The 137,478-nt window shown below is 45.1% G+C and overlaps 1 protein-coding gene across 2 annotated transcripts; it reads right to left on the reverse strand.

Annotated features, from left to right (window-relative positions):
* Positions 1-33,861: 33,861 nt before the first annotated feature.
* On the reverse strand, positions 33,862-94,175 carry LOC147659497 (PAX3- and PAX7-binding protein 1-like). Of its 2 annotated transcripts, none has more exons than XM_086951698.1 (8): positions 93,747-94,175; positions 76,829-76,930; positions 71,236-71,412; positions 53,551-53,772; positions 52,768-52,871; positions 46,223-46,440; positions 44,742-44,931; positions 33,862-35,403 (listed from the first exon to the last, which is right to left on the reverse strand). In XM_086951698.1, exons 1-8 carry the CDS (start codon positions 94,075-94,077, stop codon positions 35,245-35,247), a joined length of 1,503 nt encoding a protein of 500 aa, XP_086807824.1. In that variant the 5' UTR covers positions 94,078-94,175; the 3' UTR covers positions 33,862-35,244. The 2 variants fall into 2 exon arrangements, with proteins under 2 accessions (XP_086807824.1, XP_086807825.1); XM_086951699.1 differs by having other exon boundaries at positions 34,688-35,403; positions 76,829-76,927.
* Between the last annotated feature and the right edge of the window lie 43,303 nt (positions 94,176-137,478).

A 137,478-nucleotide genomic window follows, 5' to 3' on the forward strand; every position in this document is an offset into this window, starting at 1 on the left:
CCTCCCATGGTTCATTTTGTGGCTCAGGATCCTGTGGATAATCATAATCAGGCTGAGGATCCTCCCCTGTGTTCCCCTCGTTGTCCCCATAGTGAGAAGGAGAGTAAGGAGGACATTTTGCTGTTCTTTATCCAGTGAGGTCATCCGTCACTCAAAACAACAAATACACGCCCCCGAATCCGAACATTTTCAGAGTTGCCGGCCGCCATTTTGCTGCTCGAGCAGCGTCTACCGAGGACAATGAGGTAAGCCTCTGCCCCCCTGTTTGTGCCATTCTTAGTGCCCCTGCTCCCCTGTTTGTGCAGTTTTTCCTGCCCCCCTGTTTGTGCCGTTGTTTCTTGTTATCCTTAGTTGACAAGCACCGAGTCCGCGCGCCTCCCCGCAGCACTCCTGCTGGATGTTAAGGCCCCGGGGCAGTTTTGCATTATTGAGGAATGCATGCAAGCGTCTTCGGGGACCCTCGCTGTCTGAAGCCTGAACGAGTCCGGCACACCGCAGACGGGAGAGGTTTCACCTCCGAGGGGCAGCTTCAAAGGGCTTCAGCGCCCCCCGGATAATCAATGCCAGGTGCAAGAAGGGTCAAAGTTCACGTCTGGAGCAGGGAGGGGGGATTATGATGGCTCTGTTTGGAGATTCGCAGCGCCGTGAGATCGACTGTTCTAATCTGCCTCCTCGCATGTTTTACTGAAACAGTCTGATCTCTTTTACACGGCAGACCATAAATTATGCAAAACACGTGTTGCATACTGTAGCATGCATCATTACGAGGGTTGTTCATCTTTGATGGGGCTGCTCTTGGTCGAGGTCTGTGTGTTATTAAAACTTTCAGCAGGTGAGCGCCTCCAGTAGAACAGGACTGCGCCAGATGCGCCCTGGGACTGCTAAGTACCAACACAGTCTAAAATTAGTATCTTCGGTTCACGCCGTAAAGAGCAAAAAGTTGATCTTCTCCGCCCTCTAGCGGCTGCGGTAGATATTCCACCCACTCTGCACCTCAAGCACCAAGCGGCAGGGATGGGAGAAGGGAGGAGACTTCGGGCGCGAGGGGGTTTGGAGTTGAGGGGACAGCTTCCTTTCTGTGTTTATGGACCATCCTTTGCCTGCAGGCACCGGGGAGAAGGAATCAAGGCGGGAGGAGCAGAGGGCACAGCGCGATGAAGAGCCGCTGCTGTGAGGTGCACTTGAAGCCATGTGCTGGCTCGGGGATGGAGGGGCTGGCGCAGCTGGTGTTGGGTTGTTCGCGCTTCCAGTGATGCTCACACACAGACAGGGATTCTCCTCAGCCGGGCGATGCCACCAGTTGAAAGCAGGTAATCCCGAAGTCCCAGGAGGGCATGGCTCGCCACCCAGGGTAGCGGCGCAGTTCCTCCACTAGCCGGCCGAGTACCAGCTCCGTGATGGATGCGCAATGAAGCAGTCTTCTGTGAGCACTTTTGCGTCTCCAGACCTTCGGACCTCGGTACCCAACTTCTGCTAGCGGGGAGAGGGCAGGGCAGCGAGGATGCCTGCCGTCCACCCGAACATTCGTTTGGAACCGACTTTCTCCTGACCATATTAAAATGACTTTTGCCGATTTTGGGAATGCCAGCGTGAATGCGAGCCGTCCGGAGCCCGACCCATCCTCCCTGGCCGGGACTGCCTCGGAGAACAACGGCACCCTCAGGGCCCTGCTGCCCCTGGACCCACAGGCCATCGGGGTGGGCGTCTTTTGACCATCGAAATCAGACATGGCGCTGCTACTGCGTCTTTAATTACCATCCTCGCGTGCCTTTCCTCACTCATCCAAGTCCCAGCCAAGCATCCCTGCAGCAGGCTGGACCAGGCAGCGAGGCTCCAGGCATGCAGTCAAGGTGGGAGGGACCATAGAAGCAAGCAAGGCTTCTGGAGACCAGTGGCGCTCGATTTAAACCTTTATTTGCACATTTAGTTTATAAAACGCGGATCTGTTCCCAACTCACCGTCCCCTGGCTGAATTTATATGTTCATAGACACATCCAATCCTCATTACATTGGCATTTGCATAGCGCTTACTGCCCCTGGTGAGGCGCTATCGTGTATTTCACGCAGCGCAGCTCCAACAGGAATTTACAGAGGACTTTGGGCCATATGTACGAACACATTTTCCCATAGGCACAGCATGGGTTAAAACCTTTGATACATCCAGCCCTTTATATATTGTTGGAGAATCATGTAAGAAACAAGCGCTATCAAAAGAACAACGTGGCGCCTTGAGGCCAGATTACAGACGAGGAGATGTGGGTGAATGAAGAAAGTGTCAATATGACGGCGCACTGCATTGAATAGACAGAAACACAGGGGGACCACTGGCTCCATCACACGACCTGTCGGCCTGGGAAACTTCTGGGCGCTGAGCCACCCTGTCCTCTGGGGGGGGGGGGGGGGGGGGGGGGGGGGGGGTTGGGAGGAAGAGTGTAGCTTGGCTCTTGTGGTGTAGGAATCCCGCACCACGCGAAAAGCACACAGAGCGGAAAAAACATCACTCCAAGGGAATTAGCACCGGTGTCCTTCCCACACTTGAGCAAGAACGGGGGTGCCCGGGGGTGTGGCCGATAAACTCCTGCTCCCGCTTGGGGGGGGACTCGAGACCACCGTCTGAGCAGAGCAACTTGATGTACGCCCGTAATATTTGTAGCGAGATGTAACGATGGGCTCGCATACTACCAGCGAAACACATTGTTTTTGATTAAACATTGTGCTGAAAAAACAGCTTATGTAAACAAGTGTTCACACATCCTGCAGACGATGCAGAGTCATGCACTGGTTTTGAAATTGTGCTTTCAGATATGGAAAGCTGTTTTATAAGCTTGGCAGTGCGATGCAAATACGGCATTACAGGGCCAAACGGGTTTGTGATTGTTGAATAACTTTAGGAGACGCCGGCCTTTGGTTGACAACGAACATCTCTTTTCAACTGACACTGTTGACAAAACGTGACACCAGGGCCTTTTTGTATCAGTGCCACATACAACTCGTGTTTCCTTGTGGAAGTGTGCACAACACAGCTGCTGCCGCAGGTTTCTTTGTCCCGGGGTGTCAAAGGGGAATCCCCCCGCTAGGGCAGCTGTGTGTGGCGTGTGTAATGCCAGCAGGGAGAGATGGACTTTGCCTGTCTCCCAGCACCAAGCCTGATACCAGACAGAATAACAAGTTGACAATTAATGGGTACAGTTGTTTATTTTTGTCCACACTTAGCAGGCCGAGGAGCTCTCTGTGCGCAACCTTACATCCCCCCCTCCACTCCACACAGGAGCAGCCCCCGTCGCCTTCTAGGGCCTGAGTAATGCGACACTGCCCATTAACACCTTTTCTCCACTCTGGCTGCAGAAAAATATTTGCTCAAGCAGCCCTGATTGCGCTCTGCGCGAACAGAGTCCAGAGGATGGATGGGCCGGGCCGTGGCCTGGGAGGACCAGCTCTAGCCACAGAGAGGACAGGGCTTTAGAGAGGGGAGTAGTGCACGCTGACTCTTATAGAGAGTACCAGGAAAAAGAAAAAGCAGGCGTTGGCAGTGCCAGTAGGACTGGTGAAGTCTGTCACACTTTTGGCATTGTCAGTGCTTGTTTTGCTTTGTCTTGGTTCTAGAAATAAACATTGTCGGGAAGCTGCTAGGTCACCCAAGCACACATTTACCAGGAGGGAAGAGGGAAAAATTCAGCCAGATCTCGTCCTCGGCAACTAAATGTCAAACTGTGAGAAAGGTTATGATTCCATCTATGACACATTCGTCTATGTGTTGCCGTTAGGTCCCGTGTATGGATAGCGTCTGGAGTGAGTAATTACTCCTGACATCACCAATCTGGTGAGTAGTGATGATCAGACGCCATCCAGGATAGATTCATAGATACCCGTTTATTCTCCAAGTATTTTCAGACAGATGATGTGGTGCACGGTGTAGGCAGATAAGGTCAATTTTCTTGTTTTCATTTAAGGACAGTAGAGTTAGTATTGCACATTGGTCAGGATAGTTTTTAATATGCAGGATGTTATTGAGTTCTCAGAGGTGGATTGTGGCTCTTTCTTAATGCATTTATCACTTAAAGGCAGAGTTTGATTCATTGGTTAGAAGTTGAAAAGCTGTGAAAGGCTTGAATAGGAGATTGGACAGTGGGAGTGATATAGATAATGACAGCTCACCTATGTGTCTCCTAGGATGTCATGGTTGGTCAGTTTCAGTCAGATAACGAAGTTAGCCCTTGATTACACATTCAACAGCTTTAACATTGTTCTTTCGCTGTCACTTATGTCGACGTTTGTATTCTTTTGTTACTGATGGGCGCCATTGGTGCTCAATATGGTTTTACTTAAGCCAGCTGTTGAGTATCGTTTGTTTGCAATTTATTTAACGATTACGCTATTGGCAATTTAAATGACAATGCCAGGTATTTATGATATACAAAAAATCACCCAAAAAAATGTCATGAGCAATGCCAATAGCTCTACCTTTAATAATGCCGAGACCATTGCATTGTAAATGTTTGTTTGGTTGACTGTCCTTTCCCGAGTCGATGGTCTTTTTAGGATCGACTGGTGTGTTTGGAGCACTGGTCTTCGGGTCGATAGCCTTCTCCGGCCGGATTATAGGCTTCGATGCGGCACACTTCCCGTCGGCGACCTTTGGTTCAGCGACTTTTGGCACAGCCGGCTTTTTCGGGCCGACGTCCTTTTTTGTGTCGGCGCCCTTCGGCTTGGCGTATTTTTTGGGCTCGACTGCCTTTTTCGGGTCGACTCCTTTAGGCTCGACGGTGTTCTTTGGATCGACGCATTTAGGGTGTACGTTTTTCTTGGGGTCGACGGCCTTCGGGTCGACGACCTTGTTAGGCTCTGGAACCTTCTTTGGGATTGCAGTACTTGGCCCTGGGGTCTCTGATGGTTTCGGAGCCGGGCCGGATGGCGGGGCTGGCGAATGTTTCTTTGGATCTTGGCTAAGGCCTTTTGGCGATGCCTCTACCGGAGCCTTTGGTAACGGGGTAATCTGTGTCGGGGGCACTGTACTCCCGATTTGCCCCAGTGGGATCTCGTCATCGGAGTACGAGTAGTCCTCGACGGTGACCATCTCTAGGGCCGAATCTGGAGCTTCTTGAAGTTCTTGGTCATCATCGAAGATGTTGTCCGGTTCCGTTGCCTGTCGCTGCATCTCTTGCCTAGCGGCCTGTCGATTCCTATGGTATTCTTCGACCGAAACTGGGCGCAGGCTGGGCAGGTTTCTTCCTTATGGTCTGGAGAAAGGCCCTTGTTGCATACTTGATGCTTGTCAGTATTCGGGAACTTTGGAGTGGCATTGTGGGCATCTTTTTAACGGGCTCCTTTCCATCGACAGCAGGCCCATGTGGCGTCGAAAAGGCCCAACGGCCCGCGTCGACAACCGATTCGAGATGGAAAGCTTTATCGAGTCAAGAGGTCCCGAGCGAGAACAATACCGTCGAATTCGAAGGCCTTTTGGCCTTTATAAAAGCTTTGTTCGATTCCGAAGTTGGAGTTTAGGAATAACATCTGATCCCAATGGCGGAAAAAAACAATCTGAGGATGGAGAGGATGCCCATGCGCACTGTAGTCCAGGGGAGGAGTCACCTATCTCGTGATACTTCGAAGACTCTTCCAGGATAACAAAGTGCAATCATCCGGACCCAACACTAGGCGGCGATCTATGCACAGATATGAACTCAGCAGCCCACATGCCTCGAACATACTAGATTAAGGGGGGTTACAGGAAGGTAAAAGGTTGGGACCGATGGGTCACTTCCAGTGGGAGGGGGGCATACGCCTTTCCCTGGTTGGTTGAGTCCTCACATCTGCAATATGGCGGGACTGAGGTGCTTCACCTAGTTTCCCTCACCTGAGGGTTGGAGTTGGCAGAGGTGGGCACACCTCTCTTCCTCACCTTCCCGCCGCCCAAAGTGGGGGTCAGAATCAGCGGGAACTGAAAGCAGCAAGTTGCCTGGGAAGCTCACAAAGGCGGCAAGCCTTTGAAGCTTCCCCTTCGTAGACCCTGCCCATCCTGGGGGAGGAGGCTTGACACCTGTTCCTAGGATGTGCATCGTTTCAGGCCCCAGAGAGCAGCAGGCTCTCGACCCAAGGGTCCAGAAACATGTCTGGTGGTGGCAGCTGAAGGCAGCCACTCAGCCTGGACACTAGTGGTAGGTTAGTTTTCAAGGGGCATCTCTAAGATGCACTGTGCGTGCCTTTTTCATTAAAATCCCACACTGACATCAGTGTGGGTTTAATGTGCTGTATCAAACTTCTCAGTTTTCAGTGAAGCCATTATGGTGCTGTGGAGTTCGTAATGACAAACTCCCAGCACCATATACTCCTAATGACAGCAAAGCACTTACAATGTCTCAGAATGGACTTAGACACTGTAGCAGTACAGGGCTTATGCATATGTACTCTCACCATTGGTTTAGTGCACCCAGCTAGAGGGGTGACTGATCTATGCCAGGGCAGTGGTGTGTAGGCATGGCACACAGGGATGTGTACCATGTAGACTATTCACTTTGTTCTACACCAAAACACGCAGCTTGCAAAGGCAGTGTGTGAGTGTGAAGGTTGGCACAATAAGTGCTGCGGCCCTTAGAGGCCTTCTCTGGTCACAGTGCCCTGGATACCTGTGGTACCATTTACCAGGGCCTGACCTTTGGCCAGAGATGCCAATTGGGTTTAGGCTTCAATGCAGTTTTAGGGAAATAACATAGGCCCTGGGTACCTGGTTAGCAGGAGGCCAGGGCGCTCTCAGTCAAAGCACATCAGCAATTCAGGTAAAAGTGGGGGCAACCATGCAGAAAGATAGCACTTCACACAATTGTTTCTTGCATGAGTGTGTACAATAAATGCTTAACACTACCAACTGATAAAGCCTTACTGCTCACCCACGCTACCACAAATAGTGTGTAAGGTATTATCTACTTTTACCTCCGCCTACCTTTAGGGTTCCACTGGACTGTGCACACTATACCTTACTTTGGTATAGTATATACAGAGCCAGCTTCCTACACTGAGTGCAATAGATCACTTGTAATATGAAGACAATGTGGTGTTTATAACTATAATCTATTCTTCTGGATACAGGAAATGGAATTTACGAACTGTTCTGTACCCAGTTATGTTACTAATAAACAGACAAAAAAAAAGACAGGAATCTGAGCTCCCTTCTGAAGTACCAGAATTATATGGCAAATGACTTGGATTGCTTGAAGGCTGAATGACTGCTTGAAACTATTTCATGTCCAGTACGGCCCCTATTGAAAGGAGTTATTAGAAAGCTTTAGGTGAGACTTGGGTACACAGATGAAAAATCTCATGGTTGAACACCAGCGATGCGGTTGCCAGTTAGTGCTGTGCACCAACAGCAGTGAGTTGTCTTTAAAAGCCAGTCGTCCAGGTATAAAGAGATGTCTACCCTTCTGAGATGGGCCGCTACCACCTCCATCTCCTTTATGAAGACTGGATGCCTTGTCAGTCCAAATACAAGGACCACAAACTGGTTATGAGTTGACCATAAGACGACAGACCGTCACCTCTTAAATATACACATCCAACAGACTGAGTAACACCGGTCAGTCTTCTGCCTTCAGCGCAAAAAAAAAGCCAGACACAAGGACCGCATCGTAAAAACTTCCTTCAGAGAAAAGGTTCAAGACCTTTTGAAGTCTAGGATCGAATGAAGACTACCGTCCTTCTTGGGAATTAGGAAGGGCTGAGACTAGTACCTTTGGCTCATGTCCTGCTCTGGAACCAAACCCACTGCTCATTCTGCAGCAGGGATGACACCGCTTAGTGCAGTATCCTGAGATGGTCTTCTGACTGAAGAACTAAAGGAGATGGGTAGGAGAAGAGTAATGCTGGAAGGGTAGGGCATTTTCCCTTTATACAATCGGAAGGACCCATTGGTTCAATGTTAGAGAGGTGGTTACAAAAACTCCCATGGGTTGCGCATGCTCTTGCAAGGGTAAGTGTAGGAAGCTGGCTCTGTAAATATCATATTATCAAGCTGGCTCTGTATAGGATATCATCACTAGGGAATAATACCGTGCACAGAGTCCAAGGGTTTCCCAAAAGCGTACAGGCTCAATGTAAAACACAAAGTGCTCTATTAGTGGTAGTGTGGGCGAGCAGCCTTAAGCCTAAAACAGAGGTGTAAGACATTGATTGCACACACAAGATCAATAACAGAAACAAGACTCAAGCAGGAGATCCAGACCGATTTTATTAAATGACACTTTGTTTGCACTTCATCTTTAGAACCAGATCTTCGTAATAAGGTAAGTACGTTTTTAATTCTAAATACTTTTCACTTTCAAAAATCAACACTTAAAAACTTGTTCACACTGTTAAATGTTAATCTATGGGGAAAACAATAGTGCAGTTAAAAAGGTATGTAAAAAACGTACAATTGCAGTCTTTGGAGCCAAAAGTCAGCAAGGGTCAGGTAGATACCAAAACTGCACAAGCAGCTGCACAGGGGGGGCCATGTGTAGAGGTCAAAATAGGAGTTCGACCCAATGCTTTCCAATGGAGACAGGGAGTTAATTCAGGATTGGGTGGATAAGAATAATGTATTACCTTTTGAGCAGACGGGTTTTCGCAAAGGGCATGGCACGATGGACAACTTAATGGCCCTACAAGTAATATCTGACAAATATATCAAGGTCCAAGGTGGGAGAGTTTATGCAGCCTTTATAGATTTCTCCACAGCTTTTGACAAAGTCGATCGTCTTTTGCTGTGGAGGAAGCTATCGGACCTTGGCATGCCATCTTTGCTACTGGATTTAGTCCAGGATCTCCACTCTGATACCTGGTGTAGAGTTCTTCAGGGAGAGGAAAGAGGCCTATCTCAAGTCATTCCCTCTGCTAACGGACTAAAACAGGCCGTCTATTGGCTCCATTACTATTTGCCCTATATATATCTGACCTTCCCCAGTCCCTACTTTTAAGTGAAGGTATTGCTCCTGCCCAGGGGGTAAACCAATTATATGTTTGTTGTATGCAGACGACATATTAATATTGGACCTAACTCCAAAAGGTCTAAATAGCCATCTGCAGGCACTCCATACATATGCAGAGACTCACTATTTGAAGATAAATATTTCAAAGAGTAAAGTCATGTGTATGACAGGAAAGAAAAAACAGATACATGGGAATTTTAAGTGGTCGGTAGGTGGACATAAGTTAGAAGTTGTAAAATCATATGTCTTTCTAGGGAAAATAGTATCTGCCAATTTGAGTGATAAAGCCCATATAGATTACAACATTCGGAAGTCAATGGCACAAGGCAAGGGTTTAAGTGCGCTTTACAAATCTACAGGCAAAAGACATTTTGCTTACCTGTTAGAGGCCTTCCGCGCTAAAATCCCAGCCTTCTTACTTTATGGTATCGAACTACTTGAATTGGGGCAATGGGGTTTCTTACACACTACCGAGGGCAGACTCTTACGGAACTTAACTTCGGTTAACAATGGCAGCACTGTGGCTACCCTTAGGTTAGAATTTGGTATGCGTAGCAACTGGGTTCAGGGCCTTGCTGGGATAGTACGATGGGTTTCATATCTGGCAAAGGGAAAACCAGATACTCTAAGATATCTTATAGAAAAAGAATTATTGGGACCCCTGAAAGAGTATTCTCTAATTGTAAAAAACTTAAGAAGGGCGGTTGCTCTATTACAATTGGATGAATCTACTCTGTTTACACTATCTACACACCAGTTGAAGTCCACCCTAAGACTAGCTACATGGAATCTAAGCTTTGGGATGGATAGGGAAACACGTATCCTAAAGAAAGGTGTCTCTGCGGTTACTGGATCCTACCTATTTAGAAACATGCAACTGTATGCCTCTTGGAACCTTCGTCATGGTATACGGCGTTTTTGGTTCCTCTTGAGGCAGGACCTTCTCCCTTTGAACAATTTATTATCCAGATGGTATGGTTCCTCAGCAACGTGCAACCGGTGTAATAACTCAATCCAGGACATCGTTCATGTTCTTTTTGTACGCCCGGCTCTATTGTTGTATCGACGAAAGTGGTTGAGACCAATTTGTTTACAATTAAGTATTTCGACTGCCAGTTCTTTAATGGATGCCATTTATAACCCCCCCCACCCCCAATGAAATGTTTTGCTATAGAATTTTTAACTTTTTTAAATGCTTTTTAGACTTATATTAGTGGATATGTAATTGCTTTCTCTTTGTTTTTCTACCATATTTGAATGTATTTGTAATTATCTTTTATGTTGCTCTTTTATGTGGATCTCTTGTGAGTTCCAAAATCATAAATAAAAATAAATTGATTGAAACAGGGAGTGCCTGGAGCCCCACTGCTTGCAGGTAAGTAAATCAGTTGCAGGTGCCAAGCTTTGAGGCTTTGGTTAAGCACAGTGGGGCCACAAAGCAGCACCAAACACACACCCAGCGGCACAGGGCGGCTGGGATCAGGGTGCAAGTTAGACATTCGTTCGTCCAATGCTTTTCAATAAGGATCTGCTTGACGGTAAAGAGGCTGCAGGCGTGGCACCGGAGGTGGAAGGAGGAAGACCAGCGACAGCAGAGGTAAGTTGGGATGTAGGGGGTCGCTGGGGCACCGTGGGTTCAGCTCACCAAGGCCCAGGGGCTTCTGGTGCAGGGGTGCCTTTGGACATTGGAGTCTTCTTACTAGGGAGACTTCAATGCACAAGTGAGCCACTCAAACTCTGGCCATGGGTGTCTGGTGCCAAGTGGGTTGGGCTCACGGATCCGCCCGATCCTGAGTCTTTGGAGTAGGTTTCTTACAGACAGGTCCGCTATCCTCGGGAGATGAGAGTCTTTATTGAAGGCAAAAGTCCTCCCAGAGGTTTTGGTGGTTGTTGCAAGGCAGGACGCAGGGTTGCCGAAGCTGGAGACATGCCAGCAGGGCTGGGGTCAAGGCAGTTATCTTCTGGTTTCTGTTGCAGGGTGTCTTCTCTCCTCTTAGGTTGTCAAAGATCTGAGGTTCAGGTCTGGGGGAGCCACCTAAATACCAATTTTAAAAGGCATTTTAGGGGAATAGCAGGTAGGGTCTATGGGCACCTTACCTGGGGTGGCTACACCCTCCATTATGTCACCCTCCTTGTGAGGGGGGGCAAAGACCTGGCCCTGCTTGGAGGCCCCCCCCCCCCCCCCCCTAAGATGGCTGGGACTGAAAGGTGTGCTTCACCTTGCTTCCCCTCACCAAAGGGGTGGAGTTGGCAGAGGTGGGCACACCTATCTTTTCGAATTTTCCCAATGGTTTTCCCACCCAAAGTGGGGTGTGTAAACCAGGGGCTGCTATTTGCTGCTAGCAGCAGAGGCTAGGGGTCGCGTTACAAAGGCGACAGGCCTTTGAAACTTCCCTATTTGAGCACTGGCCCATCCTGGGGGAGAAGGCATGACACCTCTGAGGAATATTCATGAGTTCTGTTTGAAGCACGAGGAAGCATACACCACTAAACTCTCCTGGGAAGTATCGCTGGACAAGGCTGCTGGATCTAAAAAAAAAATCAGGCTGTCTCCTTTGGCACGTGATCAGCTCACTGATGGGACAGAGCAGACTTCTGCTTCTCCAATGCAGACTTCACTTGCTAGAGTAGAGTAGCACTGCTATAAAATCTAGAAACAGGTTCAACTTTGGTGAGGGCTGAGGGTGAGATTTGACTTTGCTTCCACAGATTATTAAGGAGGTTTGAGGACCACACACAGTCTTTTCAGGATGGCATGAAAGAAAAGGACTTGCATTACGGGAGGCACTGAAGTGGTAGCCCATATCCACCTCTGGTGAAGTGTCCTGCTCCTTACCTTGTGGAAAGGCAAGGTAGTGTGCACCATCTGATCATGGAGGTGGTGGCAGAAGGTTGGCTCCTTCACTACTGCGTCTGTGTGATGGAGAGTATTTGGCATTTGAATATGATTAGTGTCTGATTCACAAATCTTGAGCAGTTTGCCAGCACAGGGTGCAGAAAGTCTCCTATTGTTGCTTTCCAATAGCTTTCTCCAGCATAAGTATTTTTGCCTCTCTCCTTGATCTTTGCAGGAAAACCTCAGATTCGGACTCCAGTTCACTAGAGGGTCGAAGAGGATCTGCCGCTAGGGGCACTCAAGTTGCAATAATAACAACTGTTACCTGTGGCAGTGCAGAGAGATATCAACTGATAAAGATCTCTGAGACTGAAGGGTCGGCATGGTAGACAGAGGGCACAGGTGGGAAACCTACCAGCAGGGACCCAATCGGAACCCAAAACAGTCACATGGGCCTGTAGGCATTCCATAGGGTGCCGAAGCACACCTGAATATTCCCAGTATGGTGTGCATGAATAGTAGACTCGTCAAATAAGGATAGAAGTGAGGCTGCACCCATGGTGTCTGAGATTGAGGTGCCGAAACAGTCACAGAGGCTGGCAGCGCTGCCGCTAGCACGGGGTCCCCAGTTGGAGGTATCTACACTAACACTACATTAAAAATATACACAAGGAGCACTTGGGAGATCACCTCTGGAGCATCTCGTGGAAGAGCCTCCATGCTTCTTCCTCTTCTTGTGACACTGCATTTTTCCATGAAGGACATCGAAGAAGGCATCATAGTCAAGTAAAACCAGGATGTGGATCATAAAAGGTGTCAAAACGGATGTAAGAAAGTGGCTCTGTATATACTGGACCAAAGTAATACATTTAAAAAAAAAATCCAGTATTTGTAAATTGCACAGCTACCCGGACGCATCCCGGCGCTGGGGGCCGTTGGGAAGATTAAGCGAGCTATTGCCCTGAGTCACATAGTGTTGGGCTGACCCCTGCCGCCGGAGCAGAGGATCGAACCATGATCCCCAGCGTCCGGTGTCAGTCGCCCTGGCCGCGGCGCCACACCTCTTCAAAGTAAGGTACAGTGTGCACTGAGTCCACGGTCCCCAGAGGTTTGTCAGAGGCTAAAGTTAGATATAACCTTACTCTCTAAAGTGGTAGCTTGGTCGAGCAGTAAGGACAGTGTAAAGCAATTGTTGTACACAGTCAGCAAATGGTCTCACACACTCAAGAACTGAACTCTAGGCCAATTGTTTTGTATCAAAAGATATAGTTTTATTTTAGAACCAACAAGGTATCAACATATACTTTCTCAGAATGAGTTACTTAAGTTAAATACTTTTCAAATAGGCAATAGACTTTAAGTACAGTAGTTACAGTGGTTGCAATGGGCAACACAATTTCAAACACAATGCAACATTGAGCTCAATGGGAATTTCTAGTTAAATGCAATTAGTTACTTTATGGATTACTTTTCTAACCACAGAAGTGGATCTTAGATTCAGTCCTGAGACATTTCCTGTAAATAGTTGAGTAAAAGCATTGTGGTTACAGTAGTCCTTTTTAAGGAATATTATTGTATTTTAAAAGTTGACACTTCGAAACTTTTTCATATAGAATCACCAATGTCATCCTATGGGAGGAAATTCACTTAGCAGGTAAGTAGTGTTATCGTTACTTTTTCTTACTCCGTGTTGGATCCTGGATCCAGCACTGGTGCATCTCCTGTAAACAGTTGAAAGAATGCGTTGAAGTCATACAGGCGATTTTTAAGGAATATTTGTAGTTTGTGAAAATCGACACTTAGAAACTTTTATGGTGAAAACCAGACAATGGGTTCCTATGGAAGGAAATTCAAGTTACTGTTAAATACGGTTAAAATTACTTTTCAGGTTCAGTGCTGGGCTAAAAGATAAAGCACTGGGTTCTCTCCTGATAACAGGTGAGTAATTCGGAGTTCGTTGTTCAGCTGATTTTTAGATGAACATTTTAAAGTTCCAAAACTCCACACTTTGAAGAATTTTCAAGTGAAACCAGTCAATGTTACTCTATGGAAGAAAAGTGAGTTATCTGCTTTTGGGTAAGTACTCGACTGGCAGAGTTAAGGTTCTGGGCATAGACTTGGGGTCTCCCAGGGTCAGGTAGGTACAGTTGATACACCCTCAGCGGCACAAGGGCAGCCGGGTGCAGAGGTAGTTAGGCCCAATGTTATCCAATGAGAGGCAGGGGGCCTCTGGTTGGTGGCTGCTGGCAAGCAGGCCACGCAGCTGTGGGAGCTGGGCTCCCGGTCACTTTCTCAGGGCAAATAGGGAAGTAGGTTAGGACCAAGGTTGCACTGCCAGGGGCACTCGGGCGGCTAGGTGCAGGGTGCTTTTGAGCCGTCGGGTGCTCAATGTTAGTCAATGGAGATCTTGGAAGTTGAACAAAGGCTGCAGGCTCGGGGACAGAGACTCTTCAGGAGCGACAAATACTTCCAATTAAAAGGCATAAGATCTTGAAGGATAGGTAGAGACCCAGGAGGTGGGCACAGGGGGCCGGGTGCAGGGGTGTCTTTTGACGTCTGGAAATCTTACCCTCTGCTGGTCGCGGTTGGAGGGGTCTCTTGTTGTGAGACTGCAGGCGCCGTCTAGGAGGGTCCTTGGGCACTGGATTTCAGGTCACAGTCGCTGGGGGGGGGGGGGGGGGGGGGGAGTCCTCGGGGTCTTTGTCCACTCAGGCACAGGACGCGCTCGGCAGGTGCAGAGTGGGCTGGATTCGCGATTCCCGGCTGGCACCAGGGGTATTGCTCTTCTTGATCTTTCTTGTTTTCGAATCGGGATCTGAGGAAGGAAGGCTGAGGGTGCCCCTAAATACAAAATTTAGGGGTGTTACAGGTAGGGCAAGGGCAGGGACCAATGGGTCCCTGTCCTGGGGTGAATACACCCCCTATCCTGCTCCTCTCCTGTGGGAGAGAAGCAGGAGCCTATCTCCGATTGGGCAGGGTTCCCCATCCTCAAGATGGCGAGAGCCCAAAGACGTGCCTCACTTCGCCTCCCCCACCTGAGGGTTGGGGTTGGCAGAGGCTGGCACACCCCCTTTCCTTCCTTTGGGTTTCCCGCCAGTCTTCCCACCTGAGTGGGGGTCAGAACTGGTGAGGGCCAGTTGCCGAGTACAGCAAGTGGCCTGGAGAAGCTCACAAAAGGTGAGGCCTTTGAAGCTTCCCCTGCCCATCCTGGGGGAGGAGACCTAGCACCTCGCCCAGGACATGCATTGTTCAGACCCCCCAGGATATTGCGGCATAGATTTGCAAATTTAGCGGCACAAAAATGGTAATTTAGCGGGACAAAAATGAAAATTTTGCGCCATTATTGTGGCACTCTATTTTACGCATAATCATTTATTTTCAGCCCTAAATCAATGGAACCTGTTTTAGCAGAGTATTCCACTTTGAAATGGGCATGTTTAAAGTTTCTGCAGCTCTACCGAAGCACAACTCCAATCTACTAACCTCGTGGTAGAGGGCCATATTTCTCCCTGGGATGTTCTAGCGCCCATGTATGCACCCCTGCCGGGGCACCACTTTCACTACTCCCTGGTTTCAGTCGGGCAGCTCCCTTCACTCTGTGGTTTAAGTCACGCAGCCCCTTCCTCTCTCTGGTTTCAGTCAGGCAGCTCCCTTCACTTCCTGGTTTAAGACACACAGCCCCTTTCTCTCTCTGGTTTCAGTCACTCAGCCCCCTTCGCTCCCTAGGTGCAGAGATACAGCCTGCGTGAAGTAGTGTGGCTCACTGGTTAGAGGCGGCAGACCCGAGAGCAGAGGACGGCCCGGGACCAGGGTTCGATTCCCGGCGCGGCAGGTTTCTGGACCAGGGTCAGCGGACTCGATAATTCTCTCGCCTCGGTGCCCACTCTGATCAGCGATCACACTCGGCAACTCTGGGCATTAGCTTGCCTCATCTTCACTAACGGCCCCACCAGACCGCCGGGGATGCCTGGTCTCACCCTGGAGATACCCAATAAGGGACCATCTCTCAGGGAAGCCAGGAAGGGTTTCGCAGCGGTCGAAGCGCCTTGGGACCCTACGGGTAAGTAGTGCGCTATATAAATGCCAATACATTTACATTTACATTTACAGCCTCATCTTGTGTCGCATGAACTGACTCCCTTTGATAAAAAGGAATGGCTTGCTAACTCACAATATGTTATGGTTGTTCTTGTTTGGCGCCGCCTCCTTTAGGATTTAAAATGCTCAATGGCGCTGATGGCGCAAATCAAGTTAGCTACTAATGCCCCTTCTTTGTAATTCATATACTGGCGCTCTCCTGTTTCCAGCTATTAAGGCTGTACAGCACAGTTCACATCATGACGTATGCGCGTACAGCCAATTAAAAGGCATAATTTTTTTATGCCTGCCGGGAGACCTGTTTTTTGCGGCCGAAATAGTAAATATCGCGGCTATCTCGTTTCGTGAATCGCAAAATGCTTGAGGATCTGATTGTTGCAGGCCCAGGAGAGCGGATGTCTCTCTACCCAGGGGTCCAGCAACATGTCTGCTTTGTGGCAGCCTAGGCAGCCTCTCCGACAAGACGTGGATGGTAGGTTAGGTTCGGGGGGACTCTAAGTTGCCCCCTGTAGTGCATTTGGCATTCAATCCCACACTGGCATCAGTGTGGGTTTAATGTGCTGAGAAGTTTGATATCAAACTTCTCAGTCTTTAGTGTAGCCATCAGGGTGCTGTGGAGTTCTTAATGACAAACTCCCAGCACCATATACTCTTTATTGCATCACTGCACTAACAGTGCCCATGAATGGGCCTGGGTACTGGTAAGGCACAGGGCTCATGCACTTGTGCCCACACCACTGGCGTAGTGCACCCAGCTAGAGGGGAGACTGATTTATGCCAGGGCAGTGTGTTTGTGGGCATGGCACACAGGGATGTGTGCCATGTCGACTCTTTGTTTAGTTCTGCACCAGGACATTCAGCCTGCAAAGGCAGTGTGTGGGTGTCAGGGTACAGGGACCCTAAGGATGGCACAATAAGTGCTGCAGCCCTTAGGGGTCTTCTCTGGTCACAATGCCCTGGGTACCTTGGGTACCATTTACCAGGGGCTGACATGTGGCCAGATATGCCAATTGGGTTTAGGCTTTAGTACAGTTTTTAGGGAAGGAACACAGGCCCTGGGTACCTGATTGGCAGGGACCCAGGGCACAACAAGGAAAAGTGCATCAGTTATCAGGCAGAAAGTGGGGGGGTTACCCACTTATCAGAGGCCTTAAACAAATTCGATTCATGCTCTTTGACGGCTTTGTGGTTTACACTGACAGCTCACATGACCAGTCATCAAGCTTGGACCCCAGGTGCCAAAGACAAATCTCCAGATGGCTGGTAATAAGCATCTACCCATCGCAATCACTGCAAGGCACAAAACCAGACTTCCTTAGAGAAGACTTTTTCCCAAGTAGTGCATTTGGACGAAATTTGGAAAAACTTTTAGAGAAACACTGACTGAATGCCACATAACGACTTCCAGATCCACACTGCAAGGGAGTGGAAAAATAATTGACATTGACACACAGGAGCAGTTTCTATATGACTCTAGTGACAGGACGGCATAGTTTCCAGTGCCTAGATGGAACCAGTGCCCCTACTAGTGTGTAAGAGTGATGAAAGTTTGCACATGTGGTCTGGCATATGGTGATATTTAACAGGCGCCAAATCTGCAGGAAGAAGTATCCATCAGACATCAAGTCTTTAGGAATTGTCTGGAGATGCAGTACTGACCTTGTCAGTGCAAAATTCAGTAATGGCAGAGGCAGTGGCTTCAAAAGAGCTGGAGGTCGTCAGTAATGAACAAGTTACTTACCTTCAGTAACGCTTTTTCTGGTGGATACAGTATCTGCCTGTGGATTCCTCACCTTGTGAATATGCCCCTGCGTCAGCAACATTCGGAAATTCATTTGTAGCTCTTCACGCCGACTAAGTCACAGAAGCACGGCATCGTGCGCGGCTCCACTGACTCCATAATAGGACTCCGTTGGTGTGATGACATCAGTTCCGCCCTTTTTTCCGTGCCCTTGAGGCACACGGACGGACCGACAACAGTAGACATATACACAATGTACACAGTACAAAATAACCAAGGTAATACACACAGTGTGCAAACAATGCTGGAAAGCAATTAAAGTAATACACCTCTTTTGACAGTAAAATATATACATCGAAAGATTATCACTATACAGGTATACAAGGGTGGACAATGGGGAGGCGGGTGGGTCAGTGAGGAATCCACAGGCAGATACTGAATCCACCAGAAAAAGCGTTATCGAAGGTAAGTAACTTGTTCTTCTGATGGATACATCTGCCAGTGGATTCCTCACCTTGTGAATAGGTTCCCACTCCTGGAGGAGGGTGTCCACCCTTCTATACCAAGAAATCCTGAAGGACGGAACGAGCAAAGTGTCCGTCCCTCCTCACCTCAGCATCTAAACAATAATGCTTTGCGAAAGTCTGGAGGGAGGCCCAAGTTGCCGCCCTGCAAATGTCCTCCACAAGAACACCCTTAGACAAAGCAGATGTAGATGAATTTGCTCTAGTACAATGAGCTCTCAAACCTTCTGGAGGTTCCTTACCGGCCAGAGAGTAGCATATCTTGATACACAAGACAATCCATCTTGACAGCGTGCGCCTGTGCACCGCTTTGCCGCTTCTGGCTCTAACAAAACCCACGAAGAGTTGGTCATCAATTCTGAACTCTCTGGTTCTGTCCAGGTAGAAGCTCACCGCCCTCTTAGGGTCGAAACGGTGAAGTCTCTCCCCCTCCTTGGAAGGGTGAGGGGGAGGATAGAAGGTAGGGAGGGTAATGGACTGCCCTAGATGGAAGGGAGTAACCACCTTAGTCAGAAAAGCAGCCCTGGTCCCGAGTACCATTCTTTCAGCATGAATGATCAAGAATGGGGGTTTTGAGCTTAGAGCTTGAAGCTCACTTACCTTCCTTGCCGAGGTAATCGCAATCAGAAAGACCGTTTTAAAAGATAACAACCTCAAGGGACACTTGTGCAAGGGCTCGAAAGGAGAACTCACTAAGAAAGTATGGACAAAATTCAAGTCCCATTGAGGCACAATAAAAGGGGTAGGAGGAAATTTATTTGTAAGGCCCTTTAACCCCTTCCATGCTGGTGACGAACCCCAGCAGTCATGCACTACGGTGCTCGTGTGCTGATGACGGCTGGGGTTCGTCATGGCCCGCCCGTGTTCGGCTGGCGGCCGCACACGGGGAAAATCGCGGCCGCACGGAAGGGGTTAAAAACCTCAAAACAATAGGAGACTTAAATAAAGAAGGCTGGTCCGCAGACAAAGGAATGCCGACCAGGCCGAAAGATAACCTTTCACAGTCGCCACAGCAAATCTTTGCTGAGCCAAAGAGAGTGCAAACTGCAAAATGTCGGACAAGCGAGCCTTTAAAGGGTCAATGGATTTCTCTCCACACCATGAGTCAAACTTGGACCACCTATAAGAATAGATAGATTTGGTGGAATGACGCCTGGCTAATAAAATTACATCCACCACGTCATGTTGGAGAGAAAAAGAATTCAGGTTGCCCCGTTCAATCTCCAGGCATGAAGGTGGGGGTGCAGAACCTGCCCCTGCGGCTGCGAGAGGAGGTCTGCCCTGAGAGGGAGACGGAGCGGAGGGCACAAGGAGAGGTGGAGAAGATCTGTGTACCACACCCTTGTTGGCCAATCCGGTGCGATCAATATGACTTGGGCCTGGTCTTGGCGAATCTTCCTCAGAACCAGAGGAATCGAGGGTATAGGAGGAAACGCGTAAAGGAGTTGTGCGCTCCAACTCAACTGAAACGTGTCCCCCAAAGCTCCCTGCATCGGATACTGGAGACTGCAGAATGACGGGCAGTGAGCGTTCTCGTGAGTGGCAAACAGGTCCACCTGAGGAGTCCCCCATGCCCGAAAGACGGGACGAACTACTTCTGGATGAAGCCTTCACTCGTGGTCGGCTGAGAACTGCCGACTGAGACGGTCTGCATGTACGTTCAGAACCCCAGCCAGGTGATTTGCCATCAGAAAAATCTGATGGTCTTGAACCCAGGACCAGAGACACAGAGCCTCTCTGCAAAGGCAATGCGATCAGTCTCCTCCCTGCTTGTTGACATACCACATCGCGGTAGTGTTGCCCGTTAGGACTTTAACCGACTGACCGCGAAGGGAGGAAGGTCTTGAGCGCCAAACGTATCGCTCGCAACTCTAGAAGGTTGATGTGAAGCAACCTTTCTTCTGGAGACCAAAGACCCTTGATCTCCAGATCACCCAGATGAGCACCCCACCCTAGGGTGGATGCATCCGTTATTACCGTGGCCACTGATGGAGGCAGATGGAAGGGCTTTCCTTGAGACAGATTGCCTTCCACGCTCCACCAAGTCAGATCAGCCGCAGCTTTTCTGGAGATCCTGACTGACTCCCTGAGATCTCCGTTGCGTTGATACCACTGCCTAATACCCTTCGTTGAGAGCAGTAGTGATCAGTGATTGCGACAGTGAATTAGTGCGGTGAAACTGTTTAAAAGTCTCTTATTCCCAGATGTTTATTTTTAATGGTTCTGGGTTTGGAGGCAATAAAATCAAGTTAGGTGAAGGAGAGTGATTATGACTCTCTCACACAATAGGGTGTGATTTAGGTCGACATGTTTCAGCCCCTGGTTGCCGCTAGGTCAATCGGGCTTTCTTTGGGACCTGGGTGCAGGATGTGTAGAGACCACTGGCTTCTCTACGAAGGGTATTACCTCCGGGTGGAGGTTGCATAAACAACTAAACCCAATGATTATGCACACACTTGTGAGGGTTAGCGGAGAACCAAGATATACCGCTTGAGTTACCATCGACAAACACGTGCATGAGGGTTTTTTATTGGGACTAGTAAGAACAGACCCTGTATACCCTAGTTATGCAGGACAAGTGATCCTTCTCTTTTGATTATATGATATATGACCCAAGGAAACTGAATGGATCACGTATTCCTTCTCCCCCCACCTTGATCTCGGATGTTAATCTTTTTACAGCATGGACACCCTTGGACGTCATGGTCAGAAGACAGACACCATACAGTCTTCGTGCGGATCCGTTATGGACATCATCTTCCCACACTCTCCACAGGGCTTGAACCCGGTTGTCTTCGAAGACATCTCAACGGGAAACAAGAAAACACTGGAAACAACCAACAGTAACAGAGTATCAAACGAGATACTGAGGATCCCTAAAAAATAAATCAGTCAGTGATGTCAGCGGAGCCGCGCGTGATGCAGTGCTTCTGTGACGTCGTCCTCGTAGGTGTGAAGAGCTACAAAAGACTTTTCGAATGTTACTGACGCAGGGGGATATTCACAAGGTGAGGAATCCACTGGCAGATGTATCCATCAGAAAGGGCCTTCCTGCACAATGCATATGATTTCAGAGTTGTGAGAAAGTGACTATATATACTGGACCAGAATAAGGTACAGTGTGTATAGAGTCCACAAACCCCAGAGGTATAACAGAGGTTAAAGTCAGGACTGACCTTACTATCAAAAGTGGTAGCTTGGTCGAGCAGTAAGGCAGTACCAAAGGACAGTGTAAAGTATTTGTTGTACACACTCAGTCAGCAAAAGGTTTCACACACTCAAGGACTGAACTCCAGGCCAATTGTTTTTATATCAACAGATATAGTTGTTTTATTTTTAGAACCAACAGGTATAAAAATATACTTTTCTCGATAGGAGTACTCTCATGTAATTACTTTGCAAAGAGGCAATAAAATTTGTGAACACAATAGATACAGGGGTTGAAGTAGGTAGCACAATTTTAAACACACTATAGCATTGAGCTCAATGGGTTTTCATCATATATGTACAGTTGATTACTTTGTAGATTACTTTTGTAGTTCCAGGACTGGATCCTAGGTTCAGTCCTGGGGTCTAAGCTGAAACCAATTTAGTGAAATCGTTTTAGTTATGGTAGTGATTTTTCAGGAATATAAAGCGGTTTTAAAAGTTCACACTTAAAAACTTCAATAAAAAACTGGCCATGTTATCCAATGGGAGAAAGTTCCAGTTGCAGGTAAAGTATGATCTAGTTACTTTTGTAATCCAGTACTGGGCTCCTGGGTCCAGCACTGGGGTCTCAACTTAAAACAGGTGAGTAATTGAGTTTCAGTATTTCGTATGATTTTTACAGAATATTTCAAATTTTCAAAAGTAGACAGAAGAAATTTCATAGAAAAGCAGACAATGGATTCCTATTGAGAAAATACAGATTACTAGTAATCCCGGTAAGGATTACTTTTGCGGTTCAGTACTGGGCTACAAGGTACAGTACTGGCTTCTCCCCTGATCACAGGTGAGTACTTCGGAATTCGGGTGATTTAATATGAATATTTTTAGTTTCCAAAACTTCACACAGACGATTTTTCGAGTCAAACCAGTCAATGTTATCCAACGGCAGGTAAGTGAGTTATCGGTTTCCAGGTGAGTACTTGGCTGGTGAAGTTAGGGTTCTGGGTATAGACTCAGGGGTCCCCCAGGGTCCGGTAAGTACAGTTGGTTCACCCCCAGCGGCACAGGGGCGGCCTGGTGCAGAGGTAGTTAGGCCCAATGTTATCCAATGAGGGAAAGGGCGCCTCCGGTTGGTGGCTGCTGGCTAGCAGGCCATGCGCCTGTGGGAGCTGGGCTCCTGGTCACTTGCCCAGGGCAATTGGGGAAGTAGGATAGGGTACAGGTTGCACTGCCAGGGGCACTTGGGCGGCTGGGTGCAGGGTGCTTTTGAGCCGTCGGGCGCTCAATGTTATTCAATGAGGAACTTGAAAAGGGAACAACTCTTTGTTTGGTTCTGTTCTGTACTTAGACACCCAGCCTGCAATAAGTGCTGCAGCCCTCAGGGTTCTTCTCGGGTGACCATGCCCTGGGTACCTAGGGTACCATTTACTAGGGGCTGACAGGTGGCCAGAGATATCAATTGGGTTTTAGTTGTAACAGTTTTAGGGAAGGAACACAGGCCCTGGGTACCTGGTAGGCAGAAGCCAAGGGCACACTCAGTTAAAGTACATCAGCAGTCAGACAAAAGTGGGGCATACCAATGCAAGAAAGATGGCACTTTGTCACAAGTGTGCATGGCTAAAGGTTGACTACAGCAGTGTCCTTCACTTTAGAAAACATTTAGCTCCAACACTGAATTCAGGCCCCATGGACACGTCGGGTGTGCCTTGGATTAAAGTCCAAAGACTCTCAGCATTAGACTTGGAGGGCGTTTCTAGCACACTGAAAAACTGCTACTGTGGTCAATGGGACAAAGTTTAGAAAGGCTCCCATAGGGGCTAGATAAAGATTTAATCATCTTTGTGTTTCCTCTACTGGTTTCCACTTGTCCTAAAATCTTGGTGGCTTTCCTCAACAGATTTCAATAATATAGATGATGTAGTAAAGACCTCAAACAGAAGGCAAAGCTTTCAGATCACAAATATTTGCTGTGAAAATTAGACCCATCATCACAGAATATCGGTTCCTTTTCTTGATAAATATGGAAATGATGAAATGGTAGGCAGGTCATATAAAGGAAGGCTAGAATGGAATAAGTACTTGTTACTTCAACAAGTAACTCGTTCGTACACACTATCCCTACATCTGGGGAAATGTGAAGGATGGTAGTAATCATCAGATTGGAGGGGAGAAACTTCTCTTCAAGAGTCCACCGTCATTGTCTTAGCCTTAACTGCAAAATCATGAAAACATTTAGGTGACCAATGCTTGAAGACAGAGATGCAGCCCAGTGCACAAGATACCACCCAGCAAGTCACGGATAGCCTATATGCCTTCCTCTCAAAATTGAGCGTTCACAGGTATCGACTATACGAGTAAATTGACTTGGGAAGCTTCTGACAAAACAGTGCCATTCAGATTATGAAAGATTCTTCTTGACAGGTTAGAAAAAACAGTAAAAAAATATACTTCCTAGCTCATATGAAATCTGATAAAACTGGGTTGAAAGGAAGGCTGGATTACGATAACCACCACATCCTTGTAAAACAACACACATATATATAGAGTTGTCATCAGTGATGCCATCAGTGATGTCACTGACCATGTCATGAATGATGTAATATGTGACATCATCAGCAGTGGATTGCGGGTGCACGATATATAGTTAGTGCATCTAACTATATATGCGAATTTCAATGGTTTTGTGCGAGTAAAATAATGTTTTGAAAATGCTAATCCCCAACTATATATGTCTATAACCTATGGTTTTTTCAGTGAATTTTCAAGGTTTTGTAAATGCTAATTCCTAACTATATATGGTCTATAACCTACGTTTTTTTCAGTGAATTTCAATGGTTTTTTAATAGCAAATATCAAAAGCTGTAAAATGTATTCTTTTTTTTTCTTCTCCAAAGTACGCTCCCCAGTTCGCTTACTGGTGCGCGTACCGGGCGCTCCCCCGCGAAATGTAAAACATTTTTTTTCTTTAATTTTGCATGTATCAGCATCCTAATCCCCCCTCCGAAAACCTAGAGGGTCACAAAGTGTCTACCGTGCCCCCTTCTACCCATTCCGAACATTGTTTGTCCTCCATTTTGTGTCTCAATTCTACCAATACTCAAAATGGAGGACTCCCGTTTCGCTGCCGGTTCGTGTACCGGGGAGCGCACCGGTAAGCGCTCGATAAAAAAAGGTGGGAAAGTAATTTACAGAAAAACCACTACAGACACTTTCATCAAATATAGAATAGCCCCTACTACATAGCAGTCCCTACCATTTCCCCAAATTTGATGGAATTTCATTGTGAAAATTATGCTGTAAGCCTGATTAAATATCCTGAGGTAAATTACCTAACCAAAACACTTATGAAGTGTTAGAATTGACAACCAATCAAAATGCTTCTTTCAATATCTTCTATTATTTCATGACATTTGATTGGTTATGTACCTGAATATATATAAAGAAAGAGAGAGAAACACAGCCATTTTGACTACTACTTCTTGAAGTACATATCAAGTACATTTCAACTGATAACTTAAACTTCTATTTGAAAGGTAAGATGTTATTTTAAAAACTGAAGTATGTTCTGTACTGTAAGTTAATTAGGAAAACATTTTCTGATAGTTATATACTATCCCTCTGTAATACTTATAGAATAAAATAGACTTCTCTGTTTTAGTTATGGATGGAGTTAGACTGGTCTTGTATAATTAAGAATTGACTTAGACTTTATCACATACATTTTTTGATATTTCTACTTCCAGTTTGATACCATACACTGCCCAACGAAAAAATCACTGTTTAAAAAACCAAACTACCTGTCTGTACTTAAACCCAACAGTGCCCTATCTGTACTGATATATTTTTTAAAAATTTATTTTACAGCATAGAAATGGAAGGAGAGCAGAAAAATAACGTGGACATTGTTACAGAATTCAACCAAGGCACAGAAAATGATTCAGAATTCTTTGATGAATCAATGGACATAGAACTTCTGCAATGTCTTGAAGCTGTGGATTTCTCAATTGAAAATGAGACAAAATCTGACCAAGAATTATTAGAAGTTCTTTTTAATTTTGAAAATAAATCAGAAAAATAAATTTATATATAATAATTCAAAAATTGTTTGAGACAATATTCATTTTTATATGTATTTTTTAAACTAGTAGCAAATTGATTTTAATGTAAAATCAGACTTTAAATATACTGTGCAACTTTAAGTTTGCTCATAGTTACTTCCTTTCTTCCACTATATCATCTCCAATGTGTATTTAACATCTCTTTATCATGTCCTGCCTCCATTGTGTTTCTGCTTTCCCGACAGACTACGCTATGAATTCCATATACCTCAATAACTTCTGAAACAACCTGCAAGATATCTACAAAGGAAACAATGTATTTTTATTTTTAGACTCTGCATTGGTACCTACATGTTGGTACGTAAATAAAATAAATTAAAAAAAAACAAAAATAACAATCAATAAACATACAATATTTGAACATTCTTTCATCCTATTTTCCCAATATTACGCTTCCCGGACCGCTTCCCGGTGCGCGTACCGAGCGCTCCCCCCGCAAAAAAAACGATATAAAAATTATTATTTTTTAACCCCGAGAGGCCCTTTTAAAGCCCCCTCATCAAACCTAGGTGGTCAGGGAGGATGTACTCTGCCCCCTTATGCTCATTTCCCCCTTTGTTTTTGCCACCTCTTGTGTCTCGATCCTACCGAGACACAAGATGGCGGCCGCTCCGGACTGTTTAGAATGTTTACAGACACCGGAGAGCCAATCAGCTTCGCTTCGCGAAGATCCATTACGCGTCAGGTATGCGAACCGGAGCGCTGTCACAGATATATCTGTTTTTTAAAACGTTAATTTCTCAAAATCCACTGGAGCACATATATTGAGACATAGCAAAGGCACGTCAGGCAAACCATATCTACAATTTTGCCAAGTTTCGTGTAAATCCATTCAGCCGTTCGAGCTAAAAGTGAGTCCAACCGCCCTATGGAACACTCAATGTTAAAAACGCGTTTTGGGACCCCCCTTTTTTCTCGGCCCCCCCTTGACGAAACCCCCCCAAATTTTCAAGGGCTGCTCAGAAACAAAATGTGCCATTTTCCTGAAAACTTCAGCCAATTCCGTCTACAAACGCCAAAGTTATTCGACATAGAATTTTCAAAAATCCCATAGGAAAAAAATCCTAACTATATATACCTACTGGCGACCGCCAGTAGGTAATTTATATATATAGAACCTGATGCACCGATGTGTAGAGCTGAAGCACTAGCAACCAAAACTGTGGATTTTTATTTCAGTAGTTTAACAATGCTTTAAATGAGTTTAAAAGACTTTGGAGATAAAACAGATAAAATATTCCAGGCGTGGCCAAGATGGCGGAGTAGAAGGACGCGGCCTCGGCGAGCTCCTCCGGCCCAGGCCCCTGAACACCTTATTCACTGCTGATCTCCCCCCATCGTCGCTAGCCGGCGACGGCGGGTGCAGTGGTGAACTAGCGGACCTTGCTGGGAAGAAAATCTGCGCGCTAGAAGGCACGGTTAGCGGACTGTGGAAGCGGAGCCGCGACCCTCGAAAGCTGCGGCCCGACAGGAAGTCCTGTTGGGTCCGCCCTGTGAGCAAACTCGAGCCTGAGGCGCTGTGCGGAGGCCGCCGGCGCGGCCTAGAGGGGAGAGGGGACCAGCTCGGGTCCGCCCCCATCTGCAGTGCGGAGCCGCTGATTGTGGCGCTGAGCGAACGCGACGGCGGCGACGAGAAGTTGGTGCCCCGCCAAGAAGAACGGCCGATTTACAGCCGTGGGTGGGACCGGAGCGGTGCCGAGGATTTCGGAGGCCCTGCCTGGCCTGGCTCGGGGCACGAGACCGTCCCACCCGCTGAAGCTAAACAGGAGGTGGTGGGGGCCTGGCGGTGCACTCGGGCCCAGTGGGGTCTCAGCAGCCTTTGAAACGGCTGGCCGCGGGGACTTGTCGGCTCCCTTATTGTGAACGGATTGGGGTCCGCTCGGGAGCTACTTGCAAGGCAGCGTGCTACGGAGCGTGGACGCCATTTTGGACTGGAAGCTAAGTCCCACCAGCCTAGTACTGAGGTGGAGTGGGCAGGAGTTGCCGCCCGAAGAGCACGAGGAGGTGGAGAACAGGTGTTGGACTGCACCACAGGAGCGACGTACGACCTATCCGGTCAGGGCGGTCACCCAGCGGGTAGCTAGGCGGTGTAGTGAACGCCGCTGGTGAGGATTGAACACTTTTATTTGGGGCCCAAGATGGCCGGCAACAGGGGGAACAGGAAGGGTGACCGCACCCTACCGGAGATGCTGAACAGGAGCAATGCTCGGCAAGACCGCAGACAGCCCTCCCCAAGTCAGTCTAGCAGTTCACAGGGGGCGAGTGGAGGGGAGCCACCAGTTACCAGGTCATTCCTTGAGTCGCTTTTTAGCTCCCTACGAGAGGACTTCCAGACTCTTAAGCAGGAAGTGGCGGGGGAGGTGCGAGAGGTCCGGAGAGAGGTTGATGGCCTGGGAGAAAGGGTCTCATCCGTGGAAGAAGCGGGACATGCCCGGGACGAGGAACTCACACAGCTTCAGCAGGAAGTGATCAGGCTCCGGGACCAGCAGATTGATCTACAATCCCATGTGGAGGACCTTGAGAACCGTTCCCGGAGGAACAACATCAGGGTCCGGGGCGTTCCGCTAGTAGAAGAGGGGGAAGATGCGGCCGCCTACCTGCGGGATCTGTTCCGGGAAGTCCTGGGTGAGCCGGCAAACTTTAATCTCAGGATTGATAGGGCACATAGAGTGGGCCCACGACGCCTCCCCCCGATCTTCTGGCCTTCCTGCCGGACTATCCCCTGAAGGAAAGGATTCTAAGGGTAGCTCGCACTAAGCCCTCCTAGGAGTTCAGAGGCCATAGGGTGGCCCTCTTTCAAGATCTCTCAGTGGTCACCCTACAGAAACGCAAGTCTTTTAAAATTGTGACTGACTTCTTGCGGGAGCATGACACTCAATATTCTTGGGGCCACCCTTTTCGTATTATCTTCCGCTGGAACGGAATATTGCATCAGCTGCGCTCCCTTCAGGACACCTGTACTGTATTGGGCATCACGGCGACCGACGAAGATGCTCCCACTCCACGTCGTCGACGGATCACTAGAGATGGCTGGCAATCAGTCCCTGGCCGCAGGTCTTTGACTTCTTCGGTGAGACCGGACTCGCCTACTATCCGGGCTGAGATGGATAATGCTGTGCGAGAGGTCGCTAGAGAAACGGCGACAGAAAAGGTTGCTTTGACAGCCTAGGAATTCTCCGGGGGGAGATCGACATCGCTTCTTCCTTTTTTGAGCTGCAGGTTTGGGGGCCTGGGGGGTTGGGGGGGGGGGGGGGGGGGGAGAGCGGGGGTGGTGTTGTGGCTGGACGTCCACTTTTGAGACTTTCCCATAGACTTGCCTTTTTGGGCCGGCCTTGGACAATGGTTTCCTTGACTCCTTTCTTGGGGGGACAGGACAGTGTTTTGGGTTTGGAAGGGGTTGTTTTGGGGTGTTGGGGTACCGGGAGGGGTCGTGGGAGTTGGGTGTGGGGGAAGAAGTTGTCCAGTGCGCTGTGCTAAGGATTGTTGCTTTGCCTGAGTTTCTCCACCTTGTTTTGATTTGTGACGATGGGGAGGAGCATGGGGAGGTGGTTTGTGGGGTTGGCGCGTGTGTGGTGGGCGAACTGGTCACATTGGGGCTGGTGGTTGGTACTAGGCCGCGCTGCGCAGGGGGGAGAGGCGTTACATACTGTTGGTGGGAGACTGAATTGCTGTATCAGTTGGGGGGAGTAGGCTCACCCACTGTGTTCATCACGCAGGACACTTGCGCCTTTACATACATTTCCTCCTATGCCTTCTCATACCTTTAAAATTGTGACCTTCAATGTCAGGGGTCTGAACAATCCCGTTAAGCGGCGAGCGGTGCTTTCCCTGTTAGAAAACACCCAAGCGGACATTTGCCTTCTTCAGGAAACCCACCTGTTACCACAAGACACACATAGGCTACGCTCTTGTAAATTTCCGACGCAGTTCTTTTCTTCCAGTACTACCAAGACAGCTGGGGTAGCGATTCTAGTGGCTCGACACTTCAGGGGGGAGCACACCCATAAATTCGCAGAAATTAAAGGGAGGATGTTGGCACATAGGTTTCGGGTTGGGGGCATTACATTCACGATAGGCTCCCTTTATAGTCCCAATGACAAACAGGAGCGGTTCTTGCAGTCTGCGGTGGAAGAGATTTCAGCCTCGCCGGATAGGCAGGTTATCCTCGGAGGCGACCTTAATATGGTCTTTGATTCGGTAGTCGACAGATCAGCGCAGCGCTCACCGCAAGTCGGGGAATTCTCAGCTGGTTGCAAGGCGAGACTTGCGGAAGTGGACCCCCAGGACCTCTGGCGTCATAAGCACCCCGTGGACAGGGATTACTCGTACTACTCCCACGCGCACAAGACCTACGCGAGGCTTGATCACCTCCTGGTCACCTCACCGGTGCAGGCCCTAGCGTCTGCCGTAGACATGGGGGTTATTTCCTTGTCGGATCATGCCCCTGTTGAGGCATCCTTCTGCTTGCCACCGTCTGCTGCCCCGGCGCCTCCGGGATACTCTGCTCCACAGGAAAACGGTAACGGACCGCATTGAGCAGGTACTTCGTGAATATTTAGCGCACAATGACAACACAGATACCACCAGAGCCACCCAGTGGGCAGCTTTGAAGGCGGTCCTCCGGGGAGAATTCTTGTCAATCTCCGCGGCCGAAAACAGGGAGCGCAGGATAAAGAGGGATGAGCTTACTGATAGGGTCCGTGAACTGGAGTTGATCCACCGCAGAACTGGGGCTCCGAGGATTTGGCGGCAGCTTAAAGAAGCAAGGAAACGTCTTGCCGCCTTAGATGTGGATCGAGCGGAATATGCGGCCCTTCGACTACGCCATGCTTTTTATACTGGGGGGATCGCTGTGGCAAACTTTTGGCCAATAGACTCCGGGCCACTAGGCAGAGCCAGTTGGTGAAAGAACTCACTGATCCCATGGGCGGTGCAGTGACAGACGATGCCTGCATCTCGGCCGCGTTCCGAGGGTTCTATGGAAGCCTCTACGCGGGTGACCCGCCGGATGTGACGGCTATGACCTCCTACCTGGACTCGGTCACTCTGCCCTCCTTGGACCCACTACAGGCAGACCACCTAAACAGGGACATTAGCATAGAGGAAGTAGTGACAGCCATTGCCAGACTCAAGCACGGCAAAGCACCAGGCCCAGATGGCTACTCGGCCCTCTTCTATAAGACGTTCTGCGGGTCGTTAGCCCCAATCCTCGCCCGCCTTTTCAACTCCTGAGGGCTTCCGTTACGGTCATCCCCAAACCGGGGAAAGATCCTAAATACTGTGGATCTTATAGGCCGATATCTCTCCTGAATGTCGACCTGAAACTCTATACTGGGATTTTGGCAAGCCGCCTGGCGCTCCATCTACCCGGCCTTGTCGACCCGGATCAGGCCGGTTTTGTTCCGGGACGGCAGACGGTGGATAATACAAAACGGGTGGTCCACCTGCTGGAAAAGGCGTCCCGGATTCCGGGTGAGAGAATGATGCTCGCGGTTGAAGCAGAAAAGGCGTTTGATCGCGTGCATTGGCCCTTCTTGGAACAAGTGCTGGTGAAGGCGGGTATCAGAGAACGGTTTCGCACTATGATCCTCAACTGCTATAAGGAGCCCTCAGCAGTGGTCCGGGTTAACGGCCACACCTCCGCAGCCTTCCCCATCGAGAGAGGCACCAGGCAGGGCTGTCCACTCTCACCCTTGCTCTTCGCTCTCTACATGGAGCCGCTCACTCAAAGGGTGCGGACGCGACCGGCGGTGGAGGGTATACGGATGGGTGGATTTACCCATGCGGTTAGTCTCTACGCTGATGATGTCATCTTCACATTGGCTACACCCCGGACATCACTTCCGGCCTGTATGGAAGAACTGGCGGCGTTCGGCACAGTCTCGGGCTTTAAAGTAAATATGGGGAAGTCGGTGGCTTTGGATATTTCCCTGGCGCCTGATACCAAGGCATATTTGCAGAACAGGTTCCCGTTACTTTGGTCCTCAGAGGCGATACCATATCTAGGGATTCAGATTGCCCCTAAGTTGCCAGCCATGGTCTCAGCCAACTACTTGGCCTTGGGTGCCAAGATCAAGACCGAGCTAGGCCGCTGGAATCGCGGCATCCTCTCCTGGTTGGGTAGGATTGCTGCCGTCAAGATGACGATTTTGCCACAAGTGCTCTACTTATTCAGGGCCCTGCCGCTGCTGCCGCCGAAGGGGTGGATACAGCAATTGCAGTCGGATGTAGCCCGTTTCATTTGGCAGGGGAAAAAGCCTAGGTTACGCAGGACCCTTTCCCTTTTGTCTCCTGACGCTGGAGGCCTAGGCATTCCCGACTTCCGTAAATACTTTCAGGCAATGCAATTGAGGTACTTGGTCGAATGGTGCAGGTGGGAGTCGGATAAGCATTGGCTTTTCCAGGACCAAGCGGTGGCGGGGCGGCCTCTGCAGGAGATACCGTTCCTACACCGGACTCATCGGCCTAAGAATCTCTACGCCTCCTTCATTACTAGGGTACCTTTGCGGGTCTGGGATGCGACCTACCTTAGGTATGACCTCACCACATTTCCTTCGCCGCTAGTGGATTTTCCTGCCCCTGGGATGGAGAAAGGAGCTTTCACACATTGGCGGCAGGCAGGATGCAGAGCATTATGTCACCTGTATGGCCCCGAGGGTGTCATCCCGTTCACACAATTTCAGCTGGAATTCTCACTCCCTGAAACGGAGAGACACCGTTATATGCAGGTTCGGCATTGGGCCCTTCAGCCACAGGTGCGGGAGGTGGCGGATAGGATGCTCTCACCGTGTGAGAGATGGCTGTTGTCCCGTACATCGGACTCGAAACTAATCTCGGACCTGTATAAGTTTTTGCAACTACCCTCAACACACTTCCACAATCCAGGGAGGGTTAGATGGGAACGGGAGCTTGGGAGGACACTGAGCCCCAAGGAATGGGACCACATATCTTATAGGGCGCGCCACTCAGCCTATCATATGGGCCTCACAGACACTTTTACTAAAGTATCCACTTACTGGTATTATACGCCTGAGCGGATCCATGAGTTTGACCATAGTAAGACAGACACATGCTGGCGGGGGTGCGGACACCGGGGTACGCTCACGCACATTCTCTGGGACTATCCTCTCTTAACTGACTACTGGAAGGAAGTGCTGGATGAAATTGATTCTCATTTCGGCATAGAGCTACCGCGCTTCCCGGCATATACCCTGCTAGGACTCCCAAATGATCTAATGTATCCCCTCAAGTCCAGAAGAGGCAGGCAGATCGCCATTGCACTCGGCTCTGCAGTTCAGAATATCTTGATACACTGGCGTACAGACACAGTACCCACGATAACGGGCTGGCTCCACAGACTTTGGCACGTGCTGGGTATGGAGAAATTGTCTTTGGTGGTGGCTGGGGATGTAACGCAATTTAATGAACTGTGGCAACCATTCCACTCTTTGCTGCTCACAGAGTGAGGGAGCTCACCTGTCCGAGGTACCTCCGCCTCCTACGGCTTACGAGCCCGCCAGCGCCAGATCAGTGAGAGGGATGAGACCCTCCTCCCCAATTACCTATTGCCTTGGGAGATAGGCTGCATGTCAGTAGCGCACTGGACAGTGGGGGCTGTTGGGTGGGGCATTGGGACGTTGGGGTGGTGGGAGATGTTTGTACTAAAATGTTGTGACATGCCGGACTTTTGCTCCTTTTCATTTGCTGATCTTATACTGATGTACATAAGTTTGGATGTGTCACACTGAATGAATAAAATACTTTAAACATAAAATATTCCAAACTTAAATGGGAACGAGTTAGGGCATCTATGGGGTACACACAAAGTACCATCTGAAACTTCCATCTGTTCTGTATTATAGGGAGAAACATCTCCATTATAATCTGTATGTGCACTATTTTTTGTGAAGTACAATTTGCACGGCAAACAAAAGAACCGTAGAACATCTACTTGTAAAGCACGCATTCACCCCAAAAGGCACCTCAACACTGAAATAAAGGATGTATATGGTTACCAAACTAAATGGCACTCATTTTATGACCTCTGATGGATGAAAGGCTCAGGGTACCAGCCTGGATTCAACATGTGAGTATGAGAAAACATTTTATTGCTGTGGATACTTTAGTCCACGAGTCACCAAACCTAGCGACTTATCTACTGAGCAAGACTAAATTGGAAAGATTTTTAAAAAGCAGAGTAGAAATCAGGGAAGTACACAATACAGTGCTTATCCTGTTTAACACTTTATAAAAGGCAACAGCAACACTCGTTTTGTTAGCTATTAGAAATAACTAATTTCAATGTGTAAAGGGGAATTCCTAGACTTAAGTAACTTATGGCTGAAATAGCATATGATAAATAGTTTTAGTAATTGATTAAAACAGGCAAATATACAAGCTGAATTTTGAAAGCATTCGGTGAGAAACCGTATTAGATGCCAAATTTTAATGCTACGACAAAACCAACCATCTGTTCCTCTTAATTTCTAAAACACTTTAGAAATATATCTGACAGACAACAGCAGGACTGCCAATTATTTTTTGGAAGGCCTAGTTTATAAAAGACCCACTAGACCACAAAACGTTTATGCATTGACCAAATGAAAATACAAAAGCCTCGTCACTTCTAGTAAAGAGAATCAGTTAAAAAAAAAAATAACAATTAAGAAATTTGTGAACCATAATTTCGGACACCAGGTGCCCACCAGCAAAATACAATATGGCAAAGTGTGACAAAGTTTGTTGATCAATTTTAGAACAAGAGGAATGTGCAGAAAGTCTACAGCACATTCCAACAAGTAAAAGCATCCTTGAGCAATGCTGGATTTGCCAATTCAGAACGCATTTTAGCACACTCCTGATGTCGCTCAAAAGGTTTAAACTTTCGGTTGTCTTGGAGGTGTTCAGTTTTCTACTCCCCAGTAAAATGCCTATTCATTGGGAGGCACTAATTAAGATGATAACACAACGACCTGACAGGAAGAGAATACAAAGGCAGGCGGAGAAGGGTTCTGAGAGGAGCAGCAGGGTCAAATTTCTTGTAAAAACAGGGACTACAAAATAGTTTCAAGGACCAAACCGTTCCGGCAATATGAAGTAACAGCATTGTTTAAAGCACAAATAAATACATTGTTTTATAGCAAAGCAATCCAGTTTCCAAGCTATTGAAACAAGCAGCAGTCCTCTCCTTTGGAAGCAGTCAGGCAAGGAAGAATCTGCTCCAAAGAATAGCAACAAATAATCTATCAGCAAAAGTAGATGGAAAGTTTTACTATAACTGAACAGCAGTTGAAGGATATGTCAGTGCTATGCATTTACCAGATGGCATACAATAATGTAAATCAAGGTATGTGATCACTGAAAAATGGAAGTTGTTGGGTGTGCAAGTATATGGTACAAACACATTGAGTGATACTAAAAGAACATGATGACCTAACTGTGAGCAACAGAAGCGCAATGCGCCCTGGTCTTTGTATATTGGAATAAAATGCAATTCCAGACTAGTCGAGTAGTACTGTAAAACCCTATGATCAACTATTTGCAATGAAACTTGTGATGTGTGCATTTTACACTGTACGTTCTATTACAACAGTTGGATGATGCTTGAACCAATGTGGCTGGTAAACCCTTCACATCAACAGCAATACTGTGTTGAAGTGGGGTAAAAATATTTTTAACAAATCTTTCTTACGTCGTTATATGTTTGTTGATGTAAAAACTTAAATTAAAAAGAAAACTGTGAGCAACAGAGAGCAAGTTATCAATGTTATTTAACATGCACTGTTTTCATTTAACATCACTAATTAAACAAGGGTGTTTAATGAATAATAAAAACCTTCAAGATGGACTGACTTGAATGGCTTGAAAACTCCGCAGATTCATCTTTAATATCATCTTGTCGTCTTTGGACAAGGCGGGAAGCTCGCTGTTTGTACAGCTGGTGCATTGCCGATTCAAGTTCATTTATCAGAGGAACCTGCAAAAATATAACAAACTACGTAACATCGAGTCCTTTACGTAAATGACTGTTTGGGGTCCATGCTAAGCCAAGATAAACTGAACATGCTTCCTAGCAGGAGCTAAACAAAATTATAACTAACAGCAAAATAATACAGTATCAAGATTGATTGCATTAGACTTCTGATGTACATAGTGAATGCTTTGTAAGAGCCACAAATATTATACAGGTAATTCCTCTAATCTGCGTATGCAACCCCTCTATAGGCTTCCAACTTCCAGAGAACAAACATAACCAGAAGACAACGGAACAGGTTTTTTTTCGTTGTCAATCAAAAATGGCGCCTCCCGTGTGTAACGTTATTTTGTTTTCTCAAATCACTATTCTGACGGTGCCACAGAAAGGAGGAGAACCCATAACCTCCAATTAGGACAAAGATCCATACACAATTGATACAACAGGGATTTGTGCACACGTCAACTTAGTGCAGTGTAAATACTGTAGGTAGTATTACAACAAAAGAAAAAAACACAATAAATGCAGAGGAAGTCTTGATGTATTCATTCAATTCAGATTTTATTCACAACGCCCAGCCAACACGTGTTTCGTCAGGGCACTTTGCCCACGACTTCATCAGGGCTCTACAAAATGTACAATGGTTGCATGTTACATACGTGTAATTGCACCACATGCATCACTACTTTTCATATCCAAACGAAGGCGTTAAAGTGACTACAAGTGCGAGCACATACACCAAACCGAAAAGAGAGATTCCCAAAACGTACGCACATTCAGTGAAAGTGATTTGTGATGTGTATATAAAAAAAGGCAACATAATTTATTCCAACTGCTCCACGTAAAAGAGAAATAGCACACATTATAAACGTAGCACACATGTAGCCCAATGTGGCCACTACTTGGTCACCTGTAATGCATATAGAATGATTTAAGAGACAATATGGAACACAGTAGGCACAGAGCGGCATTCATTGGACTCTATGCATGACTAAAACTCATGAACATCGTGAATCATCGTGGTGTGATGGGGTCAGAAACAGGGTCACCATGCTAATCAGTGACCCACTCTATACACGTAAGTGAAGGGAGACCAGAAGAGACAGCAGATAAGAAAAGCAACACCCTAAGGGCCAACACAAATGCATGCTTACCGACATACGAACTGCTGAGACGATTCAGCAAGATCCCCCACATCACCCGGCAGCCAGGACAGAAGTATAACCGGCTGAAAGGTGAGACTCTAGTTTCTTTTGGTTGGTGAAACTGGCGTTACAATGTAGGTGCGACTTAAGAGTAGGAGCATTGTAGATTGACAATCCTATGTGCTATTAACGTCTTCACAGCATATAGCCATTGTGGCAAAAGTTTTGGAACCACTGCCCATTGGGTAAGGTGCACGCATTTGTGTTGGCCCTTAGGGTGTTGCTTTTCTTGAGTTTATGTTTAGAGTCATGCATAGAGTCCAAGGAATGCCGCTCTGTGCCTACTGTGTTACATATGGTCTCTTAAATCATTCTATATGCATTACAGGTGACCAAGTAGTGGCAACATGTGTCCTACGTTTATAATGGGTGCTATTTCTCTTTTACGTTGAGCAGTTGGAATAAATTACGTTGCCTTTTTTATATACACATCACAAATCACTTTCACTGAATGTGCGTACGTTTTGGGAATCTCTCTTTTCGGTTTGGTGTATGTGCTCGCACTTGTAGTCACTTTAACGCCTTCGTTTGGATATGAAAAGTAGTGATGTATGTGGTGCAATTACATGTATGTAACATGCAACCATTGTACATTTTGTAGAGCCCTGATGAAGTCGTGGGCAAAGTGCCCTGACGAAACACGTGTTGGCTGGGCGTTGTGAATAAAATCTGAATTGAAGAATCTGAATTGAAGGAATACATCTATCAAGACTTCCTCTGCATTTATTGTGTTTTTTTCTTTTGTTGTAATACTACCTACAGTATTTACACTGCAATAAGTGGACGTGTGCACAGATCCCTGTTGTAACAAACATAACCAGCTCAGCTTGAATAGCGATATTCTTAAGTTTAACTCAGAATGGCAAATATTTTTATCAACTCAACATGCATTTACAAAAATGACAAATCCTATGACGAAAGGATGAGCAATCAAAGTCACTGCAATAAAGTAATGGGTGCCTGCAAAAGATAGACAATATATGTATGCAAAAAAAAATACCTATTGTGAAAAAAGATACAAAATACACAACTGCTCTACACAGGGTGTACAAACCCTATAGGAATATCTGATTTTTGTGTTGCAGAAGAGCATTTTGCCTTTCATTGCTTTGTGCACAAGCAGATGTTTTGATGTGGCCACTACAATAAGATTATTACAGAGTTTTTTCTTTTTTCAACACCAACCCCTAATGCTGCCAGAACAAAAATATTACCTCCGTTTAGCCAGGTAAATGGCAATGCCCATCTCTGCAGTGATCTGTCCAGGCCACATTTGGTGTAGATGCATGCAGTGGTTTCTCATCTTTTCTATGCGATAGATTTGAACTGGAACGAATGGATGAGGAATGGAGTATTCAGTTATTCCATGCCTTTTCAGATGGTAATGGGTGGCTTATTTCTGTGGACTAGTATGCTACTGGGGAAGGCGATAACACTTAGCAGTTTTGTTTTATGCGAGTGTGTCAAGCAGTAAAGGGAAATATTAGGCAGCCCATATGAACGACAATCGACTGAGTGCTATTATATTCGTTTTAGCATGGGTTAGATCTTGTACTGGGATTGCATTATAAAGCACTTAATAACCCTGACAAGGCATTGATGTGCTTTGAAGCTGGGTAGCACGCAGTTCCAGGTCCCAGGTTTAGTGTTTTTGTAGTTATTGTCAGTTATTGGGATTAGTGTTGGCCTCTACCAGAGACAGCACATACCTTAACTCTAGGTTCAATGAGGTAAATGACATCAGTAGGAAATTAGATGAGATATAGGGAGGGGGGTGGGTGGGGTGAGGCGAGATTTTTTTAATTGGTTGGCGGAGTTAGTAGCCTAGCTACGTGAGATTAGGTATTGTTAGGGTGCAGGGGTAGAACTTTTATAGGAGCAGTTGTGTGATATTTGAAACAAGTTGTGGGCAATTTGAAGAGGGACAATAATAGGGATTAGGGCAACCATGCATGTGACGCAAGAGTGGGCTGTGCTCAGAGAAGAAGCATGCAGAGGATGCAAAGGAAGGAGGACCGTTTGAAGCAAAAAAGAGAATTGACAAATTGAAGTTTTAAGTCAAGGTTGGTTTATCTTGCAGGATTTTAATAATTGTGGAGACTTTGAGATAGCATGGCACAACACACCCTTGTGGTCAGAATACGTGCCTCACATCGGATTTTCATACAATCTAGAAGATGATATAAGTAAGCTTACATTAAAATATAAAATCCCAGATTGCTAGGTTACTTTTCTTGATGTTTGGAAGCCTGAGCTGACCCTTAAGGCAAATTCAGAAGGTATGGTTCGATGGGTACCTTTTGGTGGAGATGGACAGATCTTTCTAGAAGCATTGAATACTATGGCGATCTTGCCCAAGTTGGAGCTATGAGGGTCATGGAAGTCTGACATATTTCCTCACTACTTATGGAATCTGAGGAAGTGTAGGAAGTGGACAGTTCTTTCAAAGTGTACTGTGGTAACTTGGAGGCGAAGCATGGGAATTTTGGTGTTTCTGGTTTATATATGTATACATACACAGTGAATGTGTATGCATACACATATACATATGTGCTATCAGTGCAGTGCTTAGGAAGATAGAAAAAATGCACCTACATTGTTATTACTTTTGATGTAGTGACATCACTGATGTAGCAGGTCTTAATGCACTTATAATTCTTGCATGGAGACATCAAGCCTGTAAACAAAACGTTCTACAACTATAAGACTAGGAACGATATTCACCCTATATTTTTGTAATCTTTTTTTCAAGTACAGGGGACTAGGTCTCCTGAGTGCTAAAATGGCTGCTGCAACATCGTACTTGATGTTGTGGCAATCAGATCTTGAGATATGTCGGGTCCGTCTCATATTAGTACCATGTCCTTTTCATATCTGTATGTCATGGTTTATAATTTAGTGAAGAACTGCTGAGCTCATGAAAAGACTGTATAAAACGTTGGATATCAGAACAAGCGAATGCCCTATTTATTCACGGATAAGCAATTATGGCTTAATCCACTGATTTATGATTTCAGTATATGGGTCCAACCATCCCAGTCCAAAGGACTGTTTCCCCTTATAATGTTTCAATATCACTTTAAACTAAGGCACAAGTTTTTAGTGTTGTATATTGAAGTATGTCCTTTGTTTGTGCGAGGGTGCCCATTCTTAGGTCAAACAGAGCCAGAAGCCAGATTTAAAGCCAAGGTCAAAAAAAGAGGATTTAGCTACTGTTTGATCTTCTCTGAAGTTGGGCCTATAAAATGATGGCTGTCAAGAATTATATTTCCTGCACAGGAGATTACTCTAAAGTGGCACATATTTTTAACAAAACTAAATGGACTCATTAAGAGTTTAAGAACCTATCTAATTACAAGAGGTGTTATTCTGGTTATATGGTTGATTAAGTTAATCTTACCCTCATTTTAGGGATAGTGCTTCTGTATGAGGCGTTCAATGTAAATGATAGACCAGTCATGTCAATCTACTTTACGGATAGTAGACAATTAGGGACACATGAAATATAAAAATAACATTCAGAGTAAAGCAGTGTTGCCATTGTTGACTTTGAAGGGTGTTACTGTAGAGAACACCTAAAACAAATCCTACAGGCTAATCTGGCACACTAATACTGCAACCAGTGCCTCTGGTGTTTCGCTCAATCTTGTTCTTAAGGGAACATATCAACTTGACATGGATTGGGAAACCTTGTAAGTTGAAGAGCTAGCTGCATTAACTTGCAGTTTTGCCCAAAAACGCTGCACAAATTATAGTATTCACCCTAAAGTCAGATGTTGTCAATGTGGCCACAATATTTAAGCAAGCCATACCAGGTCCACAATTCAATCGGAAATATTGAATAATTAAAGCAACAGAGCAAGGTCTGTTCCACATGGATAGAGATGCTTGTAATGACGATTAAAGATTCTTACAATGGTTGGGATGACTGTCACTGTAAGAAAGGTTATGCAGTGTCAATTAACAGTGGAACTACACATACATGGTTTTAAAGTTTAAGTGACACTGTCTTCCTCTAATAGAATGCCACATGAATATGCTTTGAGAAACTCCTGGTAGTGGAGAGATGCAAATGGCCAATTTAGTATTCTATTACCTACTTTTATTCTAGGGAGGAACAGGTCTTAATGAATGTTAATGCACGGCTGGAAGTGCCAACCTGCACGGAGATGTAGCTTGTCATGTTACGCCACTCAAAGCAAATGGTGCTGCAAATATTGCAGTCTTAACAAGAACAGTCTTACTATATATTTGCATGTCTCATTAAATTTTAGCGTTGCTTATTTATTAAGAGGCTTGTCGTCATAGCCTTTTTGGGGATGTCTCTTTAAGGCTCTGGTTAATGCTTTCATTTTGAGTTCTTGGTCTAACAAAACCTTGCAGGTTCTTGGAAAAACGATAAAAGAGCATAGTGGTAATCCAACATCTTGGCCTCTTGTCCACAATGCTGTGTGACATCAGGCATCTCGGTCTTTTAAAGGAGTTGTCCTCTGACAGTTTCGCATTAAGTCGATGCAGTGTTCTGGAAGCTGCCTGGAGGAAGAACCTTCTGGTGATAGCTTACCTTCCGGATCGTGTTCAAATAGCAAAGCCACATGGAGGTGGTATGCTCAAGTGCCCTAGCCACACGGCATCATAAACATCACAGCTTGAAATACTACAGCTCTGGAGGGTCATGATTGTGTTTCATTGCCTTTTCGGATATGGCACTTTAGGCAACTGCCTCTTTTGGCTAGCTTGGACTGCCAAAGTATCTTCTTTTATCATAGACTGCTGGGGCAGATATGGGCAGCAATGCTGCACTATAGCCTTGCTATGCTTTTACAGGTTTACCTTTTTACCAAAAGGGAATGAAAATGTTTCCATATGCATAGGACTTGCCCGATCCTCCCCATATCAGTGTTCAGGGGGAAGGGAATGGTGGAGTGGGCAGACTGTGTAGACCAGGGTTGTATTCAGTCAGGGTTGCAGTAGAGGGAATGCATTAGTAGGAGTGTTATCCCTGGTGAGACCGGAATCATTACAAAAAATGGAAACAAGTTTTGACGTTCAATAAAAAAAAAACACTTATTTTTTCTTAATGTTTATCCACTTGAACCTTTGAAAAAACTAACAGGAAAAATGGAGAATAGTCATGAAAATTATTTAGGCATATATGGGTCACAGATAAAAAGGGTGAGTTGGGAAGGAGTAGAAAAGGGAAGAGTAATAGGGAAGCACTTTCCAGTCTTTGCACACCATTAACTTATGTTAAATATCCAACTGGAGAACTTGTATTTCTGAGGGTTCTCGATGTAATAACTAAACTGCTGGCATTAGGCGCTTCTGAATGGAACTTGACTTTGAAACAGACATCTCTACTTACTCGTATTCCATCTCACACTAATTGTGTCCTTTGAAAACAAAGGTTAAAAGTGGTATGATGCATGGTGAGAAAACAAGAGAAGGGATAGATTGTAGATGTCTAGCTTATATTGGAAATGACTGACTGTAGAAAAAATGTATTCGAACAAATGATGACCATGTAGTAAGTTTCCAAAGGGCATGTGCATTTACTGAAGGTATAGTGTCATTGGTAGTGGTGATGGTGAAATCTAAAGGGGGGGGGGGTGGAAGCTGTTAAGACAGCTGTGTAAAACAGTTCAGCTCGGGACAACTTGGAGTCTGACATTTTCCTGGGGATTCCTCAAAAGGAAGTTGCTCAGAATCACAATAACAAAAACCATTATGTCAGTCTTAAAGAGTTATAGCTCCTCATTGCTGGTTTTCAATTCGGGGAAAGGGAGATCATCCCAAAGTTCTACTAGTACTGGCTCTGCCAGACACAAAAACAAGCATTTGCAATGCAATAGGTCTCGCATTTATGAGAGTTTGCGCTATTGGCATTGTAAATGACAATGGCGTTTATAAATAAAAGGCATCGTCATTTACAATGCCAATAACTTAACTTGCGTAAATGCGAGACCTATTGCATTGCAAATGCATGTTTAAGTTTAAAAATGAAAGCTGCTCCGCTTCAAGGACACAGTGCTCAGTTGTTTCTTCTTTTTTTTTTTTAAACTTCAACACTGAGCACCCTGTCCTTGAAGCGGGCACTGCGCTCAGTTTTATCTGTGATTACCCCATACCCCTTGCTTTGTGTCTATTGCTATTTGTCAAAGGTATACTGATATACCTAGGCTATGTGGGTCTGCCGAAAATACTTTGTGTAGTTCACGTCTTGCAGGCCCAACATGGATGCAATGGCTTTTATAGGGAATTGTTCATAAAGCAGTTAAAGTATATCTAAGGAAGTGAGAATCCAAGTTAGTAATGGTCTATCAAAACAGCCTGAGAAAGACTACAAAGGCTGCAAGAGAAGTGAACCAGGAAGAAGGAAACCCTTTGCTAAAATCTCAAATGCACAGCTTAAGTGGAGGACTCTTTAAAACTAAATCTTAGCTACACAAGATTGCCTTTTTTGAGGTGGAAGATGTCAGGCCTTTTTGCGTCAATGGCTGTCTTGTGGACCACATAACAAGCTGAAGGACACAAACTAAAGAAGTAAATCGAAGTCTTTAATACTGCTAGGCATCAATGTACAAAGGATTCACAGATAACTGATTGGAAAAAAATCAAAGCATGAAAATGCCTGAAAGATGTAATGTTCTCATCGGGTGGGAGTTCAATAGAGACAGAATTAACATTAGATTTTAAACATTAAGAATAATCTGAAAACTTTCTGGTGATTGTAAAACAAAAACAAATCATGCTGAAAAATGCATGCACATATCTCAGCTTCTAAGCATCAAGTATTTTTTTTAATTTTTAAATAAGACTAAACCATCCTTTGGCAAGGAATGTGCATTTTGTAGCTGTACTTCCTTGCCATTCTTTTCTACCTGTAAATCCCTTGTAATCCTGTGTGGCTAAAGTCTTAAAAATCGCCTGAATTTAGTATTGGGAAGGGGCACATTGTTGGAGAGAACTAGAGCACTGACATGAAATACTTAACATTGACCTAGTTAGCAGTGCATAGCCTGCGAAATGGTCTAGGTCTTTTCTTCAGAATAAATACTCCTCACCTACTGCCAAAGCTCTTTCCAGAATTCTTTTGGGGGAAAAGTAGATCCCACTCCATCTAACCAGTAGCAATGTTTCACATCTCTCCCTCACATTCAAACATTCCTACATGGCAGATCTTAGGTCAATGCATATTAATCTTTATGACCCCAAGACTCAGAGTGTTGCACTATCACCTCATTCAAATTAAATTCAAAGTCCTATTTATAAAATAACAGGTTCTAAACTTCAACAAGCTGAAATAAAAAGCCTACAAGCTGTCCTTCAACAAACTTTCCCACACCACACATTGGCTTATTTGCCCTTGCTCCAACCTGTGGAATGCTCTCTCGTTGTCAACGAAAGCACAACTACGCATTTTTTAATCTCGATCCACTGAGGATTGCTTTGTATGCGGACATAGGTAATGTGGAATGTTTAATTTGCCTGGTTTTGTTAACTGTTTTGCAGGTCAACTGCAAAATCCTCACAATTTAGGCAAGGGCAAATTATAAAATCAAAATCTGCTCGCCCTGTTAGTGGAGAGACTGCGGATAACTTATTCAGTCAGTCTTTCAATATTTGATTGGCACACAAACTACTAGCGCACTTCCTCTATGGCAAGAGAAGAAAGGTGAAACATGCAATATTGCAGGCTCTAGAAAAATTATAACACCAGCAATGTTTACTATGACAGTGAGGAAAACATCCAATTATTCCTCACTCCATTGTCACCAAATATAGATCTTGTTACACAGAGCTTATTTTTGAAGTGGTGGGGAAACCCAGTGCAGTTTTATTGAGTGTCGGTATCTTGAAACTGCAGACAAAGAATCGAGACAGTCACTTGATCTTGGTACAGGGTTGCCACTGCCTAAAGAAGAGACTACAAAAACACGTGCAACAAAGCTGGAGAGGGGGAAGAGATGCATTTTAGACCTCTTCTCAAGAAAAAGGGCTGCTCCACTACTTTTAACTATTATGACTAAGACAAAATGCACAAATTATTCCTAAGCCCAAATTGTCATCAAATTTACATATCACAAAGCTAGTTTTTATGATGGAATGCAAAAGATTTATTTACAGCATTCTTACCTTTTCATTGAAACACTCAAGCAAGTCTTGGACATACCCTCGCATTTCTTGCAAAAATTTATACCGCTCTGCAATACCCCCTGAAGAACCATCCAATTTCTCAATGGCTTTGGTAGAGTTCTCTCGGCTCTGAATGTGTTTCTCATGCTGCTCCAGATTTGTTTTATGAATGCCTTCCATTAAATTTAACCTGGAGGGCAAAAGAAAAAAAGATCAAATGAAACTTAATTTAAAATAAAATTATGAATATATTCCTTAGGGTTCTGCTTTATAACACATAGATCATTTACTTCTCCATCGCTTTGTTGAATTTGCATAAACAGCAAGAGATGATGAATGCAAAACTCTGTCACCTTTTACAATGACAATCACATACCCAATGAAGACTAAGGTGGGTGCACCAAAATATGGGACTTGTGGTATGATACATGTGTTTCTCAGCTGGTAAGTTTGTAGCCAGATGGAAAATGTCATGTCCTGCAACTTTCATTACTTTGAGTTGGTTAAGATACTGCATTTGTAGGAGCCCTTCAAAAATACAGAGGAAATACTCTCGCAACGCGTTTGTTCCACTCCCCAAGATAAAATCGCCCATCACAACTGAATTTAGAAGAGAAAAGGGAGATTTGCAAAATAGCAAAGCAAACTCTTTTTCAATAGAAACACTACTGGTAGTGAGTGGAGTGCTGGAATAATGTAAAAAGAAAAGTACAGAACTATTAATTAATGCTTAAATTACCAGAGCCACCTTGATTAGGGAGCAACAGTTCCATTGAACAAGCTATCATGTACTGAATTGGAGAAAAATAACAATGTGATGTCAACAATCCAACTAATTTGGACAATAGTACTAAGAAATACCCTACATAACTGCAACCCCAATAGCATAGGTGTTCAGGAACCAAACAATACATACTTTGTGGACTACTAAATATTTTTTTAAATATAGCTTAACTATTTTCAAACAGGGATGTCTAGGAGTACTGGCTGCTATAAAAATGCCCCAAAATAAACAAATTGAAAATCACTAGGAAAAAAGAAAGATTGCAAACTGCCTCATGGAAGATCGGGGCACCCCGTTATTAAATGTGTTTTCATGTAACCAAAATCCCCGTTTAAATTTTAGACTGAAGAATCACTTGAAAAATACACTGAAGGCTAGCCAATCATATCAATGTCCTCTCAATTCCTGAGACTAAATTTGTTGACAATCCAAAAGGTTCTCTAACCATCCTTGAAGAACAAGATGACATGTCCAAAGCTTGGACATTTCAAGTAGTTTCCAAAGCAATCCACGAATTGACTTCAACACTGTCTTGATGGCGCCATGTTCTTCCCATTCTCCCAAAAGCAGCAGGTCAACAGTTTTCCACAGGTGCAATTCTGTTTTCGTACATCCCCCCAGACTAAATGAAGCCTGAGGGAACAGAAAGCTAGAGGACAGGTGTTGTAAGCCGAAGTAAACAGAGGGTCTGCCCTACCTGTCTTTCAGTTGTTTCTTTACCAAATCAATAGAAACAGGAGTCATCTCATTACTGGGAGTTTTGAAAGGGGCAGGTTTATCTGTTTGAATTTTCATCTCAGAAGATCCATATGTAGCGTAAGCATATGGCATGTCGTACGTAGAACCGTAAGGCATAGCCTGGTAAGCATTCTGGTAATACAAATTGTTGACATCGAGAGGGTTACTTGGCTGAACCTGGAAATACAGAAAAGCATATTACAAACGGTGCCAAATTACAGAACACTTGAATTTTATGCAAATTGAAAGTATCATTTACAAACATACAAATTTCCACAATAGGGAAAACACAACAACCATTAAGTTAAATCATCTTCCAACTGCACGACTCACGATTATCTAGTACAGCTGCATAAGAAAAATCATTCACTACTTTATACTAAAAGAAATGGTTTCATTTTTTTCACGCTGTACTTGATCCAGCTCCAAAACCAAAATGGTCCTACTACTACCCTCTCCATTTTAATTAATTTAAAGACATTTGAAATTATTTTCCTGTTCTTTTGCTGTGCTTACGCGATTTACTTTACCTTCATGACAGTCTATTTAAACTGAACTGCCCAAGACAGAAAAGGTAAATTCAAGTAAAGTAAAAATAAACAAATTTTAATTGCACCAGTGGACTTGGCTAAATTAACTTTTATACTGCAGATTTTTTTTGCCATCACAATAAGCGGAACATGCAGTAAGGCATTTTTTAGTAACTCAATTTAGTTGAAAAATACTTTAAGAATAATATAAACCAGTGCACGTTTTTCTTTTTCTTTTTTTTTTTTTTAACGGCCCAGCAAACCTTATTGAACATTTTATGATTAAAAATCATAGTTAATTGCCAGTACAGTAGGTGGAACTCTCTGGATAACTATAATAATTTTACTCTTGTAGTTCTTGAAGCGGGTGATCCCTGAACAAATAGACACATTTAACAATACACACATTGGGATACTGGTGTCATATAATGAGACATGTGATGCAAATATTTTAGCATGCCAGTTGTAGTGTGTTTGTTTAGCAATAGTAAGAGTCCCTACGAATGTGGAAAATTCTATCTATTTTTAAAAACAGGTCTGTGGCTGTGCAACACATTTTTAAGATTTGAAAAGCCTGAAGGAAATCTTTTCTAACTAGGTCATGTGTTCAAATGTCCCCAAACCCTAAGGGACTGCTGCTCTTTGAATACCAGACTGCAGGTGGAAGTGGGAAGCTACCCCAAGTAAATTTTAAAGTGGATCTGCCAATTTTCTCCAGGGCCTTCTGTAGTTTTTCTTCTTTTCTCAGCTTTTGGAAAGGTTGCCTTACAGGAGGTAGCACTATTGAGTAAGTTTCAAATGCCTTTTCAATTTGTGAAAATTAACAAGAAACTAGCTTCGAGAGTCTTCCGAATAGCCTTGGAAATCCGAGAAAAAGTAGGTTCAGGCTGTTCTCCTCTCTCATGCAGACAGGAGTTTAACAAATTCTTGGTCTTTGTAGATTTGAAGTCTTGCCATAAAATCACTAGTAACTGATGAGGAGCCCAAAAGTGACAGCCTTCATGGTAATTTCCCAAGCAATCCCTACATATGTACTTGCATCACATTGTGGTTAAACCCACCTCACTCCGTCCCACCACTATACAAAGAATTTGGAGATGCTTAACCAAGCTCTTTTCTCCGACAGTTTTGTACGCATTTACAGTGAATGTACAAAAATACAATAAGACAATTCATGTTTTCAAAGCTTACCATGTCTATGCGCAAAAGGTCTAAAATACGAGCAAACTACATCCCCAAAAAAGTATTTTAAAAAACCCACAAAATCAAAAAGCCAGGGGAAAAAGATATATAAATGGTTGGTGTTCTCTACAATTGCTATGCAAACCTTGATCCACTTCCTACTGCCCTCCTTGTAAAGCACCAAGTCTATGAATCTCATACCTTTAACTGTGTTCCCAACACCATGACAGAGAATCCCTGCAAGCAGCTATTCTAGAACTGGTTCTTTCATGAACTTACATTTAGAACTCTATATCCACTTTCCCCATCTGGAAGCCTCCTGATTCCTTATTTGAGTGAATTAAGCACAGTAAAAAAATACCATGCTCAATCATTATTAGTAAGCCACTTCTCTACTGGAGACAACCGTAATTGTTTTTTTCTGTTTCATACATACATATTGCTGCAAAGTCATCCTGTGCCCTGGGCACCCCCCAACTTTTTGCTGACTGGAACTGGTGGTAACTGACTCTGACTGACCCTGGGCTCTGTTTAACCAGGCCCAGGGCCAGTGCCAAGCTAAAAGGAACACACTAGAACATTAAGACACCCAACATACACTAGGGTACACTTTCGTATGGTGGGGTACCCCTGTAGTTGGCATGCCCTACCACCTATGCCCCTAGTATGCAATAAGGCAGGGGATTGAAACTACCTAGAAGTCTCAAGTATCCTGGAGCATGGCAGTTTAGAGACCAGCAGATTCTCTGCACCAGCATGTGTGCAGTGCTGAAGCCTGAGGTCAGTTTCAAAGCTTCACTGGTGGCGAGGACAGCCTATAAACATTAAATTGTGCCCAAACTCGACTTTGTGGGTGGGGGCCCTTAAAAATTAAAAACCTACCATGTTATTGCATATTAGGGACCCCCAGGGTCACCCCTAGGTATCCATGGGGTGGGGGGTCAGTTATCTATAAGGAGCACCCTTATAAAATGAGTTTTTAGAGGCCCGGGTAAAGTGAAATTTTACATTTCACTCCCCACATTGTATTAAAGAGGTGCTCAAATTCGACTTTGATGCTAGAAGAATTGGGTAAGGATGATCTGCAATATTTCTGCATATTCAGAACCCTTGAAGTCTCCCCTAGTTGCACAGGGGGTGGGGGTCCGGTAGAAATTACGGAAATACTTATAAAATATGGTTTTATACGCCCTGGTGCTACAAAAGTGGTGCAATTCATTTTCCCCATTGCAAACTCCATGGCCCATAGGTTAACATGGTAGGAAGTGATTGATTAATAAATATTGATAGGAGAGGACTAGCCGGACCATTCAAAGACTTCCCAGAATGGTTGTAGTAAATCCAACAATATTATATTGTTGAATTTCTCCTAAAGTGTACATACAATAAGTTATGAGACTTTCTTGTTTTTAAGTCCAAATTCAGCCTTTCAGTGGCCTGCCCTGATTGGTCAGAGTTAAGTGGATTAGCCAGGCTGCTGGGAGGGCAGTGATCTGTTCTATAGGAATGCCAGGCCAGGAGGTGGCATCGTAAACTACGTTCTTCAAAGGCCTAAGGGAGGCCTGGGTTTCAGTCCACTAAGACAGTCGTGACCCAGAGTCAGGGCTAGGCTTAAGAAAGGTACGTGCAGATGTTAGGGGGTGTGCTTAGCCAGCTCTTACCTCCTTGCTGGAAAATCAGCCATTATGGATTTGGAAGAATGATGCACTCTGGGACAAACTAATGCCACACTCCACAGGATGTGGTCATAACCATGAGGAGTTGTCCTGCTCTCATTGGTCAGCAGTGACCTGGTGCTTGACCCAGAGAATTTTGAATAAGTATCTGAGAGGGGCAGAGCCCTCCAGATCTGCTGCTTGAAACTGAATGAAGCAAGAAGTGCCCTGCTGGAAAGTTTTTTTTGCTGTGCAAGGAACTCTAAGGCCTGACCTATGAAGACTGCACCATCTGAAACTACAACCCTGTGGATTACCTTGCTGCCAAAGGACTCCAGAGTGGAAACTCCCTGCAAGCTACAGGTTAACAGAGCTCAGCTGGACAGCCCCACAAAGAATTCAAAGCCTGGAGTACCAGTGGATTTGTAAGGGGTTTGTTCAAGTGGATTGCGGAATTGAAGTTTCACACTTTCAAGGACCCTCTTGGAGATTCCAGAACCTTGGATTGCGTGTTGGATACTTTGGGACTTGCAAGCAGAACGCCATGAAGGTGTTCTAACTGGACCCCGCTTGCTGAAGGCGGCGGCCCACTACAGTGGTGAGAATTCTTCAGAACAATTTATAAAGGTGTGTCCCTGACAGAGAAAACAAAAAGACTTAAAGGGGTGCTGTTGGTTTCTAAGCACTAGAAAGTGACTAATCTTTAAAAATTCATATATCAGTTTCCCTACAGTGGATTATTTTCGTTTTGGTGTCATTTAAAAGATAAACATATTACCTATTTTTATAATTGGTGTTGGATTTTTATTTTGTGTTGTGTCTTAATTTACTGAAATGGTGTTTTTGAATGCTTTACATACCTGTCTTTGAAGTTAAGCCTGTCTGCTCGCAGCCACGTTACCAAGGGTTGAGCAAAGGAATAATTTTCTAAGACCTATGCTGAGTCCTATCATGTGTTAGTGGCCTTATTGCCAGTGGCAGACCTACATTTCCCCCTACCAATAACCCATTTTCCAAACCATCACTTCTCATAACAACCTACTTTTGGCAATTTTCGCTTTGAGAAATTTGAATTCCACAACTTTCTTAAACCCCACCACCACGTGGCATGGTGATATTTATACAAATAAGTCGTTTAAAATAATTTACATTTTTTACTAAACAGACATGATTTTAAGTTGTCTTGACTTTGATACACTTGGTTTAAATGGATAGGAAGGGCATAATCCTATCCATTTGCTAGGTTTATGAAAAAGGTTCGTATAATCCAATGTGTTTCCCCTTATGTTGGGGGATAATTTTGTATGCAAGGTCTTCTTCAAGAACAGCGATCCTTTGCTTTATTTTACTTTTTCTGAATCTTAATATTGTTCACAGGAGAAAAGTTCCAGGATTCCTTGAAATTATTAACTGACACCCAAATATTGAGAAGCTTGGTCAGAAACTCTCGTCACAGCACTGTATCGCCCCAGAGTCTAAAGTGATGGCAGACAAATTAGACAAGCCACATATTTACAAGTCCTGAAAACCTGTGAATTAAATTAAACTAACTCTTCCCCCGTGCAGCACACTCAACATGAAGTGCAGAAACTACAGTCAAAGAAAAGGAGCAGTGCAGGAGCAAATGAAAATATTGACCTTGCTCCTCCCACTAATGCCACTGGTTCTGCAAGGAGCACTCCATTAGTGGTGATTTGCTTGTTTAAAAGTCAGTCCGTCCGGGTGATTACTGACTGTGGTTATTTGAATGAAATCTCTCATTTTGAAAACCTCCATCTGTTTACATTGCCAGTGCATTCCTGACGATGTGATCGTTTAAAAATGAGTCTGACTTTAGAATAGTCAGCAGAGTTAAATAAAGTAGAATCACTTTTGCAGATCATCTATTGCTGCGAAACCACATAAATAACACAGCTAGAAAAACACACAGACAATGCTCAAGTCTCCACATGGTGGATTTTCTATCAGTTGAACGAAACAACACAGCATTATTTTAGGCACTAATTTATCTAGATTATGGAATCTTTATTTTCAGATGAATCCCAAAGCCAGGACGACTCCACTGCCAGCATTCCTAAAAACTGCAGTATATTTGTTTTCAGAAGCCACTGAAATCAGCACACATCAAACAGTCCTATTATCTTAAACTTGGAATCTGCTAGAACCTGGGTGCCTACTAAGAACAGCGTGTACCACATTACCCTCTCCATCACAATATGCACGTTCATCTCGCAACAGATAGGAAACTTTACAAATGAAATCCATTTATAAAGTACACAATTAAATTATTAGGTGCAGCACTTATGATTTGGAATGACACTCCGTCAGAGCTCGGTAACAACAGTACTAGGACACAGTGGCAACCTAATTTAAGGAATTATTGATAAGTCACAACAACAATAGTTGATCTAGTTGTTAGAAGTAACTGAACAACAACATTTTTTAATATGTATAAGAAAACTTGGTCACACTACAGAATAAACAATAGTGGTAGCTAGTCCCCTATAAATGATGCCTTGAAACTATATGTCTAACACTGCTATACTGTTGCAGAAATTTACAGTGAGCAAGCTACAGTAAGAAAGAACTCAACTGCTGCAGTCTGTCTATTTAAATAAACCCAAAGCCCAAATTTTACAGACTGAGCCAAACAAAAAATTCCCAAATTTTGTTGGTACACTGCACACAATTTTGTTTTCTACTAAGAGGGGGCACAGAAGAGTCAGGTGCTTAAATAGCTTTGGCAAACAAAATTTGTAGCAGAGGTATAGCAGACTATGGCTAAAAGTGCCCTGCGAGTTAGCACGCCTGCCACAAATTTATATGCAAAATGCAAACTTTCAGTTCTCGCAGGCCAAATCAGCATTTAATACTTGAGAAAGCTGCCAATACTGACCTGTGGAATAGCACAAAATAATACTGGTGGTAAGGAGCAATGTTCACACACGAAACAGTATTAAAAAAAATAGAATACATATTATGAGAATTATTTTCTGACTGACCAACTGGTCTTTCGTGGAACTTGAAGAACCACTAATTCAACTAAGTTGTTGATTAGTTTTGTCCTGGAACAATAACACATGCTGCAGCAATACACTGGATATATTAAACTTCAATATAAAAAGGTTGTTACATGCCTGAGGGATGCTGATTCCTTTTCTGATCTGTTCTTGCTCCCACCGGCTGAGTTCTTCGTCAGGTTCCCCTGAAGCCAAAGCTTCATCATCACTCCCCTCTATACCTGTGCAACGCGTATATATAAAAACAAAAAAAATCATTCGAAAAAGTGGATGATATTTAATTGTATACAGTTCCAATAAAACCACATCAATGCAAGATTAACTTGCCCCCTGGATGCAATGTAAATAAGTATGGAAACTAACCTAGATGAAAAGAAAAGCAGTATACTATTCAAGCAACGTGCAGTTAGCAGAATATAAACAGCTATCATTATTTACTGATTTATTATAAGAGGCATTAACAGCAACACTAAAATTAGGTTTTATGACAGCAATGCCACAACTCATCATCTGATAAATGGTCTTTTCAGCTGAAAGAACAGAAAGCTAATGCAAGAGTGGTGGAGTAGCATGCACAATTGAAAACATCATGAGGTAGTGGTATCTCAGGTCCATAGAGCATCCTGGAAAGAGAAAAAGTTAAGAGTTTGGAAAAAGCCCTGGGATTAAGGGGAGGCTGGGTTTGCACAATAATAGCTTCCCTTATTTCTCATCTGTAGTTCTTCAGGCAGGGGTGGTGCTGAGCATCTCAGTGGATGAGTGCTTCAACGACTATACCCCCCCCCTCCCCCCCCCCCCCCCAGACACAAAAGCAAGGAACAAGTTGCATCAGACATCTTTTGTAGGAATGTAGTGTACAATTAAACAATACTGCCAGAAAAGGTGAAAAAGAAAGCAGACCTATCTCTTCTGCTATTTTCTGTCTCTGCGATTTTTCTTTGACGGAAAACACTATTCTTCTCTTCTCGTCGTCATCTTCATCATCGCTAGCATCATTTTCATCTTCACGAATAAGGCGATTTTTACCAGTGTCATTCTCAAGAGCTGGAAAATCACCAAGTTCACGGGCTAGTTGTCTTTTTTTCCTGGCAGCATGTATAAACGCTGCATCTGGAATTTCTCCTAATAAAGCAAACATAAACAAACATTACACATCATTTCCATACAGCGTGTCTTCTGAATCATGTTTTCAGTCTTTCTGGTAGAAATAGGGCATTTTACAACCTTTAAAAAACTCACCAATCAGTCTTGTACATCATTTAGTGTTCTGTATCTATGTGGGAACTTTTGCGGGACTGACAAGATACCAGCCTCAGTAGAGCAGGAAAAATACATATAGAGCAATTCAAATAAGCTGTGAATATTTGCAATTGTAACTTTTCTACCTTATACAAGTAGCGATACTACTTCTTCACCAATGTGGACACCCAACAATGCATGTACCAGCACAAAGATGCTTCATTGCATACAGATAATTTAAAGAGGATCAAGTTGAAATTGGTCTTCTTACCACTCTTCAGCTCCTAAAAAGATTGAACCCATTAAATTGAATCAGTATCGATGTTCTGAGACCTGCATTTGAAAATTAAAGTACAAGTTACTAACCTCCACATGTCCATTTATTAAGGTAAGTTCTGCCCACTATGAAGCGAAGGAATTGCTTGCAGAAATGCAGGAAAGGCAAGCGAAAATATGCACCCTGTCCAAGGTCATTATCCAATCCCCAGGGTATAAAGCAAAGAGGACTTGGAACTCGTGCATAGCCTGCCATTTGTTTTCAGCACCAAGTACCACCGGGAGTAGTTCCTTGTGCCCTTCTCCACCTCTGCGGGATCTTTCTATTGCCTCCTTGGCAGGCAATGCCTTTTCTTTCTTGGCAAGGACAGCATCATGATCTGCCAGCATACCCATACAGAACATAGGTTATCAAAAGATCAGTCTAAAGTAACTCCATGGCAGTCAGGGGGACAAAAATGAATTCTGCCCCCTACCAGTCACAGATGACCAATGCAGTGGGAATTAGAAGGGCTTGGTGACAGTCACAGCAGTAGATGAAAAGGAGGACTGCTACTCTCGCTGATGCTCGTAGCCTCAGCCACAACCTTGTCACCAAGAGCCACAAAATGTCTGCTGGCTATTGTAATAGTTGGGATGCTACCTCTGGTGACAGGCAAGAACCCAGGAGTAGCTTCAGAATTTCCAAGACTGCCGGTGAAAATGGAAGGCAATTGACAAGTTGTCTAGGAGGGAGCAACAGTCCAGGTATCTTCTGCTCCAAGGTGAAGTAGTTCTTTTTCTCCAAAAGAGCCTGGAGCCATCAAAGAGCATATACATCAAGGACACTTGCACTTCAGGAGAAACATGTGCTGCGCATCAAGGCCGTGAACAATGTCAATGAACAAAACACAAACAGTCCGTTGTCCAGAGCAGGCTGCAAAAACTACTTGGTCGCTTCCTGTCCACCATGAATAATCAGACTGAAAAGATCTCACTTGCCACATCCCAGAGTTTGTGAGTGTGCTGCCCCAGAAGGCAAAAGAAATGGAGGGTCCGCAAGCCAAAAGGGCAGAAGAGAAGTTTTGTTTTCCCAACGCATCAATACATTTCAATTCCATGCCACTGGAGTTAGGATTTGCAACACTTTACTCGCAGAGTCCTAACCAACTAGGCGTTCCTGCACTGGGAGCTGAATTAGAAAGGCCAGGTTCCCCTGTGCATGTCTATGGCACCTGGCAATAAGGTTGCTTACTGGCGGCGCCGAGAAAGGCTTCGACCATGCCGCCATCAAAGTTTTTATGAGAGCTGCATTGAAGGAGAACAATGATTCGAATGGTGAAGAGCCTAGCTTCAAACTCTATGTGAGCAAATTTGCCTTGGTCTACACTGCAGCCAATTGCAATTCTTGTGCTTCCACGAACCCCCGCCGTGAAGGAAGCACTATCCTCGGAAGGGAGGACCAACAGAGAAGCCAATTCAGTCTCAAGAGAAGTGTCAAATGCACTAGCATTTTGATTATCTAAATACACACCAGCTTAACTTAATGCAATCACATGATAAAAATCTGTGTGACACCCAACTGAAGTTTAGTAATTACAAAAATTCTTCATAGGTGGCTTTGATCCCCACAGAGATTGGAAGTAGCAGGCCTTTCAAATAATATGAAATGTTAGATAAGACGATCGTCCCAAACTTCTTCTTTAACCACGGCTAGACCTTTTGTTCTGAAGAAATATTATGAAATAAAGAAGAAGTTTGGGAAGATAGTCTTGTCTTTAAGGACTCTTTACTAGGAATTTGAGCTCAGGGTATATTCTGTGTTTGATTTAATAGTATGGTTCTCCACGCCATTTGGTGGATGGCCGTCACCTTATCCTTTGAGCTATAATCAAGTGGATTCAACTAACTGTTTCACAACTGTGCGCAATTGCTACCCAGCCATTCTGTTCTTTGTACTATATTATGAAATGTTAGATGCCCTTTGCCATGATTGTTATATAATGTACATATTGTGGGAATGGTTGGTGCCTCAGTGATACTGGCAGGAAGTATGGCACAATTACAGTATCTTAAGTGATAGCCAATGGGCTACATATTAGGGAAGCATTCTGAAATGATGCTGCAGACTACCCCAAAACCATGCCTCGAAGACATAGATGGTTCGTGACGGCTCTTGCAACAACCAAAATCTGTACTTTATGCTGTGAGAGTCAGACAAATGCCTGTTGACCAACACCTGGTTACCCAATGTACTGTTTGGCATCGTAAAGCAGATTATCTACTGGCTGGTTTGGGGAGGTTTAGGGAGATTTTTTCACTAATTGAGATACTAGGCGACACGCTTTAGTGGGGTCTGCATAAGCCACATATTAACGGGAAGCAGGGGTGAGAGCACTCTGGTGTCCTGATCAAGAGTTGCCTGCATTTTCTTTAATTTTTTTTTCAGAGTTTTATATAGCGCGAACAAGATCTTCGCAGATATCAGAGCGCTTTACATAGACGGGTACATGAGGGAACAAAGTCAAATAGGTAAATCAATAGTTCACACAGTACAGAAGGGTACATGAGGGAACAAAGTCAAATAAGTAAATCAGTAGATCATACAGTACAAATAATACAAATGGGTGACTGCAAAGCCAATCAAGTGGGTGAGAAGACAACTCGTACAAATAAGTAAAGGGGTCAAACAAGTAATACAGATCATTGCAGGGTGTTAATAGGGTTCGAGATAGTAGTTCAAGTGTATTTAGCCATGAGGATAGCTTTTACTTCTTTTTTGAAGAGTGTAGTGGAGGAGATAAGCCTGGTTTCGGGAGGGAGTGAGTTCCAAATCCTAGGCGCCATTCCTGAGAAAGAGCGCTTGTATGTTTTTTCCTTCCGGAATCTTCGAGGTTTCAGCAGAAGATTGTTTGCGCCTCTCGTGTTTCTGATTCCCCCAGAGATTGTCAATTTCTGAGCAAGGTAGCCGGGTGAGTTTAGGTGTACCGCCTTGTGTGTCATGCAGGCGATTTTCAGATGTATTCTGGCTTCAAACGGCAACCAATTCAGGGATTTCAAGTCAGGGGTAAGGTGGGAGTGCTTTTTTGACCCAGTGATGAGTCTCGCTGCAGCATTTAGAGACGCTTTTAGTGGTGCGGTTGTAGTTAGTGGGAGTCCAGCAGTTTGGCGAGAGTGGGGATATTGGTAATGGGACGGTAGTTGTTGAGATCAGAGGGGTCGGCTGTTGGTTTCTTTAGTAGAGGTGTGACCTGACCAACTTTGAGGGAGTCAGGTATGCTTTTCTTGTTGGAGAGAGCTGTTGATGATTTTAGTCCAGAGAGGGAGAAGCAAAGGGGTAAAGTCTTTTACTGCGAAGGCAGGGAGGGGGTCCGTGAGGTGATTGGATGGTTTCAGGGTGCTGAGTAATTTGCCAATTTCTTCTTCCGAATATGTGTCAAAGGTTGACCATGTAGCATTGTTTTTTGGTTCAGCGGGTGCTGGGCATTTGGGTTTGGAGTAGAGGCTTGCGTCAATGAGGAGATCGCTTTTTATTTTGTCAGTTTTTTGGATAAAGAAAGCAGCAAAGTCTTCACATGAGGGTGCCTCACGCCCAGTGTTGAGTGGTTGTGGTTGCTCCTTGGATTGCGATTTGATTAGCTCAAACAGTTTTCTCGGGCGGTTCTTTGCTTGGTTAAGTTGGAGGCGGAAGAAGTCCGATTTTGAGCGTTTTATTTTCCTGAAGTAGGCGTTTCTCTTCTTCTTCAAATCTTTTAGGTGCATTGCGGAGGGGGCTGATCTCCAGGTCCGTTCTGCCATTCGCATGTCTCTTCTATCTTCGTTGAGACTCCCGTCGTACCATGGTTTGGAGATTTTAGTAGAGACTCTTTTTAGTTGCATAGGTGCAGCCTCATTAATTATAGGAGGTCATAGTGTTGAGATAGTGTTCAGTCAGAGTTTGAACGTCCGAGGCGCCTGCAGGAGGGAGTAGGAGATTGCAGCTGTTAGGGGGCAGAGAGCCAGGGTTGAGCTTTTTCGAGTCTCTTTTCCAGACTTTGGGCTTGGAGAGTTGCACCGGGTTGACTTTGACTTTTTCGTTGATAAAGAATGTGATAATATGATGATCTGACCAGTCACAGGGTTGGATGGATTCGAGTTGGATAGAGTGCTCTTTGGAGATGATCAGGTCGATGGTAGAGCCTTTCTCGTGGGTCGGGCTGTTGCATATTTGGGTGAGGTTCAGGGCATCGAGGAAATTTTTAAGACTATTTACCACCGCGTCGTTGCGGTCATTCCAGTGGAGGTTGAAGTCACCAAGGTATATTTGGGTGAGCTGGCGTCCGGAATTGGTTGATATCATATCCATGATTTGTTGGGAGAAGGTGAGGTTGTCCCTGGGTGGGTGGTAAATGCTGTGCAGAGAGCATATCGGTTTACCCTCACTAATAATGTCGAGGCAGATGTATTCCCAGGATGTTGGGGATGGTAGGGATGTGGAATTGACTTTCTGAACAGAGAGGTTGTTCTTGTATATGCATGCGATTCCGCCACCTATTTGGCCTGTTCTGTCGAGCCTGATAATGTGGTAGTTGGGAGGAACCAGAATGTCCATTATGGGTGTCGAGGATTCAGTTAGCCACGTTTCAGTCAGGATGATTAGGTCAAGGTCCTGCGATAAGAGGAGTTCAGCAATGGCTGCTGAGTGTTTCGTGGCCGATCTGCAGTTGAGAAGAGCGCATTTGAGACGGGGTGTGTAGAGGGTGTTAGATTGTTCTAGCGAGAGAGGGACTTTTCTAAGGTTATTGGGGATGGAGGATCTGCTGTTTAGTGTGGGTGGTCTAAGGGGATTTGGGTGTATCGTGGGAATGTTGCGGTGTGGGGTGCTTGTGTGAGTTTGGGGGGCTGGGTCATAGGAGCGGAGAAGGGTGAGTGTGTCGAGGTCAGAAGAAGAGTTGTGGGTGCGGCGAGGGCGGTTGTTGCGATTAAGAGCTGGGATTGAAGTCAGATTGGGGGATAGCTGAGTGCGAGAGTTAGTCTGAGGGGTGGGGGACAAGTTTGGCGGGGAGGTGTGGATGTGTGAGGCGTTGCAGGGGCGATGCTGGGGACGAGGGCAGTTGCTGCGCCTATGAGCAGGGATTGACGCCTGGTGTGGGGCGTGATGAGGGTGGGGGTCCGCCGGCGGAGTAGGAGACATGTTGGGAGGGGGGGGTGGAGGTGGGTGGGCGGTGTATGGGGCGTGTGGAGAGTAGTTCTTTGATGACGTGAAAGTCTTCTTTGATCTGAGTGAGGGTGGCCGTGATGTATTCCATCGTAGGGTAGGTGGTGGGAGTGGCAGTCAGGGGCGAGTGGCTGGCCAGGGAATTCGTGTGCAGGTGGGAGGGAGGGCTGGTGTTCGGGCAGGTCTGTGTTGTGTTGGTGCGCGGGATGGGGTTAGGGAGGCGAGAGGTTCTGGACGGGAGGGGAGTGGATGAGGTAGGGAGGAAGTTGGTGTTATGGGTGGGGGCATTGGCGGTAGGCGGGGGGGACAAGGTGTAGGCTGGGAGACTGGTAGCCGTGGTGGGGGTGTAAGGAGGATAGTAGGGGCTGAGAGTAGGAGGGGAAGTGCGATTGGAGATGGTCCTGTTGAGGGGAGGGGCGTTAAATTAGGAGAGGGAGTACGTTCTGCGAAGTTGATTAGAGGGTAATGAGGACTGAGAATGGGGGGGATAAAGGGGGGGAATTGTCGGAATGCGTGTTATTCTGGTGCTGGACTAAGTTGGGAGTGTTATGGGTGGGGACTGTGCTGTCAGCGACGAGCGGGGTGTTAATGCCCGCTGTAGGTGTGATAGGCGTGTTGAGGGTATGTGTGGAGGTCCGCAAGTTGGTAGAGGGGGCGGGGGAAAGAGCGGTGTATGAGGGGGAGCGATCTATGTCTGTGATGGGGTGCTGAGTTGGGATAGTGGGGTTGTGGGTAGGGGATGGGAGGTCAGGGGTGGTAGGTGTGTCCCTGATTGAAAAGTATGTAGCTGAGAGGTCATGGTTGGTGGGATTGGGGGAGATATGCGTGTTTGTCCGTGAATTGGAGAGGTGTTCTTTGAAGGTGGGGAACATGTTGTCTAGCAGTTCCAGGTTCCTGTCTGTGGATTGTGATAGGACAATCCCGTTATTGTAAATAGTGATGGTGGCTCTGCCTGGAAAGACCTGAGATGGGGAGATGGAGAGAGTTTGGCTGTGTGCGGATTTTCTAGTGGAGGAGACGGTGAGTAGGGTGAAGAACGCTTTTCTCCATTGAGCTCTGCGTGTGGTGTGGAAGATGATATCGGTGTTCAGGGATCCATTAACCGGTGAGAAGTAGGTGTCAGCAAAGGGCGTTTCCGAGTGTGACCTAAGGAAGTTGTGTTTAAAGCGTTTGGCGGCTTTTTTGGTGAGTGATGGTGGGTAGATGATTTTGTATGTGTGTTTGCCGATGGGGTCCATGTTGCGTTGCAGGATTAGGTGGGTATGGGAGGATGCAGTAGTGGACTATAGTGGTACCAATGTGCAGAAAGACATGTGTGCAGAAAAACAGGTGCATACAGTAGGATACACAGTAATAAGTTATAAATTACAAAGTGACACTAGTAATCAACCAGCCTATCCAGGATATGAGAGTGAGCAGTAGGGCAAATACATACGGTAAATTGTGAGGTACAAGGTGTAAGAATAGGCATATTACTGATAATATATAAGGGTAGGGTACAATGGGAGAGTGCACTAATGCACTATAGTTGATAATATTGATAGAATATAGAGGAAGGATCCAGATACACAATTTACATGAGTCAAAATTCAAAAATCGAGGGTGACACTGGTTGTCAACCCAAATAGTGTGAGGTAGCAATCTGTGCATTTACAAATGTTCAAAATACAAGTAAAAGTGGCACTAGTGAGGACTCCTAATATACGAGGTAATAATCTGTGCATACAGGTGTTCAAAATACCGATATAGGTATAGTACTACAATGGTATGTAAACACTCTGTCATATTTAAGGTAGTAATCTGAGCAATACAAATGTTTAGGGTAAAGCTAGAGTGTACTAATGCAGTGATGGCAAACACTCTCTCCTATATGAGGTAGCAGTCTGTGTGGTACAAAAATTCAGAAAAGGCTAGGAGAGCAATATTGCAAAAATACAGTAATAGGTAGGCATTCTTTCATATATGAGGTAGTAATCTGACCTAAACAAATGATAAAACTATAAGAAAGAGTATAATAATACAGGCATAGGCCGGCATTCTGTTCTACTAGTCTAAAATACTATAATCCAATAAAAACTAGAGACTAGACTAAAATGGCCGCCAAATAGTTCAGATCAGGCTAGTAGTCCTTTGTTTGTTGCTAAGCAGGCTGGGAGAAAGCGAGAATAGTCCTCTGTTTGCTGCTATTGCTCTGAGCACAGGGGAAGAGATTCCACTTTCTGTTTAAGCAAACAGAGCTCAAGTCTAGCTGGGAGGAATCTTATCTCTATGTGGGGGAGTTGAGCTGAAGGGCCACGTGGACGACAGAGGTATGGGGGGATTTATTGTTACAGTTTTATGGCCCCAGCCATTTTGTACAAAGGAGTAGAATTTTTTTCAAAAGAGTTAGGTTTTTCAAAAAGAGAGCCGGCGGGTGGGAGAAGTAAATACCTGAGTTTTTGTGATTCAGTCAATATTGCCAGCAGAGTTGTACAGAAGCATTACATAAATCCATGATTGGCTTCCTTCCTCTTCGTAGATGTATGTGTCTGATTATAAAAAGGCATCCCAGCAATATACCGATGTCAATGGGGGCAGTCTTCGGTGTTCCGCCGCCCCTACAGTTCCTCGCTCGCTCTTTTTGACTTTGAGCTGTGTTTAGCTCTCCCGGCTCCGCTTCGAGATCTTGTGACCCCCGCCGTGTGAGCCAGCAACCTGCGACCAGCGTCCCTCCCGGCTCTCCAGACCGCTCGTGTTCCTCTGCTGCGGTGTGCGGGGGAGGGGGGGTGCGTCGTCGTGACCCGGTGCTGCCTTTGCTGCCGTCGGGACCAAAGGGTCCGGTGCTTCTCCCGCTTTTGTCCTGGTGCCCGCTGCCCCGCTCTCATTCCTCTGCTGCAGCTGTAGGTGCAGAGGGGTCCGGTGCTCCTCCCGCTTTGGTCCTGGTGCCCTCTGCCCCGCTCTGATTCCTCTGCTGCGGCGGTGGTGCAAAGGGGGTGGGGGGCGGGCTCCGTTGTCGTCTTGCTCCCGCTGGTCTCGCTGCTCTCGGTGATCCTCCTGCTGATGCCGGTGCTGCGAACAGCGTCCTCAGCTGCAGACGGGCGGGTGTTCCCTTGTTGTTGCCTCAGCCCCCTTCGGTCCCGGGGTGTCCGCTGAGATGTGACTCCCTGGTTCCCGATCTCCGTGTCTGCCTTCTGTTCGGAGGTGGGAGGGGACAGTCCGGTGTGCGTTCTGTTTTGTCTCCGGTGCTGGCTGTGGAGGATATCGGGTGTCTATTACCGCCGACCCGAGCCTCACTCCGCCTAACGCTGTCCCTTGGATTCCTTTGCTGTTGTTGTTCCGCTATCACAACACTCCGTTCCTTCACGGACTTCTCCGTTGTGATGCTGGCGGGTCACGGCGGTGTCCTAAACAATACTCCTGTTCCTGGAGAGGTCGATAGCTGCTGCTAACAGGGATATACCCGGTTAAGGGATCCCAAGCACGCGGAGCTCCTTCGGGGAGCTCCTACCAGGCGGCCATCTTGGAAATTAGATATTGATTTATTCTCTTGCGGTTCTTTATGCTCACCCTCCCATTGTGTATTTTCTTCTCCTTTTCGTATTGTTCTGACATTCGCTGTAAAAGGTTACTTGCTTGTATTCCATGGTTGTGAAACGCTTCTATTTCAGGCATTTGTAGCAACTTGAAAATCAGTTTATACCCCACTAGACATTATTGCCATGATATACATACTCAATCAAAAGATGAGCAATCAAAAGGTGAGGACTCTTGAATTATCCTTCATAAATAGGCGGTATTATCATCCCAGAACTACCTTAGTCCGTCTGTGTCACAAATGTCAGTTCCATTAGGACAACCATGATAACTAGCATCGGCAAGAACCAGTGAGGCAAATGCAAATGTCACCTCACCTTTTAACCTACACCAATATTAATCTACAGTTCTTTGCTTCCACACAAATACATATCCATTCCCATGTTACTTACTGGTAATGCTTTACCTTGCCAAACAACATAGTTTTAAAGCTAAACCTACTGGCATTGCCTACGCTTGTTTAAAAAACAAAATGAAACAGATAGGCACTGTAACTTGATTAAGTGGTGTCTGAGTAAAACAGGGAGAGGTACCCCTTGAGTCAGCCAAGGGAATTGGGGTTATTAAACCAAGGAAAGAAGAGGATTCCCTTGAGACAAAGCTAAGTGGAGGTTTAGAATACTAAACCTTACAGTGTAAAAGGTATATACAACAGAAACATATGAAAGTTAAAAATTCTTTTATTTGAATAAATTAAAACCCACAATAGGGCAAACTAATCTAAATCCCTAAGAATAAAACACAATAAAACAATTCACTCAACAATGACCCGCACTATCGAGAACAGACAAAGATGGGTACAACATAAAAATTGTTGGTTACAGCGTGTACATTCCTGCTCCGTGGTTGAACAACCAGTGTTGTACTGCTACGACATCGGCATATCAAATCTGGTTATGGAGACTTGAATTGTACGGTAAGTAGCGTCGACGCGTTTCGGTGGGTTCTCTTATTAGTTACCACCTTTATCAAGACAAGATTTATTCTGTCCTCACCAGGGAATGTTTACAATCGCCCTGAAATAGATATCGTACAAATAATATACGTCAGACTAATGCAGTAAACATTTTGTATAATGGCTGAATTGTACAATTCCACACCAATCAATCAATCAATCAATCAATCAGTGACACTTATAAAGCGCGCTACATACCCGTAGGGTCTCAAGGCGCTTGGGGGGGGTGCCGCTACTGCTCGAACAGCCAGGTCTTCAGCTTCTTCCTGAAGGAGAGGTGGTCTTGGGTCAGGCGCAGGTCGGTCGGGAGGGAGTTCCAGGTCTTGGCGGCCAGGTAGGAGAAGGACCTTCCTCCTGTAGTCGCTCTTCGGATGCGGAGGACGGCGGCGAGGGCGTCGTTGGCTGATCGGAGGTGGCGTTTGGGAGCGTAGAAGTTGACTCGGCTGTTGAGGTAGCTCGGGCCTTGGTCGTGTAGGGCTTTGTGTGCGTGGGTGAGGAGGCGGAAGGTGTTTCTTTTGTTGACGGGGAGCCAGTGAAGGTCTCTCAGATGTCCGGAGATGTGGCTGGTTCGTGGGATGTCGAGGATGAGTCTGGCTGAGGCGTTCTGGATCCGCTGGAGTCTCTTCTGGAGCTTGGCGGTGGTACCGGCGTAGAGGGCGTTGCCGTAGTCCAGTCGGCTGGTGACGAGGGCCTGGGTGACGGTCTTCCTGGTCTCGGTGGGGATCCACCAGAAGATCTTCCGTAGCATGCGTAGGATGTTGAAGCACGCCGAGGAGACGTTGTTGACTTGCCTGGTCATGGAGAGGGAGGAGTCCAGGATGAAGCCCAGGTTGCGTGCATGGTCCGTCGGTTTGGGTGCGGTGCCCAGGGCGGGAGGCCACCAGGAGTCGTCCCAGGCGGAGGGTGAGGAGCCCAGGATGAGGACCTCCGTCTTGTCCGAGTTCAGTTTCAGGCGGCTGGTCGTCATCCACTCGGCTACCTCTTTCATCCCTTCGTGCAGGTTGGCTCTGGCGGCGGCGGGGTCGTTGGTCAGGGAGAGGATCAGTTGGGTGTCGTCGGCGTAGGAGATTATGCTGAGGTTGTGTTTGCGTACGATGGCCGCGAGGGGGCTCATGTAGACGTTGAAGAGGGTGGGGCTCAGAGATGATCCTTGGGGGACGCCGCAGATGACTTCGGAGGCCTCTGACTTGTACGGTGGTAGGCGGACTCTCTGTGTTCTTCCGTCGAGGAAGGAGATGATCCATTCCAGCGCCTTGTCCTGGATTCCGATGTTGCTGAGGCGCCGTACTAGGGTGCGGTGGCAGACCGTGTCGAATGCCGCAGAGAGGTCTAGGAGGATGAGGGCCGCTGTTTCTCCATTGTCCATCAGGGCTCGGATGTCATGGGTGGCGGCGATGAGGGCGGTCTCGGTGCTGTGATTGGCTCGGAAGCCGGACTGTGAGGGGTCGAGGGATCCGTTCGTCTCGAGGAAGGCGGCCATCTGCTTGTTGACGGTCTTCTCGATGACTTTGGCTGGAAACGGGAGGAGCGAGATGGGGCGGTAATTCTTGAGGTCGGTGGGGTCCGCTGTTGGTTTCTTGAGTAGAGCGCTGAGTTCGGCGTGTTTCCAGCTCTCAGGGAAGATGGTGGTGTCGAAGGATGTGTTGATGATGTCTCGCAGGTGGGGTGCGATGACAGCGTCGGCCTTGTTGAAGACGTGGTGAGGGCAGGGGTCGGTCGGTGATCCGGAGTGGATGGAGTTCATCGTGCGGATGGTGTCTTCGGTGCTGATCGGGGTCCAGGCGTGGAGGGTGGTGGTGGGGGGTGGTTGTTCGGTCATGGTGTGCGTTGGTTGGTTGTTGAAGCTGTTGTGTATGTCCGCGATCTTGTTGTGGAAGTATGAAGCGAGGGAGTTGCAGAGGTCTTGCGATGGGGTGATGTCGTTGTTTCCTGCGCTGGGGTTGGAAAGCTCTTTCACGATGTTGAAGAGTTCCTTGCAGTTGTGTGCGTTGTTGTCCAACCGGTCCTTGAATGCTGTTTTCTTGGCGGCGCGGATCAGCTGGTGGTGTTTCCGGGTGGCAAGTTTGAAGGAGGTCCTGTTGTCCGGTGTCGGTTCCCTTCTCCAGACTTTCTCGAGGGCTCGGCAGTTCTTCTTGGAGCTCTTGAGTTCGTCGGTGAACCATGGGGCCTTCTTGCTGCCGGGTCTGCTAGGCGGGGTCCTCTGTGGGGCGAGTTCGTCCGCGCAGTTGCTGATCCACTTCGTGAGGTTGTCGGCGGCCTGGCTGGGGTTCGTTGAGCTGGCAGGAGGGTGCTGGCTCAGGGAGGTGGCGAGCTGGTCTGCTGTGATCTTGTTCCAGCTTCTGCGGGCGGCCTGTTGCTGGTGTTGGTGGGTCGTCGTTCTCTTGAAGGTGAAGTGGACGCAGCTGTGGTCCGTCCATTGAAGCTCTGTGGCGTGGCTGAAGTCGATGTCTGTGCTGGAAGAGAAGACTGCGTCGAGTGTGTGTCCGGCGAGGTGGGTGGGGGTGGACACCAGTTGCTTGAGTCCCAGGTTGGCGAGGTTGTCGAGCAGGGTGCTGGTGTTGCGGTTGTTGTTGTTCTCCAGATGGAAGTTGAGGTCTCCCAGGAGGATGTAGTCGGCGGAGGAGAGGGCATGCGGGCTGACTAAGTCGGCGATGTCCTCGCTGAATTGTGTGCGTGGTCCAGGGGGTCGGTAGATCAGGGTGCCTCTGAGGGTGGTGTTCAGGTTGGTGTGGATCTGGAAATGCAGGTGTTCGGCGCTGGTCAGGGTGTTGTCGGTGCTGGTCGTGAGACGGATGGTGTTCCTGTGGATGATGGCGATGCCTCCTCCCATCTGGTTGGCGTTTCGGTCCCTCCGGACGATCTTGTAGCCCTCTGGGATAGCAATGTCGGGAGCTGAAGAGGCGTTCATCCAGGTCTCCGTGAGGAAGGCAACGTCAGGGGCTGTGGCGTCTAGAAGGTTCCAGAGTTCGATGGCGTGTCTGTGGACGGAGCGGGTGTTGAGCAGGATGCACTTGAGGTGGGTGCTGCTGGTGTTCGACTTGGCGGGTGCTGGTGCGAGGCTGGTCCGGATGCAGGTGAACTTGCAGGCGTGGCAGCTGAAAGGTCCGTGGGTACTTTGATGGCATTCTGGGAGTCGGCCGGTGTTGAGAGCGGTGAGGGTGGCGGCGGAGTACGTCAGGCGGGTCGGTTGGGGTCTTCGGGGGCCAGGGGTCCTGGCGCTGGGCGCGATCCGATTAGTATCATTCTCAGTTACCTGTTGTCTCTATTTAAGTTCGAATAAGTTCCCCTTGAAGATAGGTTTTTGTTCAAAAACCTATCCTTCTCATTTCGCCCAAAAAAACTTGGAACGGCGAATCAAGGGGAACTTATTCGAACTTAAATAGAGACAACAGGTAGGCATCTATCCTTTGTATAATAGAATAAGACAACCACTCTTAACTGAGAATGATACTAATCTAGCAATCCAGGTCCAACAGGACAACCTACTAGTAGCAGATATTTTAGAAGGCTCAAGTGATACTGCTTTCTGGTTTCAAGAAGTTAACTCAGAAGACTTATACAAGTCCGTCTTTCAACACAGGGTAACGTGACTTCCTTTAATCGTCTAAACTTTCTCCCCGTAAATTCTGGGTGCTCCACCAAATAGATAGTATAAAGACTGCTCCCAGTCTCCCCCTTTTCATTTTTGTCTTTAACGGTCCATGAATAAACTTGCGCCTATAGATCAAAGCGACAATTGTTAGAATCCCAGATCAAAGGGATATTTTTCTATATGTTAACAATGTTATTCGTGCCCCTCTTTACGCCCTTAATTAATAAGCAGACTTTGTGCAACTAGGATGATGTCAACCCTATTAAGAAACTGTATTCTGTATACTACTGTAATGGCTACATCTCAATTCCAAATGTAATGTAACAAGAATTTACAGTTAAGTACGAGTCATAAGGAACAGTAGTAAGATCATATGTAAGAAAGGGACCATAGATAACTATAGGAATCCTATTGCCTCATTCGGAGGGATATATGGAGACAAAAAATTGTATAACTGTTTACTTAACTTTCAAAATCATATGATCTATGTATTTTGATCCAGCCAATGTGCATGTTTTTTTGGTGTGAAATAGTACAATTCAGTCATTATACAAAATGTTTACTGCATTAGCCTGACGTATATTATTTGTACGATATCTATTTCAGGGCGATTGTAAACATTCCCTGGTGAGGACAGAATAAATCTTGTCTTGATAAAGGTGGTAACTAATAAGAGAACCCACCGAAACGCGTCGGCGCTACTTACCGTACAATTCAAGTCTCCATAACCAGATTTGATATGCCGATGTCGTAGCAGTACAACACTGGTTGTTCAACCACGGAGCAGGAATGTACACGCTGTAACCAACAATTTTTATGTTGTACCCATCTTTGTCTGTTCGATAGTGCGGGTCATTATTGAGTGAATTGTTTTATTGTGTTTTATTCTTAAGTGGTGTCTGCCAAAATCCTTGATGGGGAGGGGAACCTATAGCTTCTCCACTGCACTGACTCCGCTAGTTGAAATAAGGAGGTGGACAGGGTGTTTATGACTGGGAGTAATACTTGGAGAGGTTAGAGTTCGGCTGGTATGTTTACCCACAAAAACAGCTAATCTCTAAACCATAAGGAGGCAGACAAGGTACTTAGCCCACGACAAAGTATGAAATTACCTTTCTTGTGACTTGATTACTATTACTTAATAGGCGTGTTTCTCAACAACTTAAGGGCATCTAAACAGTAACAGAGGGAAACTTTTCCTACAGCTAATTTACCAGAACTTACATAGAAGTAAGAGATTTATAAGTGTTAGTTTGCAGTACATCTGTACAAGACAAATGTATCCTGGGGAACACAGATGTGGGACAAGTCGTGGTGGTTACTTGCTTGTGTAAGCCCAGACCACCCCTCCTCCCCCGCAAGGATATTGCGGTATGGATAAAGACATTTTGAAGCACAGAAAAAATAAGTTTTCCAGAACACTGTTGATTTTTTTGCAGCAATATTACAGCACCTTATGTTAGAGACATTCAATAGTTACATAAAACGTTTATCTTTTGATGGATGCTGAATTATATCCATACAGTCCAGCTAGTCTCATTTTATTTTATTTTTTAAAAGGAATGGTGGACTGAACAGCTGTGGGCTACATTTTAGAATGAGGAGGGACTAGGGAGATGCTAGTGCAACAATTGTCCCTCACCAACACACTTCTAATGATAAGCTTTTGAAAACAAAACATAAGTAATAAGCCTTCTATCCCGGGTGCTTAACATCTGAAAGAGAAGTTATTTGTGTGCAATTGGTTAATAAGGAAACCTAAAGGCTGTTTGAGGGCCAGCGTAGGCCTTTATTTGGTGAAAACATTTGAGGATTAATAGTGACAAAGGATTATTCTTTTTGAGGTGATGCAAGAGGGTTACCATCTGGGTTCTAGAGAAGTGCTTGTAATTGATACATACACAAGGTGTGTATGAAGCCTGGCCTTACTGCGTATTACTAAACTATATATTTTGGGAGAACGTGTTTAATCTTCAACACCAAGGACCTGATTTAGATATTGGCGGATGGGTTTACTCAGTCACAACAAGGATGGATATACCGTTTGATGAAATCTAAATCTCATAATATTCTACGGAATTAATATCCAAATAAGGCCCTAAATCTTTTGTAGCACCCTATTGTATACTGTATGTAATAAAATTCTAAAATAACGACTTGCATATACACAGTGTTTTCTGTCACAGACTGGATATAGATCGACCTATACATAGATAAATCTGAAGATACAGATGTGTAAATATACACACACATCTGCATTGATTGCATTAATCAAAAGCTGCATGGAGGTGAAGAACCAACAAAATGGCTACAGCTTATTTTTGTTTATTACCCACTTATTTTACTCTGCTCCTACACTCACTGACACCCATGGCACTCAGGATCACAGTTTACATACTATTTTTTTTACATACGTCAAGCACTTTAATCTGAAAAGTCACTGGAAACAACTATATTATTGTGTTTAATGAAAATGTGGCTTCTATATTCTCCCCGCTCTGTGAGGCAATGTTTCATTGGCCATATGTATAAACAAGAACATCATAATGTGCTACAGGATGAAAGCTGTTCACCTCTTTTGGACGCTCTCGAATTAAAATTTAAAAAATACAGAGGCATCTCAAGCTTTCTTTCTCTCCCCACTCCATGAGGCAAATCCAAAAACATTGAGATAGAAGGGAACCGTATTAGAAGGCTAACATCTCAGCGCTTGTAGTGGGATAGCAAGGTAACAAAAAAAATGAGATGCTTCTCTGCTGTCTTTAGGGTCAGGTGATAACCGTGATGTATGCAGAGCTAATGAGGAGCCTTAATTTAAACAAAGCAACATTATTATCATGTTAAATATTGCAGGCCCCAAAATTGAAAATGCAGCCATGGTGCTAATCAGCGGACTTTAGGATAAATTTGCTATGAAATGAAATGAAATGAAATTAGATTTCTTAAGCGCATGGCTGCCCAAGAGCGTCCCAGCGCTGATACACACAGCTAGCTTCCCAGATCCTCAGATAGCGGACTCATATTCCTCTTGGAAAAAGGAATGTCTTTAAAGATTTCCGGAACCTCTGGAGACAGTGTTCAAGACGGAGAGCTATCTGCATAAATCACATAAAACTGGGTGGGGGTCTGGTGAGGAAGACTGAAGGCAATTAAAACGTTTTGGGAAAAATAGCTGGAGGTCTGAAAAACATACTTTTGCCTGGTTAGCCAAACATGGAGGGGGAGGTCAAAAACAAGCACTGGCTAGGTCAAGAGATTCAAATGTTGGCTTTGTCAATGCAGCTTTGATTTTTTGCTGATGCCAACCAGTACGGGCAAACAGAAAAACAGAAAGAAAAAGAAAAACAGGCGAGGCATGCGTACGTACACATTATGACAATATGGTGTCCCAACCACATCTGCAAAGATATAGTACGAGCCGCTATGGGGCAAAACATTTTCCGCACCAGTCGGAAGGCAGGAACACATTGATAAGATAAGGAATCTCCATAAAGAGGTATCCTTCATAGCAGAAAAATATATGCAACCACTTACCATGGTTCAATACAAACTATTTAAATATGCTGCAATGAAAGGGCAGATTGGCATTGGGTTTGACCAAGTGTTGGAGAATTGCAAGCCCAACAAAACAATCTGAAATCAAACTGCTTATGAACGTTCGATTTTAAGACAATAATTAGAAGCATAAATCTGACCATTATAAAAAAGGAACAATTTAAGGGAAAATAGTAGTACTGTGCAGTTCAGACTTGCAGCAATAAACAACTTTATTACCTGGGCGGAGAACATTCAATTCTGACACTGCAGTAGAAAAGGCCCCAGACTTGGGTTTTTCTTCTTCTTTGTCACTCTCCACCTCCATTTCCTCTTCTCCCAGCTCAATATTTTCAGTACCATCTTCAAGATTCGGTTCCCTTGTCGGTCCCAACTTGTCGGATGGCATTTCAGTCACTGAAAAGAGCACAAAATGTTAAAATTGTGCTCTACTCTAGATTTTAAAAAGATCTAAAGCAGCATCATTTTGTATGAAATACAATGCCTTACTTATGCTCGCAATTAATTATGCAGTGGAGTTTTGGGTGATTGGTGTAAAGGCAAAGTGTATAGTGACGGTCTTGCTTGCACCTTTCCCCTCTGTGAGCAGGAAGCACGGCTTGGACCTATGAGGGGCAGATTACCTCATTTTAAAGTGGCAAGAAAGGAAAAGGGATCTCAAAGACTGTGTGCCCCCCAACCAAGGGAGTTTCTCAGTAATGTATTGGATAAGTGTGAAGAGAGTGTGCCTTACATCAGTGCTCAGAACTTTTACATGAAAAGTGTGTGGAATAAGGGGCATAGCACAGGAAACTGAAAAATTGAAGTAAGTAATCCATGTAATATATGGTATCAGGGCACTTCAGTACACGAAGAACAATGAAATACAAACAGTTGTTCATATCTTATTTGTGTGAAAAGGCCCTTTATTATTACTCAAAACAGCGCCACTGGAGAAATTAAAGGTCAGGGAGGGGTCTTGTAAAAGGTGGTATTAGTCTGCATGGCCTAGAAAGATGGCAGGGCTGGAGACAGCTGATGTATTAGATGAATTAAATGGGTTGCTTCATATGGTATAGCCACATGGGCTAAAATCTCATAGAAGGATACCAGAAAGGTTTAAGGAGCCAGATATGGCAAAAGTAGGAAGGGTGGGAATCAAAGATGTGCCACAGTTCATAGTTTGGTTTCCTGCAGGAGACCATACAACAGTCAATGAAGTAGAATGATCTAGAAAGCATAGGGCACCCTCAAATTAAGTCTGTGTACACACAACATATCTACATTGTCTGAGAAGATCATCAGGACAGATTGTCTTTCACCTGTAGATGTAGTCATAAGGGACTTGTTCATGAAGAACACAGAAATCAGGAACAGCCAGGTAGCATGCACAGCAGTGCACAACAATGAGAATATGAGTGATTTGAGGCTTTCCAACAAGACGGGGCTCAGTGGCAGTCACTCCTCTACAATTTCAGGGATGCAGAATTTTCCACAAGGACTCCACAGCTCCTAACTGGCATTGTTACCCCACTCCCCGAGGAAGGCTGGATCTTCAAATAAATCCATACCGGGAACACTTCAGGCAGCATCTTCACCATAAGTGAAATGTTTTAGCTTGTTAAGAAAAGTAAATTTGTAAAGAATTTCATACTACTGTTTTATCATCATTTATTTCTACATTTTTATGATTTCCTGTTAGAAATCAGGTTATTAGTTGTGCAGGATGTGAGGCCTGACCCTGCCATCCTTGGGGGCACCACAGAGGCGAGAAACCTGGAAAAAGGAGCCCCGCAGGACATTAGGGGACACTCCTTTCTGTTGCTTTTGGTGTGCAGGTCTTTGCGCATGCTTCTTTCTTTTCATCTTACTTTTAATCTTAGGGTAGCCTGGTCCCATAGGGACAGCCTGATAAAAAAAATTGTTGGGACAGTGCGGGGAGCCCACTTCAGAGCTGCCCACCTGGCTCCCCAAATGGCTGGCACTGTTTCTAGGAGCCGAAAACTGCATTCTCCCTGCCTGCTCGGTGCTAGCAGGGTGTCAGATCTGTGGTGGTCGCCCCGCTTTCCTCAGACATGGGGACGGGCCCACAATTGCTGTGAGGAGGCGCAACAATGCTCCCACTTACTCATCACAACGGGGCCAGGTCGAGGGCCTAGTAGAATTCTGGTGAGGGGGCCCCATGCACATCCTTCTCTATTTTGGCGTGTTTGAATGGGCAAACTTCACGGATGTAAGCCCTAACCACCATGGCCATTTTCAGAATGCTTTCCGGGCTCTGAAGGTGTGAACTCTTGGTTTCACTGAGTGTCTGCACCAGCTTTTCTTCTTTGCCTGGCTCCTGGTGTTACTCTCCTTCTGCTGGGTCACAGAAGTTTAGGTCTTCCTCAACTGGTCCGCAGTGGTGTAAGGGGGCCAACCTCACTGCCCCTGGAGAGACCTAATGGCCCTGGGGTTCAATCCAGACAGTCCACAGTTCATCAGGTCATCACAGTGCTTGTCCTTCCAGCTGTCCATGGTGATGCTGCCATCGCTGTTCAAGACTAGGGGTTAGCAATCTGTCTCTCCCTCGTGCAAGAGTTTAAAAGAGTAGGTGTAAAGTTGTAGATGCCAGGCATCACGGCCAAACCTAGTCCACATTCTCCCTTCACACCTGTCTTAATCCTTCTGCACAGAATTCTGGGACAATCCAATATGGTGAAGTCAATTGGTCCGTGTCTAGCGTGGGTGTGGAAGATGCCCACAGTGAGCACTGAGGCCCTTTCAGACATGTCCAGCCAGGTCCACACATCCTCAGGATGCTTGAAAAAGTGATATTTTCCAGAGGTTATGATGATGCTAACTTAGGACAGCGTCTCTGCTTCTATAGTTTAGGACATGTGCGTTTAGGGCCCTGGGAGAAGCCCAGGTGAGGGGACATTGGGTCCCGCGCCCTGGGGAATTGTTCAATCACAAAAAAGTCCAACAGGACTCTCGGGCGCAGGAAGTGTCTCACTCAGTCCTCCAGAAACTTCTCCGCAGACTGATTCAGGGAAGCCCAGCAGGTCACATTGCTGTGAATCAAGTGGCCCATAGTATCCCCCACTCGATTCTCCATGGACTTTGTGATGACTGACAATTGGGAGACCTCGCTTTGCAAGATGTTATGCTGGTATCCGCGGTATCAACTTTATCTGCCACTTTGTGGTGGTAAGCTCGTAGCAGTTTTACCTTGCTAGAGACACCCGCTATACGGCCCTCCAGAGCCTCTCTGAAGCCACGGATAGCTACATGGAGGGCTGTATAAGAGGGCTTCTTCAGGAGTTCTGGGGAACGCTCAGGGATCTCCGACCAACTCTGGCGAGTGAGCCTAAGGGTGGACTGATGTGTGGTGGTATAGTGTGTGATGATGTTGCCCTGCTGATGTCTCTGGGCTCAAGCCATACCCATGGTGCCACTTAGAACATGCCTCTAACGTGTCAACACTCCACAACACAGACAGTGCCAATGTCAGGAAAGGATGGCTACAACAGTTAGACCAGAACACCAACAGAGCTCTACAAAGGCCAGAGAGAGGATGAGCAGAGCCACAGTGCCCCTACGTATGCAGAACAGCGATCGGAACAATCAATGACCCATACGGCATACCAAGGAGACAAGGGCACTCAAGAGGGGGACAGGTCACAGCTTAGAGACAGAAGATCGCAACCATCTGCACTCTCCAGTCTGAGCCCAGAGCATAGGAGCCAATCGGGTCCCAGGACGAATCCCCTCCACAGGTTCACTGATGCAGCACCACCGCAACTGGGTCCTCCAGCAGGACCACAGTGTGAGGAAACCACAAAAGCTATGGATCCAATTCCCAGTTGCCCACATGCACAGCCCCAGTTCAGGAAGCACTTTTGGCCCTGCAGCGACATCCAGGCTAGCATAGCAATTTCAGTCACCATCAATCCAGCGCCTGTCGAGGGCTAGAGCTAGGCCCCTGAGAAAGGGGCACCGCATCCCCTCCAGGTACAGCCAGGGGGCAGCTGGACTTGAACTCGACCCAACAGCAACCCCTGCACAAGTCATCCTGAGGCTGGTGCCAGAGGAGAGCGAGACAAGGCTCCAGCGAGCAGAAGAACGAAGTGAGGCACCCGTGTAGATTACGGCCAGAGGCAACTCCGGTCCCAGCAAGTCCGGGGGAACAGTGGGCACCCATTCTCCGCAAGTCAGGAATTGGTGCGGGTGGTCCCCCAAGGTGCACTTCCCTAGAGCACCACAGCTCCAGTCAGAGACGTATCGGGGTTGTGCAGACTCTTGCTGCGTCGCAGTCTTCAGGGCTCTGGGTGTCATGCAGGAGGAACTAAACACTGCCTCAAGTCCAACAGAGGAAGGCTACCGGTCATGGGGGGCCGGCATCCGCAGTAAGGATTTGGCAGCCAGGAAATCCTGGGCCATGCCAGGTCCAAAATGTTCACCTGAGGAGGCCCACACAGACCTTTGGCTCTTTCAGAGGCAGCATTCCAACGGCTGCCCAATGCTGAAAAACGCTCCAGGGTGCCCTGGGGTATGCAGTAGAGCTGGGGGTGCAAAAACAGCGCAGGGGAACAGGATATTTTATGGATACGGTGGTGGGAGACTTAGTTCCCTAAAAATGTGTCTTGTTGGCCAGCTTCCCAGGCCACACCTCCACAGCGTCAGAATACCCAATGCAAATCCCCTAATAAAGCAGACAGCCGTCAATACTTTTAACCCACGATTTTCCCTCATCTGACATTTGAAAATCAGTTAAATAATGAAACATTTACATCCATCTGCTATTTTAAATACGCGGAGGACTTCATCTCCCCATCCGGATACCCGTATGTTATGGTTAAAATAAACTTAAAAGAAAGTTAGCTGTAAAGAAGAAAATATAATTCCTTAAAAAAACAAGTGAAATGATTAACAGAACAGGATGCCACAGTAATATGCACAACCAAAACTGCTTTTCAAGGAACACTACTTAAACAATTCCTGAACACAATTACTGATCTCATATCTTAGTTTTATAAAGGTATGTCCTGTAACAGTATAAGAAGTGCCACAAATCATACATTTTTAAGTACTACTCTCACACAACATGACCAACACCTCAAATGAAAACACTTTAGTATAGTGAATTCTTAATGTTACGCACAAAAACTAAACTGCAATGCATTTATCAACCAAGGAAGGCTGACCGTTAGCCTTTTTGGATTTCAAACCCATGATGTACAGTTTAAAAGCAGCTCTCGAGCTGAACAACTCACTCCTCCATCAGTACGATTACTATGACCTGTTACCCTAGCGTTTCACTGCATGGCTCTAGTTTTGGAAAATGACTGATAGTTATCTTCTGCTCTCAATAATTCACAATCGTAGAATGTCAGAACTCAACTGGGCAGACAACTGGAGAGCAAAGTCATCTCTTCAGTAATGGATTGGTATATAAGCTTCAATAAGTGAACTGCCACCTCAAAAGAAGAACCTAGTTTGACTAAGTTAAATTATCCTACTCTCCAGTTCTTAATTTATAAAAAAAAACTCTGCTTGATACTTTCTCTGTTAGGTTGGCTCTTTACAGAAAACAAAAAAATTCCACACATTTATCTTTAAAGCAGAAAAAATATAGGTAAACAATTTCAAAGCCCAGAGGAACCTGAATAATCGTTATTAAACCACACCATTTTAAAAATCAGGGATATGTATAAATGCAATTCTCATACAAAAGACTGTCCCTTATTAAAAATTCAAAAAATTCTGCTCTAGTTTCTCTCCACCTATGTCATGTTTTTATGCTGCAAACAAACAGGCCTACCTTTACCCGCTGCGGAATTGGAGGATTTACCTTTTGATTTTTCAAGATCTTCTTTGTATTCTTTCTTCAGGAGTTTGACAATCTTTTTGCTGTAGTTCGATTTCTTTAATTGGAAGACTTCCACTTCCTCTGCTAGAAAAAAAACATTTTAAGTAATAGACTGAAAGACAAAACTGCAGCATAGATCATTACATAATTAAATTTGCATAACACTCAAAAATCGGAAGTCATTGCTTTTTAGCTTTATTAAAATGTTAAGTCAAAACATAATAAGACTTAAAGTGTGAGAATGAAGTGCATACCATAATTCAAAGGGGGTCCTTTAAAGTACAGTGCATCCCCTTGGGGCTGGCTTTTCATTAATAGATGTGTGATGGACAGGTCAAGAGGGCACAGACTGGGATTGCAAAAGGACCCTGCAACACCTCAGCAGTGTGCTCTGTGAGGAGAATACATCTAACCAGAGGGCAAGGATTGGTGATGGTCCCTTATCAGTGCTATGTATCCTGTAGCGAACCAGGCTGTAGGAGCAGACCTTGGACAGCTGTGCTGGTGTGGTTCAGGAAATTAGCGGGAGAGTTCCGGAAAGGTAGAGGGCTCACGTGAGGTTGAGTTTCGCCGATTCCATATTATCAGCAGTTACGCGACTTCAACCGAACATGATCGGTCAGAACCCATGCTGCGTTTATGCAAATGCTCTCAGTAGGGTTTATCAGAGCCGCATGTCTTTCAGACAACATACCACCTTAAGATAAACGTAATGGGATAAAAAGAAAAAAGATTTTTTGAGCCCCGTTCATCAGCATACATGTGAAAAGGTGAGAAATCGCATGACAGAAAGGAGCATAGCTTAGTTACATTAATGGAGTGGGGAAATCCTACTGCCTGCACATATGAATACACTGACGACCAACACGAACTGCATACATTATAAGGGGTTGTCATGGAAAGATGTCTTGAGGAGATCAAGGAGAGGTTCTATCTAACTGAGAGGAAGTTCTCTTGCATGGATAAATGATTAGGTGAGTTGGAGGTGAAAGCCTAGAAACGTAAGTCGACACTGCCAGGCCAGATGAAGGTTAAAGATTGTGCAATGTCCACCAGAGTCGCTGCAGCAACACGCTGAACCAGAGAAAACAATGATGGCTGCCATACAGAGTCTTTTGGGTTCCACGTGCTCCCAAAATGTAAGATGCTGAGAAGTTACTGCTCGAGTTTTTGATGGCCGAGGTAATGGGGCCTGAGAACTCTGTTGCACTGGACATTTGCAGCACGACCAGACAGCCCACCAAGAGGCCCAGGAGTGAGACCCTCGTGGATAGACAATATTATTAACCAAAGACAAGCAGTCAAGGGAGAGGTTTTAAGAAAAAAATAGTTTACAGTTCAAAGGAAGCAGTATTTGTCTGTTCCCTGGAGTGAGTCATGACTCAAAATAGAAGAAAGGAGTTGCAAATGATAAAGAAGGAGCTGCCAGCTATGAACTGATGTGCATCACTATGGTTCCCTGTGCAATATAAATGTCTGTAAAAGACAAACATTATATCTTCACACAGCCGAATGAAGCATCTAGGACCTACTTGAACACAGGAGGAAACCACAAGCTGAGGCTATGCATCAGAGACGCCAGAGGTTTGAGACTTAATGCAATTGATGTGGGCTGCCGAGGAGTCCTCTGCTGTGGACAATTTGAGTTGATGAATAGTTATAAAGAAGTGTGCTGTTACATTCTTTTTGTTAGTGAGATGTACTCTTTGCCTTGCTCTCTTTCGTCCCTTTCTAGGTCTTGTCTACTAAGCTTATAGATTTCTGTTGTCAAGGCCCATTGTGTACTGTACCATTACTTACAGTGGTCTATAGTTATCATGGTCTGGCTTTCTTGTTAATCTCATTTGCTTGCTTCTTAGTTAATAGTTTTCCTTCCCTTTCATGTGCTTGTCCCTCAAATCTATAACGGTATCCTGATGTGTCGACGTACTACAGCAAATTAATTGACTCGGTTATTCGCACTCACACCACCCGTAGGACGGAAAAGGGGGAGTTGTTCATCTTCTTTTATGAAGCTAAAGAGGCCAGTTTTTGATATAAAGGATTTCTGCCATAGTATCAGTTTAGACTCTGATGGCCATTCTTGTTCCAATTCTGAGAATCATTATCAGATTGTATTCATTCATTGATCTTGGGTCTTCAGTCTACCTCAACCCAAAAACGTTTTGGAAATGTTCATTGTGTATTCAACTATATTCTCCTCACTGGAAAACATTTGAAATGGGTTGCAACAAAAGTGTTTATGAGAAATTAGCTGATGCATAAAAAAAAAGTCTCTCAGCCACTCTTGTATTGATGTGATTTGCATTTTGTACCATACCCTTAATAATAAATGGACCTTTCATCATAAATGTGTACTTTCAAAACACCCGTTTTGCCGTTTTCTTCTGCTGATACACTCGCTTTGAATGAATATTAGAGATTTTGCCAATTTGTTTGCTTTAAGTCATTAATCAGGGCCTTTTTCGATATAGTTCTCTGAATCAATAAGATTTTCTATAGCTAAATCCCTTGCAGGCATGTTTATCTTATCTTGATCCAGATTTACCCAAACATTCAAGGGTGTATTGGTTTGCCCAATTTTTTGTTAGTGTCACTCCAATGGAGCATAACTTTTTTTCACCATACTTCTGACTGAATAACTTGCATCTGTATACAGAGAACTACCCCTTAATTTTTCGTTCAGCAATCAAGGGACTGCATGTGTATTCTAATGCTCTCCCTTATGTGTTGCTCCCCCCTCATATCCCCACCCCCTCGCTGGACAGTGCTCCCTCTGCCACCCCTAGAATGTCTGCCATTGCGGCCTATTTTAAATTAATTTTCGAACATCACCCTCCAAAGTTCTGCATTGCATCCAAGCCTCCCAAACCCACACCTTTCCTGGTGGCTCGGTGCAAAAGGTCTCGCAGTTATGCTTGTTTGAGTTATTGGCATTGAAAATGGCTATGCCTTTTATTTTGGTTTTGGTTTATAAAACAAAAATAAAAGCTATTGTCATTTACAATGGCATTAGCTTAAACTCTCATAAATACGAGACCTATTGCATTGCAAATGCTGGTTATCTCTTGCCTGCAGCAAGCTCTTAGTCATCTATTTGTGAAATATCGCATGTCAACCATACTAAAAACTTACAGGGAACTTATAGCCTGCGTAATGCTTATCACTGGTTGGCTAAGTTGTCATTTGCTTGCTTGTTACTTAACGGCTTGCATTCTACTTCTTGTGTTTGTCCTTACCGCGGGCATAGGCTCTTTATCACCCCAATCCTTTTGATTGGATGACTTGTATGTAGCGTTCCACTGCTCACATTGGGAGAACTATTTTTTTTAATTAAAAAAATCTCTCTATGGCAGTGCATGTGTTTTTTTGTTCCTTTTCACATGTTGCTTCCCCACCCACAAATATCCACCCCATTTCTTCCTCTTCTGTCGCCAGACACCATTACCCCCCTATCCTTTGCACTGAAAAAAAATGATTTAATATTTTGTGAGGACCAGCACCAGCCTTTTGCTGCCAGATCACCCTACAGCCCAAAAGGTCCTTTTTGCTCTTCCTCTTTTAGCTGTATTCTTCAAAAAGCACTAATCAAGACGTACAACAATAAAAAAAACTCCAACGTCAGATGTATATATCATGCGGGGTTGAAAATTGATGTTTTTTTGTAAGGCAGTCATTAATAGTTATTATAATTTCAATGCAATGCTTTAATTGGAATTTTTAACAAATATAAGGAAAAGAAACCTTTGAAAAGATGCATTTTCCCTGCCTGATATTCCTGTAGGCTAATTTGCATTTGCTCTCAAATGTCTCCGAGCAGAGGATTAGAATTTGAAAAGGTGTGAAATGCTTCCCCAGAAGCAAACAATAACTGGACTGAATGTGCAGAGATGACTCCTCTGAACCTCACTGAACATGCTGGTGAAGGAAGTTTCGCTTGCACAAAACATGCGCTGAAAGGCATATCGTTTATTATTCAGTGATCTTACAACCCAGCCACAGCATACTATTAGTTGTTTTCATTGTCACACACATTTGTAATATTTTGATAGCTTAGCTCTTGTAGGCTTCCCTTAATTTCTCGAGTTATCTCCTCCCTTTAGCATAGACCAAGTACACCTGTTCCTCCTCTGCTTTTTGCAAAACACTATTTTTTTCATTTTCTATGTATTTCAGTATTATTCCTGGATGAACAGTGTGCTCTCCTACTTTGAACACAGGCATACTGCATCTTATGTATGTTTCTTTGATCCACTCTATTGGCAAAGCCAATAGCACTCACATATGAGAGACCTACTGGATTTCTCAATGCTTGTTTGGCATTACAGTGCCTAATCCTGGTTGATGGGTCTGGAAGGCAGAGAACAGGATGCCCAAGACAATTCTTGTGTGCAAAGAACCCTGATTTGCCAAGACAGACTTCTATCTCTGGGTTTTTGCATATAACAATGGGGGTTCACTTGAAAGGATGGGAAACAGGATGTCAAAACAATTCTAGAATGTCCACTAATTGGTTGCTTGAAATCTCAACTTTTGTTCCTGCCAGACTTCTGTGTCTGGGTTATTGTGGGTACAGTTGATGCCTCACATTTTTAGAGTTAGATTTGGGACCACACTATGATTACCACAGTACACTACCCCTCCCTCCACCCTCCCAAGCTGGGTGTGACCAATGACTTTTGCCATCTTATAAATGACGAAAGTGGGTAGGTTTGGCCACAGGAACTGTTAGCCCATTGGCTAGGACGTGCTCAGGAGCAATTGGAGCTTGTGCCATTCTTGAATGTGGCACCTCCAGAAACCCCTTCAGAAAACGTCTGGATCTGAGGAAGAAGAGGAGTGGACTTGTTGTATGTGACCTGAGAGGAGCCCTGAAGGACTGGACCTGCTCCCTCTTGTCCCCAGGACAAATAGATGGACTCCAAGGGTCATAAGGATGACCTCTTTTTAAAGCTACAGGGATACAACAAGCTACAAGATACAATTTAGCCTCTGTATGGCATGCTGCAGGTTTTTAAGTGTCTCCCCTGGGGGAACTTTAGAAGTGTACTCTTGTGGTGGACTGGACCTTTTTAAAGGACTAAATCATAAGACAAAATCTTTGACTAAGACATACCTGGTTGGTGTACCTGACCAGCGCTCCATACCGGTCAGCATCAACTTGTGCCTATTTCACGGTTTACCACAACCCATATTTGACACCATCATTGACTATCATTGGCACCTTGTTTTTTGGCGGCATTCCTACTTAAAACTTCATACCGCCAGTTCCGATAACTGGATTTGTGTCACTTAGGTTTAGTTTTGTTGATTAAATTCTACTTTATTTTACTCATTCGGCTTGGGATTTTTATTGCTTTGCAATTTGACTAATACTGTTTTGGTTCTGCCTAAAGAACAAGTTACTTACCTTCGGTAACGCTTTTTCTGGTAGATACAGTATCTGCCTGTGGATTCCTCACCTTGTGAATATCCCCCTTGCGCCAGCAACGTTCGGAAAATTCTTCGTAGCACGCCGGCGTGGACGACGTCATAGGAGCACGGCATCGCGCGCGACTCCGTCTGACGTCACCGACTCCATATCAGGCCCACGTCGGCGTGATGACGTCAGTTCCGCCCTTTTTTCCATGCCTTCGAGGCACCCGGACGGACCAACGAGTACATAAATATATATATACACAATGTACACAGTACATGCAAATCAAAAGCAATCAAAGTGCAAAACTATACAAAATCAGATATACAAAATCATAATTACATTTGCACATAAACCCAGGTATAGCAGAGTGGACAACGGGGAGGCGGGTGGGTCAGTGAGGAATCCACAGGCAGATACTGTATCTACCAGAAAAAGCGTTACCGAAGGTAAGTAACTTGTTCTTCTGATAGATACATCTGCCGTGTGGATTCCTCACCTTGTGAATAGAGTCCCACAGCAGTCCCCACTCCCGGAGGAGGGAGTCCACTCTGCTACACCAGGAAATCTTGGAGAACAGAGCGCGCGAAGTGGCCGTCCCTCCTCACCTCAGCATCCAAGCAGTAGTGCTTCGCAAAAGTGTGGAGGGAGGCCCAAGTCGCGGCCCTGCAAATGTCCTCAACAGGAACACCTCTAGACAATGCAGAAGTAGCAGACTTCGCTCTAGTAGAATGAGCTCTAATACCCTCAGGAGGGTCCTTACCCGCCAGAGAGTAGCAAATCTTGATGCAGAGAATAATCCATCTGGAAAGTGTGCGCTTGTGCACCGCTCTGCCCTTCTTGCAGCCAGCAAAACCCACGAAGAGCTGATCATCTATTCGATAGTCTTTAGTCCTATCAAGATAGAAGCTAACCGCTCTCTTCGGGTCCAGGCGATGAAGCCTCTCCTCCTCCTTGGAAGGGTGTGGAGGAGGATAAAAGGTAGGAAGGGTAATGGATTGACCTAGGTGGAAGGGAGTAACCACCTTAGGCAGAAAAGCAGCCCTGGTCCTAAGAACCATTCTTTCAGCATGGATGGACAAAAACGGGGGCTTGGAACTAAGAGCCTGAAGCTCACTTACCCTTCTTGCCGAGGTAATTGCAACTAAGAAGACCGCCTTAAAAGAAAGAAGCCTCATTGGACACTTGTGTAAGGGTTCAAACGGCGAACCCATCAGATAGGATAACACAAGATTCAAGTCCCAATGAGGAACAATAAAGGGAGAAGGAGGGAACTTATTAGTGAGTCCCGTCAAAAATCTTAACACCACAGGCGATTTAAAAAGAGAGGGCTGATCCGGCAAACAGAGGAATGCCGATAAGGCCGAAAGATAACCTTTGACAGTGGCAACAGCGAACCCTTGCCGTGCCAGAGAAAGAGCAAACAACAAGATATCAGATAAATGAGCCTTTAACGGGTCAACATCCCTCTCCCTACACCAAGATACAAACTTAGACCACCTATAAGAATAAATGGACTTGGTGGAGTCACGCCTGGCAGAAAGTATGACATCCACCACATCGTGAGGGAGAGAGAAAGAACTCAGATTGCCCCGTTCAATCTCCAGGCATGAAGGTGTAATGTCTGGAGGTGGGGGTATAGAACCTGCCCCTCCATCTGAGAGAGGAGGTCTGCCCTGAGAGGGAGACGGAGCGGCGGGTGAGAGGAGAGGTGGAGAAGATCTGTGTACCACACCCTTCTTGGCCAATCCGGGGCGACCAATATGACTTGGGCCCGGTCTTGGCGAATCTTCCTCAGAACCCGAGGAATCAAGGGTATGGGAGGAAACGCGTAAAGGAGCTGACCTCCCCAGCTCAACTGAAACGCGTCCCCCAATGCTCCTTGCAACGGATACTGGAGACTGCAGAATGACTGGCAGTGAGCATTCTGGCAAGTGGCGAACAGATCCACCCGAGGAGTTCCCCACATCTGAAAGATGTTGCGAACAACCTCCGGGTGAAGCCTCCACTCGTGGTCGGCAGAGAACTGCCGACTGAGAATGTCCGCACGTACGTTCAGGACCCAGGCCAGATGATTCGCCATCAGACAAATCTGGTGGTCCTGAACCCAGGACCAGAGACGCAGAGCCTCTTTGCAAAGACACCACGACCCTACTCCTCCCTGCTTGTTGATGTACCACATCGCGGTCGTGTTGTCCGTCAGGACCTGGACCGACCGACCGCGAAGGGAGGAAGGCCTTGAGTGCCAGACGTATGGCCCGCAATTCTAGAAGGTTGATGTGAAGCAACCTTTCCTCCGGAGACCAAAGACCCTTGACCTCCAGATCCCCCAGATGAGCACCCCACCCTAGAGTGGATGCATCCGTTATCACCGTGGCCACCGATGGAGGAAGCTGAAAAGGCTTTCCTTGTGAGAGATTGCCTTCCACGCCCCACCAAGACAGATCCGCCGCAGTTTCTCTGGAGATCCTCACTGACTCCCCGAGATCCCCGTTGTGTTGATACCACTGCCTGCTGAGGCACCACTGGAGTGCCCTCATGTGACAGCGTGCATGGTTGACCAGGAGAATGCAAGAAGCCATCAGACCGAGCAGGCGAAGGACCTTCAGGACCGGAACAACCGCTCCACTGTGAAATAAAGGAATCATTTCCTGAATGTCGCGAATCCTTTGCGGAGGAGGGAATGCACGACATACAGTAGTGTCCAGTACCGCACCTATGAACAGGTTGCGCTGGGAGGGCACCAGGTGAGATTTGGGCACGTTTATCGAAAAACCCAACCTGAACAACAGCTGCGATGTCTCTTGCAGGTGATGAAGCACCTTCTCGGGCGACTCCGCCTTGATTAGCCAGTCGTCCAGATACGGGAATACGGGTATCCCCGACCTCCTGAGATGTGCAGCCACCACTGCCATCACCTTGGTGAAAACTCGAGGCGCAGTAGTAAGACCAAACGGAAGGACCGCAAACTGGTAGTGTTGCGATCCCACCGTAAAACGGAGATACTTCCTGTGCGACTTCAGGATTGGGATGTGAAAATACGCATCCTGCAAGTCGATCGACACCATCCAGTCTTCTTCCAAAAGCGCTTGAAGAACCTGCGCAAGAGTGAGCATTTTGAATTTCTCCTGCTTGAGATAGAGATTCAAAATCCTGAGGTCCAGGATTGGACGTAACCTGCCATCCTTCTTGGGGATCAGGAAATACCGGGAGTAGAACCCCTGACCCCTTTCCTGCTCTGGAACCACCTCTATCGCACCTTTCTTGAACAAAGCCAGGACTTCTTCCTGCAGACGAACAAGGTGGTCCTCCGAACAAAAACCCTGGCAAGGAGGGTAATTGGGAGGGAACTCCTGGAAAGGAAGAGCATACCCATTTTCTACGAGATTGAGAACCCAAAGATCTGATGTAACCGATTCCCAATCCCGTAGAAAATGAGTAAGCCGACCCCCCACCGGAGCCACATGATCCAGAATGGCGGATCTAGGGCTGCTTTGCTGCAGGGGGAGGGGGTTGGTTATTAGAGGAAGAGGAGGAGGAGGAGGAGGCCTGGCGTCCACGACCACGGCCCCTTTGCTTTCCTCTGTAGGTTTTATACAGAGGATTCGGACGCTGCTGCTGTCCCTGGTTGTAGGGACGAAAATTGGATCTGCCAAAACCCCTGTACTTCCTAGCCACAGAGCCCCTCATCTGAAGGCCCAAAGACTTCGCCGTAGCCCGGCTGTCCTTGAACCTCTCCAAAGCTACGTCAGCCTTCTTGCCAAAGAGGCCTGTCCCATCAAATGGCAAGTCCAACAATGTAGACTGAACATCCGAAGAAAAATCAGAGGACTTAAGCCATGCGGCCTTTCTTGTAGCAACAGTAGAGCCCATAATTCTGGCAACAGAGTCCACCGTGTCCATACCACTCTGTATAACCATACGAGCTGCAGCCTGAGTATCAGCAACCACCTCGTTAAAGTTCTTCCTATCGTCCTCCGGAAGCTTAGGAGAAAGTTGCTTAACAGAGTCCATTAAAGCATGAACGTACCTCCCCAAAAGGCAGGTAGCATTGGTGGACTTCAAGGCCATGCTACCTGAGGAGAAAATCTTCTTTGCAGACTGGTCCAGTTTCTTAGAGTCCTTGTCTGCCGGCACCTGAGGGAATGAGCCCGCAGCCCTGCTGGAACAGGCGGCCTGCACTACCAGACTCTCCGGTGCAGGATGAGAGGAAAGAAATTCAGGGTCATCAGGAGCCACCCTGTAACGCCTTGCCACAGACCTGGAAACCGCAGGAGCAGACAAAGGTCTCTTCCAGACCTCCTTAATTGGTTCAGTCAATGCATCCGTAAAAGGAAGAGTAGGCTCCACAATTGAAGAAGGCGAATGCAAAACCTCCGTAAGGATGTTGGGCTTGTATTCAACTGTGGGCAAAGTCAAGCCTAGCAACTCTGCAGCCTTCTTAATAACAACATGATAGGGTGCCAAGTCCTTAGAAGGAGCGTCTGAAACGGTTGGCAAACCCCACTCAGGAGAAAGTTCCAGGCCACTTGCATCTTGAAGGTCCTCAAAACAATCCCCCTGATCTTGCAACTCCCCTTCCTCAACCTCGGAGTCCATACACTCCTTCTCCTCCAAGAGGCGTTGAGCCCTGCGCCTTGACCACTCCATACGGACCGAAGTCGATGGATCCGGCAACGACTCCGACGGCGCCGGAGCCGACGTCGAGCGAGGAGCCGGAGGACGGGAAGTACCACGATCAGAATCACCACGAGGCCGATCCGGAGTCGGCGAAGCCGCATGCGAAGTCGACGACCTCGGCGGCGCCGTACCGAGCCAAGGAGTACAAGGCGTCGGCATAAACGGCATAAAGGGGGCCGGGGCATAAGCCTGGGGCACACCCAAATTGAAAGACAAAGGACCCATGGGACCAACATGCGCACCAGAGGGGTACATTGCCCTCGAGTAAACACCAAACATGGCGTTTAAAAACTGCGAGGGATCCTGATCCTGACCTGGACCTGGAAAGGGTGGGTACGAACCCAATGGCAGCTCCAAAGGCGCACCCTGGCCCTCTTGCTCTTCAGGCTCCACAACCGGAGTCGATGCTCGAGGAACCTCTTCTTCATGCACCGATGAATGGTGCGACTCAAGATCCTGTTCCGGCTCTTGAACTGGAGAACCAACGTGAGAACAAGCAGGAGAAGGAGACACAAAGTCCTTGTGATGTTTACGTGACTTCTTCCTCGAATCCGAAGACTCCTTGCCAGAGTGGTGTCTGGAGTGATGTTTACTCCTCTTATGCTTCTTTCTCGAGGAGCCCGAAGCATGGCCCGAGGCCAACTTGGATCCGGACCTCGACCTCCCGGACCTCGACCTCCCTCTGGACTTCGATCTCTCTCTCGACCTCGACTTGCCCCTCGAAGCCGACCTCGACTTCGACCGCGACAGCTGTCTCGACTTCGAGCGCCTGGACACTGACCTCGAAGACCTTCCGGCTTCCCTTTCCTTCACCTTTGCAAGCAGAAGCTTCGCCTCCCGCTCTCGCAAGGCTTTGGGGTTCATCTTGTCACAGGAACGACAGTTCTTAACATTGTGTCCCGAACCAAGACACCACAGGCAGTCGGAATGCGGATCGGTGATCGACATCATCCGGGAACAGGAACCACATTGTTTAAAACCGGTCTTCCTCGACAACATCTTCGGCGTTGAAGTGAACTCCAACAGAGAAACAGAATCAGCAAAACAGCGAAGAGATACAAAAGTATCGCAGAAGATCACAGAAACCGTTAGCGTCGACGACGCGGAAAAAAGGGAACTGACGTCATCACGCCGACGTGGGCCTGATATGGAGTCGGTGACGTCGGACGGAGTCGCGCGCGATGCCGTGCTCCTATGACGTCGTCTACGCCGGCGTGCTACGAAGAATTTTCCGAACGTTGCTGGCGCAAGGGGGATATTCACAAGGTGAGGAATCCACACGGCAGATGTATCTATCAGAATATTTTTACACATTAAGGCTGTTTGTTTTGTGCCATAGCTAATGGTGGGGAGGGGTCAACCAATCCACCAATTTCTTATGGTGCTTAAATAGTGTGGCGTCCAATTACTCAGATGGTATTGGCTCTGTGGCGGTCCATTTGGGGATTTTGTTGGCAAACTACATTGTGTGGTTGAATGGTTTGAAGGGCGTGGGTTACTGTGTTACCATTGGGGGGAAAGGAGTTGGCCTAACAACCACAAATCTGGAGAACTGGGTTCGAGTCTTGACAATGACGCTGAACATCCTGTGATTCTGGGCAAATCACTTAATCTCCCCATGCCTAACACAAATGAATGTGTGTCCTCATGTAACATAAATGGTGCCATGTAAATAAAGCGCTCTGATACCCGATTCGGGTCAAGTTCGCGCTATATAAAACTCTGAAAAAATAAACTAACATCACATCCTGGAAAGTGGGAAAGGGGCTAGCAGCATTCCACCCTAAACTGTGTGAATATTGAGACGGCCTTGTGTTCTTTCTGTGATTCAGGTCTTGCAACCATAAGCCTAACCAGATACATCTGTAGAGATATCAAGCAGGGGCAACAAGTCCACATAACACAATCTGTATTCTTATTGTACAAACATTATGCTGAGGCACTTCTATAACTTGATATACCAAAAACACACCTATAGTCTCATTCATGTGTATGAAAGCAATTTATGCAGTATGGCCCTACCTCTCTCGAAACTAACTTAAGTGATTTTTATCATCAAGGGGAAGACATCCCTTAAGGATAAGAACCCTCACTCACCCGAAGGTGACATGCTTCATCATATGGGTCCTCCTTACCAGTGTAGAAAACCTAGTCAACACTGGAAGCTGCTACTTCGAAGTTTAAGGAAGGGGCTCAGAGATATTGTTTTGGTAAGGAGGAGGATAGTAATCCCATATGTGAGATGAGTGTAGTGAGGTTTGCAGCGCTGTGTGAAAGAATAGGAAGTGAGTTAAAACTTCCTAGATAGAAATCACTGACAATTGCTTTATTAATGTGTTCTACCCGACAGGATTAAAATGAAACAACACAGTGGTATGGATATATAACCACTGTCACTTTATGGTCAACATGTTTCAGCCTGTTGATCAAACCTATGTATCAGCGGCTTTCTTCAGGACCAGATATAATCGTGCTATTGCTGCTGCAACAATGTGAAAAATAATAATGTTTATACAACACCGGTATTCCTGTTTTTCTTTCTTTTGTCAGGTTATACCCAAGGTATCTATGGATAAAAGACAAGGAACAGGAAATGGGGAAAGAAGGTTCGAGAGGGAGAAAAAAGGCAAAAAACTATAAATCACATGATAACTTGATCATGTGTATTGTCACTATGTCACAAGTCTATTTATACTTCTTATTAGTCACAATCAATAAGGACTTACACTCAACTGTAGGATAGCCCTGCCTCACCTCTACCTGACAGGCTGCTCTGGAGGGAGGCCCCGCGCAGCGGGAGAGAAAAGAAAAGTGACAAAGGTGTCAGAAATTTCTACACACCGCTCCACTTAACTCCTAATATATTTGTAAACCAGGAGGCCAATAAGCACATCTAGGTCAGGCAGTTACAGAGACCCCACGCACAACTCCTCTTAATTTCTCTTTAATTTGAAAAGAGGAGGGTATTTAAGAAATAGCCAGAAATTCTATCGGGAGTGAAAGATGATATTCTACTTCACAATGCATGAATACCACTCGTTTGTGACTTACAGCGATCAAAATCACAACAACGATATAGTCCCTGCTAAATCGCTTACCTTTCCGTCGGTACCTTGACTCAAGAAAGAGCTCGCCCCGGGAAGTACCGAACGGGATGGCGAGCTCGCATTTATACACGTACGGCATGATTGCCTGCCGCTGTGCAAGAAATGGGTCCTTACGTTATAGCGGTCCTCGCCGTTGCCTGTGTATTCCATTGCGCATGTGTCTTTACGGGTGACACTATACTCTGTGCATGCACACTCTACCAGCTTATTTTTTAAAACGTTTCTTTAGGCGATATACCAAAATTGTCAACACATGAACCAAGAAGGAAACTGTAGACACAGTACCTTCCTATGAATCGTACACTCCTGTTTATGCTGCCTCGTTCTCTCAGGGAGAACCGTACATTATAATAGGCATATGTGACACTACTTTCCGCGCCTGATCAGTGTCATTTTCTCAGCTTTCCGTACTAGAGAAATGTGCAAAATCAAGACTCATGGGCCCCATAGAAACGCGGTACTTGTAATTATAGTTACCCTCTTGTCCCATTCAATTAGGCATATATTAGTGTGAGTGATATTTTTAACGCGCGCCTGATCAATGTCATTCTCACATTCACAGCGGCAGGCAATCATGTCGGTACCTCCCGGGGCGAGCTCTTTCTTGAGTCGAGGTACTGACGGAAAGGTAAGCGATTTAGCAGGGACTATATCGTTGTTGTGATTTTGATCGCTGCAAGTCACAAACGAGTGGTATTCATGCATTGTGAAGTAGAATATCATCTTTCACTCCTGATAGAATTTGTGGCTATTTCTTAACCCCTTAAGCGATGCGCCCGTCCAGCGGCCGACGGCACCACTACCTCGGGAGTGCTGCCGTCGGCCATTGGATGTTCCAACTGCACCTGCGTAATGGAACGTTCAGCACTGGAGCTGGACGTTCCAAAGCAGCTAAGGTGGTAAATACCCTCCTCTTTTCAAATTAAAGAGAAATCAAGAGTTGTGCTTGGGGTATCTGTAACTGCCTGACCTAGATGTGCTTATTGGCCTCCTGGTTTACAAAGATATTAGGAGTTAAGTGGAGAGGGTGTAGAAATTTCTGACACCTTCGGCACTTTTCTTTTCTCTCCCGCAGCGCGGGGCCTCCCTCCAGAGCAGCCTGTCAAGTAGAGGTGAGGCAGGGCTATCCTACAGTTGAGGGTAAGTCTTTATTGATTGGACAAGGCGCTGGAGTGGATCACCTCCTTCCTCGACGGGAGAACACAGAGAGTCCGCCTACCACCGTACAAGTCAGAGGCCACCGAAGTCATCTGCGGCGTCCCCCAAGGATCATCTCTGAGCCCCACCCTCTTCAACGTCTACATGAGCCCCCTCGCGGCCATCGTACGCAAACACAACCTCAGCATAATCTCCTACGCGACGACACCCAGCTGATCCTCTCCCTGACCAACGACCCCGCCGCCGCCAGAGCCAACCTGCACGAAGGGATGAAAGAGGTAGCCGAGTGGATGACGACCAGCCGCCTGAAACTGAACTCGGACAAGACGGAGGTCCTCATCCTGGGCTCCTCTCCCTCCGCCTGGGACGACTCCTGGTGGCCTCCCGCCCTGGGCACCGCACCCAAACCGACAGACCATGCACGCAACCTGGGCTTCATCCTGGACTCCTCCCTCTCCATGACCAGGCAAGTCAACAACGTCTCCTCGGCATGCTTCAACATCCTACGCATGCTACGGAAGATCTTCTGGTGGATCCCCACCGAGACCAGGAAGACCGTCACCCAGGCCCTCGTCACCAGCCGACTGGACTACGGCAACGCCCTCTACGCCGGGACCACCGCCAAGCTCCAGAAGAGACTCCAGCGGATCCAGAACGCCTCAGCCAGACTCATCCTCGACATCCCACGAACCAGCCACATCTCCGGACATCTGCGAGACCTTCACTGGCTCCCCGTCAACAAAAGAATCACCTTCCGCCTCCTCACCCACGCACACAAAGCCCTACACGACCAAGGCCCGAGCTACCTCAACAGCCGAGTCAACTTCTACGCTCCCAAACGCCACCTCCGATCAGCCAACCACGCCCTCGCCGCCGTCCCCCGCATCCGAAGAGCGACTACAGGAGGAAGGTCCTTCTCCCACCTGGCCGCCAAGACCTGGAACTCCCTCCCTACCGACCTGCGCCTGACCCAAGACCACCTCTCCTTCAGGAAGAAGCTGAAGACCTGGCTGTTCGAGCAGTAGCGGCCCCCCCCCCCCCCAGCGCCTTGAGACCCCACGGGTATGTAGCGCGCTTTATAAGTGTCACTGATTGATTGATTGATTGACTAACAAGAAGTATAAATAGACTTGTGACATAGTGACAATACACATGCTCAAGTTATCATGTGATTTACAGTTTTTTGCCTTTTTTCTCTCTCTCGAACCTTCTTTCCCCATTTCCTGTTCCTTGTCTTTTATCCATAGATACCTTGAGTATAACCTGACAAGAGAAAGAAAAACAGGAATACCGGTGTTGTATAAACATTATTATTTTTCACATTGTTGCAGCAGCAATAGCACGATTATATCTGGTCCTGAAGAAAGCCGCCGATACATAGGTTTGATCAACAGGCTGAAACATGTTGACCATAAAGTGACAGTGGTTATATATCCATACCACTGTGCTGTTTCATTTTAATCCGGTCAGGTAGAACACATTAATAAAGTAGCAGTTTTAACTCACTTCCTATTCTTTCACACAGCGCTGCAAACCTCACTACACTCATCTCACATATGGGATTACTATCCTCCTCCTTACCAAAACAATATCTCTGAGCCCCTTCCTTAAACTTCGAAGTAGCAGCTCCCAGTGTTGACTAGGTTTTCTACACTGGTAAGGAGGACCCATATGATGAAGCATGTCACCTTCGGGTGAGTGAGGGTTCTTATCCTTAAGGGATGTCTTCCCCTTAATGATAAACATCACTTAAGTTAGTTTCGAGAGAGGTAGGGCCATACTGCATAAATTGCTTTCATACACATGAATGAGACTATAGGTGTGTTTTTTGGTATATAGAGTTATTAATGAGGGAACACACCCACTGGTCTATAAACTTTCCCTTCTGACCCCTAATCTACGGTAGTGTAATAACTTCTATAACTTGCACATGTCAATGTCAAGATATGCCAGATAACTTCCCTCGGACTAATGCACAAATAACACCAACGAAAATCTATAGGTAAAAAATCCTGCTGCAGCAGTATGTGGCCTAAATCTCTCAGCTTCATCAAGCAATACACAACCAGCTTCCACCAACTGCTCGGTTTAAAACCAGCTACGAAATAACGGGTTTTAACTATTGCCCTTCAAACACTACTCAACATTCGCTTTCTCGGACACACTCAACTAGAAATCCAAAGGAGAAGGTTGGTCTCTGTTGGTAGTGCTTTACATTGAGAAGCATACACGTCAGGACTCCCTATGAACCCACGCTTCACACTACCACTTTGAGCTTGTTTCGCCTTCACTGCAGATTACTACCTACAAGTATCTTTTGCTGTCCTTCCTAAACGCTTAAGACCTCACGACTCAGCAAACATGTACCCTCGTCATTTTAAATGCATCCACCAGACTAAGACGAAATCCGCCATACGACATAAACTCAATTTCGACCCCAATTTTCCTCACGACACTCACCTCAGCCGCCCCAAACGTATCCCCCTGCTTCGCCTTACCGATCTAACCCTTTCCCACAGAGACATAACCTCAGCCTTACCTTCCACCTCGTCCATGAAGCTGAGAGGGGCGCTCTTGGGCACCCCGCTTTCCTCGCGAGCTTTCTTGCGCACCTTGGGCCGGGGCTGTGCCTGAGGCAGCCCGTTGTTGCTCTGTGAATTCATGATTGCGGAGGCATCGAAGGGGGTGTATCCAGGCTCCGATCCGGAGATGACCATCCAGGCGTTGAGCGCTGGATCCTGGGCCATGCCGTAGGACTGGTATATTACCGGGGGCTCGGGGATCCGTTCATTCTCCTCCTCCCTCTCTCTCTCCTCCGACTCAGAATCGTTCCTCTTGCGTAGGTTCACCCGACGGACCTTGCGGAACATGGCGGCTAGAGAGAAGGCCGGTAGCCAGCAACCGAGAGCGGCGCGAGAATCGGATGCCTGCAGCGGCTCCGGTACTAACCACCAAGTCCAAGCACACCGGAAGAGCGCCGCTAGAAACTGGAACCATAGAGTAGCGTCACGTCAGTGCCTTCAGCCAGACTACCAACGCCCCCTGCCGATACCGCCAGGAACAACAGACTCCAGCCAACCTAGACAGACTTGAAGCATGACGTCACAGCTACGCCACCAACCTTTTCGGGTTGAGACTGGAAAACCTGGCTACGTTCTCATGAGTTGAAAATCAATCTGTCGTGCTGTCTGTGAGGAAACCTGAGTTCCAAATTTTGTCTGTTGTACATAATTGTAGTATTAACCAGTCAGATATTGATAATAAATAAAGCTTCTTTAATCCACGTACAGGAAACAGGTGTGTCTCTTCCAGCAACAGTACTAACTGTAATACTCACATCACCTGGAAACATTAGAATACATTCTATCTCTGTGGTAACCTGACAGTACATTCTAATACATTCTAGTAACTAAACACATCTATTAAAGACACACATACAACACATCCCGCGCATTATAATAGAACAACAAGGATCTATAAGATATAAAAATAAAAATACATTATAAACCACTTACCACCACTCCTCCCTGTAACGAGGAAAAGAAAAGAAAAAAAAGACAAAAAAAACCAGTAACAATATATTTATGTTATACATTATCCAACAACAAAATCCTTTAACCATGCAGGTAAATTCCTTTTTCTTCCACCTTTCTCCTCAACAATTTCAGATCTTCCGCTTCTAACATTTTGTTCAGTAAATACCTCAAAATTCTGGTTTTCAGCTCTTTCATTTGCAACAATATGTCCAGTAGATACATCATGATTCTGGCCACCAAGTCCACTAATATCATTAGATCAAAGGGGGTCTTCAACAGATTTACTTTTGTATCTCCCTTTTGATTGGCTTTTTTTGCATAGTACCACTCTTTTCAGATTCCAAACTTTACCATTTGCTAATCTGACTGCATTCTTATAGACTTCTATTACTATTTCTGGTTCGTAAAATTTGCTAAAACCTTTTTTAACCATTACAGGTTTTTTAATACTTACCCAATCAGCAACTTTAACATGGGCCATTTTCACATTATTAAGTGTATCATAATAGTTTTTACTTTTTTTCTTATTATCAAGAAGTTTTTCTTTGACAACATCAGGGGACCATTCTAAAACATTACTTTCACACAACCATTTTGGACTAAATTTGCATCTAGGCGATCTACTGTTACGAATAAATCCAGTACACAGATAGTATTCTTCTAGGTTTATTCCTTAACATAAACCCTCTTCAGAGATCAGGAGAAACAGCTACAACCAACCACCAACAGCTCTCCTGGATCAATGTTCACATTCCATTCACGCTGTGACCTCATGAAGTGGAACATCAACTATGTCACTTGGAGTGCAATAGAGTGGTACATGGTAATAGTGATAGAGCGCGCAGGTCACCCGACTAATTTTCTTTGTGAAGTAGTGAAGTAGTGTGGCTCACTGGTTAGAGGCGGCAGACCCGAGAGCAGAGGACGGCCCGGGACCAGGGTTCGATTCCCGGCGTGGCAGGTTTCTGGACCAGGGTCAGCGGACTCGATAATTCTCTCACCTCGGTGCCCACTCTGATCAGCGATCACACTCGGCAACTCTGGGCATTAGCTTGCCTCATCTTCACTAACGGCCCCACCAGACCGCTGGGGATGCCTGGTCTCACCCTGGAGATACCCATTAAGGGACCATCTCTCAGGGAAGCCAGGAAGGGTTTCGCAGCGGTCGAAGCGCCTTGGGACCCTACGGGTAAGTAGTGCGCTATATAAATGCCTATACATTTACATTCTTTACCAAATATGCACACTTGGGCCCATAATTTATTTACCACACTGGTTTAATCGGGTAACCTACACTCTACTACCAGTAACCCTTTTTCTCCCTATTTATGTCCAATGTACCTGATTTACCAATCCTCGTCCCAGATACCTAAGATCACAATGGATCAGGATCTAGCTGAAAGGTAAACAGTCTTCACAAAATACAAAAGCAAAAAATATGTTGCACTCTTTACAATAACCACAAACGCAAGAAGTTTTCAACACCTTTATCTAAACTTCAATCCTCGTCGTCTGATGCCATGAGCCACAAATTAACACAGATTAGACTGTCTATTACTAAAATTAAGAAAATGGTGTAACTATGAATAAGAGTAAGAAACATTTGAAAATCAGAAATAAAGGGAAGGAAAAAATAAGGAACACGCTATATTTTGATCAGCAGTCTTGCACAACTTTTCTAAAGGCGGGTAAAGAAAGGGAACATCCTAATCAAAGCAGACTTTTGAAATTCACTGATGGTTCAGAGAAATGAAACTTATGCAACTTTATTTATCCAGATGTGCTTATTCGCTAAAGGGAGGGTAAGAATGGAACAAAACTATATATGCATACAGTTCAATATTCGATTAAGGGTAGGGAGAGAGTGGAGCACACTAATAGACACGTTTTGCACAAAAAAACCTTAGTTCTAGAAACAGAGTCAAGGACATAGGAAATTATTTTCTTTATTAGGGAGAGAGAAAGTTTAGATAGACAAACACCCACACACAATATATTTACCTAGAATAGGTTGCAGACTAACCCTGGCCATGGGTCAGTTGGAAAAGGCGGGAAAGGACCCTCAAGGACTTAGGCTGCCAGTAGGCGAGCAGGTACGGCTCATGGACAGTCAGGACAGGATAACCCCAGGATTTGGATCAGGACTGGGCTCACCAAGGGTACGACCAACACCTGCAGCTTCGGATGCAACGCCTGCGCTACCCCCTCTCTGCAAGGAATCTGCCAATAACCCCGATTGGGTTTTCGAATCTCCCAGCAAAGTGCTTCGCCAGCACCTAAGGTTTCCCAAACCCCGACTGAGTCTGTGGAAATTACGGACAGAGTGCTCCGCAGCTCTCTGTATCAATCACCTATAGAGTTCGTTGGGTCAGTGACAGGTCAGCTATTCGGACAAGTCAGACAATTTCTCTAGCTAAACCTAGGCTAGTTATACTATTTTTGGGTCAGTGTACCACCCACAAATGTTGCAAGAGCAAGGTTCCCTAAATTCTGATTGGTCAGAGGAGAGGGTTAGATCATCTTTTTACCTAAAATGTAGACTTTCTCAGACTTATTATTCATTTTCGACCCCACCTCTTACTTTCCAGTTCCCATGGCATCAGACTTCTACAATACAATAGGGTACACAGTAAGTTATATACAATTATAGCAAATGCAGGTACAGTTCAGCTTCTGCTTGCTGGGTCGGAGTGCAGGTTCCCAGGATCATCTTAGCCTTGGCTGCCAGCTGGCTGATTTCCACTGCGGCCAGGTTAATTTCCCCCCATCATGTGACTGGGACCATAAGGACTTCAAATATGGAGTTGTGCCTGTCTATCCGGCCCAAATGGATGCGTTACATGAAAAGTAAGCGAAAACAATTTAGAATTTCGTAAAAAATGAATACACTGTATACCATGATTGGTTATACTACACCCCTTACTTTATAATATCTATAGCATTAGGAGTTAGGCAGAACAAACAGCTTTGCAAAAGCAGCACAGCAAGAATATAGCATGTGAGAAACAAAGCGGCCATTTGAGCTGTATTGCGCATGAGCAACAGTTTCCCTCCAGAACTGCGAGTGCGTCACATCACATGGGTATGACCGACGCATGCGCAGACTAATTTCCCGCTAAGCAGCGACCATTTTAATGCAAGCGTAGTTAATATTAGTAAACACATATGCAAGCGTCACTGGGACACCCCGTGTAGTGTAATATGTGCAATATTAGTAAGACAAAACAAGTTGATTACAAAGTTAAAGTTATTCGAGGTTCTTGATACAAGCAAGTCGCGTAATGTGCGAATACTTGCTCCATCAATCCCCTCTTTGATGATATTTACTATCATCACTATTAATGGAACCAGATGCCAACTTTTTCAGAACTCTCCCATTTTAATCTCATTCAACATTCGTTTCATTATCTCCTTTGTCTCCTTATTAGGGTGGGAACTTTTCATCTTTTTATAGATTTGATTATTCAGTTCCTCTAATTCTAGCTCATCTACATTTCTCTTCACTCCTCTCTTATTCACAGTGTATTTCTTCTGGTGTTTGCAACATTTGCAACAAATGAATACAATAAACACAATGATACTTATTCCCATGATTGGCATCAGTATTTTGCTCAACAGACTTTCCCCTATGTTAGAAAACCAACTACCTACAGAGGAGAGCCCATCAGTTAGTCTCTTCCAGGCACTGTCAACCTCCAGTGGTTTAAGCTCTTTTTCCAAATTTGTAATGTTCCTCACATACCTTTTGATTTCCACACCTTTGTCAGGTATGTAAGTGCAACAATGTTGCGCTTTCAACATTCTACAGATTCCGCCCTCTTTTGCTCATTAAGGTGTCAAGAGCAAGCCTGCTTTGTAAAACCATAGATCTGATCGCAACCATTTTGGTATTGACCATCAGAAACCCTCCAGCAGTGTCAGTAGATAACCGATCTACTACTGTTGACAATTTGCAAATTCTGTGTGTATTCAGAGTCACTCCCACTGCAGGTATCAATGCACTAAAAATATCTCCCACTATTTCTCCGGCACTTTCTCTTTTCGTACGTGCTAATGTATTAGTCTTTTCAATGCCTCCAGTGCTTTTCCCCACATGGTATATCTTTGGGAAGACAATACCAAAGTAACAACTTCTGTACCAATGGTCGGGCAATTTGAAATAAGCCTTGTTTCCACATATAAAATAAATTCCCGGAAACACTGGCTCTGACCCATCTTTGAATCCCCAACCCCCAATTACCTTGTAATTATGTTCGCATTCACTGGAACCAATGAATATGGTATTATAATAACTAGTCATTTCTCTGTGAAGACAAAGTTTCCCCTTCTTTTCGAAATCTAGCAACAAGGCAGCATTTGCTCCACCATTTGAGGTGCTCCCTATATTTTCTGCCCATTTAGGAACTTTCTCAGTTTTGTCTTTGGCTTTCTTTTGGAAACTTTCTCTTCTCTTCTCTACCATGTCCAGAAATTCTTTCTCCTTTTCATGTAAAGAACAAGTCAAGTTATTTTTATGTGCGTCATCTATGTTAATTTTTCCTACAGTTAGAAAATAATCACTCATGTATTTAGCTACATTTCTAGTCGTATGTACAGGGTTCAGGTTTCTTCGAACAGGAATTTCAGGAAATGTCACGTCAAGATATGAGTAATAATACTGTAAAGGTCCTTTTCTGTAAAATAAGCTAGTCAGTATGCTACAGGAAATTCCATAGGTCAAGGGTAAGTGGTGGTAAGTCACACCTTCAGCTACTGAAGTGGGTAGCTTCATACAGACATAACAGTCGTCTATTTCCATCATCTCTACATAGTGTACTAATAGATTTGCGAAAACATTTAAATGGGTTTCGTTTCTGATTTTATTAAAGTGTAGTCCTTCCTCATCTGGTGCTTCTAAATCTTGTTTTGTTTGTTTCAGGCTAAGTGGTCTGTCAAGTACATCTAAGCTTTGTGGTGTATTTCTAGTATGTGATTCTACAGTGTCATCAGGTAAGTTAATATTAGGGTACAGACTTGGGTCTTTACTCATCATAGAAGGAATGGTTATAGTCGGTCCTATCCATAGTATCAGAATTAGTGCTACACTACAAAAACATATTTGACAACATGTTTTGCAACAACTACGTCTAGGCCTTCCATTCACATTGGAATCAGACATTTTGGCTCAAAAAAAGTTTTTCAACCCCTCTTTGTAACTTTGCACAGGTTGCTTACACAGGACACTTCAGGTTGGTTCTTCTTCTTCCGTGCTCTGATCAGCGGTCAAAATTTCCTCACTTCCGTCACTTAGGTCAAGATCTTCAAATTCTTCCAACACCAGATAAGTCCATTCAGGATTCTGATATTTAGTGTTCTGTTTCTTTATTCGGGCACTTCTTCTTTTAAGTTTGGCTCCAGATCTCTCCCTTTCACTGGCGGCTTGTTTTCTGTCCTCAAGCTTTTCCTCTACAGTCTTTAGTCTTAGTCTCAGTCTTTTGATGAACCTGGGTTCACTTTTCTTTTTCTTGAATCTTTTAACGGGCACTGTGATTTTGCTTTCTTCTAATGCTCTTTTGTTTTCATTCAGTTGTGGCACGTTTACTTCCTTTTCCCTTTCTGTCTGACTAGTCTCAGCTTCTTCTGCCTGGTCACTAAGCTGGCCTTGTTCAGGTAAATGCTAAGTTTGACTTTTGTTTGTTTCACCTTCTGTTTTCCTGAATGCATTCGTCTATTTCTGTCTGATCCTGTTCAAGCACTTCAAACTTTTGATCCTTTTCCGCTTGAACTTTCGCCCTATTTTCTGTCTGTCCCTTTTCAATATCAGGAGTTCTTGGAGGTGTATCGATAACCTGTTCTGTCCCTATCTGACCTCCTTCATCATCGGTTTTGACATGGATTTCGATGATCTGATTGTCCCCTTCTATTCCTGTCTCATCCTCGCTATCCCACTCTCTATCTAGGTATGTATGTCTTCTTGTTCTTATTGGATCGAGTGTCAGGTCGATTACTGGGGCCCAATCATCTTGACTGGTGCTCGGTTGTTCGTCATCAGCTATTTCAGGACCAACGTCTGGAGACCTCTCAGCTGCACAACCTTCAGCCTCAGTTTCTTCGGTTTCTGTCACTCTTTTTGTATGGCTGGCATGGATCCACCGTGGCATACCTGCACACTTCACCGCTGTTGTGGTAACAAGAATCACTTGTCTTGGCTTTCCCTACTTCGGTGCAAGGCAACTCTTCCGGGTATGTTTCTTAATCACAACCCAATCACCCGGGTTCAGATTATGGACTGGAGTTGCCGGGCTTGCGACAGCGTCTTCCCCAATCTGCTGAGAGATAGAACGCACTTGGTCACCCAATTGCTTACAGTACTCTAGCACCAAATCATCAGAAATGTTTATCAGTTTGTGTCCTGGTACCCATGCTTGTCGCATTACTCTTCCCATCAGGATTTCATGGGGGCTCAGGCCTGTCTTCTGGTCTGGAATACTTCTGAGTCCCATCAAGACAAGGGGCAATACGTTTATCCAATTCATTCCAGTAGATTCACACATCTTTCCTAATCTTGATTTTATAGTGCCATTCAGTTGTTCTACCACTCCAGAAGCCTGTGGACGATATGCACAGTGCAGTTTTTGGGTAATTTTGAATGCTTCACAGATTTGGCTTATTATTTCATTCTGAAAATGCCCACCTCTGTCTGATTCAATTGTGACTGGAAAACCGTACCTAGGTATTAGTTCCTTCAGTAACAATTTGGCTACAGTAATGGCATCATTTTTCTTTGCAGGATATGCTTCTACCCACTTTGAAAACAGGCAGACAATGACAAGGACATACCTCTTTCCTTCACAAGGAGGTAACGAAATAAAGTCAATTTGCAATCTTATAAAAGGCCCTTCTGCCTTCCCAATTGTACCTGGTAAAACTACTGTTCTCTTTCCAGCGTTGCATTGTTGGCATGTTAGACACCTCTGGCAGAGTGCTTCTGCGATGTTTCTGAATTTCGAATTGTACCATGTTTGTTGAAAAAGACGCACCATAGCATCCCTTCCCACATGTGTATCCCCGTGTATGAGCCTAGCCATAGGAGCAAGCAAGCTATCTGGCAACACAGGCACACCATCACTGGACACCATGACACCATCCTCATTCCTTTTCTGACACCCAGTTTTTCTCCATCTGTTCTTTTCCTTTGGGCCTGCTGCATCCTGCAAGTCTTTTAATTCGTCCCATGTTTGCACATCTTCAAACACCATAAGTTGGCAGCTGTTTCCGCCTCCCAATTTGATATTAACTGACATTTGATATCTTGCGCAATATCGGGCCAGTTGGTCAGCATATCGATTACCTGCTGCCACATTGTCATTGCCAGATTTGTGAGCAGCACACTTGACCACTGCCAATTCTTTTGGTAACTGGATTGCTTCCAGTAGTTCCTGTACCACCTTCCCATTTCTGATAGGAGTACCTGAAGAAGTCAGGAACTCTCTTTGCAGCCACAATTGGCCAAAGTCATGCACAACCCCGTAACCATACTGGCTATCCGTATATATGGTTACTCTCTTGTTTTTCCCAGCAGGGTAGTGCAGGTCCTGCACTACCCTGTATTTTCCACTAGGTTTCTTGATTCCAATTATGGGTGAATTACAAGGACTGCTCATCACTTCCTGTATAATGTTTGCTTCTAACAATCTGCTTATTTCAATAGCAACCCCTGCTTTTACTTCTGCACTCATCCTGTACTGTTTGGTATTTGGGTAAATTGCATCTTCTTTTATGGCTATTTTAATTGGGTTAACATTTGCCATTAATCCTACATCCTTTCCGGTAAAATCCTATACCTCGGGTTTCACTGTCTGTTGGAGTTCTGCAGGTAAGTCTTGTATTGTCAGTCTTTTAATTTCCGAGTCAGGCCTTATTAAAATCAATTTGTAAATTCCATCTTCATCTGGGGTCTGTATTTCAACGCCTTTTGGTGTGCAAAAGATGGTACAATTCATTTTGCACAACAAATCACGTCCTAGTAAATTTACAGGACTCGAGTCACAGACTACAACTCTGTGCATCTCTTTGAAGTTCCCTATTGTGATCTCCATTGGCTCTGTAACTGGGGTACTAATTAACTGATTAGAAACGCCCACTACTTGGATTGCTTCTCCCGAGAGGGGTAGGTTTGGAACGTCTGCTGTTCTTACAGTAGAACGGGTAGCACCAGTGTCCAACAGAAAGGTGACATAATTTCCTTCAACCTTTCCTTCAATGTATGGCCCTGACTGGTCCACCGGCAAGGAGGCGCCAAGCACGCACTCTTCGTCCTCCCCCCTCAGGCACCGTCAGTAAGGTTCATCACAGAGGAATGTATCATTCAACAGGAATTGTGAAACTGCTGCATTTCTGTCATCCCTTCCTTCCCACACCTCTGCTTCCTCACCCTTCTGTGCTTTGCTCCTATAGTTTGGCCTAGGTGCGCGAGGCAACTGTGGCAGTTTTACCTGTTGGGTCTTTCGCGGTCCCTCATTCTGCACCTGTGGATTTAAATCATTTGTTTGCACATTACCATTCTGTACTGCCGGACACTTGTCTCTCCAGTGCCCTATTTGTCCGCACCCGTGACATGGGAACTTCTTTTTGGCCTCCTCTCGGCTCATCTTTACTCTGGGATTTCCTCCACCCCAGGGCCTGAATTCTGGGTATTATTATTCATTTTACTTAACTGCTTTTCTTGCTGCTCTGCTAATTTTACTTGTGCCCACATAACCTTTTCCTTTAATTCTTTCCGTTTGTTTTCCAACTCATCTTCGCAATACTTAGCGTACTTCAGGACTTCATCTATAGGCTTGCTTGCCAATAGATTTTATTGTCTTTAATCCACTGAGAAATTTCAGGTCTTAGCCCTAACACGAATCGATAAATAAAGTGAGTCATGTCCTTCATTTCAATGTTATCTAACCCGCTGTACGTTTTGAACACTTGTAACAGACGTTCATAGTATGAGTGTACAGTTTCATCACGGTTTTGGGTAGTTCTATCTATTCGGGTCCAATCAGTTTCCTTTGCAGGCACCTTTCCTTTCAGGTATAATATGACCTGGTCATATTTCCTCATCACCTCCGCTGAGGGGGCTCCTGTCCTCGGGTCTCGGGGGAACTCTTCACTTGGCCAATCAACAGCAATTTTACATTCTGTCCATAAATCTACGGGAACTACAATGTCAAAGAACCCATCTAGATCTTTCAGGAGACATTTTTGGACTTTAATAAACCTCTCAACCTGTCCGTACCACTCTACAGGTTTCTCTCGTAATTTTGGAAAATCATTTGTGAATGACACAATATCATGTCGAGATCATGGAACATGTACATATTTTTCACCTGGCACTTCTCGCATGGGATACAAAGTTTCTGCTTTGTCAGCTTCTTTTAAGACATATTCAGAGGACACTTGTCTGGATCTATTATCTTCCCTTTTCTTTGCCCATCTGGCTTTGCATTTGTCTAAGTCTCCCCATTTTTGCAACAGATTCAATAATTCCCTTATCTGAACCTTTTTCCCTGACACGTTCATGTTTTCTAAGTCTCTGTCAGAAAATTCTGCTCTGTAGGGCTTCTGCAATACTTTGGACTTGCTGACATCTATTCTCATGTTAGCTGCCGTGTCCATTAGTTTCTCATGGAACACTCTAGTGTTTCTGGTAAGGCTCTTACAGATGAACAACAACTCTTCCTCACTAAGGGTGTTTAACCTGTCCAGTCCCACATTCCCAGCCATCAATTCTTCCAATTCTATTCTTAATTTGTAAATGTCTAGTGGTTTTGGCTGAGCATTTCCTTTTTCTAACTCTCGGGTCCATCGATCGATTTCCTCTGGAGTCACTACTGTGGCACTTCTGATACCGGAAGCTGACTCTATCTGGACCTCCCTTGCACCTGTCTGAATGTTTCTTCTCTGTGAGCTGCTTTCTGGCTCCCTTATGGGCAAATCCATCAGGGAAATTACAGATTCGCATTCATTGGTCTGGTCATCAACAACTAAGGGTTCTTTTCTTGGCTGAACCATAGCTGGGGTAATAACTGGAGTTTTCGGACTAGCCTGTCTATCTCCGCAAAGAGGAACAACTGGTCCAATAGTTACTGGGATTGTCAGAGCTTCGGGATTTGAATTTAACTGTGTTATTTTCTGTATTAATTCAGTTCTCTGTTTAATTAAAGTCTCACTCTCTCTGTCCTGTAAGACCCTTTCTATGGAGGTGTCATGTACTATTTTTGGAATTAATGGAGGGTAAAGACTCTGGGCAGTTGGGACTGTCATACTGGGTCCCTCATCACAAGACGGCCTATAATTTGGAGCAATTGGATCAGACATGCTTGACCCTTCATTGCCACTCGGTCTATAACCTGGACCTATCAGTTCAGATGCACTTGCCCTTCTGTTCCTGGGAGGTCTAAGAAATTGATTTTTCGTACTCAGGGACCTAAACTCTTCATCATTTGGAGGTGGATTTGTCATTAACAAAACCTCCATGTACTCATCTTACGAATCACCCGTTGTCATTAAGTGTCGTGTTTTCTCTGTCTTTTTCCCTCCTACAGTTTCATCTACAGGACGTACTGGGAACAGTCCTCCTACCATCATATTCTGTCGCCACTGTTTCATTCTTTTCTCTCGGTCTCTCTCTGTGCTTTCGGATAACATTTTGCTAACCCCTTATCCATTCTGGGTCTGTCTCGCTCAAACGCCTCTATTTCCTATTCTTCTAAAGCCTCATATTGCGTCAATCTAGGTCTAGGATGCAAATCATTCATTCGAGTCCTTAAATTAAACAAAATCCTACCATTAAAGGTACCATCTAAGGGAAATGCTAAAATTCCATCATCCTTGGAATATTCCGCCCAATTTTCCAACCACACACAGGTATGATACCCTTTGTCAAACATCATAAATGATGCGGGAGTATTAGGCGGTGGAATGATAACTCCTTCTCTCATTTTTATAGGTTTGTCTTTTTTGAAATAATTCTTAACCTTGACGGCAAAAGTCATTTTTCTCTTGCTTCCGTACATTCCGTCTAGTCTACGACCTTTCCACTGATCTTTCGCAAACCCTAAGTACCTAGGATCAGGTCGAGTCTCGGGATTAAGCGAATACCACATATATTTATGAAACTTACATTTTTGTAAAATACGTGCTTTTGTTTACAAATTTTCTTACAATGCTAAGGCGGTTTACAAATTTCAACAACCAATCAACACTGTGATTGCAAATAATCTCAACCAATGGGTGCGCGGCTTCTTCGTGAGACGCGTTCCCACGCTCCGGCACTCACCCCTCCTTTACAATCACAGCTCCGCTACACACCCGCTGTTCTGACCAATACCAGCGCGGCACAGAGTGACGTCAGCGCAGCTCCGCAACTGACTCCCTCCTTCACAAGGTAACAGAAACTTGATTTCTTTCTTAAAGTGCAAGTGCTCTATTTAGTCTTACAACGTAAAACATTCGCCACTGTACTCGAGTGTCTAGAAAGAAAGATTAGTTTCACTGCAAGTAAACCTCTTCTGTCTACTTTTCATACACTGCGGATAGACCCTTCTGCCTACCCTTCACACAAGCATTAGAGAACCTGCTACTTCTTTGACTCATCCACTCTTTTCGCGATATATACTAAGTCTAAAGTTTCACTAGCGAACTCCTTTGCTATCATTCAAGCTCCGATGAACCTACTACTCCTTCCTCGTGTGACCCTTACTAGGCTATATCACAACTGAAGTTTCAATAGCTTACTCATTGCTATCATTTATTCAACTATTCATACAGGAAACCCTATTAGCGCTTCCAGTTCTGCCTAACCATGCACTAATTTTCCTCGAGCCACTGACCTCACCGCAAGATGGATTCTACTCACCACCCGCTATTCTACCCCCGGGGATTCCAGACAACATATAACAATCACTAACAAATGGTTAATACATAAAAATCATATAGCAGCATTTAATCAAAACCTTAAAAACACATTTCATAGCATTTCAAAACAATTTTATTTTATTATACTTTGATCGATCGATTTGGGAAAAAATTATTTTTAGCAGCACTTTTAAATTTTCACAGTTTACCAGCAAGTAACCTATCTACCTATCTCAACTAGTCCTAACCATAGCTCTGCTACCAGAAAATTACTGATAGAGCGCGCAGGTCACCCGACTAATTTTCTTTACCAAATATGCACACTTGGGCCCATAATTTATTTACCACACTGGTTTAATCGGGTAACCTATACTCTACTACCAGTAACCCTTTTTCTCCCTATTTACATCCAATGTACCTGATTTACCAATCCTCGTCCCAGGTACCTAATATCACAATGGATCAGGAGCTAGCTAAAAGGTAAACAGTCTTCACAAAATACAAAAGCAAAAAATATTTTGCACTCTTTATAATAACCACAAATGCAAGAAGTTTTCAACACCTTTATCTAAGTTTCAATCCTCGTCGTCTGATGCCAAGAGCCACAAATTAACACAGATTAGACTGTCTATTACTAAAAGTAAGAAAATTGTGCAACTATGAATAAGAGTAAGAAACATTTGAAAATCAGAAATAAAGGGAAGGAAAAAATAAGGAACACGCTATATTTTGATCAGCAGTCTTGCACAACTTTTCTAAAGGCGGGTAAAGAAAGGGAACATCCTAATCAAAGCAGACTTTTGAAATTCACTTACGGTTCAGAGAAATGAAACTTATGCAACTTTATTTATCCAGATGTGCTTATTCGCTAAAGGGAGGGTAAGAATGGAACAAAACTATATATGCATACAGTTCAATATTCGACTAAGGGTAGGGAGAGAGTGGAGCACACTAATAGACACGTTTTGCACAGAAAAACCTTAGTTCTAGAAACAGAGTCAAGGACATAGGAAATTATTTTCTTTATTAGGGAGAGAGAAAGTTTAGATAGACAAACACCCACACACAATATATTTACCTAGAATAGGTTGCAGACTAACCCTGGCCACGGGTCAGTTGGAAAAGGCGGGAAAGGACCCTCAAGGACTTAGACTGCCAGTAGGCGAGCAGGTACGGCTCATGGACAGTCAGGACAGGATAACCCCAGGATTTGGATCAGGACTGGGCTCACCAAGGGTACGACCAACACCTGCAGCTTCGGATGCAACGCCTGCGCTACCCCCTCTCTGCAAGGAATCTGCCAATAACCCCGATTGGGTTTTCGAATCTCCCAGCAAAGTGCTTCGCCAGCACTTAAGGTTTCCCAAACCCCGACTGAGTCTGTGGAAATTACGGACAGAGTGCTCCGCAGCTCTCTGTATCAATCACCTATAGAGTTCGTTGGGTCAGACAATTTCTCTAGCTAAACCTAGGCTAGTTATACTATTTTCGGGTCAGTGTACCACCCACAAATGTTGCAAGTGCAAGGTTCCCTAAATTCTGATTGGTCAGAGGAGAGGGTTAGATCATCTTTTTACCTAAAATTTAGACTTTCTCAGACTTAATATTCATTTTCGACCCCACCTCTTACATTCCAGTTCCCTTGGCATCAGACTTCTACAATATAATAGGGTACACAGTAAGTTATATACAATTGTTGCAAATGCAGGTACAGTTCAGCTTCTGCTTGCTGGGTCGGAGTGCAGGTTCCCAGGAGCATCTTAGCCTTGGCTGCCAGCTGGCTGATTTCCACTGCGGCCAGGTTCATTTCCCCCCATCATGTGACTGGGACCATAAGGACTTCAAATATGGAGTTGTGCCTGTCTCTCCGGCCCAAATGGATGCGTTACATGAAAAGTAAGCGAAAACAATTTTGAATTTCACAAAAAATGAAAACACTGTATACCATGATTGGCTATACTACACCCCTTACTTTATAATATCTATAGCATTAGGAGTTAGGCAGAAAAAACAGCTTTGCGAAAGCAGCACAGCACGCATATAGCATGTGAAAAACAAAGCGGCCATTTTAGCTGTATTGCGCATGAGCAACAGTTTCCCTCCAGAACTGCGAGTGCGTCACATCACATGGGTATGACCGACGCATGCGCAGACTAATTTCCCGCTAAGCAGTGACCATTTTAATGCAAGCGTAGTTAATATGAGTAAATACATATGCAAGTGTCACTGGGACACCCCGTGTAGTGTAATATGTGCAATATTAGTAAGACAAAACAAGTTGATTACAAAGTTAAAGTTATTCGAGGTTCTTGATACAAGCAAGTCGCGTAATGTGCGAATACTTGCTCCATCAATAGCACATGGTAATACATAACACTTCCCCCTTTCTCCCACAAAAATAAAAACAGAATAAATTAAATAAATAAAATATAAATAACTAATAACATAAAATACAACTTGAAAAGAAGCGTTAAAGGCAACTCATTTTTCCAAAGGAAGTAGGTCAAAACAGTACACTAGTTGTGAATATATGTGATGTAATCATCAAGCTTTTTGGGTTTCATGCATACATGTCTAGCACAAGACACCCCTCCTTCTTCAACACATTTTTGAACTTTATGGTGATAACTACTTGGGCATCCAAAATCATTACTTGTGCTAGGCAACTGGGTGGGTATGACAATGGTATCGTTAAATGGGCATAAATCAATTACAGCATCATCAACCCAATCATAGTTGTGCTTGTTTCCATCACTGGTGACTGGTTTATCAACAAGGCCTTTATATAACGCAACTCTATTTACATTCCAGACTTTTCCATAACTCAAAAGAGCAGAGTTGCATACAATCTTAATGACTGAGGGGAGCGGAGTATTTGCTTTCTCCTTTGCGAACAAGTCTCCCCTTCTTCACCTTTACAACATCACCTATTTGCAACTTAATTTTGCTTTTAACGTTAGAGTTGGAGCGTTTTTCTATCAAAAGATTCAGTTTCATCTCTAAAGAATGTTTTACATCTCCTACAGACCATGAAATGATTTCAGTACATTTCAACCAACCCATGTTGTTTTTGGTACGAACAGATCTACCTCTCATATGCTCAAAATGAGAGTAGTTTGTAGATTCACACCTAGTAATTCTGTATGCATTCACCATTTTCCTTAATTCGTCTTTCCAATCATAATCATTACTCAAGGCTAATTCAATAATATTTTTAATCACTCTATTAAAGCGTTCAACGCTTCCGTTACCTTCGGGATGATATAGAGAAGTAGTTCTATGGGTAATACCACTCTCTTTAATAACCTCTCAAATTGCTCACTAGTAAATTGTCCTCCATTATCGGAGATGAGATCTTTTGGAAGGCCTTTTCTAGCGAAAACATCGCCTAAAAATTGTAGTAAGTTGTCAGAATCTGATCTATCCACAATTCTATACTCGGGCCATTTGGAAAAATGGTCAATTGCTACAAAAATGTATCTAGGTGTCCCATCCAAAGCTCTGACTGGACCAAAAATATATTCACTCCGATTCTTTCCCACGGCATACCAGGAACTACGATGGGATGTAATGTGGATTTAAATGTAACTAAGCTTTTGTCTGAATTGGTGCATTCAACACAATCTCGTACCACCTTTTCTATATCTCTGTCAACTCCTGGGTACCAGTATGACTGTTTGATTCTACATTTGATTTTAACAATTCCCATGTGGCTTTCATGACATCATTTAATGACGCACTCCCGAAAAGCATGTGAAGGAATTCGTTTTCCACCCCTGAGTAGAACTCCATCTTCAAGGGAAAGTTTGTTTCTGATCTCCCATAAAGGTAACGGCTCACTAGATAAAGTTGATTTATCAGGCCACCCTTTCCAAATGTAGTCTCTCACTTTAAGTAAGATTACATATTTGGCTGTACTGTCTATCCATTCATCATGTCTGATGCTTGACATTTCATTGTTAAAAATACCAGCGACTAGCCAATCATCCCATTCACACGCTAAATTCTCATAGATGGGTAGGGGACACCTGCTGAGAAAGTCTGCAATTCTGTTTCTAATTCCTGTCGTATACAAAGTCAAATAACTGTACTGAGACCAGAGAAATTCTGGGTAAAACATTATTCAAGCCATGGGATGTCAATACTTTGGTGAGTGGTTTATGGTCCGTCCTCAAAGTTATTCTCGTCCCCCATACAAATTGTCTAAAATGTTTCGGGCCCCAAACACACCCAAGGGCTTCTCTTTCGATGACTGAGTATTTCTCTTCAGTGGGCGTAAGGGATCTAGATGCAAAAGCAACCACACACTAAATATCATTGCTCTGTAACTGGGTTAGGACTGCCCCCAAACCTTTTCCACTGGCATCCGTGGTTATAAACCTCTTTAGCTTAGGATCAAAACCTTGAAGAGCGGGGGCAGAACAAATATCATTCTTAATGCCATCCATGCACAGTTGACATTCAGTACACCAGTTAAATATGGAACCTTTTTTCAGTAACTGTCTGATACAAAACATTTTGCTCGCAAAATTGTAGACAAATTTAGAATAACATTCTGCCATTCCTATAAAGGACCTGACTTCTTCTTTATTCTGTTGTGGAGGAGCATTTCTGATGGCATCTACAAGGTCTGTTTTAGGGCGGATTCCGTGAGCGCTGATCTCATGACCCAAATATGTGACACTTCTCTTTGCAATTTTACATTTGGATTTCTCAGCTGTCAGACCTTTACTATCTAACACTTGCATGACATTGAACAAAACTCCATCACGTTCCATTCTGTTTTTCCTCATAACAAGGATATCATCCTGAAAAAGAAAAAACTTAGACAGACCCGGCCGTTGGCTTTCCGTGCTACGACCAAGGGGGCGATCCAGTCTGATGATTCGACTCGTTCAATAATGCCCTTATCCACTAGCTTTTGAATTTCTATTACAACCTCTTCTTTTATTCCAAGGGGAATGTTTCTTACTTTGTGGGTGCAAGAGATAGCATTTTTTTTAATTATCTCATGTGAGAAACTTTTGAGCTCGCCAATCCCACCTGAAAAACCGTTGGGGAACTTCAAAGCTAATTTGTCTATTAGTTCTTCATCATACAACTGCACACTTAAAACGGGGTTGTCGCAGTTGGGATCTAAATGTATCCCTAGTTCTTCTTGGTCCCACCATCCAAGGAAACACGGGCCAAAGAATGAGACATATAATTTGCACATAGCTTGTCTACCCTTAAATTCAAACAGCAATTATCGAAATCCAAGTAGATCAATAGGTTCACCTGTGTAACTTACTGGGTGTGTATCAGGGCTCTCTAAGTCAGTACCAATTTCCTGACAAAACTGGTTGCTCCAAACATTTCTGTTAACTATGGTGTAGGGGGACCCAGAGTCTGCCATTAATGAGAGTTGAACACCACCCACCTTAACAGGTTTTTTTCTACGTTTGTTACCTGTAGCATTTTCTTCTTTCTCGTGAATGCAACATATAATATTGTCATCATTATCTAAAGAACCCTCATTATGATCTTCTTGCTCACATTCATCAAAAACACATTTTATAGATTTTGACTTATGACACATGCGTACAAAATGACCAGACATTTTACAATATGCGCATTTCTGTCCCAAAGCTGGACATTTCCTATCATTAGCTAAGTGGGAAATGCTACCACAACGGTAACACTTTCCCTTACTTGAAGATGTCTCATTGTGTTTTTCCATAGATTTTTCTTTACCGCTGGATTTGTCATATTTCTTTAAAAACTTTTTAATGGGTTTCGAAACGCTCTTTTTGATGACCTTAACACTATTTTCAATGTTGTCAGACTTGTTTTTAGTTATGACAGTTTTTGCGCATCTAGAAGTGAGTTCTGCTTTACTAATGATGGCACTTATTTCTCGTAAGGAAACGTCGCCATTAACCCATAACTTGTCTTGTCAATGCATTACCAGCTGATCCCGAATTAATTCTTCCTCAATTATGCCAAATTTGCACAATAAAGCTAGTCTTCTAAGTGAAGCAATATAATTTTCTACCTTTTCATGGGCTTCTTGTTTTCTGTGGTAAAAGTTATACCTGTGGACAGCTTTGCAAACAGTAGGTGCGAAATATGCATTAAGATCTGCGATTGCTTGGGCAAATACATTAACAGGTTTTTTTCTACGTTTGTTACCTGTAGCATTTTCTTCTTTCTCGTGAATGCAACATATAATATTGTCATCATTATCTGAAGAACCCTCATTATGATCTTCTTGCTCACATTCATCAAAAACACATTTTATAGATTTTGACTTATGACACATGCGTACAAAATGACCAGACATTTTACAATATGCGCATTTCTGTCCCAAAGCTGGACATTTCCTATCATTAGCTAAGTGGGAAATGCTACCACAACGGTAACACTTTCCCTTACTTGAAGATGTCTCAATAAAGCTAGTCTTCTAAGTGAAGCAATATAATTTTCTACCTTTTCATGGGCTTCTTGTTTTCTGTGGTAAAAGTTATACCTGTGGACAGCTTTGCAAACAGTAGGTGCGAAATATGCATTAAGATCTGCGATTGCTTGGGCAAATACATTAACTTCACTTCCAGTTAATGTTTTCTTTTCAATACAGTTATACACTCCTAAAACGCCAGGTCCCAAACAATGGAGTAGAATTTTCTTTTTCCTTTCAGCTGTAAATTCCTTACTTTTAAATTTGTCTGAATAATTAATCAAATAATCTTGCCACTCTTCCCATCTTTGACTTGAGACTTCGCAATCTTTTATCATGAAAGGTTGAGGAGAGGGTAAGTTCATAGTAGCTGTGGCCATCATAATATATGAAAGTTGCGAAGATTTAATAAGTTCACTTGAATAATTAGTTAAGTAAGAAGAGCAGAAATGTTAAGCCATAGAAAATTTATATCCCATAAGAATGGTAAGCTCACACAATTCACAATGTGTTGTTATAATATGCAAAAATGCAAGTAATGAAAATAATTAGTGCCTAATTGATGCGCGGTGTTCATATCACCGAAGAGTTCACTTATGCAGTATTGGAGTTATTCATAGTTTCAGTAATAGAGTAAAAATGCAGGATTTCACAAAGTATTCACAAGGTTTTTAAACCAAGGATGTTACCTTGTTTGATACGCAGTGTGTGTATCACCGAAGGGTTGAATATTTATAAACTCCAAAATATCTGCAACTGTATGCGCCGATCGCGTATTGTCGTGGAGAACAGTAGTGTAAATAATCAGCAGAAACAAAATGGCGGCATGTAAGGTCAGGACAGCGTGACCCTGCGTTGTGACGTCAAACGTACAAGATCACTGCAACATAGGAAGAAGAACGCTGTTACACCGCTGAACTCCGTATGACAAAGGAAGGAACATGCAGGTCGAAGGATGCCGGGCTTTCAAATAAATACTCTGTCCGCATGGCCGTCTTAAAAGACTTGTGCCAGGAACACCGTTTGTAATCAAAAGATGCATAAAGCGTTGCTCTTAGACAAATGGCTTCACATCGTGGGTACAAATTATTAAGGAAAACAAACCGTATTTTACTCAAGGAGATGGCGCTTTCGTGTAGTCAATCCTGTGAATATTACCAAAATGTGCAGTTAGGGCAATACATAATGCTGATCCAGACCCTATGCGCGATTATGGTTAGGAAGGAACGGAAGGAATTTCTTCTCGAGATTAGAATAACCAAGTCTCGAGTACCCTTTCCGTGTTGATATCCAAATTCGTAGAGTCCAAAATCCTTCCGATAATGGATGTAGAAGAAAAAAAAAACAATACGTAGGGTTTAAGCCATCGTCACCATTGTTACGAATAAATCCAATACACAGATAGTATTCTTCTAGGTTTATTCCTTAACTTAAACCCTCTTCAGAGATCAGGAGAAACAACTACATCCAACCACCAACAGCTCTCCTGCATCAATGTTCACATTCCATTCACACTGTGACCTCATGAAGTGGAACATCAACTATGTCACTTGGAGTGCAATAGAGTGGTACTTGGTAATAGCACATGGTAATACATAACATCTACCTCTCATCATTACAAAAGGAGATAACCCAGCAATGTAATTTTTGGTTATTCTATATGCCCACACAGTTTTATTAACAGCTAACTTCCAATCATTTCCTTCTGAGATGGCACTCTGAATGGTTCCTTTTAATACTCTGTTGAATCTTTCTACAGTACCATTTCCGCTAGGATTATAAAGTGCTGTTGTTTTATGTTTTAGACCAATTCTACAAAAATACGTCTCAACTGAAGAAGACATAAAGTGTACACCATTATCACTTAACAGTGTGATAGGAATACCTTCAGATAAAAATGTGCTGTCTAGAAATTCTAAAACCGTGTCTGATTCAGCTCTACCCACAATCTCAATAATAGGCCATTTGGTGAATAAGTCTATAAAAACAATAATGTATTCTTTAAACTCACCAATAGGACCCATAATGTCAATTGCAACATTTTCCCAAGGTTGATTTGGTATTTCCCCTATAGACATGGGAGGTTTCAATGTGTTGAATGTCTTATCTGCCGCAGAGCATACAACACATTTGTCCACAAATGCTTCAACTGCTTTATCTTTGGGAGGCCACCAAAATTTCTCTTTTACTATATTCTTTGTCCTTACCACCCCAAAATGTCCTTCGTGGCATAAACTTAAAACCCAATTTCTAATGCCTTCTCGGTGGAATAACTTTACCACCTCTGAAAACAATGTCATTATCAAAAGACAATTCTGATCTAACATTCCAAAAGGTCCTACAAACTTTAGTCAAAAATTCTTTTTTCGGTCACCCTTCTGACATGTACTTAATAACATCTAATAATACCTTGTCTAACAAGTGTTTTTCACTCCAATCCTTACAATCTAAAGCAGATAAACCCGAATCATGTACTAAAGCGACCTTATAAACACCCTGTGTCTTCCTCACATGCCTCTAAAGGATTTGGTAACCTTGATAGACAATCAGCAATTAAGTTTTCTTCCCTGGAAGATAAACGATTTTGTATATATAATATTTCATCCTCATGGACATTCTCGCTAATCTAGAAGATGCAGATGAAATGCCTTCCGTAGAGAGTAATTTAATCAATGGCTTGTGGTCACTACAAACTACAACAGGTTTCCCCCAAATAAATGCTCTAAAACGGTCAAGTTCCCAGGCACAAGCCAAAGCCTCTCTTTCTTTTATAGGGTATTTTTCCTCAGTGGGCAAGATCGACCTTGATGCAAATAAAATGATGTTTTCTTTTCCATTGTCATCCTTTTGAGAAAGGACTGCTCCTAGGCCTTTATTGCTTGCATCTGCTTTGACATATGAATTAAGGTCAAAACTTTTCAAATGTGGTACTTTCTCTAAAAATTCTTTAATGTACTGGAACTCCTCTTCACACAAAGGATCCCAACAAAATTGCATATGTTTTTTTAGAAGTTGTCTAATGTTAAATACTTTCCCAGCAAAATTTGGAATAGATTTTGCACAGTATTCTGTTACACCTAAAAAGGATCTAACCTCATCTTTACTAAGTGAGTGATGGGACATTCATAATGGCATCAATCAAAGCTGGTTTTGGTGTAACACCTTCCTCACTTATAATGTGGCCTAAATATGGCACACTTCTTTCTGCAAATGTGCACTTACTTAATTCAACTGTTAAACCCTTATTATTTAAAATATCCAAAACATTTTGTAACGTCTCACCATGCTGGTTTCTTTCATTCCCAAAAACTATAATGTCATCCTGGAAAAATAATACTCCTTTTTCCTTGCCAAACAAATTGTGCATAAGTCTTTGAAAATCGGTCGCGGCCAAAGCCAATCCAAACAGCATACGTTTGTATTGGAAGCGCCCAAATGGAGTAATAAAGGCTGTAATTTTCCTGGATTTTTCTGATAAAAGAATCTGGTGGTATGCATTTGAAAGGTCTATGGTTGAAAACCACGAAGCACCTTTAAGGGAAGAAACCATTTCAGTTATTTTAGGCAAGGGAAAACGGTCCATAAGTATTTTGTTATTCAAATAACGTAATTCTACACATAGACACATTTTTCCGTTGCTCCGTCGTGCTACTACAACCGGAGAAATCAAGTCAGAGCTCTCCACTGGTTCTATTACATCCATGTTTTTAAATCATTCCAGTTCTTTAGAAACATCGTCACATATCATCATGGGTACCATCCTCATTTTGTGTATCTTTGGTATAGCATCTTGTTAAAGAAACAATCTTGTGTTAAAAACCATCAAGTGCACCCAATTGTTCTTTAAAAACGTTTGGAATTTTTTCCCCAATTCTTTGCTCATAGACATACCTTCATCCATTACTAGCACTTGATCAACACTAGTAGGATCTAAAATAATGCGTTAGTGGTCATGCCAGCCTAAGACTGAGGGTCCATTCTTGGCTACATACAACTTTCCTCTTGCATGTCTGCCCTTGAATGCAAAAAATAACCATCTATAACCGATGAGGTCTATTTTTTCACCCGTAAAGCTTTCTGGATTAATATCAGGGGGGGATACAAATTCTCCAATTTTTTCTTTAAAATTTTCCCTCCATAGTTCTTCATTTACGATAGTGAAAGGAGAACCAGAATCTGCATATATTTTTATTCGAGCTCCACCCATGGACATGTTACATTCTGGTTTCCCTCTAGTGCTCTTGTCATCAATATTTATTGCTAATCTTTTCTTTTCAGAGAGATTTAAAGCACTTCTATGTTCATCATTATTTTCTTCTTCATCACTACTATTAGAGCTTTTACTATCATGTATACATTTTACTTTTAAGTTCTTTTTGCGGTAAAACTTTGAAAAACTACCTACTACACCACAGTTCATGCATTTTTGTTTGATGGCTGGGCAAGACTTGCTGTAGGCTAAATGATCTCTACTACCACATCGATAGCATTTCCAATCTGATTTTTTGGTTTTCTAATCTGAGTTATTTGGTTTCCCTTTTTGCTCAACTCCATTTTTACAATCAACTTTTTTACTGTTAACTTTGCAAACACATGACTCTTCCTTCTCAGGATGTTGTAATTCATTTGCACATCTTCCAGAGATTTCTGCTTTCCTCACTATATTGACAACTTGTTCCAAAGGTGAATCTGCATTTATCCACAAGCGATCTTGAATGGTACTGTTATTACTATGCATTACCAATTGATCTCTTATAAAATCATTGTGGTTGGTTCCGAATTTACAATCAATGGTAGGTTTTTTGAGTTCAGGTATGTAATCATCAACTGCTTCACCTTTAGGTTGTTTACGCTGAAAGAATTTATATCTGGTGATACCAATGCACACTTTAGGTGTAAAATATTTGTCTAGGTCTTGAAGGGCTACTAAAATGGATTAGAGTCACCAGTGATTGTACTTTTTGGCATTCTGTTATATGTTTTTAAACCAATTGGTACTAACGAGAGTAAAAGAATTCTCTTTTTTTGTTCTGCAGACATTTTTTTATTTCCGTCTATTGCTGCAATATAATTCGAATATGTTTTCTTAAATGTATTCAATGTGTAAGCATGAAATTTCCCACCTATTATCTGCTCAAGGGTGGACTATTCTGTAGTTTCACACTCCTTTGTGTGAGATTCCAGTTTCACACTCTTCCGTGTGAATTTTACATTGTACTGAGCTGTGAAACTGATGAAAAACAGTGAACAAAATGGCCTCTGTTGTAGGTCACACAGCGTGACTTCGCTAGCGTGCGTAGTGTGCTCGCGTACTTGAACGCTCCTCCGTTCAGCGCACGTTAAGAAAACTCGCGTCACTGCTCACAGCTTGAATGTAAACAGCGCGAGTGCTCGTCGGATCCTGCTCTACATCAAAAGATGCAGGATTCTTTTAACGGTGTACGATCTACAGTGGATCCAAGATCCCATGCTGAATAAAGTAAGAAAATGAATCCTTCTTCAAGAAGCTTTTACATTTCAACTTTTTCGTTGTCACACTGCTTTCTGCTGGTATATGAAGTCTTTTGAAGGATTTAGGATAACATTCCCAAAACTTTGCTTCTTCCGTAAAATTAAATTAATCAAATAAATATCCTCCAAGGTTGGTGTGGTATCTTCTTATCTGCTGGGACTGCCACTGCGACGGTCACCCCTGCCCTCTGCACCACCTTGGAACGCGCGGCAGTGACATCACTTAGAATGTCACTGTAGAGAGCGTTCCAAGGCGAGCGCCGGCATACTCTTGACGGGGCGTTTGAGGCAAGCCAGCTGTGATTGGAAGGAGCACGAGTGTTCTCCACGTTGGATTTAACCTCTGCCTACTTTCAGATCAGACTTCACGAGGATTCCCAAGAGCTTACGGCGTTCGTGACCAGGGCCGGACTGGGAACCAGAACCGGCCCTGGCAAAGTGCTCGGCCGGCCCCCCTCCGGGAGGAGAGGGGAGGGGGGAGAGGTGTGACCCCGCTCTGTGCCAGGGCCGGTTTTCGGCCGTTTTTGTTATGGGGCCGTTTTTGCAGCATAACGGCCCTGTAACAAAAACGGCCCCAGGGGCCCAAAACCGGCCCCCAACCATGCGGCCCACCGGGGAATTGCCCGGTGCCCTCAACGGCCAGTCCGGGCCTGTTCGTGACACCCATGGGGGCCTACAAATTCAAGAGGATGCCGTTCGGCCTGTTCTCGGCTGCATCGGTTTTCCAAAGACTGATGAGTAACATTCTCAGCGGCATCCCTGCTGTGTTGTGTTACCAAGATGACATGCTCATATTTGGTGAAGACGACAAACAACACGACAACAGGTTAAGACAAGTGCTGGCGAGGTTCAGGGAACAGGACTTAACGGTGAAGAGAGAAAAATGTTGGTGTGAGGAGCTTGACTTCTTGGGACACAAGATAACGACGAGAGGCATTCAGCCTAAAGCGGAGCTCCAGGACACCATAATCGGTTTGGCCCCACCAAAAAACAAGGAAGAAATCAAATCATTCATGGGCATGCTGGAGTTCTACAGCAAGTTTGTGCAGAATTTTGCAAGCAGGACGTATGCCATACGCCAACTACTGAAAAGAGACGTGAAGTTCGTGTGGAATGAAGAATGCCAGAGGGAGTTCAATGAGGTGAAGAAAGCCCTAGCAGGAGCCCCTAGCCTAAAAACGTTTATACCAAATAGGAAAACGGTTATAACGACTGATGCGAGCTCTAAGGGACTAGGAGCGGTCCTGACCCAGATGGGCATGGGCGGAGAGGAGACAATAGCCTTCGCATCGAGATCTCTCAAGAAGTCTGAGGTGAACTACTCTGTGATTGAGAAGGAAGCCTTAGCTGTGCACTGGGCTGTGAACAAATTCCGGGACTTCCTCTGGGGTGCAAAGTTCAATCTGAGGACGGGTCACAAACCTCTGGGAGAGGTCTTCAACAAAAAAGGACTGAACGCCATCTCTAGTAGAATCAGACGCTGGGTGGTGAACCTTCAGGAGTATACGTTTGATGTTGAATATGTTCCTGGGGCGAAGAATCTGGCTGCTGACTGCCTCTTGCGCCTGGTGGGTGAAATGGGGGAAGAACAAGTAGACGGAGACAACGACGAAGATCAGGACGAGACACTGGCAGAAAAGGTATCACCCAAGGAGCTGAAGGTGAGGTAAACTGGAAAAAAGCTCTAAGAAACGATGACCTGTTGAGGATGGTGATTGAGAAGGTAAAGGGTAACTGGAATCACCAAGACAAACAGAATGACACCCTACGACCGTTTTGGATGGTCAGGGACGAACTATCCATCTCCGATGAGTGTCTGTTCCCGGGCACAAGGCAGATCTCTCCCAGTGTGTTAAGGGAATATCTTATCGATCTTGCCCACGAGGGACACTTGGGAATCACTAAAACCAAGCAGAGAATGCGGGAAGACTACTGGTGGCCAAACATGGACAGCATGATTGAGAGAAAAGTCAGGGACTGTATACCATGCACCGCGAGTGACAAAGTCCTGAAACAATACACACCTCCCCTGCAATGCAGACCACCACCGGCGGGGCCTTGGGAAGAAGTGGCATTGGACATAATAGGGCCGCTCGCAGGTGAACTTCTCACCCCCTACATCCTGGTGCTCGTGGACCTGTATTCCAGGTGGCCAGAGGTGAAGTTAGTGTCTGAAATAACCACAAAAGTGGTCATAGAGTTCGTGCAAGAACTGTTTCTCCGAGAAGGTCTACCAAGTAGTCTCCTGACAGACAATGGGGTACAGCTTTGCTCGAAAGAGATTGGAGAATTCCTTGAGAACAATGGGATTATGCACAAACGTTGCGCACTGTACCACCCTGAGACCAATGGAATGGTAGAAAGATTCAATAAGACGCTCAAAGAAGGCATCCAACTGGCAAGAACCAATGGTCTGAACTGGAAAGAGGAGATGAGAAAACGTCTAGAGGCGTATCGCCTAACTCCTCACCAAACAACGGGGATCACCCCCTTCGAACTACTCAGAGCTAGGAAGCCCAACACGAACATATCACCAGGTTGGATGGGGTGGCAGAAGGGGTGGACAGGGCACACTAGAGAAACTCAAGGGCTGGATAAGCAGCACAAAGCCATGATAGAGAGGAAAGAAAGGTTTGACAGGCTACACTCGGTGAAAGAGGTTGGGTTCAAGGTAGGGGACACAGTGAGAATCAGAGCACCTACAGTCAGAGCGCATTGGTCTAAATTCACTAAACCAACGAAGATTGTAAAACTGTTCAAAAATGCGGTAAAGACCCAGGAGGGGAAGATATGGAATCTAGGAAGGGTGGCTAAATGCCACGTCCCTCCCGAAGTCATTGATAAAGAGGTCATGGGTGAGGTGCCGACCCGGGGGGAAGGGAGCCTACCCGCGAGGGTGTGTTGTGGAGAACCTCATGCCTCACGCAGAAGTAGTCCGAGGGTGGTGAGACGCCCCAAACATCTGGATCAATATGTGACTATGTAATTGCTCACCATGTTGGTGTGTTGTTTCCGATACTGCATGTGTTAAAGTTTGTAGGGTAGGGGGATGTGTGGTATCTTCGTATCAGCTGGGACTGCCACTGCGACGGTCACCCCTGCCCCCTGCACCACCTTGGAACGCGCGGCAGTGACATCACTTAGAAGGTCACTGTAGAGAGCGTTCCGAGGCAAGCGCCGGCAGACTCTTAACGGGGCGTTTGAGGCAAGCCAGCTGTGGCTGGGGTTCCGTATCTGTTTACTTATTTGATTTAATAAACCATCTTGCTCATCCTTCACCCGTGCCTCAGCCTCGGTCATTTCTACAGTTGGGTTGATGTCCTCCAGCTTGTCACCACATAATGTAGTATTAACCAGTCAGATATTGATAATGAAAAAAGCTTCTTTAATCCACGCACAGGAAACATGTGTGTCTCTTCCAGCAGCAGCAACAGTACTAACTGGAATACTCACATCACTTGGAAGCATTCAAATACATTCTATCTCTGTGGTAACCTGACAGTACATTGTAATACATTCTAGTAACTAAACACATCTATTAAAGACACATATACAACAATATTATATATCACTGATGTACGTAATCATATAATTACTAGTGTTAAAACCTCTGTTTATACTCAATTACATTGCAGCCACAAACTCTACAGATAGCATTTCATTATAGACCATTTGAAAATCATTTTGTATTGTGATGTATGGCATGTGGAATGTTCAAGTAATATTTATATGATGCCATGGAATGTTTGAAGGATTTGAACATTTATACGTGTTTAGGAACTGTGCTATCATCACCTGTGTGTGGGCCTCATTCATATATTTATTTTTATTTTGTTTGCAGATTTATATAGCGCAAACTCGACCCGGAGGTGTTGGGCTTGGTGCTTATTGACGGCATTGGGGAGCTTTATATGACAACCAGTTACGTTACACAAGAACACATTCATATTTTTTTGGTAGGCACGGGGAGATTAAGGGCCTCATTTATGAAGGCCTTGCGCCACTGGTACGTCACTTTTTCCCATTTTAAAAGTGACGCACCGGCGGTGCAAGACCTTCATAAATAAGGCCCTAAGGGCTATATGTATCAAGATACCCATTTGCGATTCTCAAATATCGATTTTTAAGAAATCGCTATTTGAGAATCGCAAATGGGTATGTATGTACAAAATCGCATCGTTTTTGCGATTCCTTAGAATTCCTTAATTGCGATTAGCAAATTGCGAATCACAATTAAGGAATACTTTCCCATTCATTTCTATGGGCCAGGAGGCCCATAGGAATGAATGGAAAGTTATTCTCAATTTGCGATTCGCAATTTGCTATTCGCAAATTGAGAATAATTTCATGGGTGCCGGGGTGTCCAAAGGACACCCTGTTGCACCCCTGAAATATGCATGGGTGCACATGTGGCGCACATACATGCCCTAAGGGCATGTATGTGCGTCACATGGCACTTTGAAAAATGCAAAAATGTGAATTTTTCTAGGAATTCGCTACTTACCACCAACTAGAAGTTGATGGTAATTTGCGATTCCTAAAGGGAATTTTGCAATTTTTTTTTGCTACATACATTGCATTTAAGGAATCGCAAAATTTGCGATTCCTTAAATGCAATTGCAAAATAAGGAATCGCAAATTTTGCGATTCCTTATTTTGCACCAGTTTTGCTTCATACATTCCATTTAGCAAATTCGCATTCGCAAAGGCCGAAATGATTGCGAATTTGCAGGATACATATGGCCCTAAGTGATTGCCCAGAAACCTTTCATCCTGAGCCCACGCCAAGGTTCGCACTTGGTTCCCCAGCTCCAAGTTCAGCAGCTCTAGCCATAAGGCCACATCCTTTTCCCCAATGTTAATAAAGCCATATTAACATTATTTCGTGGTGATTCCTGACACAACAAATTGGCAAAGAGCTGAAGTTGAGATCCACAATTTATTTTGAATGAATTTCTATGAGGAGCGTGCAGCTAACAAAAGACGGCTTAAGGAAATTTAGCGGAACACATTCAAGCAGTTTGTAGTTTCAGGGTGGCTAATAAACGTTGAGGCAGGAATGTGATGATTCAAAAAATAGTTTATTTTTCAGATAAGCCCAAAGGTAGAAGACCCACAGCTATCAGGCCAGTTGCCCCAGAGAGTTCTGCCCTTTCTCCTGGCAACCGGAGATAGGTTCTAGGATGAAACCTCATTACATAACAGATAACATTGAAATGACATGGCATGGTAACACCATGCACAATAGATGGAGGCAATGGTTGAGCAGTCACGAGCAGCGCAGAGGCACGCAGCTGCAATAGAAGCAGGATACAAAAGCTCCTTTGGGCGCGCAGGGCTAATGGTAAGGAATATTTACTGTAACCAGTAGTAAGAAAAATTTAATTCATGCAGCTTTAAGAAGAACGTAGAAGGTGCATAAACCACTTGCCTTACTGTAAAATAGAAGTTATGATATGTTATGTTAAGAATAGATTTATAGAGCGCACAGCTACTAAGAGAGTATCCCGGCACTGAGACAGAATACCAAATGCTAAGAGTGGAGGAGAGTAAAAAACAGAAAGAGAAAAAAAACAGGTAAGAAACAGTTAAGTTGTTTGTTGGAACAACCAGGTCTTCAGTTGTTTCCTTAAGGTCAACAGACTAGTAGCTTGCCTAAGTGGAAGAGGCAGCTTATTACAGAGTCCGGCCATTTGCACTCGAAAAGAGTGGCCGCCTTTACGGGCTCTGAAACACTTCGGGGTGAGCATAAGATGTTGATGAGCGGATCTAAGAGATCTGGCCGGTACACAACCAGAGACTCTTTTGCAAATGTACATTGCTCCTAGGCCGTGCTGAGCTTTGAAAGCCAGGACCAGCGCCTTAAAGCGAATTCTGCTGCGAACAGGCAGCCAATGCAGGATCCTGAGATGGTGGGAGGTCCGGTCTCTGAGCCCAAGACTCAGAATAGTCCTGGCTGCCGCGTTCTGCACCACCTGCATTCTGTTTAATAGGAACTCCGGGAGGTCCAAGTACAGGACATTAGCATAGTCTAATCTTGACATAATGAGGGCCTGAATAACAATTTTTCTGTGTGAGGTCTGTAGTAGAAACAAAAACCTCTGTAACATTTTTAGGAGGCCGAAACAGATCCCTGCTACCACCTGAACCTGGGGTGCCATAGAGAGAGTGTCATCTATTTTTACACCCAGGTTCTTTTAAGGCCTGACTGCTGCCTGGGGGGGGCGACATGTCTTGAGGCCACCATTGTTTCCAGACATCCAGCGGCGGGGAGCCGAAAAAAAGAATTTCTGACTTGTCTGAGTTGCATTTCAGATGGTTGTATTTAAACCAAGCAAAAGTTTCTTTCAGGCATTTGTTGATCTTCTCCCCATTAAATTCCTCTCCCTTGAGTGTCATCGGCATATGATATTATTGTGACCTCATTCTCTTCGGCCAGGGTAGCCATGGGGGCCATGTACAGGTTGAAAAGTACATGGCTCGAAATGGAGCCCTGTGGCACACCCAGGCTCAAGGATGGTATACTGGCCGAGAAAGGAGGTGACAAGACCTCCTGATTTCTGCCATCTAGGAAAGAGTTGAGCCACTTCAGCACTGTGCCCACAAAACCGCAATCCCTTCGCCTCTGCAAAAGGAGGCCGCGGGGCACGGTGTCGAAAGCCACCGAGAGGTCTAACAGGACCAGGACCGCTTTGCCACCTGCGTCCAAAGTCTTTTTAATGGAATCTGATACCTCCAACAATGCTGTCTCAGTACTGAGATTCTGCCTGAAGCCTGACTGGCTAGAGTGAAACAGATTGTTCGCCTCCGCAAAATTGCTGATCACAGTGTGAACATATTTCTCGACTGTTTTAGCAAAAAACGGCAGAAGAGAAATAGGTCTACAATTAGTTAGTACTGTGGTATCAGCCGTGTTTTTTTTTAAATAAAGAAATTATCTTCGCACTCTTCCAGCCTGCTAATTCCTGTCCCTTAGAGAGGGAAGTATTCAGCACGCAGTTTACGGTGGGATTCAAGATCTTGGCCATGGATGCCAGAAATTTGGCTGGGCAAGGGTCCACCGGCGAGCCATATTTCAGGCCCTTCATTATTGCCAGCGATGTCACTAGCGGCATAGGCGGGAAGGTGGAGAGGAAAGCCCTATCTTTCGAGGCGATCTGTAAAGTGGATGACACCTCCATCACAACTAGGTCGCCAAATGCGGATTGTATAGTTACAATTTTTGAATAGAAAAAATTAGCTAGATTACCAATCCACTCATCAGAAGCGGGGGGTGTGGGGGGGGGCAGCCTGGTCTCAGCCTCGGTCAAGTTAAGCTTTTGACGATGCTCAAAATTTCTCTGCTTTATTATCTGCAGATTCAATTTTTGAGGCAAAAAAGCTCTTCTTAGCTGCCTGTATCGTTCTATGGTAGTCTCTTAAGGCCTTTTTGTAGTTCTTTTTATTTTCTGCCTTAAAATCCTTCCTCCAGGCTCTTTCCTGACGTTTGCAGTCCTTTCTGAATTGACGTAGGATGTCGTTGAACCAAGGGGCTGAAAGTCTAATTGCTCTTATGGGGCGTGAGGTGGGGGGAGCAAGGGTCAAAGTGCCCAGTGCAATCCACTCAACTAGAACCTCTGCATCCTTTAAACTGCAGAAGCGAGGAGGTTTTCAGCTAGAGGGTCCAAGGTCGACGACATTGCCAGGAGAAAATGTCAGCCAAACCCCAAGCCTGGTACCAGATGTAGTATTAGGGTGGCTAACTGGTGTGAATGTTTGACATTGTGCAGCATTCTGTCCATCAATTGTTCTTTTTGCATTTGTCACCCCGAGTGGGACAGGTATGCCCAGACATTAGTCCCGTGCTCTCCATGCTAGCTTGATGAGGGGTGATGCCCGCAACCGGCCAAAGTATGCTTGTTTCCTGGGTTGGCAGTTCGGGCTAGCCGTTCCGATGGGGAACAGGGTCAAGGCTGTTTTGCATATGGCTGGGTCTGAACTGAAATGTCATGGGGAGCAAAATACCATGGATTCAGGCTCAGATCTCTGTACTGGGGTGAATGTTTATCATTGTGCAGCATTCTGTCCATCAATTGTGCTTTTTGCATTTGTCACCCCGAGTGGGACGGTAAATGAAAGATGTGGGCCCCATGCTCTCCATGCCCCTAGAGTCAAGCTAGCTTGGTGATTTAATTTGATTTGATTTGTGATTTATAAAGCGCGCGATTGCCCATGGGCGTCTTGGCGCTGAGTAGATGTAGTAGACCAGCTAGCTTCCGATTAAAAGTTACAAGCCGCAGTGAACAGCCAGGTTTTTATCTCTTTCCTAAATGATAGTAACATAGGGCTGTTTTTAATTGTCGTTGGGAGCATATTCCATGTCCTAGCTGCGTGTAGTAGAAAGCTCCTCCCTCCCACCGGACCTGTTTAAATATAGGCACCTGAATCAGTTTTTGGTGACTGGATCTCAAGGACCTGGAAGGCTCATATCATTTCAAATGATTTTTCAGGAACTGACAACCCATTCCATGGAGGGCTTTGTATGTCAAACACAAGGATTTGAATTTTACTCTTTTTCCAATTGGGACCAGTGGAGATCTTTCAATCTATGCGATATTGGTTCATACTTGGGAATGTCCAACACCAGCCTGGCTGCTGCATTTTGTAAATGTTGTAGTGTTGCCAGCTGCTTGACCTGGATCCCAGCATATAGTGCGTTTCCGAAGTCCAGCCTAGGCAGAGCGAGTGTAGATACCACTATTTTGAACGACTCCTGGGGAATGAACAGTAAAAGTTTCCTGATCATTTTGAGAATGTACCAGATAGAAGAGGCTAATTTGTTCGTTTGTGCCTTATATGTCAACTTGGTGTCCAGGAGTACTCCTAGGTTTCTAACTTTATTAACTGGGGATGGACGCTGGCCCAGGCTGTCAGGCTGATGATGATGGGTGATGCTCCGAAATCTGTCCCAGGATGCTTGTTTCCAGTCCAGGGAGGATCTGGCTTGGCAGTTCATGCTGGATTGTTCCCATGGGGAACAGGGTCAAGGCTGGTTTGTATATGGCTGTGTCTGAACTGGAATGGCAAGCAAAAAAACAATGAATTTAGGTCCAGATCTCTGTGCTGGGTGAATGTTTGCCGTTGTGAGCATCGTGTCCATCCATTGTTCTTTTTGCATTTTACACCCCGAGTGGAACGGGTATGCCCAGATGTGGGTCCCACGCTCTCCATACCTCTAGAGTCAAGCTAGCCTGGTGATGATGGGTGATGCTCCGAAACCGGTCCCAGGATGCTTGTTTCCAGTCCGGAGAGGACCTGGCCTGACAGTTCATGCTGAACTATTCTCATGGGGAATAGAGCAAGACTGGTTTGTATATAGCTGTGTCTGGACTGGAATGGCACGGGGAGAAAAAAAACAATGAATTTAGGCCCAGATCTCTGTACTGGGGTGAATGTTTGATATTGTGCAGCATTCTGGCCATCAATTGTTCTTTTTACATTTGTGACCCCGCGTGGGACAGGTATGCCCAGACTGGCTTGTGTTCTCTCCAACACACTGGAGTCAAGCTGGCCTGGCTGATGAGGGGTGATTCCCTGAAACCAGTCCGAGGATTCTTGTTTCTAGTCCGGGGAGGACCTGGACTGGCAGTTTGGGCTTGACTATTCCTATGGAGAACAGGGTCAAGACTGATTTGCACATGGGTGGCTCTGAACTGGAATGGCATGAGAAGCAAAAAACTGATGGATTTAGGCCCAGATCTCTGTACATGGGTGAACGTTTGACATTGTGCAGCATTCTGCCCATCAATTGTTCTTTTTGCAATTGTCACCCCGAGTGCGATGGGTATGCCCAGACGTGGGTCCTGTGCTCTCTCTATGCCATTGCAGTCAAGCTAGCCTGGCTGATGAGGGGTGATGCCCCAAAACCGGTCCCGGGATGCTAAGTTCCAGTCCAGGGAGGATATGGCCTGGCAGTTTAAGCGGAACTGTTCCCATGGGGAGCTGGCTCAAGACTGATTTGCGTATGGCTGGGTATGAACTGGAAAGGCATGGGGAGCAAAAAAATAATGGATTTGGGTCCAGATCTCTGTACTGGGGAGAATGTGAAACATTGTGCAGCATTCTGTCCATCAATTTTTCTTTTTGCATTTAACAAACAATGAGGCATCAATAGTTTATTCTTCAGATATATTCCAAGGTTGAGTACCCATAGCTAGCAGGACAGTTGCTCGGGAGAAAACCCATAGGGTTGTGCCCTTTCTCCTGGCAACCTGAGATAGATTCTAGAATGGAACCTTAATACATAACAGGGAACGTTGTAATTACCTGCCATATTAACAAGATGCACAATCAAAGGAATAAGAGGAACGGACACTACACGGTTTGAAAGTATTCCTTGTAAATGGTTTTGCGAGGGGCTGGCGTGGAAGTATCTTATTGCTCAAGCGATTATTATGACTGTTTCGCTTCGCGAAAAATGTTAAAGTTTACTGTTTATTTCAGTAGCGGCATCTCACCGAAGGCAGCGGTTTGTGTGGCATAATATCAAATGAGCTTGCAGTGCTCATGTGCTGCTGGTTCTGTAGTGCATGCTGTAACTAAGGAGTGTATCACGTGGTCAGCACCTCATACGCTGCGTACGTTTAACATGACAGGTGGCCATCTTGAATTGGGTTCTTTTACCAATTTATCATACGTGCTTACTATTTGAAAAGTGTAAGGGTCACTGAATGTGAGACGGAGCAGCATATCAGAATCAGAGCGAGGGAAAATTAACAACAATGCTATTGTGCAGTGGTGAGAAATATATTTAATAAGAAAGTTTTTTAGCATGCAGTAATCCTACGTTACAAAAAGTTAATGAAATTGGCAAAGGCATTGACCGGTATTTGATTTTATCCAGAGCTCTGTCTTCTGATAGTGCGCATTCTTCTAATGTGTTTTCTTTAAGTATGGGCGAAATTTGCGAATTCGCGGTATGCAAATTCGTGCAAAATCGTAACCGCCATTCGCAAAATTCGCAAATTCCGTGAACTCGCAGATTTTTTTTGGCAGTTTGCGATGGCTTTTTACAAGTTTGGGAACGTGAACTTACTTGTGTGTTCGCAATGGTCGGGACCATGTTGTTTGTTCGCGACCCTGTGGTTCATCACGGCCACCCAGAGGTTCACCACTGCCACCCTCTGGTTCATCACAGCACCCTCTGGTTCATCACAGCACCCTCTGGTTCACCACTGCCACCCTCTGGTTCACCACTGCCACCCTCTGGTTCATCAGAGCACCCTCTGGTTCATCACAGTACCCTCTGGTTCACCACTGCCACCCTCTGGTTCACCACGGCCACCTTCTGGTTCACCACTGCAACCCCCTGGTTCACCACTGTCACACTCTGGTTCACCACTGTCACCCTCGGGTTCATCACTGTCACCCTTTGGTTCACCACTGCCACCCTCTGGTTCATCACTGTCACCCTCTGGTTCATCACTGCCACCCTCTAGTTCACCACTGCTACCCTCTGGTTCACAAATGCCACCCTCTGGTTCATCACAGCTCCCTCTGGTTCATCACAGCACCCTCTGGTTCACCACTGCCACCCTCTGGTTCATCACTGCCACCCTCTGGTTCACCACTGCCACCCTCTGGTTCATCACAGCACCCTCTGGTTTATCATAGCACCCTATGGTTCACCACTGCCACTCTCTGGTTCACCACTGCCACCCTCTGGTGCACCACTGTCACCATCTGGTTCATCACTGCCACCCTCTGGTTCATCAATGTCACCCTCTGGTTCATCACTGCCACCCTCTGGTTCACCACTGCCACCCTCTGGTTCACCACTGCCACCCTCTGGTTCATCACAGCACCCTCTGGTTCATCACAGCACCCTCTGGTTCACCACTGCCACCCTCTGGTTCACCACTGCCACCCTCTCGTTCATCATTGTCACCCTCTGGTTCAACACTGCCACCTCGCGGTTCATCACAGCACCCTCTGGTTCATCACAGCAGCCTCTGGTTCACCACTGCCACCCTCTGGTTCACCACTGCCACCCTCTGGTTCATCACTGCCACCCTCTGGTTCATCACTGCCACCCTCTGGTTCACCACTGCCACCCTCTGGTTCACCACTGCCACCCTCTGGTTCATCACAACACCCTCTGGTTCATCACAGCACCCTCTGGTTCACCACTGCCACCCTCTGGTTCACCAATGCCACCCTCTGGTTCATCACAGGACCCTCTGATTCATCACTGCCACCCTCTGGTTCATTAGAGCACCCTCTGGTTCACCACTGCCACCCTCTGGTTCATCACTGTCACCCTCTGGTTCATCACTGCCACACTCTGGTTCATCACTGTCACCCTCTGGTTCTTCACTGCCACCCTCTTGTTCACCACTGCCACCCTCTGGTTCACCACTTCCACCCTCTGGTTCACCACTGTCACCCTAGGGTTCATCACTGTCACCCTCTGGTTCATCACTTCCACCCTCTGGTTCATCACTGTCACCCTCTGGTTCATCACATCCACCCTCTGGTTCATCACAGCACTCTCTGTTTCACCACTGCCACCCTCTGGGTCATCACTGCCACCCTCTGGTTCACAACTGCCACCCTCTGGTTCATCACAGCACCCTCTGGTTCGTCACTGCCACCCGCTGGTTCATCACTGCCACCCTCTGGTTCACCACTGCCACCCTCTGGTTCATCACAGCACCCTCTGGTTCATCATAGCACCCTATGGTTCACCACTGCCGCTCTCTGGTTCATCACTGCCACCCTCTGGTTCATCACAGCACCCTCTGGTTCATCACAGCACCCTCTGGTTCACCACTGCCACCCTCTGGTTCACCACTGCCACCCTCTGGTTCATCACTGTCACCCTCTGGTTCATCACCTCCACCCTCTGGTTCATCATAGCACCCTATGGTTCACCACTGCCACTCTCTGGTTCACCACTGCCACCCTCTGGTGCACCACTGCCACCCTCTGGTTCACCACTGCCACCCTCTGGTTCATCACAACACCCTCTGGTTCATCACAGCACCCTCTGGTTCACCACTGCCACCCTCTGGTTCACCAATGCCACCCTCTGGTTCATCACAGGACCCTCTGATTCATCACTGCCACCCTCTGGTTCATTAGAGCACCCTCTGGTTCACCACTGCCACCCTCTGGTTCATCACTGTCACCCTCTGGTTCATCACTGCCACACTCTGGTTCATCACTGTCACCCTCTGGTTCTTCACTGCCACCCTCTTGTTCACCACTGCCACCCTCTGGTTCACCACTTCCACCCTCTGGTTCACCACTGTCACCCTAGGGTTCATCACTGTCACCCTCTGGTTCATCACTTCCACCCTCTGGTTCATCACTGTCACCCTCTGGTTCATCACATCCACCCTCTGGTTCATCACAGCACTCTCTGTTTCACCACTGCCACCCTCTGGGTCATCACTGCCACCCTCTGGTTCACAACTGCCACCCTCTGGTTCATCACAGCACCCTCTGGTTCGTCACTGCCACCCGCTGGTTCATCACTGCCACCCTCTGGTTCACCACTGCCACCCTCTGGTTCATCACAGCACCCTCTGGTTCATCATAGCACCCTATGGTTCACCACTGCCGCTCTCTGGTTCATCACTGCCACCCTCTGGTTCATCACAGCACCCTCTGGTTCATCACAGCACCCTCTGGTTCACCACTGCCACCCTCTGGTTCACCACTGCCACCCTCTGGTTCATCACTGTCACCCTCTGGTTCATCACCTCCACCCTCTGGTTCATCATAGCACCCTATGGTTCACCACTGCCACTCTCTGGTTCACCACTGCCACCCTCTGGTGCACCACTGTCACCATCTGGTTCATCACTGCCACCCTCTGGTTCACCACTGCCACCCTCTGGTTCATCACTGCCACCCTCTGGTTCATCACTGCCACCCTCTGGTTCATCACTGCCACCCTCTGGTTCACAAATGCCACCCTCTGGTTCACCACTGCCACCCTCTGGTTCATCACGACACCCTCTGGTTCATCACAGCACCCTCTGGTTCACCACTGCCACCCTCTGGTTCACCAATGCCACCCTCTGGTTCATCACAGGACCCTCTGATTCATCACTGCCACCCTCTGGTTCATTAGAGCACCCTCTGGTTCACCACTGCCACCCTCTGGTTCATCACTGTCACCCTCTGGTTCATCACTGCCACACTCTGGTTCATCACTGTCACCCTCTGGTTCTTCACTGCCACCCTCTTGTTCACCACTGCCACCCTCTGGTTCACCACTTCCACCCTCTGGTTCACCACTGCCACCCTCTGGTTCATCACAGCACCCTCTGGTTCATCACAGCACCCTCTGGTTCACCACTGCCACCCTCTGGTTCACCACTGCCACCCTCTCGTTCATCACTGTCACCCTCTGGTTCAACACTGCCACCCCCTGGTTCATCACAGCACCCTCTGGTTCATCAAAGCACCCTCTGGTTCATCACTGCCACCCTCTGGTTCATCACTGTCACCCTCTGGTTCTTCACTGCCACCCTCTGGTTGATCACTGTCTCACTCTGGTTCACCAATGCCACCCTCTGGTTCACCACTGCACCCTCTGGTTCATCACTGCCACCCTCTGATTCACCACTGCCACCCTCTGGTTCATCACTGTCACCCTCTGGTTCATCACTACCACCCTCTGGTTCATCACAGCACCCTCTGGTTCACCACTGCCACCCTCTGGTTCATCCCTGCCACCCTCTGGTTCATCACTGTCACCCGCTGGTTCATCACTGCCACCCTCAGGTTCACCACTGCCACCCTCTGGTTCACCACTGCCACCCTCTGGTTCATCACAGCACCCTCTGGTTCACCCCTGCCACCCTCTGGTTCATCACTGCCACCCTCTGGTTCATCACTATCACCCTCTGGTTCATCACTGCGACCCTCTGGTTCACCACTGCCACCCTCTGGTTCATCCCTGCCACCCTCTGGTTCATCTCTGTCACTCGCTGGTTCATCACTGCCACCCTCTGGTTCACCACTGCCACCCTCTGGTTCACCACTGCCACCCTCTGGTTCATCACAGCACCCTCTGGTTCATCACAGCACCCTCTGTTGCACCGCATGCCGGGGGACAGCCAGGAACACTGCCCTGATACATGAATCGCATGTGTCATGCACGGCGAAAGGAACTACAATCCCCAAGCTGCAATAAACAGAGGAACGCGTGACATCAGCGTGCCTCTGTTCAAGTTTGATGCCGGAAATCAACGCGGTGCCGTTGATTCTTGACCGCCGCCGCCGCTGATCAAGGACCGGTAGGGGTGCTCGCACCAACTTTCCTTTTTTCCTATTGTATTTCGGTATTTCTTGAGTTTCCTGGTTATTGTCGCGACAGTCCTGTTGGCCGAACCGCCGGTAGGTTTTTGCAGGACTGTCTGTTATTGCTGATATTCACTGAGTTCCTTTATTGTTCTTGCTGCAGTCCCGTTGGCCGAACCTCCGGTAGGTTCTTGCGGGACTGCATGTTATTTCTGACGTAGAGAGTAGTCCCGTTGGATGAGCCAACCCTCGGGTTCTTGCGGGATTACTTGAAGAGTAAATCTTTACCATGTGCTGCTTTGAGCTCTAACACTGCAATCCAACCTTCTGAGGTTAAGAAGGGCACGGAGACTGTGTTATATTTTTCGCAGTGAGACAGCGCTTGAAGCTTTAGTGAGGTTACAATTACCCTTGACTCGTAACTATTTTGTACTTTACTTTTCCTGATTATAGAGGAATTCAATCACGAGGATACGTATCTCTGCTCTTCATTGCATCATATTATTTGGGCACAACATTAGATTATAAACACTTCTGGTGATCCGTATGTTTGGATTCTCCTATGGTGCATTTAACCTGGAGATTAGTCTTATTCTTTGAAATCATCACAAGAAGATTATTTCCCGTACTTTATTTCTTTCATGCAGCAGGGGCGATTGAGATTCAGCCTGGCTAGATTTGGTATGATCATATCAAACCCATTTGGTATGTGTAAAGACCTTAAAATAAGTTATAGTTTTTGACCACGGTGGAATTGGCTCTAACATCATGTTACTCTCTTAGGTGACTTTTTGCTGTATTCCTCGGAATTCCAGAAAGCCAGGTATTGCAACGTTATTTTTCTTTACAGGTATTGCTCATTCCCACAATGCTACAAGCCTAAATATCTATGCACAGCTAAGAATGTTTACGATAGATGTAGATGATTTAGAAGACTAATAGCTGAAACAGATTGGCCCGAGTAAAAACAATCTGCGATCTTCTACAAAGGTTTGAAAGACGAATTGAAAGACATTTTGGCCCAAATTGATCCACAGCCATCCTCTTGTGAAGAACTTATTAATCTAGTGTTTAGATTGGATCATCGTCTCTGTGATAGAAAGGGGGAACATAAGAGAAAGGAAAGATTCACTCCATGATTCGATTCGAACATTCCTGAATACCAGAGAGTAGATCCAATCTGAAGGCTGAACCTATGGAAATAGGGGCTGTGAGATCGCCTCTTACCACAGAGGAAAGGGATTATAGACGAAAGAAGGGGCTATGTATCTATTGCGGAAAGAAAGGACACTTCATCAAGCAATGCTCGCTGATACCAAACCTCGGTATGAATTCAAAAAGGTATCTATCGTCGCTTCAGAAGGCGTGGCGGGAAATGCGAGAACTTGAAGTTGGAAGAAGGGACCCCTTCAAGTTGTGCATTCATCCCTTCTCTGGATGGCGAAGTCAAAAAGGAAGGACTTCACTTTTACATAGCTATACAGCTATTTGTGCAGGAAGAATGGATTTCAATCAGAGCTATTTTAGACTCCGGAGCCACAGGTTGCTTCATGGACAAGACACAGGCGACCACCTGGGGAATCATCCTACAAGAAGAAGAAGTACCAGAGGCTGTGTTTGCAGTGGATGGTAGAAGATTAGATTCCGGCCCCATACGTTTACAAACGTTAGTACTCCCAATATTAATGGGGATAGAACACCAAGAAACCTTAACTTTCAACATCATTCAGGCCCAGCAGTATGGTGTGATATTGGGTCTTCCCTGGTTAAGGAAGCATAACCCCACGGTACATTGGGAAGGACAGACACTTATGTTTACTTCGGAATATTGTCATCGGAACTGTCTCCCTCCATTTATCAGTCCTGCTTCAGCGCTAGCCTGTGTTCATCATATAGCAAAAGCAGCGGAACATAATGTCCTATTACCACGAGAATATCAGGATCTAGCTGAAGTTTTCAGTAAAACAAAGGCGGAAATACTGCCACCTCATCGCCCCTACGACTGCCAGATAGATTTAATACCTGGGGCTAATATACCTACAGGAAGGGTATACGCACTAACCAAACCTGAAACCTTGCATCTACGTGCTTATCTTGATAAACATTTGGCATTAGGGTTGATATGGGAATCCAAGTCACCGGCCGCATCTCCCTTGGTTTTTATTCCAAAAGCCAATGTGGAGCTCCGCATGTGTGCAGCCTTGAATGCCATTACCGTTAAGAATCGCTATCCTCTCCCTCTAATCAACGTATTATTGGAGCAGGTAAAAAAGGCAATAATTTACACACGTTTGGATCTGAAAGGGGCTTACCACTTAGTCAGAATGCGATCAGGGGATGAATGGAAGACAGCATTCAAAACCCGTTTTGGCCTATACGAATATAAGTGATGCCCTTCGGGTTGTGCAAGGCGCCCCCAGCGTTCCAGTTCTTTTTGGACGACGTGTTGAGGAAATACATGGAGTAGTTTGTCGTAGTGTATATAGACGACATCTTGATATATTCATCAAGTACTGAACAACATGTAGAACATGTATGGATCATTCTAAGGACACTATTAGAACTTCAGCAATATTGCAAACTCAGCAAATGTGAGTTTAACGTCACATCGGTGGAATTTCTAGGGGTAATACTCACCCCAATGGGACAGGAAATGTCTGAACGCAAGATGCTTGCAGTAAAAATTGGCCTACACCTATGAATGTAAGGGACATTCAATGCTTTATCGGTTTTGCCAATTTCTACCGTAGATTTATTGATCATTTTTCGGAGTTTGCAACTCCCTTAACACGAATGTTGAGAAAGAAGGTAGCATTTGTATGGATGGGGGAGGCCCAAAAAGGTTTTGACGCTTTGAAACAAGCCTTTGTTTCTGCCCCTGTGTTGGTGCATGCTGACCCTGCAAAACCGTATATTGTGGAGGCAGATGCTTCGGGTTCAGCAGTGGGTGCTGTCCTTTCCCAACTTACACACATACAGGACAACTACACCCGGTTGCCTATTTGTCCAACAAACTTAACCCAGTGGAGCAAAATTACAACATCTCGGAAAAGGAATTGATGGCTATTAAAATAGCCTTCTCGGAATGGAGACACCTTCTCATGAGGGCCCGGTATGTTGTAACTGTGTATCGGACCATCGCAACTTGCAATTCATGGCTGCAGCAAGACATTTAACACTTCGTCATATGAGATGGATGATGTTTTTTGATGAATACCATTTCATCGTAACATACCGACCCGGTAAGGAGAACAAGAAGGCTGATCCCCTCACTAGACAATCTACGCCTCTAAGACCCGAAAAAGAGAGAGAGACTCCCATCATCAACCCTCATAACATATTTGGGATAACATGCACTGAGACATTTCTTCGTAGTATAGCTAGAAATATGCTCCTTGACAAATGGAAGTAATGGTTAAAGAAAAATACAGAGTGGAAGATGGTTCAAGGGCTTCCAATACGAAAGAAACAACTTTTACTACCTGTCATTGCCTTAAGGAAACAAGTTTTTCAGTGGTGTTACCATGCTCCTTGTGCTGGACACAACAGAATGGCAAAGACTTTGGAAAGGATATTAAGACAATTCCGGTGGCCTAAGATCAAGACTGATG

Source organism: Lissotriton vulgaris, unplaced genomic scaffold (genome assembly GCF_964263255.1).
Source record: "Lissotriton vulgaris unplaced genomic scaffold, aLisVul1.2 SCAFFOLD_2190, whole genome shotgun sequence".
NCBI classification, from domain to species: Eukaryota; Metazoa; Chordata; class Amphibia; order Caudata; family Salamandridae; genus Lissotriton; species Lissotriton vulgaris.

Coding starts and splice junctions, on each gene's coding strand:
- LOC147659497 (XM_086951698.1), bottom strand. CDS start 94,077: ATGTTCCGCAAGGTCCGTCGGGTGAACCTACGCAAGAGGAACGATTCT. Junction 53,773..71,235: donor ATTGAATGTTCTCCGCCCAG/GTAATAAAGTTG, acceptor TTGCTTTATTAG/GAGAAATTCCAGATGCAGCG. Junction 44,932..46,222: donor AAGAAACAACTGAAAGACAG/GTAGGGCAGACC, acceptor TTTGCCCTCCAG/GTTAAATTTAATGGAAGGCA.